The sequence below is a fragment of the Melospiza georgiana genome, unplaced genomic scaffold, assembly GCF_028018845.1.
Source record: "Melospiza georgiana isolate bMelGeo1 unplaced genomic scaffold, bMelGeo1.pri scaffold_42, whole genome shotgun sequence".
Lineage (NCBI taxonomy): Eukaryota > Metazoa > Chordata > Aves > Passeriformes > Passerellidae > Melospiza > Melospiza georgiana.
Genome location: NW_026652216.1, coordinates 3,274,571 through 3,416,917, shown reverse-complemented (window position 1 = coordinate 3,416,917; position 142,347 = coordinate 3,274,571).

Genomic DNA, 142,347 nt, shown 5'->3' with positions numbered 1-142,347 from the left:
ACCCAAGAAGAGCACAAAAGTACCACAACATGCCTGCCTCCACAGCTATTTCCTTGGGGACATCCCTAATTCCTGGCTGATTTGCCTTTCTCGTCGTCGGGTTGGGGTTAGGTAGGCCTTGTGCTAGGATTCTTAAAATCAGGAAGCCCAGACCTCCAGGCACACTGGAGCTGTGAAAGGCATCCAAAAGGGAGTGCAAAAGTGCCACAACATGGCTGCTTTCACAGCTTTTTCCTTAGGAAGAACCCTAATACCCGGCTGATTTACCTTCCTAGGGTTACTATTAGGCTTCGGCCTAGGACTTTTAAAACCAGGAAACCCTGTGCTCCAGGCACACTGCAGCTGTTCAAGGCATTCCAATGGGAGTGCAAAAGTGACGCAACTTGGCTGCCTCCACTGCTATTTCCATGAGACCATCCCGAACCATAGGCTGATTTTCCTTCCTAGCGTTGAGGTTTGAGTTAGGCCTAGGGTTAGAGTTTTTTAACCAGAAAGCCCTGAGTTCCAAGAACACAGCAGCTGCGAAGGACTACCCAAGAAGAGCACAAAAGTACCACAACATGCCTGCCTCCACAGCTATTTCCTTGGGGACATCCCTAATTCCTGGCTGATTTGCCTTTCTCGTCGTCGGGTTGGGGTTAGGTAGGCCTTGTGCTAGGATATTTAAAAGCAGGAAACCCAGACCTCCAAGCACACTGGAACTGTGAAAGGCATCCAAAAGGGAGTGCAAAAGTGCCACAACATGGCTGCTTTCACAGCTTTTTTCTTGGCACCATCACTATACCTTCTCTGATATATCGCCCTAGGGTTAGGGTTAGGGTTCAGCCTAGGGCTAGGATTTTTTGAACCAGGAAGCCCTGTGTTCCAGGCTTACTGTAGCTGCCAAAGGCATCCCAAAGGGAGCGCAGAAGTGCCACAACATGGCTGCTTTCACAGCTTTTTCCTTAGGAAGAACCCTAATACCCGGCTGATTTACCTTCCTAGGGTTACTGTTAGGCTTGGGCCAAGGACTTTTAAAACCAGGAAGCCCTGTGCTCCAGGCACACTGCAGCTGTTCAAGGCATCCCAAGGGGAGCGCAAAAGTGACACAACTTGGCTGCCTCCACTGCTATTTCCATGAGACCATCCTGAACCATAGGCTGATTTTCCTTCCTAGCGTTGAGGTTTGAGTTAGGCCTAGGGTTAGAGATTTTTAACCAGAAAGCCCTGAATACCAAGAACACAGCAGCTGCGAAGGACTACCCAAGAAGAGCACAAAAGTACCACCACATGCCTGCCTCCACAGCTATTTCCTTGGGGACATCCCTAATTCCTGGCTGATTTGCCTTTCTCGTCGTCGGGTTGGGGTTAGGTAGGCCTTGTGCTAGGATTTTGAAAATCAGGAAGCCCAGACCTCCAGGCACACTGGAGCTGTGAAAGGCATCCAAAAGGGAGTGCAAAAGTGCCACAACATGGCTGCTTTCACAGCTTTTTCCTTAGGAAGAAGCCTAATACCCGGCTGATTTACCTTCCTAGGGTTACTGTTAGGCTTGGGCCAAGGACTTTTAAAACCAGGAAGCCCTGTGCTCCAGGCACACTGCAGCTGTTCAAGGCATCCCAAGGGGAGCGCAAAAGTGACACAACTTGGCTGCCTCCACTGCTATTTCCATGAGACCATCCTGAACCATAGGCTGATTTTCCTTCCTAGCGTTGAGGTTTGAGTTAGGCCTAGGGTTAGGGTTCTTTCAACCAGAAAGCCCTGAGTTCCAAGAATACAGCAGCTGCGAAGGACTACCCAAGAAGAGCACAAAAGTACCACAACATGCCTGCCTCCACAGCTATTTCCTTGGGGACATCCCTAATTCCTGGCTGATTTGCCTTTCTCGTCGTCGGGTTGGGGTTAGGTAGGCCTTGTGCTAGGATATTTAAAAGCAGGAAACCCAGACCTCCAAGCACACTGGAGCTGTGAAAGGCATCCAAAAGGGAGTGCAAAAGTGCCACAACATGGCTGCTTTCACAGCTTTTTTCTTGGCACCATCACTATACCTTCTCTGATATATCTCCCTAGGGTTAGGGTTAGGGTTAAGCCTAGGGCTAGGATTTTTTGAACCAGGAAGCCCTGTGCTCCAGGCACACTGCAGCTGTTCAAGGCATCCCAAGGGGAGCGCAAAAGTGACACAACTTGGCTGCCTCCACTGCTATTTCCATGAGACCATCCCCAACCATAGGCTGGATTTCCTTCCTAGCGTTGAGGTTTGAGTTAGGCCTATGGTTAGTGTTCTTTTAACCTGAAAGCCCTGAGTTCCAAGAACACAGCAGCTGCGAAGGACTACCCAAGAAGAGCACAAAAGTACCACCACATGCCTGCCTCCACAGCTATTTCCTTGGGGACATCCCTAATTCCTGGCTGATTTGCCTTTCTCGTTGTCGGGTTGGGGTTAGGTAGGACTTGTGCTAGGATTTTTAAAATCAGGAAGCCCAGACCTCCAGGCACACTGGAGCTGTGAAAGGCATCCAAAAGGGAGTGCAAAAGTGCCACAACATGGCTGCTTTCACAGCTTTTTCCTTAGGAAGAACCCTAATACCCGGCTGATTTACCTTCCTAGGGTTACTGTTAGGCTTGGGCCAAGGACTTTTAAAACCAGGAAGCCCTGTGCTCCAGGCACACTGCAGCTGTTCAAGGCATCCCAAGGGGAGTGCAAAAGTGACACAACTTGGCTGCCTCCACTGCTATTTCCATGAGACCATCCCCAACCTTAGGCTGGATTTCCTTCCTAGCGTTGAGGTTTGAGTTAGGCCTAGGGTTAGGGTTCTTTTAACCAGAAAGCCCTGAGTTCCAAGAACACAGCAGCTGCGAAGGACTACCCAAGAAGAGCACAAAAGTACCACAACATGCCTGCCTCCACAGCTATTTCCTTGGGGACATCCCTAATTCCTGGCTGATTTGCCTTTCTCGTCGTCGGGTTGGGGTTAGGTAGGCCTTGTGCTAGGATTTTTAAAATCAGGAAGCCCAGACCTCCAGGCACACTGGAGCTGTGAAAGGCATCCAAAAGGGAGTGCAAAAGTGCCACAACATGGCTGCTTTCACAGCTTTTTCCTTAGGAAGAACCCTAATACCCGGCTGATTTACCTTCCTAGGGTTACTGTTAGGCTTGGGCCAAGGACTTTTAAAACCAGGAAGCCCTGTGCTCCAGGCACACTGCAGCTGTTCAAGGCATCCCAACGGGAGTGCAAAAGTGACACAACTTGGCTGCCTCCACTGCTATTTCCATGAGACCATCCCCAACCTTAGGCTGATTTTCCTTCCTAGCGTTGAGGTTTGACTTAGGCGTAGGGTTAGTGTTCTTTAACCAGAAAGCCCTGAGTTCCAAGAACACAGCAGCTGCGAAGGACTACCCAAGAAGAGCACAAAAGTACCACAACATGCCTGCCTCCACAGCTATTTCCTTGGGGACATCCCTATTTCCTGGCTGATTTGCCTTTCTCGTCGTCGGGTTGGGGTTAGGTAGGCCTTGTGCTAGGATTTTTAAAATCAGGAAGCCCAGACCTCCAGGCACACTGGAGCTGTGAAAGGCATCCAAAAGGGAGTGCAAAAGTGCCACAACATGGCTGCTTTCACAGCTTTTTCCTTAGGAAGAACCCTAATCCCCGGCTGATTTACCTTCCTAGGGTTACTGTTAGGCTTGGGCAAAGGACTTTTAAAACCAGGAAGCCCTGTGCTCCAGGCACACTGCAGCTGTTCAAGGCATCCCAAGGGGAGCGCAAAAGTGACACAACTTGGCTGCCTCCACTGCTATTTCCATGAGACCATCCCCAACCATAGGCTGGTTTTCCTTCCTAGCGTTGAGGTTTGAGTTAGGCCTAGGGTTAGTGTTCTTTTAACCTGAAAGCCCTGAGTTCCAAGAACACAGCAGCTGCGAAGGACTACCCAAGAAGAGCACAAAAGTACCACCACATGCCTGCCTCCACAGCTATTTCCTTGGGGACATCCCTAATTCCTGGCTGATTTGCCTTTCTCGTTGTCGGGTTGGGGTTAGGTAGGCCTTGTGCTAGGATTTTTAAAATCAGGAAGCCCAGACCTCCAGGCACACTGGAGCTGTGAAAGGCATCCAAAAGGGAGTGCAAAAGTGCCACAACATGGCTGCTTTCACAGCTTTTTCCTTAGGAAGAACCCTAATACCCGGCTGATTTACCTTCCTAGGGTTACTTTTAGGCTTGGGCCAAGGACTTTTAAAACCAGGAAGCCCTGTGCTCCAGGCACACTGCAGCTGTTCAAGGCATCCCAAGGGGAGCGCAAAAGTGACACAACTTGGCTGCCTCCACTGCTATTTCCATGAGACCATCCCCAACCATAGCTGATTTTCCTTCCTAGCGTTGAGGTTTGAGTTAGGCGTAGGGTTAGAGATTTTTAACCAGAAAGCCCTGAATACCAAGAACACAGCAGCTGCGAAGGACTACCCAAGAAGAGCACAAAAGTACCACAACATGCCTGCCTCCACAGCTATTTCCTTGGGGACATCCCTAATTCCTGGCTGATTTGCCTTTCTCGTCGTCGGGTTGGGGTTAGGTAGGCCTTGTGCTAGGATTCTTAAAATCAGGAAGCCCAGACCTCCAGGCACACTGGAGCTGTGAAAGGCATCCAAAAGGGAGTGCAAAAGTGCCACAACATGGCTGCTTTCACAGCTTTTTCCTTAGGAAGAACCCTAATACCCGGCTGATTTACCTTCCTAGGGTTACTATTAGGCTTCGGCCTAGGACTTTTAAAACCAGGAAACCCTGTGCTCCAGGCACACTGCAGCTGTTCAAGGCATTCCAATGGGAGTGCAAAAGTGACGCAACTTGGCTGCCTCCACTGCTATTTCCATGAGACCATCCCGAACCATAGGCTGATTTTCCTTCCTAGCGTTGAGGTTTGAGTTAGGCCTAGGGTTAGAGTTTTTTAACCAGAAAGCCCTGAGTTCCAAGAACACAGCAGCTGCGAAGGACTACCCAAGAAGAGCACAAAAGTACCACAACATGCCTGCCTCCACAGCTATTTCCTTGGGGACATCCCTAATTCCTGGCTGATTTGCCTTTCTCGTCGTCGGGTTGGGGTTAGGTAGGCCTTGTGCTAGGATATTTAAAAGCAGGAAACCCAGACCTCCAAGCACACTGGAACTGTGAAAGGCATCCAAAAGGGAGTGCAAAAGTGCCACAACATGGCTGCTTTCACAGCTTTTTTCTTGGCACCATCACTATACCTTCTCTGATATATCGCCCTAGGGTTAGGGTTAGGGTTCAGCCTAGGGCTAGGATTTTTTGAACCAGGAAGCCCTGTGTTCCAGGCTTACTGTAGCTGCCAAAGGCATCCCAAAGGGAGCGCAGAAGTGCCACAACATGGCTGCTTTCACAGCTTTTTCCTTAGGAAGAACCCTAATACCCGGCTGATTTACCTTCCTAGGATTACTGTTAGGCTTGGGCCAAGGACTTTTAAAACCAGGAAGCCCTGTGCTCCAGGCACACTGCAGCTGTTCAAGGCATCCCAAGGGGAGCGCAAAAGTGACACAACTTGGCTGCCTCCACTGCTATTTCCATGAGACCATCCTGAACCATAGGCTGATTTTCCTTCCTAGCGTTGAGGTTTGAGTTAGGCCTAGGGTTAGAGATTTTTAACCAGAAAGCCCTGAATACCAAGAACACAGCAGCTGCGAAGGACTACCCAAGAAGAGCACAAAAGTACCACCACATGCCTGCCTCCACAGCTATTTCCTTGGGGACATCCCTAATTCCTGGCTGATTTGCCTTTCTCGTCGTCGGGTTGGGGTTAGGTAGGCCTTGTGCTACGAATTTGAAAATCAGGAAGCCCAGACCTCCAGGCACACTGGAGCTGTGAAAGGCATCCAAAAGGGAGTGCAAAAGTGCCACAACATGGCTGCTTTCACAGCTTTTTTCTTGGCACCATCACTATACCTTCTCTGATATATCTCCCTATGGTTAGGGTTAGGGTTCAGCCTAGGGCTAGGATCTTCTGAACCAGGAAGCCCTGTGTTCCAGGCTTACTGTAGCTGCCAAAGGCATCCCAAAGGGAGCGCAGAAGTGCCACAACATGGCTGCTTTCACAGCTTTTTCCTAAGGAAGAACCCTAATACCCGGCTGATTTACCTTCCTAGGGTTACTGTTAGGCTTGGGCCAAGGACTTTTAAAACCAGGAAGCCCTGTGCTCCAGGCACACTGCAGCTGTTCAAGGCATCCCAAGGGGAGCGCAAAAGTGACACAACTTGGCTGCCTCCACTGCTATTTCCATGAGACCATCCTGAACCATAGGCTGATTTTCCTTCCTAGCGTTGAGGTTTGAGTTAGGCGTAGGGTTAGTGTTCTTTAACCAGAAAGCCCTGAGTTCCAAGAACACAGCAGCTGCGAAGGACTACCCAAGAAGAGCACAAAAGTACCACAACATGCCTGCCTCCACAGCTATTTCCTTGGGGACATCCCTAATTCCTGGCTGATTTGCCTTTCTCGTCGTCGGGTTGGGGTTAGGTAGGCCTTGTGCTAGGATTTTTAAAATCAGGAAGCCCAGACCTCCAGGCACACTGGAGCTGTGAAAGGCATCCAAAAGGGAGTGCAAAAGTGCCACAACATGGCTGCTTTCACAGCTTTTTCCTTAGGAAGAACCCTAATCCCCGGCTGATTTACCTTCCTAGGGTTACTGTTAGGCTTGGGCCAAGGACTTTTAAAACCAGGAAGCCCTGTGCTCCAGGCACACTGCAGCTGTTCAAGGCATCCCAAGGGGAGCGCAAAAGTGACACAACTTGGCTGCCTCCACTGCTATTTCCATGAGACCATCCCCAACCATAGGCTGGTTTTCCTTCCTAGCGTTGAGGTTTGAGTTAGGCCTATGGTTAGTGTTCTTTTAACCTGAAAGCCCTGAGTTCCAAGAACACAGCAGCTGCGAAGGACTACCCAAGAAGAGCACAAAAGTACCACCACATGCCTGCCTCCACAGCTATTTCCTTGGGGACATCCCTAATTCCTGGCTGATTTGCCTTTCTCGTTGTCGGGTTGGGGTTAGGTAGGCCTTGTGCTAGGATTTTTAAAATCAGGAAGCCCAGACCTCCAGGCACACTGGAGCTGTGAAAGGCATCCAAAAGGGAGTGCAAAAGTGCCACAACATGGCTGCTTTCACAGCTTTTTCCTTAGGAAGAACCCTAATACCCGGCTGATTTACCTTCCTAGGGTTACTGTTAGGCTTGGGCCAAGGACTTTGAAAACCAGGAAGCCCTGTGCTCCAGGCACACTGCAGCTGTTCAAGGCATCCCAACGGGAGTGCAAAAGTGACACAACTTGGCTGCCTCCACTGCTATTTCCATGAGACCATCCCCAACCTTAGGCTGATTTTCCTTCCTAGCGTTGAGGTTTGAGTTAGGCGTAGGGTTAGTGTTCTTTAACCAGAAAGCCCTGAGTTCCAAGAACACAGCAGCTGCGAAGGACTACCCAAGAAGAGCACAAAAGTACCACAACATGCCTGCCTCCACAGCTATTTCCTTGGGGACATCCCTATTTCCTGGCTGATTTGCCTTTCTCGTCGTCGGGTTGGGGTTAGGTAGGCCTTGTGCTAGGATTTTTAAAATCAGGAAGCCCAGACCTCCAGGCACACTGGAGCTGTGAAAGGCATCCAAAAGGGAGTGCAAAAGTGCCACAACATGGCTGCTTTCACAGCTTTTTCCTTAGGAAGAACCCTAATCCCCGGCTGATTTACCTTCCTAGGGTTACTGTTAGGCTTGGGCAAAGGACTTTTAAAACCAGGAAGCCCTGTGCTCCAGGCACACTGCAGCTGTTCAAGGCATCCCAAGGGGAGCGCAAAAGTGACACAACTTGGCTGCCTCCACTGCTATTTCCATGAGACCATCCCCAACCATAGGCTGGTTTTCCTTCCTAGCGTTGAGGTTTGAGTTAGGCCTAGGGTTAGTGTTCTTTTAACCTGAAAGCCCTGAGTTCCAAGAACACAGCAGCTGCGAAGGACTACCCAAGAAGAGCACAAAAGTACCACCACATGCCTGCCTCCACAGCTATTTCCTTGGGGACATCCCTAATTCCTGGCTGATTTGCCTTTCTCGTTGTCGGGTTGGGGTTAGGTAGGCCTTGTGCTAGGATTTTTAAAATCAGGAAGCCCAGACCTCCAGGCACACTGGAGCTGTGAAAGGCATCCAAAAGGGAGTGCAAAAGTGCCACAACATGGCTGCTTTCACAGCTTTTTCCTTAGGAAGAACCCTAATACCCGGCTGATTTACCTTCCTAGGGTTACTTTTAGGCTTGGGCCAAGGACTTTTAAAACCAGGAAGCCCTGTGCTCCAGGCACACTGCAGCTGTTCAAGGCATCCCAAGGGGAGCGCAAAAGTGACACAACTTGGCTGCCTCCACTGCTATTTCCATGAGACCATCCCCAACCATAGCTGATTTTCCTTCCTAGCGTTGAGGTTTGAGTTAGGCGTAGGGTTAGAGATTTTTAACCAGAAAGCCCTGAATACCAAGAACACAGCAGCTGCGAAGGACTACCCAAGAAGAGCACAAAAGTACCACAACATGCCTGCCTCCACAGCTATTTCCTTGGGGACATCCCTAATTCCTGGCTGATTTGCCTTTCTCGTCGTCGGGTTGGGGTTAGGTAGGCCTTGTGCTAGGATTCTTAAAATCAGGAAGCCCAGACCTCCAGGCACACTGGAGCTGTGAAAGGCATCCAAAAGGGAGTGCAAAAGTGCCACAACATGGCTGCTTTCACAGCTTTTTCCTTAGGAAGAACCCTAATACCCGGCTGATTTACCTTCCTAGGGTTACTATTAGGCTTCGGCCTAGGACTTTTAAAACCAGGAAACCCTGTGCTCCAGGCACACTGCAGCTGTTCAAGGCATTCCAATGGGAGTGCAAAAGTGACGCAACTTGGCTGCCTCCACTGCTATTTCCATGAGACCATCCCGAACCATAGGCTGATTTTCCTTCCTAGCGTTGAGGTTTGAGTTAGGCCTAGGGTTAGAGTTTTTTAACCAGAAAGCCCTGAGTTCCAAGAACACAGCAGCTGCGAAGGACTACCCAAGAAGAGCACAAAAGTACCACAACATGCCTGCCTCCACAGCTATTTCCTTGGGGACATCCCTAATTCCTGGCTGATTTGCCTTTCTCGTCGTCGGGTTGGGGTTAGGTAGGCCTTGTGCTAGGATATTTAAAAGCAGGAAACCCAGACCTCCAAGCACACTGGAACTGTGAAAGGCATCCAAAAGGGAGTGCAAAAGTGCCACAACATGGCTGCTTTCACAGCTTTTTTCTTGGCACCATCACTATACCTTCTCTGATATATCGCCCTAGGGTTAGGGTTAGGGTTCAGCCTAGGGCTAGGATTTTTTGAACCAGGAAGCCCTGTGTTCCAGGCTTACTGTAGCTGCCAAAGGCATCCCAAAGGGAGCGCAGAAGTGCCACAACATGGCTGCTTTCACAGCTTTTTCCTTAGGAAGAACCCTAATACCCGGCTGATTTACCTTCCTAGGGTTACTGTTAGGCTTGGGCCAAGGACTTTTAAAACCAGGAAGCCCTGTGCTCCAGGCACACTGCAGCTGTTCAAGGCATCCCAAGGGGAGCGCAAAAGTGACACAACTTGGCTGCCTCCACTGCTATTTCCATGAGACCATCCTGAACCATAGGCTGATTTTCCTTCCTAGCGTTGAGGTTTGAGTTAGGCCTAGGGTTAGAGATTTTTAACCAGAAAGCCCTGAATACCAAGAACACAGCAGCTGCGAAGGACTACCCAAGAAGAGCACAAAAGTACCACCACATGCCTGCCTCCACAGCTATTTCCTTGGGGACATCCCTAATTCCTGGCTGATTTGCCTTTCTCGTCGTCGGGTTGGGGTTAGGTAGGCCTTGTGCTACGAATTTGAAAATCAGGAAGCCCAGACCTCCAGGCACACTGGAGCTGTGAAAGGCATCCAAAAGGGAGTGCAAAAGTGCCACAACATGGCTGCTTTCACAGCTTTTTTCTTGGCACCATCACTATACCTTCTCTGATATATCTCCCTAGGGTTAGGGTTAGGGTTCAGCCTAGGGCTAGGATCTTCTGAACCAGGAAGCCCTGTGTTCCAGGCTTACTGTAGCTGCCAAAGGCATCCCAAAGGGAGCGCAGAAGTGCCACAACATGGCTGCTTTCACAGCTTTTTCCTAAGGAAGAACCCTAATACCCGGCTGATTTACCTTCCTAGGGTTACTGTTAGGCTTGGGCCAAGGACTTTTAAAACCAGGAAGCCCTGTGCTCCAGGCACACTGCAGCTGTTCAAGGCATCCCAAGGGGAGCGCAAAAGTGACACAACTTGGCTGCCTCCACTGCTATTTCCATGAGACCATCCTGAACCATAGGCTGATTTTCCTTCCTAGCGTTGAGGTTTGAGTTAGGCGTAGGGTTAGTGTTCTTTAACCAGAAAGCCCTGAGTTCCAAGAACACAGCAGCTGCGAAGGACTACCCAAGAAGAGCACAAAAGTACCACAACATGCCTGCCTCCACAGCTATTTCCTTGGGGACATCCCTAATTCCTGGCTGATTTGCCTTTCTCGTCGTCGGGTTGGGGTTAGGTAGGCCTTGTGCTAGGATTTTTAAAATCAGGAAGCCCAGACCTCCAGGCACACTGGAGCTGTGAAAGGCATCCAAAAGGGAGTGCAAAAGTGCCACAACATGGCTGCTTTCACAGCTTTTTCCTTAGGAAGAACCCTAATCCCCGGCTGATTTACCTTCCTAGGGTTACTGTTAGGCTTGGGCCAAGGACTTTGAAAACCAGGAAGCCCTGTGCTCCAGGCACACTGCAGCTGTTCAAGGCATCCCAAGGGGAGCGCAAAAGTGACACAACTTGGCTGCCTCCACTGCTATTTCCATGAGACCATCCCCAACCATAGGCTGGTTTTCCTTCCTAGCGTTGAGGTTTGAGTTAGGCCTATGGTTAGTGTTCTTTTAACCTGAAAGCCCTGAGTTCCAAGAACACAGCAGCTGCGAAGGACTAACCAAGAAGAGCACAAAAGTACCACCACATGCCTGCCTCCACAGCTATTTCCTTGGGGACATCCCTAATTCCTGGCTGATTTGCCTTTCTCGTTGTCGGGTTGGGGTTAGGTAGGCCTTGTGCTAGGATTTTTAAAATCAGGAAGCCCAGACCTCCAGGCACACTGGAGCTGTGAAAGGCATCCAAAAGGGAGTGCAAAAGTGCCACAACATGGCTGCTTTCACAGCTTTTTCCTTAGGAAGAACCCTAATACCCGGCTGATTTACCTTCCTAGGGTTACTGTTAGGCTTGGGCCAAGGACTTTGAAAACCAGGAAGCCCTGTGCTCCAGGCACACTGCAGCTGTTCAAGGCATCCCAACGGGAGTGCAAAAGTGACACAACTTGGCTGCCTCCACTGCTATTTCCATGAGACCATCCCCAACCTTAGGCTGATTTTCCTTCCTAGCGTTGAGGTTTGAGTTAGGCGTAGGGTTAGTGTTCTTTAACCAGAAAGCCCTGAGTTCCAAGAACACAGCAGCTGCGAAGGACTACCCAAGAAGAGCACAAAAGTACCACAACATGCCTGCCTCCACAGCAATTTCCTTGGGGACATCCCTATTTCCTGGCTGATTTGCCTTTCTCGTCGTCGGGTTGGGGTTAGGTAGGCCTTGTGCTAGGATTTTTAAAATCAGGAAGCCCAGACCTCCAGGCACACTGGAGCTGTGAAAGGCATCCAAAAGGGAGTGCAAAAGTGCCACAACATGGCTGCTTTCACAGCTTTTTCCTTAGGAAGAACCCTAATCCCCGGCTGATTTACCTTCCTAGGGTTACTGTTAGGCTTGGGCAAAGGACTTTTAAAACCAGGAAGCCCTGTGCTCCAGGCACACTGCAGCTGTTCAAGGCATCCCAAGGGGAGCGCAAAAGTGACACAACTTGGCTGCCTCCACTGCTATTTCCATGAGACCATCCCCAACCATAGGCTGGTTTTCCTTCCTAGCGTTGAGGTTTGAGTTAGGCCTAGGGTTAGTGTTCTTTTAACCTGAAAGCCCTGAGTTCCAAGAACACAGCAGCTGCGAAGGACTACCCAAGAAGAGCACAAAAGTACCACCACATGCCTGCCTCCACAGCTATTTCCTTGGGGACATCCCTAATTCCTGGCTGATTTGCCTTTCTCGTTGTCGGGTTGGGGTTAGGTAGGCCTTGTGCTAGGATTTTTAAAATCAGGAAGCCCAGACCTCCAGGCACACTGGAGCTGTGAAAGGCATCCAAAAGGGAGTGCAAAAGTGCCACAACATGGCTGCTTTCACAGCTTTTTCCTTAGGAAGAACCCTAATACCCGGCTGATTTACCTTCCTAGGGTTACTGTTAGGCTTGGGCCAAGGACTTTTAAAACCAGGAAGCCCTGTGCTCCAGGCACACTGCAGCTGTTCAAGGCATCCCAAGGGGAGCGCAAAAGTGACACAACTTGGCTGCCTCCACTGCTATTTCCATGAGACCATCCCCAACCATAGCTGATTTTCCTTCCTAGCGTTGAGGTTTGAGTTAGGCGTAGGGTTAGAGATTTTTAACCAGAAAGCCCTGAATACCAAGAACACAGCAGCTGCGAAGGACTACCCAAGAAGAGCACAAAAGTACCACAACATGCCTGCCTCCACAGCTATTTCCTTGGGGACATCCCTAATTCCTGGCTGATTTGCCTTTCTCGTCGTCGGGTTGGGGTTAGGTAGGCCTTGTGCTAGGATTCTTAAAATCAGGAAGCCCAGACCTCCAGGCACACTGGAGCTGTGAAAGGCATCCAAAAGGGAGTGCAAAAGTGCCACAACATGGCTGCTTTCACAGCTTTTTCCTTAGGAAGAACCCTAATCCCCGGCTGATTTACCTTCCTAGGGTTACTGTTAGGCTTGGGCCAAGGACTTTTAAAACCAGGAAGCCCTGTGCTCCAGGCACACTGCAGCTGTTCAAGGCATCCCAAGGGGAGCGCAAAAGTGACACAACTTGGCTGCCTCCACTGCTATTTCCATGAGACCATCCCCAACCATAGGCTGGTTTTCCTTCCTAGCGTTGAGGTTTGAGTTAGGCCTATGGTTAGTGTTCTTTTAACCTGAAAGCCCTGAGTTCCAAGAACACAGCAGCTGCGAAGGACTACCCAAGAAGAGCACAAAAGTACCACCACATGCCTGCCTCCACAGCTATTTCCTTGGGGACATCCCTAATTCCTGGCTGATTTGCCTTTCTCGTTGTCGGGTTGGGGTTAGGTAGGCCTTGTGCTAGGATTTTTAAAATCAGGAAGCCCAGACCTCCAGGCACACTGGAGCTGTGAAAGGCATCCAAAAGGGAGTGCAAAAGTGCCACAACATGGCTGCTTTCACAGCTTTTTCCTTAGGAAGAACCCTAATACCCGGCTGATTTACCTTCCTAGGGTTACTGTTAGGCTTGGGCCAAGGACTTTGAAAACCAGGAAGCCCTGTGCTCCAGGCACACTGCAGCTGTTCAAGGCATCCCAAGGGGAGTGCAAAAGTGACACAACTTGGCTGCCTCCACTGCTATTTCCATGAGACCATCCCCAACCTTAGGCTGATTTTCCTTCCTAGCGTTGAGGTTTGAGTTAGGCGTAGGGTTAGTGTTCTTTAACCAGAAAGCCCTGAGTTCCAAGAACACAGCAGCTGCGAAGGACTACCCAAGAAGAGCACAAAAGTACCACAACATGCCTGCCTCCACAGCTATTTCCTTGGGGACATCCCTATTTCCTGGCTGATTTGCCTTTCTCGTCGTCGGGTTGGGGTTAGGTAGGCCTTGTGCTAGGATTTTTAAAATCAGGAAGCCCAGACCTCCAGGCACACTGGAGCTGTGAAAGGCATCCAAAAGGGAGTGCAAAAGTGCCACAACATGGCTGCTTTCACAGCTTTTTCCTTAGGAAGAACCCTAATCCCCGGCTGATTTACCTTCCTAGGGTTACTGTTAGGCTTGGGCAAAGGACTTTTAAAACCAGGAAGCCCTGTGCTCCAGGCACACTGCAGCTGTTCAAGGCATCCCAAGGGGAGCGCAAAAGTGACACAACTTGGCTGCCTCCACTGCTATTTCCATGAGACCATCCCCAACCATAGGCTGGTTTTCCTTCCTAGCGTTGAGGTTTGAGTTAGGCCTAGGGTTAGTGTTCTTTTAACCTGAAAGCCCTGAGTTCCAAGAACACAGCAGCTGCGAAGGACTACCCAAGAAGAGCACAAAAGTACCACCACATGCCTGCCTCCACAGCTATTTCCTTGGGGACATCCCTAATTCCTGGCTGATTTGCCTTTCTCGTTGTCGGGTTGGGGTTAGGTAGGCCTTGTGCTAGGATTTTTAAAATCAGGAAGCCCAGACCTCCAGGCACACTGGAGCTGTGAAAGGCATCCAAAAGGGAGTGCAAAAGTGCCACAACATGGCTGCTTTCACAGCTTTTTCCTTAGGAAGAACCCTAATACCCGGCTGATTTACCTTCCTAGGGTTACTTTTAGGCTTGGGCCAAGGACTTTTAAAACCAGGAAGCCCTGTGCTCCAGGCACACTGCAGCTGTTCAAGGCATCCCAAGGGGAGCGCAAAAGTGACACAACTTGGCTGCCTCCACTGCTATTTCCATGAGACCATCCCCAACCATAGCTGATTTTCCTTCCTAGCGTTGAGGTTTGAGTTAGGCGTAGGGTTAGAGATTTTTAACCAGAAAGCCCTGAATACCAAGAACACAGCAGCTGCGAAGGACTACCCAAGAAGAGCACAAAAGTACCACAACATGCCTGCCTCCACAGCTATTTCCTTGGGGACATCCCTAATTCCTGGCTGATTTGCCTTTCTCGTCGTCGGGTTGGGGTTAGGTAGGCCTTGTGCTAGGATTCTTAAAATCAGGAAGCCCAGACCTCCAGGCACACTGGAGCTGTGAAAGGCATCCAAAAGGGAGTGCAAAAGTGCCACAACATGGCTGCTTTCACAGCTTTTTCCTTAGGAAGAACCCTAATACCCGGCTGATTTACCTTCCTAGGGTTACTATTAGGCTTCGGCCTAGGACTTTTAAAACCAGGAAACCCTGTGCTCCAGGCACACTGCAGCTGTTCAAGGCATTCCAATGGGAGTGCAAAAGTGACGCAACTTGGCTGCCTCCACTGCTATTTCCATGAGACCATCCCGAACCATAGGCTGATTTTCCTTCCTAGCGTTGAGGTTTGAGTTAGGCCTAGGGTTAGAGTTTTTTAACCAGAAAGCCCTGAGTTCCAAGAACACAGCAGCTGCGAAGGACTACCCAAGAAGAGCACAAAAGTACCACAACATGCCTGCCTCCACAGCTATTTCCTTGGGGACATCCCTAATTCCTGGCTGATTTGCCTTTCTCGTCGTCGGGTTGGGGTTAGGTAGGCCTTGTGCTAGGATATTTAAAAGCAGGAAACCCAGACCTCCAAGCACACTGGAACTGTGAAAGGCATCCAAAAGGGAGTGCAAAAGTGCCACAACATGGCTGCTTTCACAGCTTTTTTCTTGGCACCATCACTATACCTTCTCTGATATATCGCCCTAGGGTTAGGGTTAGGGTTCAGCCTAGGGCTAGGATTTTTTGAACCAGGAAGCCCTGTGTTCCAGGCTTACTGTAGCTGCCAAATGCATCCCAAAGGGAGCGCAGAAGTGCCACAACATGGCTGCTTTCACAGCTTTTTCCTTAGGAAGAACCCTAATACCCGGCTGATTTACCTTCCTAGGGTTACTGTTAGGCTTGGGCCAAGGACTTTTAAAACCAGGAAGCCCTGTGCTCCAGGCACACTGCAGCTGTTCAAGGCATCCCAAGGGGAGCGCAAAAGTGACACAACTTGGCTGCCTCCACTGCTATTTCCATGAGACCATCCTGAACCATAGGCTGATTTTCCTTCCTAGCGTTGAGGTTTGAGTTAGGCGTAGGGTTAGTGTTCTTTAACCAGAAAGCCCTGAGTTCCAAGAACACAGCAGCTGCGAAGGACTACCCAAGAAGAGCACAAAAGTACCACAACATGCCTGCCTCCACAGCTATTTCCTTGGGGACATCCCTAATTCCTGGCTGATTTGCCTTTCTCGTCGTCGGGTTGGGGTTAGGTAGGCCTTGTGCTACGAATTTGAAAATCAGGAAGCCCAGACCTCCAGGCACACTGGAGCTGTGAAAGGCATCCAAAAGGGAGTGCAAAAGTGCCACAACATGGCTGCTTTCACAGCTTTTTTCTTGGCACCATCACTATACCTTCTCTGATATATCTCCCTAGGGTTAGGGTTAGGGTTCAGCCTAGGGCTAGGATCTTCTGAACCAGGAAGCCCTGTGTTCCAGGCTTACTGTAGCTGCCAAAGGCATCCCAAAGGGAGCGCAGAAGTGCCACAACATGGCTGCTTTCACAGCTTTTTCCTAAGGAAGAACCCTAAAACCCGGCTGATTTACCTTCCTAGGGTTACTGTTAGGCTTGGGCCAAGGACTTTTAAAACCAGGAAGCCCTGTGCTCCAGGCACACTGCAGCTGTTCAAGGCATCCCAAGGGGAGCGCAAAAGTGACACAACTTGGCTGCCTCCACTGCTATTTCCATGAGACCATCCTGAACCATAGGCTGATTTTCCTTCCTAGCGTTGAGGTTTGAGTTAGGCGTAGGGTTAGTGTTCTTTATCCAGAAAGCCCTGAGTTCCAAGAACACAGCAGCTGCGAAGGACTACCCAAGAAGAGCACAAAAGTACCACAACATGCCTGCCTCCACAGCTATTTCCTTGGGGACATCCCTAATTCCTGGCTGATTTGCCTTTCTCGTCGTCGGGTTGGGGTTAGGTAGGCCTTGTGCTAGGATTTTTAAAATCAGGAAGCCCAGACCTCCAGGCACACTGGAGCTGTGAAAGGCATCCAAAAGGGAGTGCAAAAGTGCCACAACATGGCTGCTTTCACAGCTTTTTCCTTAGGAAGAACCCTAATCCCCGGCTGATTTACCTTCCTAGGGTTACTGTTAGGCTTGGGCCAAGGACTTTTAAAACCAGGAAGCCCTGTGCTCCAGGCACACTGCAGCTGTTCAAGGCATCCCAAGGGGAGCGCAAAAGTGACACAACTTGGCTGCCTCCACTGCTATTTCCATGAGACCATCCCCAACCATAGGCTGGTTTTCCTTCCTAGCGTTGAGGTTTGAGTTAGGCCTATGGTTAGTGTTCTTTTAACCTGAAAGCCCTGAGTTCCAAGAACACAGCAGCTGCGAAGGACTACCCAAGAAGAGCACAAAAGTACCACCACATGCCTGCCTCCACAGCTATTTCCTTGGGGACATCCCTAATTCCTGGCTGATTTGCCTTTCTCGTTGTCGGGTTGGGGTTAGGTAGGCCTTGTGCTAGGATTTTTAAAATCAGGAAGCCCAGACCTCCAGGCACACTGGAGCTGTGAAAGGCATCCAAAAGGGAGTGCAAAAGTGCCACAACATGGCTGCTTTCACAGCTTTTTCCTTAGGAAGAACCCTAATACCCGGCTGATTTACCTTCCTAGGGTTACTGTTAGGCTTGGGCCAAGGACTTTGAAAACCAGGAAGCCCTGTGCTCCAGGCACACTGCAGCTGTTCAAGGCATCCCAACGGGAGTGCAAAAGTGACACAACTTGGCTGCCTCCACTGCTATTTCCATGAGACCATCCCCAACCTTAGGCTGATTTTCCTTCCTAGCGTTGAGGTTTGAGTTAGGCGTAGGGTTAGTGTTCTTTAACCAGAAAGCCCTGAGTTCCAAGAACACAGCAGCTGCGAAGGACTACCCAAGAAGAGCACAAAAGTACCACAACATGCCTGCCTCCACAGCTATTTCCTTGGGGACATCCCTATTTCCTGGCTGATTTGCCTTTCTCGTCGTCGGGTTGGGGTTAGGTAGGCCTTGTGCTAGGATTTTTAAAATCAGGAAGCCCAGACCTCCAGGCACACTGGAGCTGTGAAAGGCATCCAAAAGGGAGTGCAAAAGTGCCACAACATGGCTGCTTTCACAGCTTTTTCCTTAGGAAGAACCCTAATCCCCGGCTGATTTACCTTCCTAGGGTTACTGTTAGGCTTGGGCAAAGGACTTTTAAAACCAGGAAGCCCTGTGCTCCAGGCACACTGCAGCTGTTCAAGGCATCCCAAGGGGAGCGCAAAAGTGACACAACTTGGCTGCCTCCACTGCTATTTCCATGAGACCATCCCCAACCATAGGCTGGTTTTCCTTCCTAGCGTTGAGGTTTGAGTTAGGCCTAGGGTTAGTGTTCTTTTAACCTGAAAGCCCTGAGTTCCAAGAACACAGCAGCTGCGAAGGACTACCCAAGAAGAGCACAAAAGTACCACCACATGCCTGCCTCCACAGCTATTTCCTTGGGGACATCCCTAATTCCTGGCTGATTTGCCTTTCTCGTTGTCGGGTTGGGGTTAGGTAGGCCTTGTGCTAGGATTTTTAAAATCAGGAAGCCCAGACCTCCAGGCACACTGGAGCTGTGAAAGGCATCCAAAAGGGAGTGCAAAAGTGCCACAACATGGCTGCTTTCACAGCTTTTTCCTTAGGAAGAACCCTAATACCCGGCTGATTTACCTTCCTAGGGTTACTTTTAGGCTTGGGCCAAGGACTTTTAAAACCAGGAAGCCCTGTGCTCCAGGCACACTGCAGCTGTTCAAGGCATCCCAAGGGGAGCGCAAAAGTGACACAACTTGGCTGCCTCCACTGCTATTTCCATGAGACCATCCCCAACCATAGCTGATTTTCCTTCCTAGCGTTGAGGTTTGAGTTAGGCGTAGGGTTAGAGATTTTTAACCAGAAAGCCCTGAATACCAAGAACACAGCAGCTGCGAAGGACTACCCAAGAAGAGCACAAAAGTACCACAACATGCCTGCCTCCACAGCTATTTCCTTGGGGACATCCCTAATTCCTGGCTGATTTGCCTTTCTCGTCGTCGGGTTGGGGTTAGGTAGGCCTTGTGCTAGGATTCTTAAAATCAGGAAGCCCAGACCTCCAGGCACACTGGAGCTGTGAAAGGCATCCAAAAGGGAGTGCAAAAGTGCCACAACATGGCTGCTTTCACAGCTTTTTCCTTAGGAAGAACCCTAATACCCGGCTGATTTACCTTCCTAGGGTTACTATTAGGCTTCGGCCTAGGACTTTTAAAACCAGGAAACCCTGTGCTCCAGGCACACTGCAGCTGTTCAAGGCATTCCAATGGGAGTGCAAAAGTGACGCAACTTGGCTGCCTCCACTGCTATTTCCATGAGACCATCCCGAACCATAGGCTGATTTTCCTTCCTAGCGTTGAGGTTTGAGTTAGGCCTAGGGTTAGAGTTTTTTAACCAGAAAGCCCTGAGTTCCAAGAACACAGCAGCTGCGAAGGACTACCCAAGAAGAGCACAAAAGTACCACAACATGCCTGCCTCCACAGCTATTTCCTTGGGGACATCCCTAATTCCTGGCTGATTTGCCTTTCTCGTCGTCGGGTTGGGGTTAGGTAGGCCTTGTGCTAGGATATTTAAAAGCAGGAAACCCAGACCTCCAAGCACACTGGAACTGTGAAAGGCATCCAAAAGGGAGTGCAAAAGTGCCACAACATGGCTGCTTTCACAGCTTTTTTCTTGGCACCATCACTATACCTTCTCTGATATATCGCCCTAGGGTTAGGGTTAGGGTTCAGCCTAGGGCTAGGATTTTTTGAACCAGGAAGCCCTGTGTTCCAGGCTTACTGTAGCTGCCAAAGGCATCCCAAAGGGAGCGCAGAAGTGCCACAACATGGCTGCTTTCACAGCTTTTTCCTTAGGAAGAACCCTAATACCCGGCTGATTTACCTTCCTAGGGTTACTGTTAGGCTTGGGCCAAGGACTTTTAAAACCAGGAAGCCCTGTGCTCCAGGCACACTGCAGCTGTTCAAGGCATCCCAAGGGGAGCGCAAAAGTGACACAACTTGGCTGCCTCCACTGCTATTTCCATGAGACCATCCTGAACCATAGGCTGATTTTCCTTCCTAGCGTTGAGGTTTGAGTTAGGCCTAGGGTTAGAGATTTTTAACCAGAAAGCCCTGAATACCAAGAACACAGCAGCTGCGAAGGACTACCCAAGAAGAGCACAAAAGTACCACCACATGCCTGCCTCCACAGCTATTTCCTTGGGGACATCCCTAATTCCTGGCTGATTTGCCTTTCTCGTCGTCGGGTTGGGGTTAGGTAGGCCTTGTGCTACGAATTTGAAAATCAGGAAGCCCAGACCTCCAGGCACACTGGAGCTGTGAAAGGCATCCAAAAGGGAGTGCAAAAGTGCCACAACATGGCTGCTTTCACAGCTTTTTTCTTGGCACCATCACTATACCTTCTCTGATATATCTCCCTAGGGTTAGGGTTAGGGTTCAGCCTAGGGCTAGGATCTTCTGAACCAGGAAGCCCTGTGTTCCAGGCTTACTGTAGCTGCCAAAGGCATCCCAAAGGGAGCGCAGAAGTGCCACAACATGGCTGCTTTCACAGCTTTTTCCTAAGGAAGAACCCTAATACCCGGCTGATTTACCTTCCTAGGGTTACTGTTAGGCTTGGGCCAAGGACTTTTAAAACCAGGAAGCCCTGTGCTCCAGGCACACTGCAGCTGTTCAAGGCATCCCAAGGGGAGCGCAAAAGTGACACAACTTGGCTGCCTCCACTGCTATTTCCATGAGACCATCCTGAACCATAGGCTGATTTTCCTTCCTAGCGTTGAGGTTTGAGTTAGGCGTAGGGTTAGTGTTCTTTAACCAGAAAGCCCTGAGTTCCAAGAACACAGCAGCTGCGAAGGACTACCCAAGAAGAGCACAAAAGTACCACAACATGCCTGCCTCCACAGCTATTTCCTTGGGGACATCCCTAATTCCTGGCTGATTTGCCTTTCTCGTCGTCGGGTTGGGGTTAGGTAGGCCTTGTGCTAGGATTTTTAAAATCAGGAAGCCCAGACCTCCAGGCACACTGGAGCTGTGAAAGGCATCCAAAAGGGAGTGCAAAAGTGCCACAACATGGCTGCTTTCACAGCTTTTTCCTTAGGAAGAACCCTAATCCCCGGCTGATTTACCTTCCTAGGGTTACTGTTAGGCTTGGGCCAAGGACTTTTAAAACCAGGAAGCCCTGTGCTCCAGGCACACTGCAGCTGTTCAAGGCATCCCAAGGGGAGCGCAAAAGTGACACAACTTGGCTGCCTCCACTGCTATTTCCATGAGACCATCCCCAACCATAGGCTGGTTTTCCTTCCTAGCGTTGAGGTTTGAGTTAGGCCTATGGTTAGTGTTCTTTTAACCTGAAAGCCCTGAGTTCCAAGAACACAGCAGCTGCGAAGGACTACCCAAGAAGAGCACAAAAGTACCACCACATGCCTGCCTCCACAGCTATTTCCTTGGGGACATCCCTAATTCCTGGCTGATTTGCCTTTCTCGTTGTCGGGTTGGGGTTAGGTAGGCCTTGTGCTAGGATTTTTAAAATCAGGAAGCCCAGACCTCCAGGCACACTGGAGCTGTGAAAGGCATCCAAAAGGGAGTGCAAAAGTGCCACAACATGGCTGCTTTCACAGCTTTTTCCTTAGGAAGAACCCTAATACCCGGCTGATTTACCTTCCTAGGGTTACTGTTAGGCTTGGGCCAAGGACTTTGAAAACCAGGAAGCCCTGTGCTCCAGGCACACTGCAGCTGTTCAAGGCATCCCAACGGGAGTGCAAAAGTGACACAACTTGGCTGCCTCCACTGCTATTTCCATGAGACCATCCCCAACCTTAGGCTGATTTTCCTTCCTAGCGTTGAGGTTTGAGTTAGGCGTAGGGTTAGTGTTCTTTAACCAGAAAGCCCTGAGTTCCAAGAACACAGCAGCTGCGAAGGACTACCCAAGAAGAGCACAAAAGTACCACAACATGCCTGCCTCCACAGCTATTTCCTTGGGGACATCCCTATTTCCTGGCTGATTTGCCTTTCTCGTCGTCGGGTTGGGGTTAGGTAGGCCTTGTGCTAGGATTTTTAAAATCAGGAAGCCCAGACCTCCAGGCACACTGGAGCTGTGAAAGGCATCCAAAAGGGAGTGCAAAAGTGCCACAACATGGCTGCTTTCACAGCTTTTTCCTTAGGAAGAACCCTAATCCCCGGCTGATTTACCTTCCTAGGGTTACTGTTAGGCTTGGGCAAAGGACTTTTAAAACCAGGAAGCCCTGTGCTCCAGGCACACTGCAGCTGTTCAAGGCATCCCAAGGGGAGCGCAAAAGTGACACAACTTGGCTGCCTCCACTGCTATTTCCATGAGACCATCCCCAACCATAGGCTGGTTTTCCTTCCTAGCGTTGAGGTTTGAGTTAGGCCTAGGGTTAGTGTTCTTTTAACCTGAAAGCCCTGAGTTCCAAGAACACAGCAGCTGCGAAGGACTACCCAAGAAGAGCACAAAAGTACCACCACATGCCTGCCTCCACAGCTATTTCCTTGGGGACATCCCTAATTCCTGGCTGATTTGCCTTTCTCGTTGTCGGGTTGGGGTTAGGTAGGCCTTGTGCTAGGATTTTTAAAATCAGGAAGCCCAGACCTCCAGGCACACTGGAGCTGTGAAAGGCATCCAAAAGGGAGTGCAAAAGTGCCACAACATGGCTGCTTTCACAGCTTTTTCCTTAGGAAGAACCCTAATACCCGGCTGATTTACCTTCCTAGGGTTACTTTTAGGCTTGGGCCAAGGACTTTTAAAACCAGGAAGCCCTGTGCTCCAGGCACACTGCAGCTGTTCAAGGCATCCCAAGGGGAGCGCAAAAGTGACACAACTTGGCTGCCTCCACTGCTATTTCCATGAGACCATCCCCAACCATAGCTGATTTTCCTTCCTAGCGTTGAGGTTTGAGTTAGGCGTAGGGTTAGAGATTTTTAACCAGAAAGCCCTGAATACCAAGAACACAGCAGCTGCGAAGGACTACCCAAGAAGAGCACAAAAGTACCACAACATGCCTGCCTCCACAGCTATTTCCTTGGGGACATCCCTAATTCCTGGCTGATTTGCCTTTCTCGTCGTCGGGTTGGGGTTAGGTAGGCCTTGTGCTAGGATTCTTAAAATCAGGAAGCCCAGACCTCCAGGCACACTGGAGCTGTGAAAGGCATCCAAAAGGGAGTGCAAAAGTGCCACAACATGGCTGCTTTCACAGCTTTTTCCTTAGGAAGAACCCTAATACCCGGCTGATTTACCTTCCTAGGGTTACTATTAGGCTTCGGCCTAGGACTTTTAAAACCAGGAAACCCTGTGCTCCAGGCACACTGCAGCTGTTCAAGGCATTCCAATGGGAGTGCAAAAGTGACGCAACTTGGCTGCCTCCACTGCTATTTCCATGAGACCATCCCGAACCATAGGCTGATTTTCCTTCCTAGCGTTGAGGTTTGAGTTAGGCCTAGGGTTAGAGTTTTTTAACCAGAAAGCCCTGAGTTCCAAGAACACAGCAGCTGCGAAGGACTACCCAAGAAGAGCACAAAAGTACCACAACATGCCTGCCTCCACAGCTATTTCCTTGGGGACATCCCTAATTCCTGGCTGATTTGCCTTTCTCGTCGTCGGGTTGGGGTTAGGTAGGCCTTGTGCTAGGATATTTAAAAGCAGGAAACCCAGACCTCCAAGCACACTGGAACTGTGAAAGGCATCCAAAAGGGAGTGCAAAAGTGCCACAACATGGCTGCTTTCACAGCTTTTTTCTTGGCACCATCACTATACCTTCTCTGATATATCGCCCTAGGGTTAGGGTTAGGGTTCAGCCTAGGGCTAGGATTTTTTGAACCAGGAAGCCCTGTGTTCCAGGCTTACTGTAGCTGCCAAAGGCATCCCAAAGGGAGCGCAGAAGTGCCACAACATGGCTGCTTTCACAGCTTTTTCCTTAGGAAGAACCCTAATACCCGGCTGATTTACCTTCCTAGGGTTACTGTTAGGCTTGGGCCAAGGACTTTTAAAACCAGGAAGCCCTGTGCTCCAGGCACACTGCAGCTGTTCAAGGCATCCCAAGGGGAGCGCAAAAGTGACACAACTTGGCTGCCTCCACTGCTATTTCCATGAGACCATCCTGAACCATAGGCTGATTTTCCTTCCTAGCGTTGAGGTTTGAGTTAGGCCTAGGGTTAGAGATTTTTAACCAGAAAGCCCTGAATACCAAGAACACAGCAGCTGCGAAGGACTACCCAAGAAGAGCACAAAAGTACCACCACATGCCTGCCTCCACAGCTATTTCCTTGGGGACATCCCTAATTCCTGGCTGATTTGCCTTTCTCGTCGTCGGGTTGGGGTTAGGTAGGCCTTGTGCTACGAATTTGAAAATCAGGAAGCCCAGACCTCCAGGCACACTGGAGCTGTGAAAGGCATCCAAAAGGGAGTGCAAAAGTGCCACAACATGGCTGCTTTCACAGCTTTTTTCTTGGCACCATCACTATACCTTCTCTGATATATCTCCCTAGGGTTAGGGTTAGGGTTCAGCCTAGGGCTAGGATCTTCTGAACCAGGAAGCCCTGTGTTCCAGGCTTACTGTAGCTGCCAAAGGCATCCCAAAGGGAGCGCAGAAGTGCCACAACATGGCTGCTTTCACAGCTTTTTCCTAAGGAAGAACCCTAATACCCGGCTGATTTACCTTCCTAGGGTTACTGTTAGGCTTGGGCCAAGGACTTTTAAAACCAGGAAGCCCTGTGCTCCAGGCACACTGCAGCTGTTCAAGGCATCCCAAGGGGAGCGCAAAAGTGACACAACTTGGCTGCCTCCACTGCTATTTCCATGAGACCATCCTGAACCATAGGCTGATTTTCCTTCCTAGCGTTGAGGTTTGAGTTAGGCGTAGGGTTAGTGTTCTTTAACCAGAAAGCCCTGAGTTCCAAGAACACAGCAGCTGCGAAGGACTACCCAAGAAGAGCACAAAAGTACCACAACATGCCTGCCTCCACAGCTATTTCCTTGGGGACATCCCTAATTCCTGGCTGATTTGCCTTTCTCGTCGTCGGGTTGGGGTTAGGTAGGCCTTGTGCTAGGATTTTTAAAATCAGGAAGCCCAGACCTCCAGGCACACTGGAGCTGTGAAAGGCATCCAAAAGGGAGTGCAAAAGTGCCACAACATGGCTGCTTTCACAGCTTTTTCCTTAGGAAGAACCCTAATCCCCGGCTGATTTACCTTCCTAGGGTTACTGTTAGGCTTGGGCCAAGGACTTTTAAAACCAGGAAGCCCTGTGCTCCAGGCACACTGCAGCTGTTCAAGGCATCCCAAGGGGAGCGCAAAAGTGACACAACTTGGCTGCCTCCACTGCTATTTCCATGAGACCATCCCCAACCATAGGCTGGTTTTCCTTCCTAGCGTTGAGGTTTGAGTTAGGCCTATGGTTAGTGTTCTTTTAACCTGAAAGCCCTGAGTTCCAAGAACACAGCAGCTGCGAAGGACTACCCAAGAAGAGCACAAAAGTACCACCACATGCCTGCCTCCACAGCTATTTCCTTGGGGACATCCCTAATTCCTGGCTGATTTGCCTTTCTCGTTGTCGGGTTGGGGTTAGGTAGGCCTTGTGCTAGGATTTTTAAAATCAGGAAGCCCAGACCTCCAGGCACACTGGAGCTGTGAAAGGCATCCAAAAGGGAGTGCAAAAGTGCCACAACATGGCTGCTTTCACAGCTTTTTCCTTAGGAAGAACCCTAATACCCGGCTGATTTACCTTCCTAGGGTTACTGTTAGGCTTGGGCCAAGGACTTTGAAAACCAGGAAGCCCTGTGCTCCAGGCACACTGCAGCTGTTCAAGGCATCCCAACGGGAGTGCAAAAGTGACACAACTTGGCTGCCTCCACTGCTATTTCCATGAGACCATCCCCAACCTTAGGCTGATTTTCCTTCCTAGCGTTGAGGTTTGAGTTAGGCGTAGGGTTAGTGTTCTTTAACCAGAAAGCCCTGAGTTCCAAGAACACAGCAGCTGCGAAGGACTACCCAAGAAGAGCACAAAAGTACCACAACATGCCTGCCTCCACAGCTATTTCCTTGGGGACATCCCTATTTCCTGGCTGATTTGCCTTTCTCGTCGTCGGGTTGGGGTTAGGTAGGCCTTGTGCTAGGATTTTTAAAATCAGGAAGCCCAGACCTCCAGGCACACTGGAGCTGTGAAAGGCATCCAAAAGGGAGTGCAAAAGTGCCACAACATGGCTGCTTTCACAGCTTTTTCCTTAGGAAGAACCCTAATCCCCGGCTGATTTACCTTCCTAGGGTTACTGTTAGGCTTGGGCAAAGGACTTTTAAAACCAGGAAGCCCTGTGCTCCAGGCACACTGCAGCTGTTCAAGGCATCCCAAGGGGAGCGCAAAAGTGACACAACTTGGCTGCCTCCACTGCTATTTCCATGAGACCATCCCCAACCATAGGCTGGTTTTCCTTCCTAGCGTTGAGGTTTGAGTTAGGCCTAGGGTTAGTGTTCTTTTAACCTGAAAGCCCTGAGTTCCAAGAACACAGCAGCTGCGAAGGACTACCCAAGAAGAGCACAAAAGTACCACCACATGCCTGCCTCCACAGCTATTTCCTTGGGGACATCCCTAATTCCTGGCTGATTTGCCTTTCTCGTTGTCGGGTTGGGGTTAGGTAGGCCTTGTGCTAGGATTTTTAAAATCAGGAAGCCCAGACCTCCAGGCACACTGGAGCTGTGAAAGGCATCCAAAAGGGAGTGCAAAAGTGCCACAACATGGCTGCTTTCACAGCTTTTTCCTTAGGAAGAACCCTAATACCCGGCTGATTTACCTTCCTAGGGTTACTGTTAGGCTTGGGCCAAGGACTTTTAAAACCAGGAAGCCCTGTGCTCCAGGCACACTGCAGCTGTTCAAGGCATCCCAAGGGGAGCGCAAAAGTGACACAACTTGGCTGCCTCCACTGCTATTTCCATGAGACCATCCCCAACCTTAGGCTGGATTTCCTTCCTAGCGTTGAGGTTTGAGTTAGGCCTAGGGTTAGGGTTCTTTTAACCAGAAAGCCCTGAGTTCCAAGAACACAGCAGCTGCGAAGGACTACCCAAGAAGAGCACAAAAGTACCACAACATGCCTGCCTCCACAGCTATTTCCTTGGGGACATCCCTAATTCCTGGCTGATTTGCCTTTCTCGTCGTCGGGTTGGGGTTAGGTAGGCCTTGTGCTAGGATTTTTAAAATCAGGAAGCCCAGACCTCCAGGCACACTGGAGCTGTGAAAGGCATCCAAAAGGGAGTGCAAAAGTGCCACAACATGGCTGCTTTCACAGCTTTTTCCTTAGGAAGAAGCCTAATACCCGGCTGATTTACCTTCCTAGGGTTACTGTTAGGCTTGGGCCAAGGACTTTTAAAACCAGGAAGCCCTGTGCTCCAGGCACACTGCAGCTGTTCAAGGCATCCCAAGGGGAGCGCAAAAGTGACACAACTTGGCTGCCTCCACTGCTATTTCCATGAGACCATCCCCAACCTTAGGCTGGTTTTCCTTCCTAGCGTTGAGGTTTGAGTTAGGCCTAGGGTTAGGGTTCTTTCAACCAGAAAGCCCTGAGTTCCAAGAATACAGCAGCTGCGAAGGACTACCCAAGAAGAGCACAAAAGTACCACAACATGCCTGCCTCCACAGCTATTTCCTTGGGGACATCCCTAATTCCTGGCTGATTTGCCTTTCTCGTCGTCGGGTTGGGGTTAGGTAGGCCTTGTGCTAGGATATTTAAAAGCAGGAAACCCAGACCTCCAAGCACACTGGAGCTGTGAAAGGCATCCAAAAGGGAGTGCAAAAGTGCCACAACATGGCTGCTTTCACAGCTTTTTTCTTGGCACCATCACTATACCTTCTCTGATATATCTCCCTAGGGTTAGGGTTAGGGTTCAGCCTAGGGCTAGGATTTTTTGAACCAGGAAGCCCTGTGTTCCAGGCTTACTGTAGCTGCCAAAGGCATCCCAAAGGGAGCGCAGAAGTGCCACAACATGGCTGCTTTCACAGCTTTTTCCTTAGGAAGAACCCTAATACCCGGCTGATTTACCTTCCTAGGGTTACTGTTAGGCTTGGGCCAAGGACTTTTAAAACCAGGAAGCCCTGTGCTCCAGGCACACTGCAGCTGTTCAAGGCATCCCAAGGGGAGCGCAAAAGTGACACAACTTGGCTGCCTCCACTGCTATTTCCATGAGACCATCCTGAACCAAAAGCTGATTTTCCTTCCTAGCGTTGAGGTTTGAGTTAGGCCTAGGGTTAGAGATTTTTAACCAGAAAGCCCTGAATACCAAGAACACAGCAGCTGCGAAGGACTACCCAAGAAGAGCACAAAAGTACCACAACATGCCTGCCTCCACAGCTATTTCCTTGGGGACATCCCTAATTCCTGGCTGATTTGCCTTTCTCGTCGTCGGGTTGGGGTTAGGTAGGCCTTGTGCTAGGATATTTAAAAGCAGGAAACCCAGACCTCCAAGCACACTGGAGCTGTGAAAGGCATCCAAAAGGGAGTGCAAAAGTGCCACAACATGGCTGCTTTCACAGCTTTTTTCTTGGCACCATCACTATACCTTCTCTGATATATCTCCCTAGGGTTAGGGTTAGGGTTCAGCCTAGGGCTAGGATTTTTTGAACCAGGAAGCCCTGTGTTCCAGGCACACTGCAGCTGCCAAAGGCATCCCAAAGGGAGCGCAGAAGTGCCACAACATGGCTGCTTTCACAGCTTTTTCCTTAGGAAGAACCCTAATACCCGGCTGATTTACCTTCCTAGGGTTACTGTTAGGCTTGGGCCAAGGACTTTTAAAACCAGGAAGCCCTGTGCTCCAGGCACACTGCAGCTGTTCAAGGCATCCCAAGGGGAGCGCAAAAGTGACACAACTTGGCTGCCTCCACTGCTATTTCCATGAGACCATCCCCAACCATAGCTGATTTTCCTTCCTAGCGTTGAGGTTTGAGTTAGGCCTAGGGTTAGAGATTTTTAACCAGAAAGCCCTGAATACCAAGAACACAGCAGCTGCGAAGGACTACCCAAGAAGAGCACAAAAGTACCACAACATGCCTGCCTCCACAGCTATTTCCTTGGGGACATCCCTAATTCCTGGCTGATTTGCCTTTCTCGTCGTCGGGTTGGGGTTAGGTAGGCCTTGTGCTAGGATTCTTAAAATCAGGAAGCCCAGACCTCCAGGCACACTGGAGCTGTGAAAGGCATCCAAAAGGGAGTGCAAAAGTGCCACAACATGGCTGCTTTCACAGCTTTTTCCTTAGGAAGAACCCTAATACCCGGCTGATTTACCTTCCTAGGGTTACTATTAGGCTTCGGCCTAGGACTTTTAAAACCAGGAAACCCTGTGCTCCAGGCACACTGCAGCTGTTCAAGGCATTCCAATGGGAGTGCAAAAGTGACGCAACTTGGCTGCCTCCACTGCTATTTCCATGAGACCATCCCGAACCATAGGCTGATTTTCCTTCCTAGCGTTGAGGTTTGAGTTAGGCCTAGGGTTAGAGTTTTTTAACCAGAAAGCCCTGAGTTCCAAGAACACAGCAGCTGCGAAGGACTACCCAAGAAGAGCACAAAAGTACCACAACATGCCTGCCTCCACAGCTATTTCCTTGGGGACATCCCTAATTCCTGGCTGATTTGCCTTTCTCGTCGTCGGGTTGGGGTTAGGTAGGCCTTGTGCTAGGATATTTAAAAGCAGGAAACCCAGACCTCCAAGCACACTGGAACTGTGAAAGGCATCCAAAAGGGAGTGCAAAAGTGCCACAACATGGCTGCTTTCATAGCTTTTTTCTTGGCACCATCACTATACCTTCTCTGATATATCGCCCTAGGGTTAGGGTTAGGGTTCAGCCTAGGGCTAGGATTTTTTGAACCAGGAAGCCCTGTGTTCCAGGCTTACTGTAGCTGCCAAAGGCATCCCAAAGGGAGCGCAGAAGTGCCACAACATGGCTGCTTTCACAGCTTTTTCCTTAGGAAGAACCCTAATACCCGGCTGATTTACCTTCCTAGGGTTACTGTTAGGCTTGGGCCAAGGACTTTTAAAACCAGGAAGCCCTGTGCTCCAGGCACACTGCAGCTGTTCAAGGCATCCCAAGGGGAGCGCAAAAGTGACACAACTTGGCTGCCTCCACTGCTATTTCCATGAGACCATCCTGAACCATAGGCTGATTTTCCTTCCTAGCGTTGAGGTTTGAGTTAGGCCTAGGGTTAGAGATTTTTAACCAGAAAGCCCTGAATACCAAGAACACAGCAGCTGCGAAGGACTACCCAAGAAGAGCACAAAAGTACCACCACATGCCTGCCTCCACAGCTATTTCCTTGGGGACATCCCTAATTCCTGGCTGATTTGCCTTTCTCGTCGTCGGGTTGGGGTTAGGTAGGCCTTGTGCTACGAATGTGAAAATCAGGAAGCCCAGACCTCCAGGCACACTGGAGCTGTGAAAGGCATCCAAAAGGGAGTGCAAAAGTGCCACAACATGGCTGCTTTCACAGCTTTTTTCTTGGCACCATCACTATACCTTCTCTGATATATCTCCCTAGGGTTAGGGTTAGGGTTCAGCCTAGGGCTAGGATCTTCTGAACCAGGAAGCCCTGTGTTCCAGGCTTACTGTAGCTGCCAAAGGCATCCCAAAGGGAGCGCAGAAGTGCCACAACATGGCTGCTTTCACAGCTTTTTCCTAAGGAAGAACCCTAATACCCGGCTGATTTACCTTCCTAGGGTTACTGTTAGGCTTGGGCCAAGGACTTTTAAAACCAGGAAGCCCTGTGCTCCAGGCACACTGCAGCTGTTCAAGGCATCCCAAGGGGAGCGCAAAAGTGACACAACTTGGCTGCCTCCACTGCTATTTCCATGAGACCATCCTGAACCATAGGCTGATTTTCCTTCCTAGCGTTGAGGTTTGAGTTAGGCCTAGGGTTAGTGTTCTTTAACCAGAAAGCCCTGAGTTCCAAGAACACAGCAGCTGCGAAGGACTACCCAAGAAGAGCACAAAAGTACCACAACATGCCTGCCTCCACAGCTATTTCCTTGGGGACATCCCTAATTCCTGGCTGATTTGCCTTTCTCGTCGTCGGGTTGGGGTTAGGTAGGCCTTGTGCTAGGATATTTAAAATCAGGAAGCCCAGACCTCCAGGCACACTGGAGCTGTGAAAGGCATCCAAAAGGGAGTGCAAAAGTGCCACAACATGGCTGCTTTCACAGCTTTTTCCTTAGGAAGAACCCTAATCCCCGGCTGATTTACCTTCCTAGGGTTACTGTAAGGCTTGGGCCAAGGACTTTTAAAACCAGGAAGCCCTGTGCTCCAGGCACACTGCAGCTGTTCAAGGCATCCCAAGGGGAGCGCAAAAGTGACACAACTTGGCTGCCTCCACTGCTATTTCCATGAGACCATCCCCAACCATAGGCTGGTTTTCCTTCCTAGCGTTGAGGTTTGAGTTAGGCCTATGGTTAGTGTTCTTTTAACCTGAAAGCCCTGAGTTCCAAGAACACAGCAGCTGCGAAGGACTACCCAAGAAGAGCACAAAAGTACCACCACATGCCTGCCTCCACAGCTATTTCCTTGGGGACATCCCTAATTCCTGGCTGATTTGCCTTTCTCGTTGTCGGGTTGGGGTTAGGTAGGCCTTGTGCTAGGATTTTTAAAATCAGGAAGCCCAGACCTCCAGGCACACTGGAGCTGTGAAAGGCATCCAAAAGGGAGTGCAAAAGTGCCACAACATGGCTGCTTTCACAGCTTTTTCCTTAGGAAGAACCCTAATACCCGGCTGATTTACCTTCCTAGGGTTACTGTTAGGCTTGGGCCAAGGACTTTGAAAACCAGGAAGCCCTGTGCTCCAGGCACACTGCAGCTGTTCAAGGCATCCCAACGGGAGTGCAAAAGTGACACAACTTGGCTGCCTCCACTGCTATTTCCATGAGACCATCCCCAACCTTAGGCTGATTTTCCTTCCTAGCGTTGAGGTTTGAGTTAGGCGTAGGGTTAGTGTTCTTTAACCAGAAAGCCCTGAGTTCCAAGAACACAGCAGCTGCGAAGGACTACCCAAGAAGAGCACAAAAGTACCACAACATGCCTGCCTCCACAGCTATTTCCTTGGGGACATCCCTATTTCCTGGCTGATTTGCCTTTCTCGTCGTCGGGTTGGGGTTAGGTAGGCCTTGTGCTAGGATTTTTAAAATCAGGAAGCCCAGACCTCCAGGCACACTGGAGCTGTGAAAGGCATCCAAAAGGGAGTGCAAAAGTGCCACAACATGGCTGCTTTCACAGCTTTTTCCTTAGGAAGAACCCTAATCCCCGGCTGATTTACCTTCCTAGGGTTACTGTTAGGCTTGGGCAAAGGACTTTTAAAACCAGGAAGCCCTGTGCTCCAGGCACACTGCAGCTGTTCAAGGCATCCCAAGGGGAGCGCAAAAGTGACACAACTTGGCTGCCTCCACTGCTATTTCCATGAGACCATCCCCAACCATAGGCTGGTTTTCCTTCCTAGCGTTGAGGTTTGAGTTAGGCCTAGGGTTAGTGTTCTTTTAACCTGAAAGCCCTGAGTTCCAAGAACACAGCAGCTGCGAAGGACTACCCAAGAAGAGCACAAAAGTACCACCACATGCCTGCCTCCACAGCTATTTCCTTGGGGACATCCCTAATTCCTGGCTGATTTGCCTTTCTCGTTGTCGGGTTGGGGTTAGGTAGGCCTTGTGCTAGGATTTTTAAAATCAGGAAGCCCAGACCTCCAGGCACACTGGAGCTGTGAAAGGCATCCAAAAGGGAGTGCAAAAGGGCCACAACATGGCTGCTTTCACAGCTTTTTCCTTAGGAAGAACCCTAATACCCGGCTGATTTACCTTCCTAGGGTTACTGTTAGGCTTGGGCCAAGGACTTTTAAAACCAGGAAGCCCTGTGCTCCAGGCACACTGCAGCTGTTCAAGGCATCCCAAGGGGAGCGCAAAAGTGACACAACTTGGCTGCCTCCACTGCTATTTCCATGAGACCATCCCCAACCTTAGGCTGGATTTCCTTCCTAGCGTTGAGGTTTGAGTTAGGCCTAGGGTTAGGGTTCTTTTAACCAGAAAGCCCTGAGTTCCAAGAACACAGCAGCTGCGAAGGACTACCCAAGAAGAGCACAAAAGTACCACAACATGCCTGCCTCCACAGCTATTTCCTTGGGGACATCCCTAATTCCTGGCTGATTTGCCTTTCTCGTCGTCGGGTTGGGGTTAGGTAGGCCTTGTGCTAGGATTTTTAAAATCAGGAAGCCCAGACCTCCAGGCACACTGGAGCTGTGAAAGGCATCCAAAAGGGAGTGCAAAAGTGCCACAACATGGCTGCTTTCACAGCTTTTTCCTTAGGAAGAAGCCTAATACCCGGCTGATTTACCTTCCTAGGGTTACTGTTAGGCTTGGGCCAAGGACTTTTAAAACCAGGAAGCCCTGTGCTCCAGGCACACTGCAGCTGTTCAAGGCATCCCAAGGGGAGCGCAAAAGTGACACAACTTGGCTGCCTCCACTGCTATTTCCATGAGACCATCCTGAACCATAGGCTGATTTTCCTTCCTAGCGTTGAGGTTTGAGTTAGGCCTAGGGTTAGGGTTCTTTCAACCAGAAAGCCCTGAGTTCCAAGAATACAGCAGCTGCGAAGGACTACCCAAGAAGAGCACAAAAGTACCACAACATGCCTGCCTCCACAGCTATTTCCTTGGGGACATCCCTAATTCCTGGCTGATTTGCCTTTCTCGTCGTCGGGTTGGGGTTAGGTAGGCCTTGTGCTAGGATATTTAAAAGCAGGAAACCCAGACCTCCAAGCACACTGGAGCTGTGAAAGGCATCCAAAAGGGAGTGCAAAAGTGCCACAACATGGCTGCTTTCACAGCTTTTTTCTTGGCACCATCACTATACCTTCTCTGATATATCTCCCTAGGGTTAGGGTTAGGGTTCAGCCTAGGGCTAGGATTTTTTGAACCAGGAAGCCCTGTGTTCCAGGCTTACTGTAGCTGCCAAAGGCATCCCAAAGGGAGCGCAGAAGTGCCACAACATGGCTGCTTTCACAGCTTTTTCCTTAGGAAGAACCCTAATACCCGGCTGATTTACCTTCCTAGGGTTACTGTTAGGCTTGGGCCAAGGACTTTTAAAACCAGGAAGCCCTGTGCTCCAGGCACACTGCAGCTGTTCAAGGCATCCCAAGGGGAGCGCAAAAGTGACACAACTTGGCTGCCTCCACTGCTATTTCCATGAGACCATCCTGAACCAAAAGCTGATTTTCCTTCCTAGCGTTGAGGTTTGAGTTAGGCCTAGGGTTAGAGATTTTTAACCAGAAAGCCCTGAATACCAAGAACACAGCAGCTGCGAAGGACTACCCAAGAAGAGCACAAAAGTACCACAACATGCCTGCCTCCACAGCAATTTCCTTGGGGACATCCCTAATTCCTGGCTGATTTGCCTTTCTCGTCGTCGGGTTGGGGTTAGGTAGGCCTTGTGCTAGGATTTTGAAAATCAGGAAGCCCAGACCTCCAGGCACACTGGAGCTGTGAAAGGCATCCAAAAGGGAGTGCAAAAGTGCCACAACATGGCTGCTTTCACAGCTTTTTCCTTAGGAAGAACCCTAATACCCGGCTGATTTACCTTCCTAGGGTTACTATTAGGCTTCGGCCTAGGACTTTTAAAACCAGGAAACCCTGTGCTCCAGGCACACTGCAGCTGTTCAAGGCATTCCAATGGGAGTGCAAAAGTGACGCAACTTGGCTGCCTCCACTGCTATTTCCATGAGACCATCCCGAACCAAAGGCTGATTTTCCTTCCTAGCGTTGAGGTTTGAGTTAGGCCTAGGGTTAGAGTTTTTTAACCAGAAAGCCCTGAGTTCCAAGAACACAGCAGCTGCGAAGGACTACCCAAGAAGAGCACAAAAGTACCACAACATGCCTGCCTCCACAGCTATTTCCTTGGGGACATCCCTAATTCCTGGCTGATTTGCCTTTCTCGTCGTCGGGTTGGGGTTAGGTAGGCCTTGTGCTAGGATATTTAAAAGCAGGAAACCCAGACCTCCAAGCACACTGGAGCTGTGAAAGGCATCCAAAAGGGAGTGCAAAAGTGCCACAACATGGCTGCTTTCACAGCTTTTTTCTTGGCACCATCACTATACCTTCTCTGATATATCTCCCTAGGGTTTGGGTTAGGGTTCAGCCTAGGGCTAGGATTTTTTGAACCAGGAAGCCCTGTGTTCCAGGCACACTGCAGCTGCCAAAGGCATCCCAAAGGGAGCGCAGAAGTGCCACAACATGGCTGCTTTCACAGCTTTTTCCTTAGGAAGAACCCTAATACCCGGCTGATTTACCTTCCTAGGGTTACTGTTAGGCTTGGGCCAAGGACTTTTAAAACCAGGAAGCCCTGTGCTCCAGGCACACTGCAGCTGTTCAAGGCATCCCAAGGGGAGCGCAAAAGTGACACAACTTGGCTGCCTCCACTGCTATTTCCATGAGACCATCCTGAACCAAAAGCTGATTTTCCTTCCTAGCGTTGAGGTTTGAGTTAGGCCTAGGGTTAGAGATTTTTAACCAGAAAGCCCTGAATACCAAGAACACAGCAGCTGCGAAGGACTACCCAAGAAGAGCACAAAAGTACCACAACATGCCTGCCTCCACAGCTATTTCCTTGGGGACATCCCTAATTCCTGGCTGATTTGCCTTTCTCGTCGTCGGGTTGGGGTTAGGTAGGCCTTGTGCTAGGATATTTAAAAGCAGGAAACCCAGACCTCCAAGCACACTGGAGCTGTGAAAGGCATCCAAAAGGGAGTGCAAAAGTGCCACAACATGGCTGCTTTCACAGCTTTTTTCTTGGCACCATCACTATACCTTCTCTGATATATCGCCCTAGGGTTACGGTTAGGGTTCAGCCTAGGGCTAGGATTTTTTGAACCAGGAAGCCCTGTGCTCCAGGCACACTGCAGCTGTTCAAGGCATCCCAAGGGGAGCGCAAAAGTGACACAACTTGGCTGCCTCCACTGCTATTTCCATGAGACCATCCCCAACCATAGGCTGGTTTTCCTTCCTAGCGTTGAGGTTTGACTTAGGCCTATGGTTAGTGTTCTTTTAACCTGAAAGCCCTGAGTTCCAAGAACACAGCAGCTGCGAAGGACTACCCAAGAAGAGCACAAAAGTACCACCACATGCCTGCCTCCACAGCTATTTCCTTGGGGACATCCCTAATTCCTGGCTGATTTGCCTTTCTCGTTGTCGGGTTGGGGTTAGATAGGCCTTGTGCTAGGATTTTGAAAATCAGGAAGCCCAGACCTCCAGGCACACTGGAGCTGTGAAAGGCATCCAAAAGGGAGTGCAAAAGTGCCACAAAATGGCTGCTTTCACAGCTTTTTCCTTAGGAAGAACCCTAATCCCCGGCTGATTTACCTTCCTAGGGTTACTGTTAGGCTTGGGCCAAGGACTTTTAAAACCAGGAAGCCCTGTGCTCCAGGCACACTGCAGCTGTTCAAGGCATCCCAAGGGGAGCGCAAAAGTGACACAACTTGGCTGCCTCCACTGCTATTTCCATGAGACCATCCCCAACCTTAGGCTGGATTTCCTTCCTAGCGTTGAGGTTTGAGTTAGGCCTAGGGTTAGGGTTCTTTTAACCAGAAAGCCCTGAGTTCCAAGAATACAGCAGCTGCGAAGGACTACCCAAGAAGAGCACAAAAGTACCACAACATGCCTGCCTCCACAGCTATTTCCTTGGGGACATCCCTAATTCCTGGCTGATTTGCCTTTCTCGTCGTCGGGTTGGGGTTAGGTAGGCCTTGTGCTAGGATTTTGAAAATCAGGAAGCCCAGACCTCCAGGCACACTGGAGCTGTGAAAGGCATCCAAAAGGGAGTGCAAAAGTGCCACAACATGGCTGCTTTCACAGCTTTTTCCTTAGGAAGAACCCTAATACCCGGCTGATTTACCTTCCTAGGGTTACTGTTAGGCTTGGGCCAAGGACTTTAAAACCAGGAAGCCCTGTGCTCCAGGCACACTGCAGCTGTTCAAGGCATCCCAACGGGAGTGCAAAAGGGACACAACTTGGCTGCCTCCACTGCTATTTCCATGAGACCATCCCCAACCATAGGCTGATTTTCCTTCCTAGCGTTGAGGTTTGAGTTAGGCGTAGGGTTAGAGATTTTTAACCAGAAAGCCCTGAATACCAAGAACACAGCAGCTGCGAAGGACTACCCAAGAAGAGCACAAAAGTACCACAACATGCCTGCCTCCACAGCTATTTCCTTGGGGACATCCCTAATTCCTGGCTGATTTGCCTTTCTCGTCGTCGGGTTGGGGTTAGGTAGGCCTTGTGCTAGGATTCTTAAAATCAGGAAGCCCAGACCTCCAGGCACACTGGAGCTGTGAAAGGCATCCAAAAGGGAGTGCAAAAGTGCCACAACATGGCTGCTTTCACAGCTTTTTCCTTAGGAAGAACCCTAATACCCGGCTGATTTACCTTCCTAGGGTTACTATTAGGCTTCGGCCTAGGACTTTTAAAACCAGGAAACCCTGTGCTCCAGGCACACTGCAGCTGTTCAAGGCATTCCAATGGGAGTGCAAAAGTGACGCAACTTGGCTGCCTCCACTGCTATTTCCATGAGACCATCCCGAACCATAGGCTGATTTTCCTTCCTAGCGTTGAGGTTTGAGTTAGGCCTAGGGTTAGAGTTTTTTAACCAGAAAGCCCTGAGTTCCAAGAACACAGCAGCTGCGAAGGACTACCCAAGAAGAGCACAAAAGTACCACAACATGCCTGCCTCCACAGCTATTTCCTTGGGGACATCCCTAATTCCTGGCTGATTTGCCTTTCTCGTCGTCGGGTTGGGGTTAGGTAGGCCTTGTGCTAGGATATTTAAAAGCAGGAAACCCAGACCTCCAAGCACACTGGAACTGTGAAAGGCATCCAAAAGGGAGTGCAAAAGTGCCACAACATGGCTGCTTTCACAGCTTTTTTCTTGGCACCATCACTATACCTTCTCTGATATATCGCCCTAGGGTTAGGGTTAGGGTTCAGCCTAGGGCTAGGATTTTTTGAACCAGGAAGCCCTGTGTTCCAGGCTTACTGTAGCTGCCAAAGGCATCCCAAAGGGAGCGCAGAAGTGCCACAACATGGCTGCTTTCACAGCTTTTTCCTTAGGAAGAACCCTAATACCCGGCTGATTTACCTTCCTAGGGTTACTGTTAGGCTTGGGCCAAGGACTTTTAAAACCAGGAAGCCCTGTGCTCCAGGCACACTGCAGCTGTTCAAGGCATCCCAAGGGGAGCGCAAAAGTGACACAACTTGGCTGCCTCCACTGCTATTTCCATGAGACCATCCTGAACCATAGGCTGATTTTCCTTCCTAGCGTTGAGGTTTGAGTTAGGCCTAGGGTTAGAGATTTTTAACCAGAAAGCCCTGAATACCAAGAACACAGCAGCTGCGAAGGACTACCCAAGAAGAGCACAAAAGTACCACCACATGCCTGCCTCCACAGCTATTTCCTTGGGGACATCCCTAATTCCTGGCTGATTTGCCTTTCTCGTCGTCGGGTTGGGGTTAGGTAGGCCTTGTGCTACGAATTTGAAAATCAGGAAGCCCAGACCTCCAGGCACACTGGAGCTGTGAAAGGCATCCAAAAGGGAGTGCAAAAGTGCCACAACATGGCTGCTTTCACAGCTTTTTTCTTGGCACCATCACTATACCTTCTCTGATATATCTCCCTAGGGTTAGGGTTAGGGTTCAGCCTAGGGCTAGGATCTTCTGAACCAGGAAGCCCTGTGTTCCAGGCTTACTGTAGCTGCCAAAGGCATCCCAAAGGGAGCGCAGAAGTGCCACAACATGGCTGCTTTCACAGCTTTTTCCTAAGGAAGAACCCTAATACCCGGCTGATTTACCTTCCTAGGGTTACTGTTAGGCTTGGGCCAAGGACTTTTAAAACCAGGAAGCCCTGTGCTCCAGGCACACTGCAGCTGTTCAAGGCATCCCAAGGGGAGCGCAAAAGTGACACAACTTGGCTGCCTCCACTGCTATTTCCATGAGACCATCCTGAACCATAGGCTGATTTTCCTTCCTAGCGTTGAGGTTTGAGTTAGGCGTAGGGTTAGTGTTCTTTAACCAGAAAGCCCTGAGTTCCAAGAACACAGCAGCTGCGAAGGACTACCCAAGAAGAGCACAAAAGTACCACAACATGCCTGCCTCCACAGCTATTTCCTTGGGGACATCCCTAATTCCTGGCTGATTTGCCTTTCTCGTCGTCGGGTTGGGGTTAGGTAGGCCTTGTGCTAGGATTTTTAAAATCAGGAAGCCCAGACCTCCAGGCACACTGGAGCTGTGAAAGGCATCCAAAAGGGAGTGCAAAAGTGCCACAACATGGCTGCTTTCACAGCTTTTTCCTTAGGAAGAACCCTAATCCCCGGCTGATTTACCTTCCTAGGGTTACTGTTAGGCTTGGGCCAAGGACTTTTAAAACCAGGAAGCCCTGTGCTCCAGGCACACTGCAGCTGTTCAAGGCATCCCAAGGGGAGCGCAAAAGTGACACAACTTGGCTGCCTCCACTGCTATTTCCATGAGACCATCCCCAACCATAGGCTGGTTTTCCTTCCTAGCGTTGAGGTTTGAGTTAGGCCTATGGTTAGTGTTCTTTTAACCTGAAAGCCCTGAGTTCCAAGAACACAGCAGCTGCGAAGGACTACCCAAGAAGAGCACAAAAGTACCACCACATGCCTGCCTCCACAGCTATTTCCTTGGGGACATCCCTAATTCCTGGCTGATTTGCCTTTCTCGTTGTCGGGTTGGGGTTAGGTAGGCCTTGTGCTAGGATTTTTAAAATCAGGAAGCCCAGACCTCCAGGCACACTGGAGCTGTGAAAGGCATCCAAAAGGGAGTGCAAAAGTGCCACAACATGGCTGCTTTCACAGCTTTTTCCTTAGGAAGAACCCTAATACCCGGCTGATTTACCTTCCTAGGGTTACTGTTAGGCTTGGGCCAAGGACTTTGAAAACCAGGAAGCCCTGTGCTCCAGGCACACTGCAGCTGTTCAAGGCATCCCAACGGGAGTGCAAAAGTGACACAACTTGGCTGCCTCCACTGCTATTTCCATGAGACCATCCCCAACCTTAGGCTGATTTTCCTTCCTAGCGTTGAGGTTTGAGTTAGGCGTAGGGTTAGTGTTCTTTAACCAGAAAGCCCTGAGTTCCAAGAACACAGCAGCTGCGAAGGACTACCCAAGAAGAGCACAAAAGTACCACAACATGCCTGCCTCCACAGCTATTTCCTTGGGGACATCCCTATTTCCTGGCTGATTTGCCTTTCTCGTCGTCGGGTTGGGGTTAGGTAGGCCTTGTGCTAGGATTTTTAAAATCAGGAAGCCCAGACCTCCAGGCACACTGGAGCTGTGAAAGGCATCCAAAAGGGAGTGCAAAAGTGCCACAACATGGCTGCTTTCACAGCTTTTTCCTTAGGAAGAACCCTAATCCCCGGCTGATTTACCTTCCTAGGGTTACTGTTAGGCTTGGGCAAAGGACTTTTAAAACCAGGAAGCCCTGTGCTCCAGGCACACTGCAGCTGTTCAAGGCATCCCAAGGGGAGCGCAAAAGTGACACAACTTGGCTGCCTCCACTGCTATTTCCATGAGACCATCCCCAACCATAGGCTGGTTTTCCTTCCTAGCGTTGAGGTTTGAGTTAGGCCTAGGGTTAGTGTTCTTTTAACCTGAAAGCCCTGAGTTCCAAGAACACAGCAGCTGCGAAGGACTACCCAAGAAGAGCACAAAAGTACCACCACATGCCTGCCTCCACAGCTATTTCCTTGGGGACATCCCTAATTCCTGGCTGATTTGCCTTTCTCGTTGTCGGGTTGGGGTTAGGTAGGCCTTGTGCTAGGATTTTTAAAATCAGGAAGCCCAGACCTCCAGGCACACTGGAGCTGTGAAAGGCATCCAAAAGGGAGTGCAAAAGTGCCACAACATGGCTGCTTTCACAGCTTTTTCCTTAGGAAGAACCCTAATACCCGGCTGATTTACCTTCCTAGGGTTACTGTTAGGCTTGGGCCAAGGACTTTTAAAACCAGGAAGCCCTGTGCTCCAGGCACACTGCAGCTGTTCAAGGCATCCCAAGGGGAGCGCAAAAGTGACACAACTTGGCTGCCTCCACTGCTATTTCCATGAGACCATCCCCAACCTTAGGCTGGATTTCCTTCCTAGCGTTGAGGTTTGAGTTAGGCCTAGGGTTAGGGTTCTTTTAACCAGAAAGCCCTGAGTTCCAAGAACACAGCAGCTGCGAAGGACTACCCAAGAAGAGCACAAAAGTACCACAACATGCCTGCCTCCACAGCTATTTCCTTGGGGACATCCCTAATTCCTGGCTGATTTGCCTTTCTCGTCGTCGGGTTGGGGTTAGGTAGGCCTTGTGCTAGGATTTTTAAAATCAGGAAGCCCAGACCTCCAGGCACACTGGAGCTGTGAAAGGCATCCAAAAGGGAGTGCAAAAGTGCCACAACATGGCTGCTTTCACAGCTTTTTCCTTAGGAAGAAGCCTAATACCCGGCTGATTTACCTTCCTAGGGTTACTGTTAGGCTTGGGCCAAGGACTTTTAAAACCAGGAAGCCCTGTGCTCCAGGCACACTGCAGCTGTTCAAGGCATCCCAAGGGGAGCGCAAAAGTGACACAACTTGGCTGCCTCCACTGCTATTTCCATGAGACCATCCTGAACCATAGGCTGATTTTCCTTCCTAGCGTTGAGGTTTGAGTTAGGCCTAGGGTTAGGGTTCTTTCAACCAGAAAGCCCTGAGTTCCAAGAATACAGCAGCTGCGAAGGACTACCCAAGAAGAGCACAAAAGTACCACAACATGCCTGCCTCCACAGCTATTTCCTTGGGGACATCCCTAATTCCTGGCTGATTTGCCTTTCTCGTCGTCGGGTTGGGGTTAGGTAGGCCTTGTGCTAGGATATTTAAAAGCAGGAAACCCAGACCTCCAAGCACACTGGAGCTGTGAAAGGCATCCAAAAGGGAGTGCAAAAGTGCCACAACATGGCTGCTTTCACAGCTTTTTTCTTGGCACCATCACTATACCTTCTCTGATATATCTCCCTAGGGTTAGGGTTAGGGTTCAGCCTAGGGCTAGGATTTTTTGAACCAGGAAGCCCTGTGTTCCAGGCTTACTGTAGCTGCCAAAGGCATCCCAAAGGGAGCGCAGAAGTGCCACAACATGGCTGCTTTCACAGCTTTTTCCTTAGGAAGAACCCTAATACCCGGCTGATTTACCTTCCTAGGGTTACTGTTAGGCTTGGGCCAAGGACTTTTAAAACCAGGAAGCCCTGTGCTCCAGGCACACTGCAGCTGTTCAAGGCATCCCAAGGGGAGCGCAAAAGTGACACAACTTGGCTGCCTCCACTGCTATTTCCATGAGACCATCCTGAACCAAAAGCTGATTTTCCTTCCTAGCGTTGAGGTTTGAGTTAGGCCTAGGGTTAGAGATTTTTAACCAGAAAGCCCTGAATACCAAGAACACAGCAGCTGCGAAGGACTACCCAAGAAGAGCACAAAAGTACCACAACATGCCTGCCTCCACAGCTATTTCCTTGGGGACATCCCTAATTCCTGGCTGATTTGCCTTTCTCGTCGTCGGGTTGGGGTTAGGTAGGCCTTGTGCTAGGATATTTAAAAGCAGGAAACCCAGACCTCCAAGCACACTGGAGCTGTGAAAGGCATCCAAAAGGGAGTGCAAAAGTGCCACAACATGGCTGCTTTCACAGCTTTTTTCTTGGCACCATCACTATACCTTCTCTGATATATCTCCCTAGGGTTAGGGTTAGGGTTCAGCCTAGGGCTAGGATTTTTTGAACCAGGAAGCCCTGTGTTCCAGGCACACTGCAGCTGCCAAAGGCATCCCAAAGGGAGCGCAGAAGTGCCACAACATGGCTGCTTTCACAGCTTTTTCCTTAGGAAGAACCCTAATACCCGGCTGATTTACCTTCCTAGGGTTACTGTTAGGCTTGGGCCAAGGACTTTTAAAACCAGGAAGCCCTGTGCTCCAGGCACACTGCAGCTGTTCAAGGCATCCCAAGGGGAGCGCAAAAGTGACACAACTTGGCTGCCTCCACTGCTATTTCCATGAGACCATCCCCAACCATAGCTGATTTTCCTTCCTAGCGTTGAGGTTTGAGTTAGGCCTAGGGTTAGAGATTTTTAACCAGAAAGCCCTGAATACCAAGAACACAGCAGCTGCGAAGGACTACCCAAGAAGAGCACAAAAGTACCACAACATGCCTGCCTCCACAGCTATTTCCTTGGGGACATCCCTAATTCCTGGCTGATTTGCCTTTCTCGTCGTCGGGTTGGGGTTAGGTAGGCCTTGTGCTAGGATTCTTAAAATCAGGAAGCCCAGACCTCCAGGCACACTGGAGCTGTGAAAGGCATCCAAAAGGGAGTGCAAAAGTGCCACAACATGGCTGCTTTCACAGCTTTTTCCTTAGGAAGAACCCTAATACCCGGCTGATTTACCTTCCTAGGGTTACTATTAGGCTTCGGCCTAGGACTTTTAAAACCAGGAAACCCTGTGCTCCAGGCACACTGCAGCTGTTCAAGGCATTCCAATGGGAGTGCAAAAGTGACGCAACTTGGCTGCCTCCACTGCTATTTCCATGAGACCATCCCGAACCATAGGCTGATTTTCCTTCCTAGCGTTGAGGTTTGAGTTAGGCCTAGGGTTAGAGTTTTTTAACCAGAAAGCCCTGAGTTCCAAGAACACAGCAGCTGCGAAGGACTACCCAAGAAGAGCACAAAAGTACCACAACATGCCTGCCTCCACAGCTATTTCCTTGGGGACATCCCTAATTCCTGGCTGATTTGCCTTTCTCGTCGTCGGGTTGGGGTTAGGTAGGCCTTGTGCTAGGATATTTAAAAGCAGGAAACCCAGACCTCCAAGCACACTGGAACTGTGAAAGGCATCCAAAAGGGAGTGCAAAAGTGCCACAACATGGCTGCTTTCATAGCTTTTTTCTTGGCACCATCACTATACCTTCTCTGATATATCGCCCTAGGGTTAGGGTTAGGGTTCAGCCTAGGGCTAGGATTTTTTGAACCAGGAAGCCCTGTGTTCCAGGCTTACTGTAGCTGCCAAAGGCATCCCAAAGGGAGCGCAGAAGTGCCACAACATGGCTGCTTTCACAGCTTTTTCCTTAGGAAGAACCCTAATACCCGGCTGATTTACCTTCCTAGGGTTACTGTTAGGCTTGGGCCAAGGACTTTTAAAACCAGGAAGCCCTGTGCTCCAGGCACACTGCAGCTGTTCAAGGCATCCCAAGGGGAGCGCAAAAGTGACACAACTTGGCTGCCTCCACTGCTATTTCCATGAGACCATCCTGAACCATAGGCTGATTTTCCTTCCTAGCGTTGAGGTTTGAGTTAGGCCTAGGGTTAGAGATTTTTAACCAGAAAGCCCTGAATACCAAGAACACAGCAGCTGCGAAGGACTACCCAAGAAGAGCACAAAAGTACCACCACATGCCTGCCTCCACAGCTATTTCCTTGGGGACATCCCTAATTCCTGGCTGATTTGCCTTTCTCGTCGTCGGGTTGGGGTTAGGTAGGCCTTGTGCTACGAATTTGAAAATCAGGAAGCCCAGACCTCCAGGCACACTGGAGCTGTGAAAGGCATCCAAAAGGGAGTGCAAAAGTGCCACAACATGGCTGCTTTCACAGCTTTTTTCTTGGCACCATCACTATACCTTCTCTGATATATCTCCCTAGGGTTAGGGTTAGGGTTCAGACTAGGGCTAGGATCTTCTGAACCAGGAAGCCCTGTGTTCCAGGCTTACTGTAGCTGCCAAAGGCATCCCAAAGGGAGCGCAGAAGTGCCACAACATGGCTGCTTTCACAGCTTTTTCCTAAGGAAGAACCCTAATACCCGGCTGATTTACCTTCCTAGGGTTACTGTTAGGCTTGGGCCAAGGACTTTTAAAACCAGGAAGCCCTGTGCTCCAGGCACACTGCAGCTGTTCAAGGCATCCCAAGGGGAGCGCAAAAGTGACACAACTTGGCTGCCTCCACTGCTATTTCCATGAGACCATCCTGAACCATAGGCTGATTTTCCTTCCTAGCGTTGAGGTTTGTGTTAGGCCTAGGGTTAGTGTTCTTTAACCAGAAAGCCCTGAGTTCCAAGAACACAGCAGCTGCGAAGGACTACCCAAGAAGAGCACAAAAGTACCACAACATGCCTGCCTCCACAGCTATTTCCTTGGGGACATCCCTAATTCCTGGCTGATTTGCCTTTCTCGTCGTCGGGTTGGGGTTAGGTAGGCCTTGTGCTAGGATTTTTAAAATCAGGAAGCCCAGACCTCCAGGCACACTGGAGCTGTGAAAGGCATCCAAAAGGGAGTGCAAAAGTGCCACAACATGGCTGCTTTCACAGCTTTTTCCTTAGGAAGAACCCTAATCCCCGGCTGATTTACCTTCCTAGGGTTACTGTAAGGCTTGGGCCAAGGACTTTTAAAACCAGGAAGCCCTGTGCTCCAGGCACACTGCAGCTGTTCAAGGCATCCCAAGGGGAGCGCAAAAGTGACACAACTTGGCTGCCTCCACTGCTATTTCCATGAGACCATCCCCAACCATAGGCTGGTTTTCCTTCCTAGCGTTGAGGTTTGAGTTAGGCCTATGGTTAGTGTTCTTTTAACCTGAAAGCCCTGAGTTCCAAGAACACAGCAGCTGCGAAGGACTACCCAAGAAGAGCACAAAAGTACCACCACATGCCTGCCTCCACAGCTATTTCCTTGGGGACATCCCTAATTCCTGGCTGATTTGCCTTTCTCGTTGTCGGGTTGGGGTTAGGTAGGCCTTGTGCTAGGATTTTTAAAATCAGGAAGCCCAGACCTCCAGGCACACTGGAGCTGTGAAAGGCATCCAAAAGGGAGTGCAAAAGTGCCACAACATGGCTGCTTTCACAGCTTTTTCCTTAGGAAGAACCCTAATACCCGGCTGATTTACCTTCCTAGGGTTACTGTTAGGCTTGGGCCAAGGACTTTGAAAACCAGGAAGCCCTGTGCTCCAGGCACACTGCAGCTGTTCAAGGCATCCCAACGGGAGTGCAAAAGTGACACAACTTGGCTGCCTCCACTGCTATTTCCATGAGACCATCCCCAACCTTAGGCTGATTTTCCTTCCTAGCGTTGAGGTTTGAGTTAGGCGTAGGGTTAGTGTTCTTTAACCAGAAAGCCCTGAGTTCCAAGAACACAGCAGCTGCGAAGGACTACCCAAGAAGAGCACAAAAGTACCACAACATGCCTGCCTCCACAGCTATTTCCTTGGGGACATCCCTATTTCCTGGTTGATTTGCCTTTCTCGTCGTCGGGTTGGGGTTAGGTAGGCCTTGTGCTAGGATTTTTAAAATCAGGAAGCCCAGACCTCCAGGCACACTGGAGCTGTGAAAGGCATCCAAAAGGGAGTGCAAAAGTGCCACAACATGGCTGCTTTCACAGCTTTTTCCTTAGGAAGAACCCTAATCCCCGGCTGATTTACCTTCCTAGGGTTACTGTTAGGCTTGGGCAAAGGACTTTTAAAACCAGGAAGCCCTGTGCTCCAGGCACACTGCAGCTGTTCAAGGCATCCCAAGGGGAGCGCAAAAGTGACACAACTTGGCTGCCTCCACTGCTATTTCCATGAGACCATCCCCAACCATAGGCTGGTTTTCCTTCCTAGCGTTGAGGTTTGAGTTAGGCCTAGGGTTAGTGTTCTTTTAACCTGAAAGCCCTGAGTTCCAAGAACACAGCAGCTGCGAAGGACTACCCAAGAAGAGCACAAAAGTACCACCACATGCCTGCCTCCACAGCTATTTCCTTGGGGACATCCCTAATTCCTGGCTGATTTGCCTTTCTCGTTGTCGGGTTGGGGTTAGGTAGGCCTTGTGCTAGGATTTTGAAAATCAGGAAGCCCAGACCTCCAGGCACACTGGAGCTGTGAAAGGCATCCAAAAGGGAGTGCAAAAGTGCCACAACATGGCTGCTTTCACAGCTTTTTCCTTAGGAAGAACCCTAATACCCGGCTGATTTACCTTCCTAGGGTTACTGTTAGGCTTGGGCCAAGGACTTTTAAAACCAGGAAGCCCTGTGCTCCAGGCACACTGCAGCTGTTCAAGGCATCCCAAGGGGAGCGCAAAAGTGACACAACTTGGCTGCCTCCACTGCTATTTCCATGAGACCATCCCCAACCTTAGGCTGGATTTCCTTCCTAGCGTTGAGGTTTGAGTTAGGCCTAGGGTTAGGGTTCTTTTAACCAGAAAGCCCTGAGTTCCAAGAACACAGCAGCTGCGAAGGACTACCCAAGAAGAGCACAAAAGTACCACAACATGCCTGCCTCCACAGCTATTTCCTTGGGGACATCCCTAATTCCTGGCTGATTTGCCTTTCTCGTCGTCGGGTTGGGGTTAGGTAGGCCTTGTGCTAGGATTTTTAAAATCAGGAAGCCCAGACCTCCAGGCACACTGGAGCTGTGAAAGGCATCCAAAAGGGAGTGCAAAAGTGCCACAACATGGCTGCTTTCACAGCTTTTTCCTTAGGAAGAACCCTAATACCCGGCTGATTTACCTTCCTAGGGTTACTGTTAGGCTTGGGCCAAGGACTTTTAAAACCAGGAAGCCCTGTGCTCCAGGCACACTGCAGCTGTTCAAGGCATCCCAAGGGGAGCGCAAAAGTGACACAACTTGGCTGCCTCCACTGCTATTTCCATGAGACCATCCTGAACCATAGGCTGATTTTCCTTCCTAGCGTTGAGGTTTGAGTTAGGCCTAGGGTTAGGGTTCTTTCAACCAGAAAGCCCTGAGTTCCAAGAATACAGCAGCTGCGAAGGACTACCCAAGAAGAGCACAAAAGTACCACAACATGCCTGCCTCCACAGCTATTTCCTTGGGGACATCCCTAATTCCTGGCTGATTTGCCTTTCTCGTCGTCGGGTTGGGGTTAGGTAGGCCTTGTGCTAGGATATTTAAAAGCAGGAAACCCAGACCTCCAAGCACACTGGAGCTGTGAAAGGCATCCAAAAGGGAGTGCAAAAGTGCCACAACATGGCTGCTTTCACAGCTTTTTTCTTGGCACCATCACTATACCTTCTCTGATATATCTCCCTAGGGTTAGGGTTAGGGTTCAGCCTAGGGCTAGGATTTTTTGAACCAGGAAGCCCTGTGTTCCAGGCTTACTGTAGCTGCCAAAGGCATCCCAAAGGGAGCGCAGAAGTGCCACAACATGGCTGCTTTCACAGCTTTTTCCTTAGGAAGAACCCTAATACCCGGCTGATTTACCTTCCTAGGGTTACTGTTAGGCTTGGGCCAAGGACTTTTAAAACCAGGAAGCCCTGTGCTCCAGGCACACTGCAGCTGTTCAAGGCATCCCAAGGGGAGCGCAAAAGTGACACAACTTGGCTGCCTCCACTGCTATTTCCATGAGACCATCCTGAACCAAAAGCTGATTTTCCTTCCTAGCGTTGAGGTTTGAGTTAGGCCTAGGGTTAGAGATTTTTAACCAGAAAGCCCTGAATACCAAGAACACAGCAGCTGCGAAGGACTACCCAAGAAGAGCACAAAAGTACCACAACATGCCTGCCTCCACAGCAATTTCCTTGGGGACATCCCTAATTCCTGGCTGATTTGCCTTTCTCGTCGTCGGGTTGGGGTTAGGTAGGCCTTGTGCTAGGATTTTGAAAATCAGGAAGCCCAGACCTCCAGGCACACTGGAGCTGTGAAAGGCATCCAAAAGGGAGTGCAAAAGTGCCACAACATGGCTGCTTTCACAGCTTTTTCCTTAGGAAGAACCCTAATACCCGGCTGATTTACCTTCCTAGGGTTACTATTAGGCTTCGGCCTAGGACTTTTAAAACCAGGAAACCCTGTGCTCCAGGCACACTGCAGCTGTTCAAGGCATTCCAATGGGAGTGCAAAAGTGACGCAACTTGGCTGCCTCCACTGCTATTTCCATGAGACCATCCCGAACCAAAGGCTGATTTTCCTTCCTAGCGTTGAGGTTTGAGTTAGGCCTAGGGTTAGAGTTTTTTAACCAGAAAGCCCTGAGTTCCAAGAACACAGCAGCTGCGAAGGACTACCCAAGAAGAGCACAAAAGTACCACAACATGCCTGCCTCCACAGCTATTTCCTTGGGGACATCCCTAATTCCTGGCTGATTTGCCTTTCTCGTCGTCGGGTTGGGGTTAGGTAGGCCTTGTGCTAGGATATTTAAAAGCAGGAAACCCAGACCTCCAAGCACACTGGAGCTGTGAAAGGCATCCAAAAGGGAGTGCAAAAGTGCCACAACATGGCTGCTTTCACAGCTTTTTTCTTGGCACCATCACTATACCTTCTCTGATATATCTCCCTAGGGTTTGGGTTAGGGTTCAGCCTAGGGCTAGGATTTTTTGAACCAGGAAGCCCTGTGTTCCAGGCACACTGCAGCTGCCAAAGGCATCCCAAAGGGAGCGCAGAAGTGCCACAACATGGCTGCTTTCACAGCTTTTTCCTTAGGAAGAACCCTAATACCCGGCTGATTTACCTTCCTAGGGTTACTGTTAGGCTTGGGCCAAGGACTTTTAAAACCAGGAAGCCCTGTGCTCCAGGCACACTGCAGCTGTTCAAGGCATCCCAAGGGGAGCGCAAAAGTGACACAACTTGGCTGCCTCCACTGCTATTTCCATGAGACCATCCTGAACCAAAAGCTGATTTTCCTTCCTAGCGTTGAGGTTTGAGTTAGGCCTAGGGTTAGAGATTTTTAACCAGAAAGCCCTGAATACCAAGAACACAGCAGCTGCGAAGGACTACCCAAGAAGAGCACAAAAGTACCACAACATGCCTGCCTCCACAGCTATTTCCTTGGGGACATCCCTAATTCCTGGCTGATTTGCCTTTCTCGTCGTCGGGTTGGGGTTAGGTAGGCCTTGTGCTAGGATATTTAAAAGCAGGAAACCCAGACCTCCAAGCACACTGGAGCTGTGAAAGGCATCCAAAAGGGAGTGCAAAAGTGCCACAACATGGCTGCTTTCACAGCTTTTTTCTTGGCACCATCACTATACCTTCTCTGATATATCGCCCTAGGGTTACGGTTAGGGTTCAGCCTAGGGCTAGGATTTTTTGAACCAGGAAGCCCTGTGCTCCAGGCACACTGCAGCTGTTCAAGGCATCCCAAGGGGAGCGCAAAAGTGACACAACTTGGCTGCCTCCACTGCTATTTCCATGAGACCATCCCCAACCATAGGCTGGTTTTCCTTCCTAGCGTTGAGGTTTGACTTAGGCCTATGGTTAGTGTTCTTTTAACCTGAAAGCCCTGAGTTCCAAGAACACAGCAGCTGCGAAGGACTACCCAAGAAGAGCACAAAAGTACCACCACATGCCTGCCTCCACAGCTATTTCCTTGGGGACATCCCTAATTCCTGGCTGATTTGCCTTTCTCGTTGTCGGGTTGGGGTTAGATAGGCCTTGTGCTAGGATTTTGAAAATCAGGAAGCCCAGACCTCCAGGCACACTGGAGCTGTGAAAGGCATCCAAAAGGGAGTGCAAAAGTGCCACAACATGGCTGCTTTCACAGCTTTTTCCTTAGGAAGAACCCTAATCCCCGGCTGATTTACCTTCCTAGGGTTACTGTTAGGCTTGGGCCAAGGACTTTTAAAACCAGGAAGCCCTGTGCTCCAGGCACACTGCAGCTGTTCAAGGCATCCCAAGGGGAGCGCAAAAGTGACACAACTTGGCTGCCTCCACTGCTATTTCCATGAGACCATCCCCAAACTTAGGCTGGATTTCCTTCCTAGCGTTGAGGTTTGAGTTAGGCCTAGGGTTAGGGTTCTTTTAACCAGAAAGCCCTGAGTTCCAAGAATACAGCAGCTGCGAAGGACTACCCAAGAAGAGCACAAAAGTACCACAACATGCCTGCCTCCACAGCTATTTCCTTGGGGACATCCCTAATTCCTGGCTGATTTGCCTTTCTCGTCGTCGGGTTGGGGTTAGGTAGGCCTTGTGCTAGGATTTTGAAAATCAGGAAGCCCAGACCTCCAGGCACACTGGAGCTGTGAAAGGCATCCAAAAGGGAGTGCAAAAGTGCCACAACATGGCTGCTTTCACAGCTTTTTCCTTAGGAAGAACCCTAATACCCGGCTGATTTACCTTCCTAGGGTTACTGTTAGGCTTGGGCCAAGGACTTTAAAACCAGGAAGCCCTGTGCTCCAGGCACACTGCAGCTGTTCAAGGCATCCCAACGGGAGTGCAAAAGGGACACAACTTGGCTGCCTCCACTGCTATTTCCATGAGACCATCCCCAACCATAGGCTGATTTTCCTTCCTAGCGTTGAGGTTTGAGTTAGGCCTAGGGTTAGTGTCCTTTTAACCAGAAAGCCCTGAGTTCCAAGAACACAGCAGCTGCGAAGGACTACCCAAGAAGAGCACAAAAGTACCACCACATGCCTGCCTCCACAGCTATTTCCTTGGGGACATCCCTAATTCCTGGCTGATTTGCCTTTCTCGTTGTCGGGTTGGGGTTAGGTAGGCCTTGTGCTAGGATATTTAAAATCAGGAAGCCCAGACCTCCAGGCACACTGGAGCTGTGAAAGGCATCCAAAAGGGAGTGCAAAAGTGCCACAACATGGCTGCTTTCACAGCTTTTTCCTTAGGAAGAACCCTAATACCCGGCTGATTTACCTTCCTAGGGTTACTGTTAGGCTTGGGCCAAGGACTTTGAAAACCAGGAAGCCCTGTGCTCCAGGCACACTGCAGCTGTTCAAGGCATCCCAAGGGGAGCGCAAAAGTGAAACAACTTGGCTGCCTCCACTGCTATTTCCATGAGACCATCCCCAACCTTAGGCTGGTTTTCCTTCCTAGCATTGAGTTTTGAGTTAGGCCTATGGTTACTGTTCTTTTAACCTGAAAGCCCTGAGTTCCAAGAACACAGCAGCTGCGAAGGACTACCCAAGAAGAGCACAAAAGTACCACCACATGCCTGCCTCCACAGCTATTTCCTTGGGGACATCCCTAATTCCTGGCTGATTTGCCTTTCTCGTCGTCGGGTTGGGGTTAGGTAGGCCTTGTGCTAGGATTTTTAAAATCAGGAAGCCCAGACCTCCAGGCACACTGGAGCTGTGAAAGGCATCCAAAAGGGAGTGCAAAAGTGCCACAACATGGCTGCTTTCACAGCTTTTTCCTTAGGAAGAACCCTAATACCCGGCTGATTTACCTTCCTAGGGTTACTGTTAGGCTTGGGCCAAGGACTTTTAAAACCAGGAAGCCCTGTGCTCCAGGCACACTGCAGCTGTTCAAGGCATCCCAACGGGAGTGCAAAAGTGACACAACTTGGCTGCCTCCACTGCTATTTCCATGAGACCATCCCCAACCTTAGGCTGGTTTTCCTTCCTAGCGTTGAGGTTTGAGTTAGGCCTATGGTTAGTGTTCTTTTAACCTGAAAGCCCTGAGTTCCAAGAACACAGCAGCTGCGAAGGACTACCCAAGAAGAGCACAAAAGTACCACAACATGCCTGCCTCCACAGCTATTTCCTTGGGGACATCCCTAATTCCTGGCTGATTTGCCTTTCTCGTCGTCGGGTTGGGGTTAGGTAGGCCTTGTGCTAGGATTTTTAAAATCAGGAAGCCCAGACCTCCAGGCACACTGGAGCTGCCAAAGGCATCCAAAAGGGAGTGCAAAAGTGCCACAACATGGCTGCTTTCACAGCTTTTTCCTTAGGAAGAACCCTAATACCCGGCTGATTTACCTTCCTAGGGTTACTGTTAGGCTTGGGCCAAGGACTTTTAAAACCAGGAAGCCCTGTGCTCCAGGCACACTGCAGCTGTTCAAGGCATCCCAAGGGGAGCGCAAAAGTGACACAACTTGGCTGCCTCCACTGCTATTTCCATGAGACCATCCCCAACCTTAGGCTGGATTTCCTTCCTAGCGTTGAGGTTTGAGTTAGGCCTAGGGTTAGGGTTCTTTTAACCAGAAAGCCCTGAGTTCCAAGAACACAGCAGCTGCGAAGGACTACCCAAGAAGAGCACAAAAGTACCACAACATGCCTGCCTCCACAGCTATTTCCTTGGGGACATCCCTAATTCCTGGCTGATTTGCCTTTCTCGTTGTCGGGTTGGGGTCAGGTAGGCCTTGTGCTAGGATTTTTAAAATCAGGAAGCCCAGACCTCCAGGCACACTGGAGCTGTGAAAGGCATCCAAAAGGGAGTGCAAAAGTGCCACAACATGGCTGCTTTCACAGCTTTTTCCTTAGGAAGAACCCTAATACCCGGCTGATTTACCTTCCTAGGGTTACTGTTAGGCTTCGGCCTAGGACTTTTAAAACCAGGAAGCCCTGTGCTCCAGGCACACTGCAGCTGTTCAAGGCATCCCAAGGGGAGCGCAAAAGTGACACAACTTGGCTGCCTCCACTGCTATTTCCATGAGACCATCCCCAACCATAGGCTGGTTTTCCTTCCTAGCGTTGAGGTTTGAGTTAGGCCTAGGGTTAGTGTTCTTTTAACCAGAAAGCCCTGAGTTCCAAGAACACAGCAGCTGCGAAGGACTACCCAAGAAGAGCACAAAAGTACCACCACATGCCTGCCTCCACAGCTATTTCCTTGGGGACATCCCTAATTCCTGGCTGATTTGCCTTTCTCGTCGTCGGGTTGGGGTTAGGTAGGCCTTGTGCTAGGATTTTGAAAATCAGGAAGCCCAGACCTCCAGGCACACTGGAGCTGTGAAAGGCATCCAAAAGGGAGTGCAAAAGTGCCACAACATGGCTGCTTTCACAGCTTTTTCCTTAGGAAGAACCCTAATCCCCGGCTGATTTACCTTCCTAGGGTTACTGTTAGGCTTGGGCCAAGGACTTTTAAAACCAGGAAGCCCTGTGCTCCAGGCACACTGCAGCTGTTCAAGGCATCCCAAGGGGAGCGCAAAAGTGACACAACTTGGCTGCCTCCACTGCTATTTCCATGAGACCATCCCCAACCTTAGGCTGGATTTCCTTCCTAGCGTTGAGGTTTGAGTTAGGCCTAGGGTTAGGGTTCTTTTAACCAGAAAGCCCTGAGTTCCAAGAATACAGCAGCTGCGAAGGACTACCCAAGAAGAGCACAAAAGTACCACAACATGCCTGCCTCCACAGCTATTTCCTTGGGGACATCCCTAATTCCTGGCTGATTTGCCTTTCTCGTCGTCGGGTTGGGGTTAGGTAGGCCTTGTGCTAGGATTTTGAAAATCAGGAAGCCCAGACCTCCAGGCACACTGGAGCTGTGAAAGGCATCCAAAAGGGAGTGCAAAAGTGCCACAACATGGCTGCTTTCACAGCTTTTTCCTTAGGAAGAACCCTAATACCCGGCTGATTTACCTTCCTAGGGTTACTGTTAGGCTTGGGCCAAGGACTTTAAAACCAGGAAGCCCTGTGCTCCAGGCACACTGCAGCTGTTCAAGGCATCCCAACGGGAGTGCAAAAGTGACACAACTTGGCTGCCTCCACTGCTATTTCCATGAGACCATCCCCAACCATAGGCTGATTTTCCTTCCTAGCGTTGAGGTTTGAGTTAGGCCTAGGGTTAGTGTCCTTTTAACCAGAAAGCCCTGAGTTCCAAGAACACAGCAGCTGCGAAGGACTACCCAAGAAGAGCACAAAAGTACCACCACATGCCTGCCTCCACAGCTATTTCCTTGGGGACATCCCTAATTCCTGGCTGATTTGCCTTTCTCGTTGTCGGGTTGGGGTTAGGTAGGCCTTGTGCTAGGATATTTAAAATCAGGAAGCCCAGACCTCCAGGCACACTGGAGCTGTGAAAGGCATCCAAAAGGGAGTGCAAAAGTGCCACAACATGGCTGCTTTCACAGCTTTTTCCTTAGGAAGAACCCTAATACCCGGCTGATTTACCTTCCTAGGGTTACTGTTAGGCTTGGGCCAAGGACTTTTAAAACCAGGAAGCCCTGTGCTCCAGGCACACTGCAGCTGTTCAAGGCATCCCAAGGGGAGCGCAAAAGTGAAACAACTTGGCTGCCTCCACTGCTATTTCCATGAGACCATCCCCAACCTTAGGCTGGTTTTCCTTCCTAGCATTGAGTTTTGAGTTAGGCCTATGGTTAGTGTTCTTTTAACCTGAAAGCCCTGAGTTCCAAGAACACAGCAGCTGCGAAGGACTACCCAAGAAGAGCACAAAAGTACCACAACATGCCTGCCTCCACAGCTATTTCCTTGGGGACATCCCTAATTCCTGGCTGATTTGCCTTTCTCGTCGTCGGGTTGGGGTTAGGTAGGCCTTGTGCTAGGATTTTTAAAATCAGGAAGCCCAGACCTCCAGGCACACTGGAGCTGTGAAAGGCAGCCAAAAGGGAGTGCAAAAGTGCCACAACATGGCTGCTTTCACAGCTTTTTCCTTAGGAAGAACCCTAATACCCGGCTGATTTACCTTCCTAGGGTTACTGTTAGGCTTGGGCCAAGGACTTTGAAAACCAGGAAGCCCTGTGCTCCAGGCACACTGCAGCTGTTCAAGGCATCCCAACGGGAGTGCAAAAGTGACACAACTTGGCTGCCTCCACTGCTATTTCCATGAGACCATCCCCAACCATAGGCTGATTTTCCTTCCTAGCGTTGAGGTTTGAGTTAGGCCTAGGGTTAGTGTTCTTTTAACCTGAAAGCCCTGAGTTCCAAGAAGACAGCAGCTGCGAAGGACTACCCAAGAAGAGCACAAAAGTACCACAACATGCCTGCCTCCACAGCTATTTCCTTGGGGACATCCCTAATTCCTGGCTGATTTGCCTTTCTCGTCGTCGGGTTGGGGTTAGGTAGGCCTTGTGCTAGGATTTTTAAAATCAGGAAGCCCAGACCTCCAGGCACACTGGAGCTGCCAAAGGCATCCAAAAGGGAGTGCAAAAGTGCCACAACATGGCTGCTTTCACAGCTTTTTCCTTAGGAAGAACCCTAATACCCGGCTGATTTACCTTCCTAGGGTTACTGTTAGGCTTGGGCCAAGGACTTTTAAAACCAGGAAGCCCTGTGCTCCAGGCACACTGCAGCTGTTCAAGGCATCCCAAGGGGAGCGCAAAAGTGACACAACTTGGCTGCCACCACTGCTATTTCCATGAGACCATCCCCAAACATAGGCTGATTTTCCTTCCTAGCGTTGAGGTTTCAGTAAGGCCTAGGGTTAGAGTTTTTTAACCTGAAAGCCCTGAGTTCCAAGAACACAGCAGATGCGAAGGACCACCCAAGAAGAGCACAAAAGTACCACCACATGCCTGCCTCCACAGCTATTTCCTTGGGGACATCACTAATTCCTGGCTGATTTGCCTTTCTCGTCGTCGGGTTGGGGTTAGGTAGGCCTTGTGCTAGGATATTTAAAAGCAGGAAACCCAGACCTCCAAGCACACTGGAGCTGTGAAAGGCATCCAAAAGGGAGTGCAAAAGTGCCACAACATGGCTGCTTTCACAGCTCTTTTCTGTGCACCAACACTATACCTTCTCTGATATATCTCCCTAGGGTTAGGGTTAGGGTTCAGCCTTGGGCTAGGATTTTTTGAACCAGGAAGCCCTGTGTTCCAGACTTACTGTAGCTGCCAAAGGCATCCCAAAGGGAGCGCAGAAGTGCCACAACATGGCTGCTTTCACAGCTTTTTCCTTAGGAAGAACCCTAATACCCGGCTGATTTACCTTCCTAGGGTTACTGTTAGGCTTGGGCCAAGGACTTTTAAAACCAGGAAGCCCTGTGCTCCAGGCACACTGCAGCTGTTCAAGGCATCCCAAGGGGAGCGCAAAAGTGACACAACTTGGCTGCCTCCACTGCTATTTCCATGAGACCATCCCCAACCATAGGCTGATTTTCCTTCCTAGCGTTGAGGTTTGAGTTAGGCCTAGGGTTAGTGTTCTTTTAACCTGAAAGCCCTGAGTTCCAAGAAGACAGCAGCTGCGAAGGACTACCCAAGAAGAGCACAAAAGTACCACAACATGCCTGCCTCCACAGCTATTTCCTTGGGGACATCCCTAATTCCTGGCTGATTTGCCTTTCTCGTCGTCGGGTTGGGGTTAGGTAGGCCTTGTGCTAGGATTTTTAAAATCAGGAAGCCCAGACCTCCAGGCACACTGGAGCTGTGAAAGGCATCCAAAAGGGAGTGCAAAAGTGCCACAACATGGCTGCTTTCACAGCTTTTTCCTTAGGAAGAACCCTAATACCCGGCTGATTTACCTTCCTAGGGTTACTGTTAGGCTTGGGCCAAGGACTTTTAAAAGCAGGAAGCCCTGTGCTCCAGGCACACTGCAGCTGTTCAAGGCATCCCAACGGGAGTGCAAAAGTGACACAACTTGGCTGCCTCCACTGCTATTTCCATGAGACCATCCCCAACCATATGCTGATTTTCATTGCTAGCGTTGAGGTTTGAGTTAGGCCTATGGTTACTGTTCTTTTAACCTGAAAGCCCTGAGTTCCAAGAAGACAGCAGCTGCGAAGGACTACCCAAGAAGAGCACAAAAGTACCACCACATGCCTGCCTCCCCAGCTATTTCATTGGGCACATCCCTAATTCCTGGCTGATTTGCCTTTCTCGTCGTCGGGTTGGGGTTAGGTAGGCCTTGTGCTAGGATATTTAAAAGCAGGAAACCCAGACCTCCAAGCACACTGGAGCTGTGAAAGGCATCCAAAAGGGAGTGCAAAAGGGCCACAACATGGCTGCTTTCACAGCTTTTTTCTGTGCACCAACACTATACCTTCTCTGATATATCTCCCTAGGGTTAGGGTTAGGGTTCAGCCTAGGGCTAGGATTTTTTGAACCAGGAAGCCCTGTGTTCCAGGCTTACTGTAGCTGCCAAAGGCATCCCAAAGGGAGCGCAGAAGTGCCACAACATGGCTGCTTTCACAGCTTTTTCCTTAGGAAGAACCCTAATACCCGGCTGATTTACCTTCCTAGGGTTACTGTTAGGCTTGGGCCAAGGACTTTTAAAACCAGGAAGCCCTGTGCTCCAGGCACACTGCAGCTGTTCAAGGCATCCCAACAGGAGTGCAAAAGTGACACAACTTGGCTGCCTCCACTGCTATTTCCATGAGACCATCCCCAACCTTAGGCTGATGTTCCTTCCTAGCGTTGAGGTTTGAGTTAGGCGTAGGGTTAGTGTTCTTTAACCAGAAAGCCCTGAGGTCCAAGAACACAGCAGCTGCGAAGGACTACCCAAGAAGAGCACAAAAGTACCACAACATGCCTGCCTCCACAGCAATTTCCTTGGGGACATCCCTAATTCCTGGCTGATTTGCCTTTCTCGTCGTCGGGTTGGGGTTAGGTAGGCCTTGTGCTAGGATTTTTAAAATCAGGAAGCCCAGACCTCCAGGCACACTGGAGCTGTGAAAGGCATCCAAAAGGGAGTGCAAAAGTGCCACAACATGGCTGCTTTCACAGCTTTTTCCTTAGGAAGAACCCTAATACCCGGCTGATTTACCTTCCTAGGGTTACTGTTAGGCTTGGGCCAAGGACTTTTAAAACCAGGAAGCCCTGTGCTCCAGGCACACTGCAGCTGTTCAAGGCATCCCAACGGGAGTGCAAAAGTGACACAACTTGGCTGCCTCCACTGCTATTTCCATGAGATCATCCCTAACCTTAGGCTGGATTTCCTTCCTAGCGTTGAGGTTTGAGTTCGGCCTATGGTTACTGTTCTTTTAACCTGAAAGCCCTGAGTTCCAAGAAGACAGCAGCTGCGAAGGACTACCCAAGAAGAGCACAAAAGTACCACAACATGCCTGCCTCCCCAGCTATTTCATTGGGCACATCCCTAATTCCTGGCTGACTTGCCTTTCTCGTCGTCGGGTTGGGGTTAGGTAGGCCTTGTGCTAGGATTCTTAAAATCAGGAAGCCCAGACCTCCAGGCACACTGGAGCTGTGAAAGGCATCCAAAAGGGAGTGCAAAAGTGCCACAACATGGCTGCTTTCACAGCTTCTTCCTTGGCACCATCAGTATACCTAGGCTGATTTATCTGCCTAGGTTTATGGTTAGGGTTCAGCCTAGGGCTAGGATTTTTTGAACCAGGAAGCCCTGAGTTCGAGGCTTACTGTAGCTGCCAAAGGCATCCCAAAGGGAGCGCAGAAGTGCCAGAACATGGCTGCTTTCACAGCTTTTTCCTAAGGACGAACCCTAATACCCGGCTGATTTACCTTCCTAGGGTTACTGTTAGGCTTGGGCAAAGGACTTTTAAAAGCAGGAAGCCCTGTGCTCCAGGCACCCTGCAGCTGTTCAAGGCATCCCAAGGAGAGTGCAAAAGTGACACAACTTGGCTGCCTCCACTGCTATTTCCATGAGACCATCCAGAATCACAGGCTGATTTGCCTTCCTAGCGTTGAGGTTTGAGTTAGGCCTAGGGTTAGAGGTTTTTAACCAGAAAGCCCTGAGTTCCAAGAACACAGCAGCTGCGAAGGACTACCCAAGAAGAGCACAAAAGTACCACAACATGCCTGCCTCCACAGCTATTTTCTTGGGGACATCCCTAATTCCTGGCTGATTTGCCTTTCTCGTTGTCGGGTTGGGGTTAGGTAGGCCTTGTGCTAGGATTTTTAAAATCAGGAAGCCCAGACCTCCAGGCACACTGGAGCTGTGAAAGGCATCCAAAAGGGAGTGCAAAAGTGCCACAACATGGCTGCTTTCACAGCTTTTTCCTTAGGAAGAACCCTAATACCCGGCTGATTTACCTTCCTAGGGTTACTGTTAGGCTTGGGCCAAGGACTTTTAAAACCAGGAAGCCCTGTGCTCCAGGCACACTGCAGCTGTTCAAGGCATCCCAACGCGAGTGCAAAAGTGACACAACTTGGCTGCCTCCACTGCTATTTCCATGAGACCATCCTGAACCATAGGCTGATTTTCCTTCCTAGCGTTGAGGTTTGAGTTAGGCCTAGGGTTAGTGTTCTTTTAACCAGAAAGCCCTGAGTTCCAAGAACACAGCAGCTGCGAAGGACTACCCAAGAAGAGCACAAAAGTACCACAACATGCCTGCCTCCCCAGCTATTTCATTGGGCACATCCCTAATTCCTGGCTGATTTGCCTTTCTCGTCGTCGGGTTGGGGTTAGGTAGGCCTTGTGCTAGGAATTTTAAAATCAGGAAGCCCAGACCTCCAGGCACACTGGAGCTGTGAAAGGCAGCCAAAAGGGAGTGCAAAAGTGCCACAACATGGCTGCTTTCACAGCTTTTTCCTTAGGAAGAACCCTAATACCCAGCTGATTTACCTTCCTAGGGTTACTGTTAGGCTTGGGCCAAGGACTTTTAAAACCAGGAAGCCCTGTGCTCCAGGCACACTGCAGCTGTTCAAGGCATCCTAACGGGAGCGCAAAAGTGACACAACTTGGCTGCCTCCACTGCTATTTCCATGAGACCATCCCCAACCATAGTCTGATTTTCCTTCCTAGCGTTGAGTTTTGAGTTAGGCCTAGGGTTAGTGTTCTTTTAACCTGAAAGCCCTGAGTTCCAAGAACACAGCAGCTGCGAAGGACTACCCAAGAAGAGCACAAAAGTACCACAACATGCCTGCCTCCACAGCTATTTCCTTGGGGACATCCCTAATTCCTGGCTGATTTGCCTTTCTCGTCGTCGGGTTGGGGTTAGGTAGGCCTTGTGCTAGGATATTTAAAAGCAGGAAACCCAGACCTCCAAGCACACTGGAGCTGTGAAAGGCATCCAAAAGGGAGTGCAAAAGGGCCACAACATCGCTGCTTTCACAGCTTTTTTCTGTGCACCAACATTATAGCTTCTCTGATATATCTCCCTAGGGTTAGGGTTAGGGTTCAGCCTTGGGCTAGGATTTTTTGAACCAGGAAGCCCTGTGTTCCAGGCTTACTGTAGCTGCCAAAGGCATCCCAAAGGGAGCGCAGAAGTGCCACAACATGGCTGCTTTCACAGCTTTTTCCTTAGGAAGAACCCTAATACCCGGCTGATTTACCTTCCTAGGGTTACTGTTAGGCTTGGGCCAAGGACTTTGAAAACCAGGAAGCCCTGTGCTCCAGGCACACTGCAGCTGTTCAAGGCATCCCAACGGGAGTGCAAAAGTGACACAACTTGGCTGCCTCCACTGCTATTTCCATGAGACCATCCCCAACCATAGGCTGGTTTTCCTTCCTAGCGTTGAGGTTTGAGTTAGGCCTAGGGTTAGTGTTCCTTTAACCTGAAAGCCCAGAATTCCAAGAACACAGCAGCTGCGAAGGACTACCCAAGAAGAGCACAAAAGTACCACAACATGCCTGCCTCCCCAGCTATTTCATTGGGCACATCCCTAATTCCTGGCTGACTTGCCTTTCTCGTCGTCGGGTTGGGGTTAGGTAGGCCTTGTGCTAGGATTTTTAAAATCAGGAAGCCCAGACCTCCAGGCACACTGGAGCTGTGAAAGGCATCCAAAAGGGAGTGCAAAAGGGTCACAACATGGCTGCTTTCACAGATTCTTCCTTGGCACCATCAGTATACCTAGGCTGATTTATCTGCCTAGGTTTATGGTTAGGGTTCAGCCTAGGGCTAGGATTTTTTGAACCAGGAAGCCCTGTGTTCCAGGCTTACTGTAGCTGCCAAAGGCATCCCAAAGGGAGCGCAGAAGTGCCAGAACATGGCTGCTTTCACAGCTTTTTCCTAAGGAAGAACCCTAATACCCGGCTGATTTACCTTCCTAGGGTTACTGTTAGGCTTGGGCAAAGGACTTTTAAAACCAGGAAGCCCTGTGCTCCAGGCACCCTGCAGCTGTTCAAGGCATCCCAAGGGGAGTGCAAAAGTGACACAACTTGGCTGCCTCCACTGCTATTTCCATGAGATCATCCCGAAGCACAGGCTGATTTGCCTTCCTAGCGTTGAGGTTTGAGTTAAGCCTAGGGTTAGAGGTTTTTAACCAGAAAGCCCTGAGTTCCAAGAAGACAGCAGCTGCGAAGGACTACCCAAGAAGGGCACAAAAGTACCACAACATGCCTGCCTCCACAGCTATTTTCTTGGGGACATCCCTAATTCCTGGCTCATTTGCCTTTCTCGTCGTCGGGTTGGGGTTAGGTAGGCCTTGTGCTAGGATTTTTAAAATCAGGAAGCCCAGACCTCCAGGCACACTGGAGCTGTGAAAGGCATCCAAAAGGGAGTGCAAAAGTGCCACAACATGGCTGCTTTCACAGCTTTTTCCTTAGGAAGAACCCTAATACCCGGCTGATTTACCTTCCTAGGGTTACTGTTAGGCTTGGGCCTAGGACTTTTAAAACCAGGAAGCCCTGTGCTCCAGGCACACTGCAGCTGTTCAAGGCATCCCAACGGGAGTGCAAAAGTGACACAACTTGGCTGCCTCCTCTGCTATTTCCATGAGACCATCCCCAACCATAGGCTGATTTTCCTTCCTAGCGTTGAGGTTTGAGTTAGGCCTAGGGTTAGTGTTCTTTTAACCTGAAAGCCCTGAGTTCCAAGAAGACAGCAGCTGCGAAGGACTACCCAAGAAGAGCACAAAAGTACCACAACATGCCTGCCTCCACAGCTATTTCCTTGGGGACATCCCTAATTCCTGGCTGATTTGCCTTTCTCGTCGTCGGGTTGGGGTTAGGTAGGCCTTGTGCTAGGATTTTTAAAATCAGGAAGCCCAGACCTCCAGGCACACTGGAGCTGTGAAAGGCATCCAAAAGGGAGTGCAAAAGTGCCACAACATGGCTGCTTTCACAGCTTTTTCCTTAGGAAGAACCCTAATACCCGGCTGATTTACCTTCCTAGGGTTACTGTTAGGCTTGGGCCAAGGACTTTTAAAACCAGGAAGCCCTGTGCTCCAGGCACACTGCAGCTGTTCAAGGCATCCCAACGGGAGTGCAAAAGTGACACAACTTGGCTGCCTCCACTGCTATTTCCATGAGACCATCCCCAACCATAGGCTGACATTCATTCCTAGCGTTGAGGTTTGAGTTAGGCCTATGGTTACTGTTCTTTTAACCTGAAAGCCCTGAGTTCCAAGAAGACAGCAGCTGCGAAGGACTACCCAAGAAGAGCACAAAAGTACCACAACATGCCTGCCTCCCCAGCTATTTCATTGGGCACATCCCTAATTCCTGGCTGATTTGCCTTTCTCGTCGTCGGGTTGGGGTTAGGTAGGCCTTGTGCTAGGATTTTTAAAATCAGGAAGCCCAGACCTCCAGGCACACTGGAGCTGTGAAAGGCATCCAAAAGGGAGTGCAAAAGTGTCACAACATGGCTGCTTTCACAGCTTCTTCCTTGGCACCATCAGTATACCTAGGCTGATTTATCTGCCTAGGTTTATGGTTAGGGTTCAGCCTAGGGCTAGGATTTTTTGAACCAGGAAGCCCTGAGTTCCAGGCTTACTGTAGCTGCCAAAGGCATCCCAAAGGGAGCGCAGAAGTGCCAGAACATGGCTGCTTTCACAGCTTTTTCCTAAGGAAGAACCCTAATACCCGGCTGATTTACCTTCCTAGGGTTACTGTTAGGCTTGGGCAAAGGACTTTTAAAACCAGGAAGCCCTGTGCTCCAGGCACCCTGCAGCTGTTCAAGGCATCCCAAGGGGAGTGCAAAAGTGACACAACTTGGCTGCCTCCACTGCTATTTCCATGACACCATCCCGAATCACAGGCTGATTTGCCTTCCTAGCGTTGAGGTTTGAGTTAGGCCTAGGGTTAGAGGTTTTTAACCAGAAAGCCCTGAGTTCCAAGAAGACAGCAGCTGCGAAGGACTACCCAAGAAGAGCACAAAAGTACCACAACATGCCTGCCTCCACAGCTATTTCCTTGGGGACATCCCTAATTCCTGGCTGATTTGCCTTTCTCGTCGTCGGGTTGGGGTTAGGTAGGCCTTGTGCTAGGATTTTTAAAATCAGGAAGCCCAGACCTCCAGGCACACTGGAGCTGTGAAAGGCATCCAAAAGGGAGTGCAAAAGTGCCACAACATGGCTGCTTTCACAGCGTTTTCCTTAGGAAGAACCCAAATACCCAGCTGATTTACCTTCCTAGGGTTACTGTTAGGCTTGGGCCAAGGACTTTGAAAACCAGGAAGCCCTGTGCTCCAGGCACACTGCAGCTGTTCAAGGCATCCCAACGGGAGTGCAAAAGTGACACAACTTGGCTGCCTCCACTGCTATTTCCATGAGACCATCACCAACCATAGGCTGATTTTCCTTCCTAGCGTTGAGGTTTGAGTTAGGCCTAGGGTTAGGGATTTTTAACCAGAAAGCTCTGAGTTCCAAGAACACAGCAGCTGCGAAGGACTACCCAAGAAGAGCACAAAAGTACCACCACATGCCTGCCTCCACAGCTATTTCCTTGGGGACATCCCTAATTCCTGGCTGATTTGCCTTTCTCGTCGTCGGGTTGGGGTTAGGTAGGCCTTGTGCTAGGATTTTTAAAATCAGGAAGCCCAGACCTCCAGGCACACTGGAGCTGTGAAAGGCATCCAAAAGGGAGTGCAAAAGTGCCACAACATGGCTGCTTTCACAGCTTTTTCCTTAGGAAGAACCCTAATACCCGGCTGAGTTACCTTCCTAGGGTTACTGTTAGGCTTGGGCCAAGGACTTTGAAAACCAGGAAGCCCTGTGCTCCAGGCACACTGCAGCTGTTCAAGGCATCCCAACGGGAGTGCAAAAGTGACACAACTTGGCTGCCTCCACTGCTATTTCCATGAGACCATCCCCAACCATAGGCTGGTTTTCCTTCCTAGCGTTGAGGTTTGAGTTAGGCCTAGGGTTAGTGTTCTTTTAACCTGAAAGCCCTGAGTTCCAAGAACACAGCAGCTGCGAAGGACTACCCAAGAAGAGCACAAAAGTACCACAACATGCCTGCCTCCCCAGGTATTTCATTGGGCACATCCCTAATTCCTGGCTGATTTGCCTTTCTCGTCGTCGGGTTGGGGTTAGGTAGGCCTTGTGCTAGGATTTTTAAAATCAGGAAGCCCAGAACTCCAGGCACACTGGAGCTGTGAAAGGCATCCAAAAGGGAGTGCAAAAGTGTCACAACATGGCTGCTTTCACAGCTTCTTCCTTGGCACCATCAGTATACCTAGGCTGATTTATCTGCCTAGGTTTATGGTTAGGGTTCAGCCTAGGGCTAGGATTTTTTGAACCAGGAAGCCCTGTGTTCCAGGCTTACTGTAGCTGCCAAAGGCATCCCAAAGGGAGCGCAGAAGTGCCAGAACATCGCTGCTTTCACAGCTTTTTCCTAAGGAAGAACCCTAATACCCGGCTGATTTACCTTCCTAGGGTTACTGTTAGGCTTGGGCAAAGGACTTTTAAAACCAGGAAGCCCTGTGCTCCAGGCACACTGCAGCTGTTCAAGGCATCCCAAGGGGATTGCAAAAGTGACACAACTTGGCTGCCTCCACTGCTATTTCCATGAGATCATCCCGAAGCACAGGCTGATTTGCCTTCCTAGCGTTGAGGTTTGAGTTATGCCTAGGGTTAGAGGTTTTTAACCAGAAAGCCCTGAGTTCCAAGAAGACAGCAGCTGCGAAGGACTACCCAAGAAGGGCACAAAAGTACCACAACATGCCTGCCTCCACAGCTATTTTCTTGGGGACATCCCTAATTCCTGGCTCATTTGCCTTTCTCGTCGTCGGGTTGGGGTTAGGTAGGCCTTGTGCTAGGATTTTTAAAATCAGGAAGCCCAGACCTCCAGGCACACTGGAGCTGTGAAAGGCATCCAAAAGGGAGTGCAAAAGTGCCACAACATGGCTGCTTTCACAGCGTTTTCCTTAGGAAGAACCCAAATACCCAGCTGATTTACCTTCCTAGGTTTACTGTTAGGCTTGGGCCAAGGACTTTTAAAACCAGGAAGCCCTGTGCTCCAGGCACACTGCAGCTGTTCAAGGCATCCCAACGGGAGTGCAAAAGTGACACAACTTGGCTGCCTCCACTGCTATTTCCATGAGACCATCCCCAACCTTAGGCTGGTTTTCCTTCCTAGCGTTGAGTTTTGAGTTAGGCCTATGGTTACTGTTCTTTTAACCTGAAAGCCCTGAGTTCCAAGAACACAGCAGCTGCGAAGGACTACCCAAGAAGAGCACAAAAGTACCACAACATGCCTGCCTCCACAGCTATTTCCTTGGGGACATCCCTAATTCCTGGCTGATTTGCCTTTCTCGTCGTCGGGTTGGGGTTAGGTAGGCCTTGTGCTAGGATTTTTAAAATCAGGAAGCCCAGACCTCCAGGCACACTGGAGCTGTGAAAGGCATCCAAAAGGGAGTGCAAAAGTGTCACAACATGGCTGCTTTCACAGCTTCTTCCTTGGCACCATCAGTATACCTAGGCTGATTTATCTGCCTAGGTTTATGGTTAGGGTTCAGCCTAGGGCTAGGATTTTTTGAACCAGGAAGCCCTGAGTTCCAGGCTTACTGTAGCTGCCAAAGGCATCCCAAAGGGAGCGCAGAAGTGCCAGAACATGGCTGCTTTCACAGCTTTTTCCTAAGGAAGAACCCTAATACCCGGCTGATTTACCTTCCTAGGGTTACTGTTAGGCTTGGGCCAAGGACTTTTAAAACCAGGAAGCCCTGTGCTCCAGGCACCCTGCAGCTGTTCAAGGCATCCCAAGGGGAGTGCAAAAGTGACACAACTTGGCTGCCTCCACTGCTATTTCCATGAGACCATCCCGAATCACAGGCTGATTTGCCTTCCTAGCGTTGAGGTTTGAGTTAGGCCTAGGGTTAGAGGTTTTTAACCAGAAAGCCCTGAGTTCCAAGAAGACAGCAGCTGCGAAGGACTACCCAAGAAGAGCACAAAAGTACCACAACATGCCTGCCTCCACAGCTATTTTCTTGGGGACATCCCTAATTCCTGGCTCATTTGCCTTTTCTCGTCGTCGGGTTGGGGTTAGGTAGGCCTTGTGCTAGGATTTTTAAAATCAGGAAGCCCAGACCTCCAGGCACACTGGAGCTGTGAAAGGCATCCAAAAGGGAGTGCAAAAGTGCCACAACATGGCTGCTTTCACAGCGTTTTCCTTAGGAAGAACCCAAATATCCAGCTGATTTACCTTCCTAGGGTTACTGTTAGGCTTGGGCCAAGGACTTTTAAAACCGGAAGCCCTGTGCTCCAGGCACACTGCAGCTGTTCAAGGCATCCCAACGGGAGTGCAAAAGTGACACAACTTGGCTGCCTCCACTGCTATTTCCATGAGACCATCCCCAACCTTAGGCTGGTTTTCCTTCCTAGCGTTGAGTTTTGAGTTAGGCCTAGGGTTAGTGTTCTTTTAACCTGAAAGCCCTGAGTTCCAAGAACACAGCAGCTGCGAAGGACTACCCAAGAAGAGCACAAAAGTACCACAACATGCCTGCCTCCACAGCTATTTCCTTGGGGACATCCCTAATTCCTGGCTGATTTGCCTTTCTCGTCGTCGGGTTGGGGTTAGGTAGGCCTTGTGCTAGTAATTTGAAAATCAGGAAGCCCAGACTTCCAGGCACACTGGAGCTGTGAAAGGCATCCAAAAGGGAGTGCAAAAGTGCCACAACATGGCTGCTTTCACAGCTTTTTCCTTAGGAAGAACCCTAATACCCGGCTGATTTACCTTCCTATGGTTACTGTTAGGCTTGGGCCAAGGACTTTTAAAAGCAGGAAGCCCTGTGCTCCAGGCACACTGCAGCTGTTCAAGGCATCCCAAGGGGAGTGCAAAAGTGACACAACTTGGCTGCCTCCACTGCTATTTCCATGAGACCATCCCCAACCATAGGCTGATTTTCCTTCCTAGCGTTGAGGTTTGAGTTAGGCCTAGGGTTAGAGATTTTTAACCTGAAAGCTCTGAGTTCCAAGAATACAGCAGCTGCGAAGGACTACCCAAGAAGAGCACAAAAGTACCACAACATGCCTGCCTCCCCAGCTATTTCATTGGGCACATCCCTAATTCCTGGCTGATTTGCCTTTCTCGTCGTCGGGTTGGGGTTAGGTAGGCCTTGTGCTAGGATTTTTAAAATCAGGAAGCCCAGACCTCCAGGCACACTGGAGCTGTGAAAGGCAGCCAAAAGGGAGTGCAAAAGTGCCACAACATGGCTGCTTTCACAGCTTTTTCCTTAGGAAGAAGCCTAATACCCGGCTGATTTACCTTCCTAGGGTTACTGTTAGGCTTGGGCCAAGGACTTTTAAAACCAGGAAGCCCTGTGCTCCAGGCACACTGCAGCTGTTCAAGGCATCCTAACGGGAGCGCAAAAGTGACACAACTTGGCTGCCTCCACTGCTATTTCCATGAGACCATCCCCAACCATAGGCTGATTTTCCTTCCTAGCGTTGAGTTTTGAGTTAGTCCTAGGGTTAGTGTTCTTTTAACCTGAAAGCCAGGAGTTCCAAGAAGACAGCAGCTGCGAAGGACTACCCAAGAAGAGCACAAAAGTACCACCACATGCCTGCCTCCACAGCTATTTCCTTGGGGACATCCCTAATTCCTGGCTGATTTGCCTTTCTCGTCGTCGGGTTGGGGTTAGGTAGGCCTTGTGCTAGGATATTTAAAAGCAGGAAACCCAGACCTCCAAGCACACTGGAGCTGTGAAAGGCATCCAAAAGGGAGTGCAAAAGTGCCACAACATGGCTGCTTTCACAGCTTTTTTCTGTGCACCAACACTATACCCTCTGATATATCTCCCTAGGGTTAGGGTTAGGGTTCAGCCTTGGGCTAGGATTTTTTGAACCAGGAAGCCCTGTGTTCCAGGCTTATTGTAGCTGCCAAAGGCATCCCAAAGTGAGCGCAGAAGTGCCACAACATGGCTGCTTTCACAGCTTTTTCCTTAGGAAGAACCCTAATACCCGGCTGATTTACCTTCCTAGGGTTACTGTTAGGCTTGGGCCAAGGACTTTTAAAACCAGGAAGCCCTGTGCTCCAGGCACACTGCAGCTGTTCAAGGCATCCCAACGGGAGTGCAAAAGTGACACAACTTGGCTGCCTCCACTGCTATTTCCATGAGACCATCCTGAACCATAGGCTGATTTTCCTTCCTAGCGTTGAGGTTTGAGTTAGGCCTAGGGTTAGGGTTCTTTCAACCAGAAAGCCCTGAGTTCCAAGAATACAGCAGCTGCGAAGGACTACCCAAGAAGAGCACAAAAGTACCACAACATGCCTGCCTCCCCAGCTATTTCATTGGGCACATCTCTAATTCCTGGCTGATTTGCCTTTCTCGTCGTCGGGTTGGGGTTAGGTAGGCCTTGTGCTAGGATTTTTAAAATCAGGAAGCCCAGACCTCCAGGCACACTGGAGCTGTGAAAGGCAGCCAAAAGGGAGTGCAAAAGTGCCACAACATGGCTGCTTTCACAGCTTTTTCCTTAGGAAGAACCCTAATACCCGGCTGATTTACCTTCCTAGGGTTACTGTTAGGCTTGGGCAAAGGACTTTTAAAACCAGGAAGCCCTGTGCTCCAGGCACACTGCAGCTGTTCAAGGCATCCCAACGGGAGTGCAAAAGTGACACAACTTGGCTGCCTCCACTGCTATTTCCATGAGACCATCCCCAACCTTAGGCTGATGTTCCATCCTAGCGTTGAGGTTTGAGTTAGGCGTAGGGTTAGTGTTCTTTAACCAGAAAGCCCTGAGGTCCAAGAACACAGCAGCTGCGAAGGACTACCCAAGAAGAGCACAAAAGTACCACAACATGCCTGCCTCCACAGCTATTTCCTTGGGGACATCCCTAATTCCTGGCTGATTTGCCTTTCTCGTCGTCGGGTTGGGGTTAGGTAGGCCTTGTGCTAGGATTTTTAAAATCAGGAAGCCCAGACCTCCAGGCACACTGGAGCTGTGAAAGGCATCCAAAAGGGAGTGCAAAAGTGCCACAACATGGCTGCTTTCACAGCTTTTTCCTTAGGAAGAACCCTAATACCCGGCTGATTTACCTTCCTAGGGTTACTGTTAGGCTTGGGCCAAGGACTTTTAAAACCAGGAAGCCCTGTGCTCCAGGCACACTGCAGCTGTTCAAGGCATCCCAACGGGAGTGCAAAAGTGACACAACTTGGCTGCCTCCACTGCTATTTCCATGAGACCATCCCCAACCTTAGGCTGGATTTCCTTCCTAGCGTTGAGGTTTGAGTTCGGCCTATGGTTACTGTTCTTTTAAGCTGAAAGCCCTGAGTTCGAAGAAGACAGCAGCTGCGAAGGACTACCCAAGAAGAGCACAAAAGTACCACAACATGCCTGCCTCCCCAGCTATTTCATTGGGCACATCCCTAATTCCTGGCTGATTTGCCTTTCTCGTCGTCGGGTTGGGGTTAGGTAGGCCTTGTGCTAGGATTTTTAAAATCAGGAAGCCCAGACCTCCAGGCACACTGGAGCTGTGAAAGGCATCCAAAAGGGAGTGCAAAAGTGTCACAACATGGCTGCTTTCACAGCTTCTTCCTTGGCACCATCAGTATACCTAGGCTGATTTATCTGCCTAGGTTTATGGTTAGGGTTCAGCCTAGGGCTAGGATTTTTTGAACCAGGAAGCCCTGAGTTCCAGGCTTACTGTAGCTGCCAAAGGCATCCAAAAGGGAGCGCAGAAGTGCCAGAACATGGCTGCTTTCACAGCTTTTTCCTAAGGAAGAACCCTAATACCCGGCTGATTTACCTTCCTAGGGTTACTGTTAGGCTTGGGCCAAGGACTTTTAAAACCAGGAAGCCCTGTGCTCCAGGCACACTGCAGCTGTTCAAGGCATCCCAAGGGGAGTGCAAAAGTGACACAACTTGGCTGCCTCCACTGCTATTTCCATGAGACCATCCCCAAACTTAGGCTGATTTTCATTCCTAGCGTTGAGGTTTGAGTTAGGCCTATGGTTACTGTTCTTTTAACCTGAAAGCCCTGAGTTCCAAGAAGACAGCAGCTGCGAAGGACTACCCAAGAAGAGCACAAAAGTACCACAACATGCCTGCCTCCCCAGCTATTTCATTGGGCACATCCCTAATTCCTGGCTCATTTGCCTTTCTCGTCGTCGGGTTGGGGTTAGGTAGGCCTTGTGCTAGGATTTTTAAAATCAGGAAGCCCAGAGCTCCAGGCACACTGGAGCTGTGAAAGGCATCCAAAAGGGAGTGCAAAAGTGCCACAACATGGCTGCATTCACAGCGTTTTCCTTAGGAAGAACCCAAATACCCAGCTGATTTACCTTCCTAGGGTTACTGCTAGGCTTGGGCCAAGGACTTTTAAAACCAGGAAGCCCTGTGCTCCAGGCACACTGCAGCTGTTCAAGGCATCCCAAGGGGAGTGCAAAAGTGACACAACTTGGCTGCCTCCACTGCTATTTCCATGAGACCATCCCCAACCTTAGGCTGGTTTTCCTTCCTAGCGTTGAGTTTTGAGTTAGGCCTATGGTTAGTGTTCTTTTAACCTGAAAGCCCTGAGTTCCAAGAAGACAGCAGCTGCGAAGGACTACCCAAGAAGAGCACAAAAGTACCACAACATGCCTGCCTCCACAGCTATTTCCTTGGGGACATCCCTAATTCCTGGCTGATTTGCCTTTCTCGTCGTCGGGTTGGGGTTAGGTAGGCCTTGTGCTAGGAATTTGAAAATCAGGAAGCCCAGACCTCCAGGCACACTGGAGCTGTGAAAGGCATCCAAAAGGGAGTGCAAAAGTGCCACAACATGGCTGCTTTCACAGCTTTTTCCTTAGGAAGAACCCTCATACCCGGCTGATTTACCTTCCTATGGTTACTGTTAGGCTTGGGCCAAGGACTTTTAAAACCAGGAAGCCCTGTGCTCCAGGCACACTGCAGCTGTTCAAGGCATCCCAACGGGAGTGCAAAAGTGACACAACTTGGCTGCCTCCACTGCTATTTCCATGAGACCATCCACCACTTAGGCTGGTTTTCCTTCCTAGCGTTGAGGTTTGAGTTAGGCCTAGGGTTAGTGTTCTTTTAACCTGAAAGCCCTGAGTTCCAAGAACACAGCAGCTGCGAAGGACTACCCAAGAAGAGCACAAAAGTACCACAACATGCCTGCCTCCACAGCTATTTCCTTGGGGACATCCCTAATTCCTGGCTGATTTGCCTTTCTCGTCGTCGGGTTGGGGTTAGGTAGGCCTTGTGCTAGGATTTTGAAAATCAGGAAGCCCAGACCTCCAGGCACACTGGAGCTGTGAAAGGCATCCAAAAGGGAGTGCAAAAGTGCCACAACATGGCTGCTTTCACAGCTTTTTCCTTAGGAAGAACCCTAATACCCGGCTGATTTACCTTCCTAGGGTTAGTGTTAGGCTTGGGCCAAGGACTTTTAAAACCAGGAAGCCCTGTGCTCCAGGCACACTGCAGCTGTTCAAGGCATCCCAACGGGAGTGCAAAAGTGACACAACTTGGCTGCCTCCTCTGCTATTTCCATGAGACCATCCCCAACCTTAGGCTGGTTTTCCTTCCTAGCGTTGAGTTTTGAGTTAGGCCTATGGTTACTGTTCTTTTAACCTGAAAGCCCTGAGTTCCAAGAAGACAGCAGCTGCGAAGGACTACCCAAGAAGAGCACAAAAGTACCACCACATGCCTGCCTCCACAGCTATTTCCTTGGGGACTTCCCTAATTCCTGGCTCATTTGCCTTTCTCGTCGTCGGGTTGGGGTTAGGTAGGCCTTGTGCTAGGATTTTTAAAATCAGGAAGCCCAGACCTCCAGGCACATTGGAACTGTGAAAGTCATCCAAAAGGGAGTGCAAAAGTGCCACAACATGGCTGCTTTCACAGCTTTTTCCTTAGGAAGAACCCTAATACCCGGCTGAGTTACCTTCCTAGGGTTACTGTTAGGCTTGGGCCAAGGACTTTTAAAACCAGGAAGCCCTGTGCTCCAGGTGCACTGCAGCTGTTCAAGGCATCCCAATGGGAGTGCAAAAGTGACACAACTTGGCTGCCTCCTCTGCTATTTCCAGGAGACCATCCCGAACCATAGGCTGATTTTCCTTCCTAGCGTTGAGGTTTGAGTTAGGCCTAGGGTTAGTGTTCTTTTAACCTGAAAGCCCTGAGTTGCAAGAACACAGCAGCTGCGAAGGACTACCCAAGAAGAGCACAAAAGTACCACAACATGCCTGCCTCCACAGCTATTTCCTTGGGGACATCCCTAATTCCTGGCTGATTTGCCTTTCTCGTCGTCGGGTTGGGGTTAGGTAGGCCTTGTGCTAGGATTTTTAAAATCAGGAAGCCCAGACCTCCAGGCACACTGGAGCTGTGAAAGGCATCCAAAAGGGAGTGCAAAAGTGCCACAACATGGCTGCTTTCACAGCTTTTTCCTTAGGAAGAACCCTAATACCCGGCTGATTTACCTTCCTAGGGTTACTGTTAGGCTTGGGCCAAGGACTTTTAAAACCAGGAAGCCCTGTGCTCCAGGCACACTGCAGCTGTTCAAGGCATCCCAACGGGAGTGCAAAAGTGACACAACTTGGCTGCCTCCACTGCTATTTCCATGAGACCATCCCCAACCATAGGCTGATTTTCATTCCTAGCGTTGAGGTTTGAGTTAGGCCTAGGGTTAGGGTTCTTTCAACCAGAAAGCCCTGAGTTCCAAGAACACAGCAGCTGCGAAGGACTACCCAAGAAGAGCACAAAAGTACCACAACATGCCTGCCTCCACAGCTATTTCCTTAGGGACATCCCTAATTCCTGGCTGATTTGCCTTTCTCGTCGTCGAATTGGGGTTAGGTAGGCCTTGTGCTAGGATTTTTAAAATCAGGAAGCCCAGACCTCCAGGCACACTGGAGCTGTGAAAGGCATCCAAAAGGGAGTGCAAAAGTGTCACAACATGGCTGCTTTCAAAGCTTCTTCCTTGGCACCATCACTATACCTAGGCTGACTTATCTGCCTAGGTTTATGGTTAGGGTTCAGCCTAGGGCTAGGATTTTTAAAATCAGGAAGCCCAGACCTCCAGGCACACTGGAGCTGTGAAAGGCATCCCAAAGGGAGTGCAAAAGTGCCACAACATGGCTGCTTTCACAGCTTTTTCCTTAGGAAGAAGCCTAATACCCGGCTGATTTACCTTCCTAGGGTTACTATTAGGCTTGGGCCAAGGACTTTGAAAACCAGGAAGCCCTGTGCTCCAGGCACACTGCAGCTGTTCAAGGCATCCCAACGGGAGTGCAAAAGTGACACAACTTGGCTGCCTCCACTGCTATTTCCATGAGACCATCCCCAAATTTAGGCTGATTTTCCTTCCTAGCGTTGAGGTTTGAGTTAGGCCTAGGGTTAGGGTTCTTTCAACCAGAAAGCCCTGAGTTCCAAGAACACAGCAGCTGCGAAGGACTACCCAAGAAGAGCACAAAAGTACCACAACATGCCTGCCTCCACAGCTATTTCCTTGGGGACATCCCTAATTCCTGGCTGATTTGCCTTTCTCGTCGTCGGGTTGGGGTTAGGTAGGCGTTGTGCTAGGATTTTTAAAATCAGGAAGCCCAGACCTCCAGGCACACTGGAGCTGTGAAAGGCATCCAAAAGGGAGTGCAAAAGTGCCACAACATGGCTGCTTTCACAGCTTCTTCCTTGGCACCATCAGTATACCTAGGCTGATTTATCTGCCTAGGTTTATGGTTAGGGTTCAGCCTAGAGCTAGGATTTTTTGAACCAGGAAGCCCTGAGTTCCAGGCTTACTGTAGCTGCCAAAGGCATCCCAAAGGGAGCGCAGAAGTGCCAGAACATGGCTGCTTTCACAGCTTTTTCCTAAGGAAGAACCCTAATACCCGGCTGATTTACCTTCCTAGGGTTACTGTTAGGCTTGGGCCAAGGACTTTTAAAACCAGGAAGCCCTGTGCTCCAGGCACACTGCAGCTGTTCAAGGCATCCCAAGGGGAGCGCAAAAGTGAGACAACTTGGCTGCCTCCACTGCTATTTCCATGAGACCATCCCCAACCATAGGCTGATTTTCCTTCCTAGCGTTGAGGTTTGAGTTAGGCCTAGGGTTAGAGTTTTTTAACCAGAAAGCCCTGAGTTCCAAGAACACAGCAGCTGCGAAGGACTACCCAAGAAGAGCACAAAAGTACCACAACATGCCTGCCTCCACAGCTATTTCCTTGGGGACATCCCTAATTCCTGGCTGATTTGCCTTTCTCGTCGTCAGGTTGGGGTTAGGTAGGCCTTGTGCTAGGATTTTTAAAATCAGGAAGCCCAGACCTCCAGGCACACTGGAGCTGTGAAAGGCATCCAAAAGGGAGTGCAAAAGTGCTACAACATGGCTGCTTTCACAGCTTTTTCCTTAGGAAGAACCCTAATACCCGGCTGATTTACCTTCCTAGGGTTACTGTTAGGCTTGGGCCAAGGACTTTTAAAAGCAGGAAGCCCTGTGCTCCAGGCACACTGCAGCTGTTCAAGGCATCCCAACGGGATTGCAAAAGTGACACAACTTGGATGCCTCCACTGCTATTTCCATGAGACCATCCCCAACCTTAGGCTGGTTTTCCTTCCTAGCGTTGAGTTTAGAGTTAGGCCTATGGTTACTGTTCTTTTAACCTGAAAGCCCTGAGTTCCAAGAAGACAGCAGCTGCGAAGGACTACCCAAGAAGAGCACAAAAGTACCACCACATGCCTGCCTCCACAGCTATTTCCTTGGGGACATCCCTAATTCCTGGCTGATTTGCCTTTCTCTTCGTCGGGTTGGGGTTAGGTAGGCCTTGTGCTAGGATTTTTAAAATCAGGAAGCCCAGACCTCCAGGCACACTGGAGCTGTGAAAGGCATCCCAAAGGGAGTGCAAAAGTGCCACAACATGGCTGCTTTCACAGCTTTTTCCTTAGGAAGAACCCTAATACCCGGCTGATTTACCTTCCTAGGGTTACTGTTAGGCTTGGGCCAAGGACTTTTAAAACCAGGAAGCCCTGTGCTCCAGGCACACTGCAGCTGTTCAAGGCATCCCAACGCGAGTGCACAAGTGACACAACTTGGCTGCCTCCACTGCTATTTCCATGAGACCGTCCCCAACCTTAGGCTGGTTTTCCTTCCTAGCGTTGAGTTTTGAGTTAGGCCTAGGGTTACTGTTCTTTTAACCTGAAAGCCCTGAGTTCCAAGAACACAGCAACTGCGAAGGACTACCCAAGAAGAGCACAAAAGTACCACCACATGCCTGCCTCCACAGCTATTTCCTTGGGGACATCCCTAATTCCTGGCTGATTTGCCTTTCTCGTCGTCGGGTTGGGGTTAGGTAGGCCTTGTGCTAGGATTTTTAAAATCAGGAAGCCCAGACCTCCAGGCACACTGGAGCTGTGAAAGGCATCCAAAAGGGAGTGCAAAAGTGCCACAACATGGCTGCTTTCACAGCTTTTTCCTTAGGAAGAACCCTAATACCCGGCTGATTTACCTTCCTAGGGTTACTGTTAGGCTTGGGCCAAGGACTTTTAAAACCAGGAAGCCCTGTGCTCCAGGCACACTGCAGCTGTTCAAGGCATCCCAACGGGAGTGCAAAAGTGAGACAACTTGGCTGCCTCCACTGCTATTTCCATGAGACCATCCCCAACCATAGGCTGATTTTCCTTCCTAGCGTTGAGGTTTGAGTTAGGCCTAGGGTTAGAGATTTTTAACCAGAAAGCTCTGAGTTCCAAGAACACAGCAGCTGCGAAGGACTACCCAAGAAGAGCACAAAAGTACCACAACATGCCTGCCTCCACAGCTATTTCCTTGGGGACATCCCTAATTCCTGGCTGATTTGCCTTTCTCGTCGTCGGGTTGGGGTTAGGTAGGCCTTGTGCTAGGATTTTTAAAATCAGGAAGCCCAGACCTCCAGGCACACTGGAGCTGTGAAAGGCATCCAAAAGGGAGTGCAAAAGTGCCACAACATGGCTGCTTTCACAGCTTTTTCCTTAGGAAGAACCCTAATACCCGGCTGATTTACCTTCCTAGGGTTACTGTTAGGCTTGGGCCAAGGACTTTTAAAACCAGGAAGCCCTGTGCTCCAGGCACACTGCAGCTGTTCAAGGCATCCCAACGGGAGTGCAAAAGTGACACAACTTGGCTGCCTCCACTGCTATTTCCATGAGACCGTCCCCAACCTTAGGCTGGTTTTCCTTCCTAGCGTTGAGTTTTGAGTTAGGCCTATGGTTACTGTTCTTTTAACCTGAAAGCCCTGAGTTCCAAGAACACAGCAGCTGCGAAGGACTACCCAAGAAGAGCACAAAAGTACCACAACATGCCTGCCTCCACAGCTATTTCCTTCGGGACATCCCTAATTCCTGGCTGATTTGCCTTTCTCGTCGTCGGGTTGGGGTTAGGTAGGCCTTGTGCTAGGATTTTTAAAATCAGGAAGCCCAGACCTCCAGGCACACTGGAGCTGTGAAAGGCATCCAAAAGGGAGTGCAAAAGTGCCACAACATGGCTGCTTTCACAGCTTTTTCCTTAGGAAGAACCCTAATACCCGGCTGAGTTACCTTCCTAGGGTTACTGTTAGGCTTGGGCCAAGGACATTTCAAACCAGGAAGCCCTGTGCTCCAGGCACACTGCAGCTGTTCAAGGCATCCCAACGGGAGTGCAAAAGTGACACAACTTGGCTGCCTCCACTGCTATTTCCATGAGACCATCCCCAACCATAGGCTGATTTTCCTTCCTAGCGTTGAGGTTTGAGTTAGGCCTAGGGTTAGAGTTTTTTAACCAGAAAGCCCTGAGTTCCAAGAACACAGCAGCTGCGAAGGACTACCCAAGAAGAGCACAAAAGTACCACAACATGCCTGCCTCCACAGCTATTTCCTTGGGGACATCCCTAATTCCTGGCTGATTTGCCTTTCTCGTCGTCGGGTTGGGGTTAGGTAGGCCTTGTGCTAGGATTTTTAAAATCAGGAAGCCCAGACCTCCAGGCACACTGGAGCTGTGAAAGGCATCCAAAAGGGAGTGCAAAAGTGCCACAACATGGCTGCTTTCACAGCTTTTTCCTTAGGAAGAACCCTAATACCCGGCTGATTTACCTTCCTAGGGTTACTGTTAGGCTTGGGCCAAGGACTTTTAAAACCAGGAAGCCCTGTGCTCCAGGCACACTGCAGCTGTTCAAGGCATCCCAACGGGAGTGCAAAAGTGACACAACTTGGCTGCCTCCTCTGCTATTTCCATGAGACCATCCCCAACCATAGGCTGATTTTCATTCCTAGCGTTGAGGTTTGAGTTAGGCCTAGGGTTAGAGATTTTTAACCAGAAAGCTCTGAGTTCCAAGAACACAGCAGCTGCGAAGGACTACCCAAGAAGAGCACAAAAGTACCACAACATGCCTGCCTCCACAGCTATTTCCTTGGGGACATCCCTAATTCCTGGCTGATTTGCCTTTCTCGTCGTCGGGTTGGGGTTAGGTAGGCCTTGTGCTAGGATTTTTAAAATCAGGAAGCCCAGACCTCCAGGCACACTGGAGCTGTGAAAGGCATCCAAAAGGGAGTGCAAAAGTGCCACAACATGGCTGCTTTCACAGCGTTTTCCTTAGGAAGAACCCTAATACCCGGCTGATTTACCTTCCTAGGGTTACTGTTAGGCTTGGGCCAAGGACTTTTAAAACCAGGAAGCCCTGTGCTCCAGGCACACTGCAGCTGTTCAAGGCATCCCAACGGGAGTGCAAAAGTGACACAACTTGGCTGCCTCCTCTGCTATTTCCATGAGACCATCCCCAACCATAGGCTGATTTTCATTCCTAGCGTTGAGGTTTGAGTTAGGCCTAGGGTTAGGGTTCTTTCAACCAGAAAGCCCTGAGTTCCAAGAACACAGCAGCTGCGAAGGACTACCCAAGAAGAGCACAAAAGTACCACAACATGCCTGCCTCCACAGCTATTTCCTTGGGGACATCCCTAATTCCTGGCTGATTTGCCTTTCTCGTCATCGGTTTGGGGTTAGGTAGGCCTTGTGCTAGGATTTTTAAAATCAGGAAGCCCAGAACTCCAGGCACACTGGAGCTGTGAAAGGCATCCAAAAGGGAGTGCAAAAGTGTCACAACATGGCTGCTTTCACAGCTTCTTCCTTGGCACCATCAGTATACCTAGGCTGATTTATCTGCCTAGGTTTATGGTTAGGTTTCAGCCTAGGGCTAGGATTTTTTGAACCAGGAAGCCCTGAGTTCCAGGCTTACTGTAGCTGCCAAAGGCATCCCAAAGGGAGCGCAGAAGTGCCAGAACATGGCTGCTTTCACAGCTTTTTCCTAAGGAAGGACCCTAATACCTGGCTGATTTACCTTCCTAGGGTTACTGTTAGGCTTGGGCCAAGGACTTTTAAAACCAGGAAGCCCTGTGCTCCAGGCACACTGCAGCTGTTCAAGGCATCCCAAGGGGAGTGCAAAAGTGACACAACTTGGCTGCCTCCACTGCTATTTCCATGAGACCATCCCCAAACTTAGGCTGATTTTCATTCCTAGCGTTGAGGTTTGAGTTAGGCCTATGGTTACTGTTCTTTTAACCTGAAAGCCCTGAGTTCCAAGAAGACAGCAGCTGCGAAGGACTACCCAAGAAGAGCACAAAAGTACCACAACATGCCTGCCTCCCCAGCTATTTCATTGGGCACATCCCTAATTCCTGGCTCATTTGCCTTTCTCGTCGTCGGGTTGGGGTTAGGTAGGCCTTGTGCTAGGATTTTTAAAATCAGGAAGCCCAGAGCTCCAGGCACACTGGAGCTGTGAAAGGCATCCAAAAGGGAGTGCAAAAGTGCCACAACATGGCTGCATTCACAGCGTTTTCCTTAGGAAGAACCCAAATACCCAGCTGATTTACCTTCCTAGGGTTACTGCTAGGCTTGGGCCAAGGACTTTTAAAACCAGGAAGCCCTGTGCTCCAGGCACACTGCAGCTGTTCAAGGCATCCCAAGGGGAGTGCAAAAGTGACACAACTTGGCTGCCTCCACTGCTATTTCCATGAGACCATCCCCAACCTTAGGCTGGTTTTCCTTCCTAGCGTTGAGTTTTGAGTTAGGCCTATGGTTAGTGTTCTTTTAACCTGAAAGCCCTGAGTTCCAAGAAGACAGCAGCTGCGAAGGACTACCCAAGAAGAGCACAAAAGTACCACAACATGCCTGCCTCCACAGCTATTTCCTTGGGGACATCCCTAATTCCTGGCTGATTTGCCTTTCTCGTCGTCGGGTTGGGGTTAGGTAGGCCTTGTGCTAGGAATTTGAAAATCAGGAAGCCCAGACCTCCAGGCACACTGGAGCTGTGAAAGGCATCCAAAAGGGAGTGCAAAAGTGCCACAACATGGCTGCTTTCACAGCTTTTTCCTTAGGAAGAACCCTCATACCCGGCTGATTTACCTTCCTATGGTTACTGTTAGGCTTGGGCCAAGGACTTTTAAAACCAGGAAGCCCTGTGCTCCAGGCACACTGCAGCTGTTCAAGGCATCCCAACGGGAGTGCAAAAGTGACACAACTTGGCTGCCTCCACTGCTATTTCCATGAGACCATCCACCACTTAGGCTGGTTTTCCTTCCTAGCGTTGAGGTTTGAGTTAGGCCTAGGGTTAGTGTTCTTTTAACCTGAAAGCCCTGAGTTCCAAGAACACAGCAGCTGCGAAGGACTACCCAAGAAGAGCACAAAAGTACCACAACATGCCTGCCTCCACAGCTATTTCCTTGGGGACATCCCTAATTCCTGGCTGATTTGCCTTTCTCGTCGTCGGGTTGGGGTTAGGTAGGCCTTGTGCTAGGATTTTGAAAATCAGGAAGCCCAGACCTCCAGGCACACTGGAGCTGTGAAAGGCATCCAAAAGGGAGTGCAAAAGTGCCACAACATGGCTGCTTTCACAGCTTTTTCCTTAGGAAGAACCCTAATACCCGGCTGATTTACCTTCCTAGGGTTAGTGTTAGGCTTGGGCCAAGGACTTTTAAAACCAGGAAGCCCTGTGCTCCAGGCACACTGCAGCTGTTCAAGGCATCCCAACGGGAGTGCAAAAGTGACACAACTTGGCTGCCTCCTCTGCTATTTCCATGAGACCATCCCCAACCTTAGGCTGGTTTTCCTTCCTAGCGTTGAGTTTTGAGTTAGGCCTATGGTTACTGTTCTTTTAACCTGAAAGCCCTGAGTTCCAAGAAGACAGCAGCTGCGAAGGACTACCCAAGAAGAGCACAAAAGTACCACCACATGCCTGCCTCCACAGCTATTTCCTTGGGGACTTCCCTAATTCCTGGCTCATTTGCCTTTCTCGTCGTCGGGTTGGGGTTAGGTAGGCCTTGTGCTAGGATTTTTAAAATCAGGAAGCCCAGACCTCCAGGCACATTGGAACTGTGAAAGTCATCCAAAAGGGAGTGCAAAAGTGCCACAACATGGCTGCTTTCACAGCTTTTTCCTTAGGAAGAACCCTAATACCCGGCTGAGTTACCTTCCTAGGGTTACTGTTAGGCTTGGGCCAAGGACTTTTAAAACCAGGAAGCCCTGTGCTCCAGGCGCACTGCAGCTGTTCAAGGCATCCCAATGGGAGTGCAAAAGTGACACAACTTGGCTGCCTCCTCTGCTATTTCCAGGAGACCATCCCGAACCATAGGCTGATTTTCCTTCCTAGCGTTGAGGTTTGAGTTAGGCCTAGGGTTAGTGTTCTTTTAACCTGAAAGCCCTGAGTTGCAAGAACACAGCAGCTGCGAAGGACTACCCAAGAAGAGCACAAAAGTACCACAACATGCCTGCCTCCACAGCTATTTCCTTGGGGACATCCCTAATTCCTGGCTGATTTGCCTTTCTCGTCGTCGGGTTGGGGTTAGGTAGGCCTTGTGCTAGGATTTTTAAAATCAGGAAGCCCAGACCTCCAGGCACACTGGAGCTGTGAAAGGCATCCAAAAGGGAGTGCAAAAGTGCCACAACATGGCTGCTTTCACAGCTTTTTCCTTAGGAAGAACCCTAATACCCGGCTGATTTACCTTCCTAGGGTTACTGTTAGGCTTGGGCCAAGGACTTTTAAAACCAGGAAGCCCTGTGCTCCAGGCACACTGCAGCTGTTCAAGGCATCCCAACGGGAGTGCAAAAGTGACACAACTTGGCTGCCTCCACTGCTATTTCCATGAGACCATCCCCAACCATAGGCTGATTTTCATTCCTAGCGTTGAGGTTTGAGTTAGGCCTAGGGTTAGGGTTCTTTCAACCAGAAAGCCCTGAGTTCCAAGAACACAGCAGCTGCGAAGGACTACCCAAGAAGAGCACAAAAGTACCACAACATGCCTGCCTCCACAGCTATTTCCTTAGGGACATCCCTAATTCCTGGCTGATTTGCCTTTCTCGTCGTCGAATTGGGGTTAGGTAGGCCTTGTGCTAGGATTTTTAAAATCAGGAAGCCCAGACCTCCAGGCACACTGGAGCTGTGAAAGGCATCCAAAAGGGAGTGCAAAAGTGTCACAACATGGCTGCTTTCAAAGCTTCTTCCTTGGCACCATCACTATACCTAGGCTGACTTATCTGCCTAGGTTTATGGTTAGGGTTCAGCCTAGGGCTAGGATTTTTAAAATCAGGAAGCCCAGACCTCCAGGCACACTGGAGCTGTGAAAGGCATCCCAAAGGGAGTGCAAAAGTGCCACAACATGGCTGCTTTCACAGCTTTTTCCTTAGGAAGAAGCCTAATACCCGGCTGATTTACCTTCCTAGGGTTACTATTAGGCTTGGGCCAAGGACTTTGAAAACCAGGAAGCCCTGTGCTCCAGGCACACTGCAGCTGTTCAAGGCATCCCAACGGGAGTGCAAAAGTGACACAACTTGGCTGCCTCCACTGCTATTTCCATGAGACCATCCCCAAATTTAGGCTGATTTTCCTTCCTAGCGTTGAGGTTTGAGTTAGGCCTAGGGTTAGGGTTCTTTCAACCAGAAAGCCCTGAGTTCCAAGAACACAGCAGCTGCGAAGGACTACCCAAGAAGAGCACAAAAGTACCACAACATGCCTGCCTCCACAGCTATTTCCTTGGGGACATCCCTAATTCCTGGCTGATTTGCCTTTCTCGTCGTCGGGTTGGGGTTAGGTAGGCGTTGTGCTAGGATTTTTAAAATCAGGAAGCCCAGACCTCCAGGCACACTGGAGCTGTGAAAGGCATCCAAAAGGGAGTGCAAAAGTGCCACAACATGGCTGCTTTCACAGCTTCTTCCTTGGCACCATCAGTATACCTAGGCTGATTTATCTGCCTAGGTTTATGGTTAGGGTTCAGCCTAGAGCTAGGATTTTTTGAACCAGGAAGCCCTGAGTTCCAGGCTTACTGTAGCTGCCAAAGGCATCCCAAAGGGAGCGCAGAAGTGCCAGAACATGGCTGCTTTCACAGCTTTTTCCTAAGGAAGAACCCTAATACCCGGCTGATTTACCTTCCTAGGGTTACTGTTAGGCTTGGGCCAAGGACTTTTAAAACCAGGAAGCCCTGTGCTCCAGGCACACTGCAGCTGTTCAAGGCATCCCAAGGGGAGCGCAAAAGTGAGACAACTTGGCTGCCTCCACTGCTATTTCCATGAGACCATCCCCAACCATAGGCTGATTTTCCTTCCTAGCGTTGAGGTTTGAGTTAGGCCTAGGGTTAGAGTTTTTTAACCAGAAAGCCCTGAGTTCCAAGAACACAGCAGCTGCGAAGGACTACCCAAGAAGAGCACAAAAGTACCACAACATGCCTGCCTCCACAGCTATTTCCTTGGGGACATCCCTAATTCCTGGCTGATTTGCCTTTCTCGTCGTCAGGTTGGGGTTAGGTAGGCCTTGTGCTAGGATTTTTAAAATCAGGAAGCCCAGACCTCCAGGCACACTGGAGCTGTGAAAGGCATCCAAAAGGGAGTGCAAAAGTGCTACAACATGGCTGCTTTCACAGCTTTTTCCTTAGGAAGAACCCTAATACCCGGCTGATTTACCTTCCTAGGGTTACTGTTAGGCTTGGGCCAAGGACTTTTAAAAGCAGGAAGCCCTGTGCTCCAGGCACACTGCAGCTGTTCAAGGCATCCCAACGGGATTGCAAAAGTGACACAACTTGGATGCCTCCACTGCTATTTCCATGAGACCATCCCCAACCTTAGGCTGGTTTTCCTTCCTAGCGTTGAGTTTAGAGTTAGGCCTATGGTTACTGTTCTTTTAACCTGAAAGCCCTGAGTTCCAAGAAGACAGCAGCTGCGAAGGACTACCCAAGAAGAGCACAAAAGTACCACCACATGCCTGCCTCCACAGCTATTTCCTTGGGGACATCCCTAATTCCTGGCTGATTTGCCTTTCTCTTCGTCGGGTTGGGGTTAGGTAGGCCTTGTGCTAGGATTTTTAAAATCAGGAAGCCCAGACCTCCAGGCACACTGGAGCTGTGAAAGGCATCCCAAAGGGAGTGCAAAAGTGCCACAACATGGCTGCTTTCACAGCTTTTTCCTTAGGAAGAACCCTAATACCCGGCTGATTTACCTTCCTAGGGTTACTGTTAGGCTTGGGCCAAGGACTTTTAAAACCAGGAAGCCCTGTGCTCCAGGCACACTGCAGCTGTTCAAGGCATCCCAACGCGAGTGCACAAGTGACACAACTTGGCTGCCTCCACTGCTATTTCCATGAGACCGTCCCCAACCTTAGGCTGGTTTTCCTTCCTAGCGTTGAGTTTTGAGTTAGGCCTAGGGTTACTGTTCTTTTAACCTGAAAGCCCTGAGTTCCAAGAACACAGCAACTGCGAAGGACTACCCAAGAAGAGCACAAAAGTACCACCACATGCCTGCCTCCACAGCTATTTCCTTGGGGACATCCCTAATTCCTGGCTGATTTGCCTTTCTCGTCGTCGGGTTGGGGTTAGGTAGGCCTTGTGCTAGGATTTTTAAAATCAGGAAGCCCAGACCTCCAGGCACACTGGAGCTGTGAAAGGCATCCAAAAGGGAGTGCAAAAGTGCCACAACATGGCTGCTTTCACAGCTTTTTCCTTAGGAAGAACCCTAATACCCGGCTGATTTACCTTCCTAGGGTTACTGTTAGGCTTGGGCCAAGGACTTTTAAAACCAGGAAGCCCTGTGCTCCAGGCACACTGCAGCTGTTCAAGGCATCCCAACGGGAGTGCAAAAGTGAGACAACTTGGCTGCCTCCACTGCTATTTCCATGAGACCATCCCCAACCATAGGCTGATTTTCCTTCCTAGCGTTGAGGTTTGAGTTAGGCCTAGGGTTAGAGATTTTTAACCAGAAAGCTCTGAGTTCCAAGAACACAGCAGCTGCGAAGGACTACCCAAGAAGAGCACAAAAGTACCACAACATGCCTGCCTCCACAGCTATTTCCTTGGGGACATCCCTAATTCCTGGCTGATTTGCCTTTCTCGTCGTCGGGTTGGGGTTAGGTAGGCCTTGTGCTAGGATTTTTAAAATCAGGAAGCCCAGACCTCCAGGCACACTGGAGCTGTGAAAGGCATCCAAAAGGGAGTGCAAAAGTGCCACAACATGGCTGCTTTCACAGCTTTTTCCTTAGGAAGAACCCTAATACCCGGCTGATTTACCTTCCTAGGGTTACTGTTAGGCTTGGGCCAAGGACTTTTAAAACCAGGAAGCCCTGTGCTCCAGGCACACTGCAGCTGTTCAAGGCATCCCAACGGGAGTGCAAAAGTGACACAACTTGGCTGCCTCCACTGCTATTTCCATGAGACCGTCCCCAACCTTAGGCTGGTTTTCCTTCCTAGCGTTGAGTTTTGAGTTAGGCCTATGGTTACTGTTCTTTTAACCTGAAAGCCCTGAGTTCCAAGAACACAGCAGCTGCGAAGGACTACCCAAGAAGAGCACAAAAGTACCACAACATGCCTGCCTCCACAGCTATTTCCTTCGGGACATCCCTAATTCCTGGCTGATTTGCCTTTCTCGTCGTCGGGTTGGGGTTAGGTAGGCCTTGTGCTAGGATTTTTAAAATCAGGAAGCCCAGACCTCCAGGCACACTGGAGCTGTGAAAGGCATCCAAAAGGGAGTGCAAAAGTGCCACAACATGGCTGCTTTCACAGCTTTTTCCTTAGGAAGAACCCTAATACCCGGCTGAGTTACCTTCCTAGGGTTACTGTTAGGCTTGGGCCAAGGACATTTCAAACCAGGAAGCCCTGTGCTCCAGGCACACTGCAGCTGTTCAAGGCATCCCAACGGGAGTGCAAAAGTGACACAACTTGGCTGCCTCCACTGCTATTTCCATGAGACCATCCCCAACCATAGGCTGATTTTCCTTCCTAGCGTTGAGGTTTGAGTTAGGCCTAGGGTTAGAGTTTTTTAACCAGAAAGCCCTGAGTTCCAAGAACACAGCAGCTGCGAAGGACTACCCAAGAAGAGCACAAAAGTACCACAACATGCCTGCCTCCACAGCTATTTCCTTGGGGACATCCCTAATTCCTGGCTGATTTGCCTTTCTCGTCGTCGGGTTGGGGTTAGGTAGGCCTTGTGCTAGGATTTTTAAAATCAGGAAGCCCAGACCTCCAGGCACACTGGAGCTGTGAAAGGCATCCAAAAGGGAGTGCAAAAGTGCCACAACATGGCTGCTTTCACAGCTTTTTCCTTAGGAAGAACCCTAATACCCGGCTGATTTACCTTCCTAGGGTTACTGTTAGGCTTGGGCCAAGGACTTTTAAAACCAGGAAGCCCTGTGCTCCAGGCACACTGCAGCTGTTCAAGGCATCCCAACGGGAGTGCAAAAGTGACACAACTTGGCTGCCTCCTCTGCTATTTCCATGAGACCATCCCCAACCATAGGCTGATTTTCATTCCTAGCGTTGAGGTTTGAGTTAGGCCTAGGGTTAGAGATTTTTAACCAGAAAGCTCTGAGTTCCAAGAACACAGCAGCTGCGAAGGACTACCCAAGAAGAGCACAAAAGTACCACAACATGCCTGCCTCCACAGCTATTTCCTTGGGGACATCCCTAATTCCTGGCTGATTTGCCTTTCTCGTCGTCGGGTTGGGGTTAGGTAGGCCTTGTGCTAGGATTTTTAAAATCAGGAAGCCCAGACCTCCAGGCACACTGGAGCTGTGAAAGGCATCCAAAAGGGAGTGCAAAAGTGCCACAACATGGCTGCTTTCACAGCGTTTTCCTTAGGAAGAACCCTAATACCCGGCTGATTTACCTTCCTAGGGTTACTGTTAGGCTTGGGCCAAGGACTTTTAAAACCAGGAAGCCCTGTGCTCCAGGCACACTGCAGCTGTTCAAGGCATCCCAACGGGAGTGCAAAAGTGACACAACTTGGCTGCCTCCTCTGCTATTTCCATGAGACCATCCCCAACCATAGGCTGATTTTCATTCCTAGCGTTGAGGTTTGAGTTAGGCCTAGGGTTAGGGTTCTTTCAACCAGAAAGCCCTGAGTTCCAAGAACACAGCAGCTGCGAAGGACTACCCAAGAAGAGCACAAAAGTACCACAACATGCCTGCCTCCACAGCTATTTCCTTGGGGACATCCCTAATTCCTGGCTGATTTGCCTTTCTCGTCATCGGTTTGGGGTTAGGTAGGCCTTGTGCTAGGATTTTTAAAATCAGGAAGCCCAGAACTCCAGGCACACTGGAGCTGTGAAAGGCATCCAAAAGGGAGTGCAAAAGTGTCACAACATGGCTGCTTTCACAGCTTCTTCCTTGGCACCATCAGTATACCTAGGCTGATTTATCTGCCTAGGTTTATGGTTAGGTTTCAGCCTAGGGCTAGGATTTTTTGAACCAGGAAGCCCTGAGTTCCAGGCTTACTGTAGCTGCCAAAGGCATCCCAAAGGGAGCGCAGAAGTGCCAGAACATGGCTGCTTTCACAGCTTTTTCCTAAGGAAGGACCCTAATACCTGGCTGATTTACCTTCCTAGGGTTACTGTTAGGCTTGGGCCAAGGACTTTTAAAACCAGGAAGCCCTGTGCTCCAGGCACACTGCAGCTGTTCAAGGCATCCCAACGGGAGTGCAAAAGTGACACAACTTGGCTGCCTCCTCTGCTATTTCCATGAGACCATCCCGAACCATAGGCTGATTTTCCTTCCTAGCGTTGAGGTTTGAGTTAGGCCTAGGGTTAGGGTTCTTTCAACCAGAAAGCCCTGAATTCCAAGAACACAGCAGCTGCGAAGGACTACCCAAGAAGAGCACAAAAGTACCACAACATGCCTGCCTCCACAGCTATTTCCTTGGGGACATCCCTAATTCCTGGCTGATTTGCCTTTCTCGTCGTCGAGTTGGGGTTAGGTAGGCCTTGTGCTAGGATTTTTAAAATCAGGAAGCCCAGACCTCCAGGCACACTGGAGCTGTGAAAGGCATCCAAAAGGGAGTGCAAAAGTGCCACAACATGGCTGCTTTCACAGCTTTTTCCTTAGGAAGAACCCTAATACCCGGCTGATTTACCTTCCTAGGGTTACTGTTAGGCTTGGGCCAAGGACTTTGAAAACCAGGAAGCCCTGTGCTCCAGGCACACTGCAGCTGTTCAAGGCATCCCAACGGGAGTGCAAAAGTGACACAACTTGGCTGCCTCCACTGCTATTTCCATGAGACCATCCCCAACCATAGGCTGATTTTCATTCCTAGCGTTGAGGTTTGAGTTAGGCCTAGGGTTAGGGTTCTTTCAACCAGAAAGCCCTGAGTTCCAAGAACACAGCAGCTGCGAAGGACTACCCAAGAAGAGCACAAAAGTACCACAACATGCCTGCCTCCACAGCTATTTCCTTGGGGACATCCCTAATTCCTGGCTGATTTGCCTTTCTCGTCGTCGGGTTGGGGTTAGGTAGGCCTTGTGCTAGGATTTGTAAAATCAGGAAGCCCAGAACTCCAGGCACACTGGAGCTGTGAAAGGCATCCAAAAGGGAGTGCAAAAGTGTCACAACATGGCTGCTTTCACAGCTTCTTCCTTGGCACCATCACTATACCTAGGCTGATTTATCTGCCTAGGTTTATGGTTAGGGTTCAGCCTAGGGCTAGGATTTTTTGAACAAGGAAGCCCTGTGTTCCAGGCTTACTGTAGCTGCAAAAGGCATCCCAAAGGGAGCGCAGAAGTGCCACAACATGGCTGCTTTCACAGCTTTTTCCTTAGGAAGAACCCTAATACCCGGCTGATTTACCTTCCTAGGGTTACTGTTAGGCTTGGGCCAAGGACTTTTAAAACCAGGAAGCCCTGTGCTCCAGGCACACTGCAGCTGTTCAAGGCATCCCAAGGGGAGCGCAAAAGTGACACAACTTGGCTGCCTCCACTGCTATTTCCATGAGACCATCCCCAACCTTAGGCTGGTTTTCCTTCCTAGCGTTGAGGTTTGAGTTAGGCCTAGGGTTAGAGTTTTTTAACCAGAAAGCTCTGAGTTCCAAGAACACAGCAGCTGCGAAGGACTACCCAAGAAGAGCACAAAAGTACCACAACATGCCTGCCTCCACAGCTATTTCCTTGGGGACATCCCTAATTCCTGGCTGATTTGCCTTTCTTGTCGTCGGGTTGGGGTTAGGTAGGCCTTGTGCTAGGATTTTTAAAATCAGGAAGCCCAGACCTCCAGGCACACTGGAGCTGTGAAAGGCAGCCAAAAGGGAGTGCAAAAGTGCCACAACATGGCTGCTTTCACAGCTTTTTCCTTAGGAAGAACCCTAATACCCGGCTGATTTACCTTCCTAGGGTTACTGTTAGGCTTGGGCCAAGGACTTTGAAAACCAGGAAGCCCTGTGCTCCAGGCACACTGCAGCTGTTCAAGGCATCCCAACGGGAGTGCAAAAGTGACACAACTTGGCTGCCTCCACTGCTATTTCCATGAGACCATCCCCAACCTTAGGCTGATTTTCATTCCTAGCGTTGAGGTTTGAGTTAGGCCTAGGGTTAGGGTTCTTTCAACCAGAAAGCCCTGAGTTCCAAGAACACAGCAGCTGCGAAGGACTACCCAAGAAGAGCACAAAAGTACCACAACATGCCTGCCTCCACAGCTATTTCCTTGGGGACATCCCTAATTCCTGGCTGATTTGCCTTTCTCGTCGTCGGGTTGGGGTTAGGTAGGCCTTGTGCTAGGATTTTTAAAATCAGGAAGCCCAGACCTCCAGGCACACTGGAGCTGTGAAAGGCATCCAAAAGGGAGTGCAAAAGTGTCACAACATGGCTGCTTTCACCGCTTCTTCCTTGGCACCATCAGTATACCTAGGCTGATTTATCTGCCTAGGTTTATGGTTAGGGTTCAGCCTAGGGCTAGGATTTTTTGAACCAGGAAGCCCTGAGTTCCAGGCTTACTGTAGCTGCCAAAGGCATCGCAAAGGGAGCGCAGAAGTGCCACAACATGGCTGCTTTCACAGCTTTTTCCTTAGGAAGAACCCTAATACCCGGCTGATTTACCTTCCTAGGGTTACTGTTAGGCTTGGGCCAAGGACTTTTAAAACCAGGAAGCCCTGTGCTCCAGGCACACTGCAGCTGTTCAAGGCATCCCAACGGGAGCGCAAAAGTGAGACAACTTGGCTGCCTCCACTGCTATTTCCATGAGACCATCCCCAACTTTAGGCTGGTTTTCCTTCCTAGCGTTGAGGTTTGAGTTAGGCCTAGGGTTAGAGTTTTTTAACCAGAAAGCCCTGAGTTCCAAGAACACAGCAGCTGCGAAGGACTACCCAAGAAGAGCACAAAAGTACCACAACATGCCTGCCTCCACAGCTATTTCCTTGGGGACATCCCTAATTCCTGGCTGATTTGCCTTTCTCGTCGTCGGGTTGGGGTTAGGTAGGCCTTGTGCTAGGATTTTTAAAATCAGGAAGCCCAGACCTCCAAGCACACTGGAGCTGTGAAAGGCATCCAAAAGGGAGTGCAAAAGGGCCACAACATGGCTGCTTTCACAGCTTTTTTCTGTGCACCAACACTATACCTTCTCTGATATATCTCCCTAGGGTTAGGGTTAGGGTTCAGCCTAGGGCTAGGATTTTTTGAACCAGGAAGCCCTGTGTTCCAGGCTTACTGTAGCTGCCAAAGGCATCCCAAAGGGAGCGCAGAAGTGCCACAACATGGCTGCTTTCACAGCTTTTTCCTAAGGAAGAACCCTAATACCCGGCTGATTTACCTTCCTAGGGTTACTGTTAGGCTTGGGCAAAGGACTTTTAAAACCAGGAAGCCCTGTGCTCCAGGCACACTGCAGCTGTTCAAGGCATCCCAAGGAGAGTGCAAAAGTGACACAACTTGGCTGCCTCCACTGCTATTTCCATGAGACCATCCCGAATCACAGGCTGATTTGCCTTCCTAGCGTTGAGGTTTGAGTTAGGCTAGGGTTAGAGGTTTTTAACCAGAAAGCCCTGAGTTCCAAGAAGACAGCAGCTGCGAAGGACTACCCAAGAAGAGCACAAAAGTACCACAACATGCCTGCCTCCACAGCTATTTTCTTGGGGACATCCCTAATTCCTGGCTCATTTGCCTTTCTCGTCGTCGGGTTGGGGTTAGGTAGGCCTTGTGATAGGATTTTTAAAATCAGGAAGCCCAGACCTCCAGGCACACTGGAGCTGTGAAAGGCATCCAAAAGGGAGTGCAAAAGTGCCACAACATGGCTGCTTTCACAGCTTTTTCCTTAGGAAGAACCCAAATACCCAGCTGATTTACCTTCCTGGGGTTACTGTTAGGCTTGGGCCAAGGACTTTTAAAATCAGGAAGCCCTGTGCTCCAGGCACACTGCAGCTGTTCAAGGCATCCCAACGGGAGTGCAAAAGTGACACAACTTGGCTGCCTCCACTGCTATTTCCATGAGACCATCCCCAACCTTAGGCTGGTTTTCCTTCCTAGCGTTGAGTTTTGAGTTAGGCCTAGGGTTAGTGTTCTTTTAACCTGAAAGCCCTGAGTTCCAAGAACACAGCAGCTGCGAAGGACTACCCAAGAAGAGCACAAAAGTACCACAACATGCCTGCCTCCACAGCTATTTCCTTGGGGACATCCCTAATTCCTGGCTGATTTGCCTTTCTCGTCGTCGGGTTGGGGTTAGGTAGGCCTTGTGCTAGGATTTTTAAAATCAGGAAGCCCAGACCTCCAGGCACACTGGAGCTGTGAAAGGCATCCAAAAGGGAGTGCAAAAGTGCCACAACATGGCTGCTTTCACAGCTTTTTCCTTAGGAAGAACCCTAATACCCGGCTGATTTACCTTCCTAGGGTTACTGTTAGGCTTGGGCCAAGGACTTTTAAAACCAGGAAGCCCTGTGCTCCAGGCACACTGCAGCTGTTCAAGGCATCCCAACGGGAGTGCAAAAGTGACACAACTTGGCTGCCTCCACTGCTATTTCCATGAGACCATCCCCAACCTTAGGCTGGTTTTCCTTCCTAGCGTTGAGTTTTGAGTTAGGCCTAGGGTTACTGTTCTTTTAACCTGAAAGCCCTGAGTTCCAAGAACACAGCAGCTGCGAAGGACTACCCAAGAAGAGCACAAAAGTACCACCACATGCCTGCCTCCACAGCTATTTCCTTGGGGACATCCCTAATTCCTGGCTGATTTGCCTTTCTCGTCGTCGGGTTGGGGTTAGGTAGGCCTTGTGCTAGGATTTTTAAAATCAGGAAGCCCAGACCTCCAGGCACACTGGAGCTGTGAAAGGCATCCAAAAGGGAGTGCAAAAGTGCCACAACATGGCTGCTTTCACAGCTTTTTCCTTAGGAAGAACCCTAATACCCGGCTGAGTTACCTTCCTGGGGTTACTGTTAGGCTTGGGCCTAGGACTTTTAAAACCAGGAAGCCCTGTGCTCCAGGCACACTGCAGCTGTTCAAGGCATCCCAACGGGAGTGCGAAAGTGACACAACTTGGCTGCCTCCTCTGCTATTTCCATGAGACCATCCCCAACCATAGGCTGATTTTCCTTCCTAGCGTTGAGGTTTGAGTTAGGCCTAGGGTTAGAGTTTTTTAACCAGAAAGCCCTGAGTTCCAAGAACACAGCAGCTGCGAAGGACTACCCAAGAATAGCACAAAAGTACCACAACATGCCTGCCTCCACAGCTATTTCCTTGGGGACATCCCTAATTCCTGGCTGATTTGCCTTTCTCGTCGTCGGGTTGGGGTTAGGTAGGCCTTGTGCTAGGATTTTTAAAATCAGGAAGCCCAGACCTCCAGGCACACTGGAGCTGTGAAAGGCATCCAAAAGGGAGTGCAAAAGTGCCACAACATGGCTGCTTTCACAGCTTTTTCCTTAGGAAGAAGCCTAATACCCGGCTGATTTACCTTCCTAGGGTTACTGTTAGGCTTGGGCCAAGGACTTTTAAAAGCAGGAAGCCCTGTGCTCCAGGCACACTGCAGCTGTTCAAGGCATCCCAACGGGAGTGCAAAAGTGACACAACTTGGCTGCCTCCACTGCTATTTCCATGAGACCATCCCCAACCATAGGCTGATTTTCATTCCTAGCGTTGAGGTTTGAGTTAGGCCTAGGGTTAGGGTTCTTTCAACCAGAAAGCCCTGAGTTCCAAGAACACAGCAGCTGCGAAGGACTACCCAAGAAGAGCACAAAAGTACCACAACATGCCTGCCTCCACAGCTATTTCCTTGGGGACATCCCTAATTCCTGGCTGATTTGCCTTTCTCGTCGTCGGGTTGGGGTTAGGTAGGCCTTGTGCTAGGATTTTTAAAATCAGGAAGCCCAGAACTCCAGGCACACTGGAGCTGTGAAAGGCATCCAAAAGGGAGTGCAAAAGTGTCACAACATGGCTGCTTTCACAGCTTCTTCCTTGGCACCATCACTATACCTAGGCTGATTTATCTGCCTAGGTTTATGGTTAGGGTTCAGCCTAGGGCTAGGATTTTTTGAACCAGGAAGCCTTGAGTTCCAGGCTTACTGTAGCTGCCAAAGGCATCCCAAAGGGAGCGCAGAAGTGCCAGAACATGGCTGCTTTCACAGCTTTTTCCTAAGAAAGAACCCTAATACCCGGCTGATTTACCTTCCTAGGGTTACTGTTAGGCTTGGGCCAAGGACTTTTAAAACCAGGAAGCCCTGTGCTCCAGGCACACTGCAGCTGTTCAAGGCATCCCAACGGGAGTGCAAAAGTGACACAACTAGGCTGCCTCCTCTGCTATTTCCATGAGACCATCCCGAACCATAGGCTGATTTTCCTTCCTAGCGTTGAGGTTTGAGTTAGGCCTAGGGTTAGAGTTTTTTAATCAGAAAGCCCTGAGTTCCAAGAACACAGCAGCTGCGAAGGACTACCCAAGAAGAGCACAAAAGTACCACAACATGCCTGCCTCCACAGCTATTTCCTTGGGGACATCCCTAATTCCTGGCTGATTTGCCTTTCTCGTCGTCAGGTTGGGGTTAGGTAGGCCTTGTGCTAGGATTTTTAAAATCAGGAAGCCCAGACCTCCAGGCACACTGGAGCTGTGAAAGGCATCCAAAAGGGAGTGCAAAAGTGCCACAACATGGCTGCTTTCACAGCTTTTTCCTTAGGAAGAACCCTAATACCCGGCTGATTTACCTTCCTAGGGTTACTGTTAGGCTTGGGCCAAGGACTTTTAAAACCAGGAAGCCCTGTGCTCCAGGCACACTGCAGCTGTTCAAGGCATCCCAACGGGAGTGCAAAAGTGACACAACTTGGCTGCCTCCTCTGCTATTTCCATGAGACCATCCCGAACCATAGGCTGATTTTCCTTCCTAGCGTTGAGGTTTGAGTTAGGCCTAGGGTTAGTGTTCTTTTAACCAGAATGCCCTGAGTTCCAAGAACACAGCAACTGCGAAGGACTACCCAAGAAGAGCACAAAAGTACCACAACATGCCTGCCTCCACAGCTATTTCCTTGGGGACATCCCTAATTCCTGGCTGATTTGCCTTTCTCGTCGTCGGGTTGGGGTTAGGTAGGCCTTGTGCTAGGATTTTTAAAATCAGGAAGCCCAGACCTCCAGGCACACTGGAGCTGTGAAAGGCATCCAAAAGGGAGTGCAAAAGTGCCACAACATGGCTGCTTTCACAGCTTTTTCCTTAGGAAGAACCCTAATACCCGGCTGATTTACCTTCCTAGGGTTACTGTTCGGCTTGGGCCAAGGACTTTTAAAACCAGGAAGCCCTGTGCTCCAGGCACACTGCAGCTGTTCAAGGCATCCCAACGGGAGTGCAAAAGTGACACAACTTGGCTGCCTCCACTGCTATTTCCATGAGACCATCCCCAACCATAGGCTGATTTTCCTTCCTAGCGTTGAGTTTTGAGTTAGGCCTAGGGTTAGAGATTTTTAACCAGAAAGCTCTGAGTTCCAAGAACACAGCAGCTGCGAAGGACTACCCAAGAAGAGCACAAAAGTACCACAACATGCCTGCCTCCACAGCTATTTCCTTGGGGACATCCCTAATTCCTGGCTGATTTGCCTTTCTCGTCGTCGGGTTGGGGTTAGGTAGGCCTTGTGCTAGGATTTTTAAAATCAGGAAGCCCAGACCTCCAGGCACACTGGAGCTGTGAAAGGCATCCCAAAGGGAGTGCAAAAGTGCCACAACATGGCTGCTTTCACAGCTTTTTCCTTAGGAAGAACCCTAATACCCGGCTGATTTACCTTCCTAGGGTTACTGTTAGGCTTGGGCCAAGGACTTTTAAAAGCAGGAAGCCCTGTGCTCCAGGCACACTGCAGCTGTTCAAGGCATCCCAACGGGAGTGCAAAAGTGACACAACTTGGCTGCCTCCACTGCTATTTCCATGAGACCATCCCCAACCATAGGCTGATTTTCATTCCTAGCGTTGAGGTTTGAGTTAGGCCTAGGGTTAGGGTTCTTTCAACCAGAAAGCCCTGAGTTCCAAGAACACAGCAGCTGCGAAGGACTACCCAAGAAGAGCACAAAAGTACCACAACATGCCTGCCTCCACAGCTATTTCCTTGGGGACATCCCTAATTCCTGGCTGATTTGCCTTTCTCGTTGTCGGGTTGGGGTTAGGTAGGCCTTGTGCTAGGATTTTTAAAATCAGGAAGCCCAGAACTCCAGGCACACTGGAGCTGTGAAAGGCATCCAAAAGGGAGTGCAAAAGTGTCACAACATGGCTGCTTTCACAGCTTCTTCCTTGGCACCATCAGTATACCTAGGCTGATTTATCTGCCTAGGTTTATGGTTAGGGTTCAGCCTAGGGCTAGGATTTTTTGAACCAGGAAGCCCTGAGTTCCAGGCTTACTGTAGCTGCCAAAGGCATCCCAAAGGGAGCGCAGAAGTGCCAGAACATGGCTGCTTTCACAGCTTTTTCCTAAGGAAGAACCCTAATACCCGGCTGATTTACCTTCCTAGGGTTACTGTTAGGCTTGGGCAAAGGACTTTTAAAACCAGGAAGCCCTGTGCTCCAGGCACACTGCAGCTGTTCAAGGCATCCCAAGGAGAGTGCAAAAGTGACACAACTTGGCTGCCTCCACTGCTATTTCCATGAGACCATCCCCAACCTTAGGCTGGTTTTCCTTCCTAGCGTTGAGTTTTGAGTTAGGCCTACGGTTACTGTTCTTTTAACCTGAAAGCCCTGAGTTCCAAGAACACAGCAGCTGCGAAGGACTACCCAAGAAGAGCACAAAAGTACCACAACATGCCTGCCTCCACAGCTATTTCCTTGGGGACATCCCTAATTCCTGGCTGATTTGCCTTTCTCGTCGTCGGGTTGGGGTTAGGTAGGCCTTGTGCTAGGATTTTTAAAATCAGGAAGCCCAGAACTCCAGGCACACTGGAGCTGTGAAAGGCATCCAAAAGGGAGTGCAAAAGTGCCACAACATGGCTGCTTTCACAGCTTTTTCCTTAGGAAGAACCCTAATACCCGGCTGATTTACCTTCCTAGGGTTACTGTTAGGCTTGGGCCAAGGACTTTTAAAAGCAGGAAGCCCTGTGCTCCAGGCACACTGCAGCTGTTCAAGGCATCCCAACGGGAGTGCAAAAGTGACACAACTAGGCTGCCTCCTCTGCTATTTCCATGAGACCATCCCGAACCATAGGCTGATTTTCCTTCCTAGCGTTGAGGTTTGAGTTAGGCCTAGGGTTAGAGTTTTTTAATCAGAAAGCCCTGAGTTCCAAGAACACAGCAGCTGCGAAGGACTACCCAAGAAGAGCACAAAAGTACCACAACATGCCTGCCTCCACAGCTATTTCCTTGGGGACATCCCTAATTCCTGGCTGATTTGCCTTTCTCGTCGTCAGGTTGGGGTTAGGTAGGCCTTGTGCTAGGATTTTTAAAATCAGGAAGCCCAGACCTCCAGGCACACTGGAGCTGTGAAAGGCATCCAAAAGGGAGTGCAAAAGTGCCACAACATGGCTGCTTTCACAGCTTTTTCCTTAGGAAGAACCCTAATACCCGGCTGATTTACCTTCCTAGGGTTACTGTTAGGCTTGGGCCAAGGACTTTTAAAACCAGGAAGCCCTGTGCTCCAGGCACACTGCAGCTGTTCAAGGCATCCCAACGGGAGTGCAAAAGTGACACAACTTGGCTGCCTCCTCTGCTATTTCCATGAGACCATCCCGAACCATAGGCTGATTTTCCTTCCTAGCGTTGAGGTTTGAGTTAGGCCTAGGGTTAGTGTTCTTTTAACCAGAATGCCCTGAGTTCCAAGAACACAGCAACTGCGAAGGACTACCCAAGAAGAGCACAAAAGTACCACAACATGCCTGCCTCCACAGCTATTTCCTTGGGGACATCCCTAATTCCTGGCTGATTTGCCTTTCTCGTCGTCGGGTTGGGGTTAGGTAGGCCTTGTGCTAGGATTTTTAAAATCAGGAAGCCCAGACCTCCAGGCACACTGGAGCTGTGAAAGGCATCCAAAAGGGAGTGCAAAAGTGCCACAACATGGCTGCTTTCACAGCTTTTTCCTTAGGAAGAACCCTAATACCCGGCTGATTTACCTTCCTAGGGTTACTGTTCGGCTTGGGCCAAGGACTTTTAAAACCAGGAAGCCCTGTGCTCCAGGCACACTGCAGCTGTTCAAGGCATCCCAACGGGAGTGCAAAAGTGACACAACTTGGCTGCCTCCACTGCTATTTCCATGAGACCATCCCCAACCATAGGCTGATTTTCCTTCCTAGCGTTGAGTTTTGAGTTAGGCCTAGGGTTAGAGATTTTTAACCAGAAAGCTCTGAGTTCCAAGAACACAGCAGCTGCGAAGGACTACCCAAGAAGAGCACAAAAGTACCACAACATGCCTGCCTCCACAGCTATTTCCTTGGGGACATCCCTAATTCCTGGCTGATTTGCCTTTCTCGTCGTCGGGTTGGGGTTAGGTAGGCCTTGTGCTAGGATTTTTAAAATCAGGAAGCCCAGACCTCCAGGCACACTGGAGCTGTGAAAGGCATCCCAAAGGGAGTGCAAAAGTGCCACAACATGGCTGCTTTCACAGCTTTTTCCTTAGGAAGAACCCTAATACCCGGCTGATTTACCTTCCTAGGGTTACTGTTAGGCTTGGGCCAAGGACTTTTAAAAGCAGGAAGCCCTGTGCTCCAGGCACACTGCAGCTGTTCAAGGCATCCCAACGCGAGTGCAAAAGTGACACAACTTGGCTGCCTCCACTGCTATTTCCATGAGACCATCCCCAACCATAGGCTGATTTTCATTCCTAGCGTTGAGGTTTGAGTTAGGCCTAGGGTTAGGGTTCTTTCAACCAGAAAGCCCTGAGTTCCAAGAACACAGCAGCTGCGAAGGACTACCCAAGAAGAGCACAAAAGTACCACAACATGCCTGCCTCCACAGCTATTTCCTTGGGGACATCCCTAATTCCTGGCTGATTTGCCTTTCTCGTTGTCGGGTTGGGGTTAGGTAGGCCTTGTGCTAGGATTTTTAAAATCAGGAAGCCCAGAACTCCAGGCACACTGGAGCTGTGAAAGGCATCCAAAAGGGAGTGCAAAAGTGTCACAACATGGCTGCTTTCACAGCTTCTTCCTTGGCACCATCAGTATACCTAGGCTGATTTATCTGCCTAGGTTTATGGTTAGGGTTCAGCCTAGGGCTAGGATTTTTTGAACCAGGAAGCCCTGAGTTCCAGGCTTACTGTAGCTGCCAAAGGCATCCCAAAGGGAGCGCAGAAGTGCCAGAACATGGCTGCTTTCACAGCTTTTTCCTAAGGAAGAACCCTAATACCCGGCTGATTTACCTTCCTAGGGTTACTGTTAGGCTTGGGCAAAGGACTTTTAAAACCAGGAAGCCCTGTGCTCCAGGCACACTGCAGCTGTTCAAGGCATCCCAAGGAGAGTGCAAAAGTGACACAACTTGGCTGCCTCCACTGCTATTTCCATGAGACCATCCCCAACCTTAGGCTGGTTTTCCTTCCTAGCGTTGAGTTTTGAGTTAGGCCTACGGTTACTGTTCTTTTAACCTGAAAGCCCTGAGTTCCAAGAACACAGCAGCTGCGAAGGACTACCCAAGAAGAGCACAAAAGTACCACAACATGCCTGCCTCCACAGCTATTTCCTTGGGGACATCCCTAATTCCTGGCTGATTTGCCTTTCTCGTCGTCGGGTTGGGGTTAGGTAGGCCTTGTGCTAGGATTTTTAAAATCAGGAAGCCCAGAACTCCAGGCACACTGGAGCTGTGAAAGGCATCCAAAAGGGAGTGCAAAAGTGCCACAACATGGCTGCTTTCACAGCTTTTTCCTTAGGAAGAACCCTAATACCCGGCTGATTTACCTTCCTAGGGTTACTGTTAGGCTTGGGCCAAGGACTTTTAAAAGCAGGAAGCCCTGTGCTCCAGGCACACTGCAGCTGTTCAAGGCATCCCAACGGGAGTGCAAAAGTGACACAACTTGGCTGCCTCCACTGCTATTTCCATGAGACCATCCCCAACCATAGGCTGATTTTCCTTCCTAGCGTTGAGGTTTGAGTTAGGCCTAGGGTTAGACATTTTTAACCAGAAAGCTCTGAGTTCCAAGAACACAGCAGCTGCGAAGGACTACCCAAGAAGAGCACAAAAGTACCACAACATGCCTGCCTCCACAGCTATTTCCTTGGGGACATCCCTAATTCCTGGCTGATTTGCCTTTCTCGTCGTCGGGTTGGGGTTAGGTAGGCCTTGTGCTAGGATTTTTAAAATCAGGAAGCCCAGACCTCCAGGCACACTGGAGCTGTGAAAGGCATCCCAAAGGGAGTGCAAAAGTGCCACAACATGGCTGCTTTCACAGCTTTTTCCTTAGGAAGAACCCTAATACCCGGCTGATTTACCTTCCTAGGGTTACTGTTAGGCTTGGGCCAAGGACTTTTAAAACCAGGAAGCCCTGTGCTCCAGGCACACTGCAGCTGTTCAAGGCATCCCAACGGGAGTGCAAAAGTGACACAACTTGGCTGCCTCCTCTCCTATTTCCATGAGACCATCCCCAACCATAGGCTGATTTTCCTTCCTAGCGTTGAGGTTTGAGTTAGGCCTAGGGTTAGTGTTCTTTTAACCTGAAAGCCCTGAGTTCCAAGAACACAGCAGCTGCGAAGGACTACCCAAGAAGAGCACAAAAGTACCACAACATGCCTGCCTCCACAGCTATTTCCTTGGGGACATCCCTAATTCCTGGCTGATTTGCCTTTCTCGTCGTCGGGTTGGGGTTAGGTAGGCCTGGTGCTAGGATTTTTAAAATCAGGAAGCCCAGACCTCCAGGCACACTGGAGCTGTGAAAGGCATCCAAAAGGGAGTGCAAAAGTGCCACAACATGGCTGCTTTCACAGCTTTTTCCTTAGGAAGAACCCTAATACCCGGCTGATTTACCTTCCTAGGGTTACTGTTAGGCTTGGGCCAAGGACTTTTAAAACCAGGAAGCCCTGTGCTCCAGGCACACTGTAGCTGTTCAAGGCATCCCAATGGGAGGGCAAAAGTGACACAACTTGGCTGCCTCCACTGCTATTTCCATGAGACCATCCCCAACCATAGGCTGATTTTCATTCCTAGCGTTGAGGTTTGAGTTAGGCCTAGGGTTAGGGTTCTTTCAACCAGAAAGCCCTGAGTTCCAAGAACACAGCAGCTGCGAAGGACTACCCAAGAAGAGCACAAAAGTACCACAACATGCCTGCCTCCACAGCTATTTCCTTGGGGACATCCCTAATTCCTGGCTGATTTGCCTTTCTCGTCGTCGGGTTGGGGTTAGGTAGGCCTTGTGCTAGGATTTTTAAAATCAGGAAGCCCAGACCTCCAGGCACACTGGAGCTGTGAAAGGCATCCCAAAGGGAGTGCAAAAGTGCCACAACATGGCTGCTTTCACAGCTTTTTCCTTAGGAAGAACCCTAATACCCGGCTGATTTACCTTCCTAGGGTTACTGTTAGGCTTGGGCCAAGGACTTTTAAAACCAGGAAGCCCTGTGCTCCAGGCACACTGCAGCTGTTCAAGGCATCCCAACGGGAGTGCAAAAGTGACACAACTTGGCTGCCTCCTCTCCTATTTCCATGAGACCATCCCCAACCATAGGCTGATTTTCATTCCTAGCGTTGAGGTTTGAGTTAGGCCTAGGGTTAGTGTCCTTTTAACCTGAAAGCCCTGAGTTCCAAGAACACAGCAGCTGCGAAGGACTACCCAAGAAGAGCACAAAAGTACCACAACATGCCTGCCTCCACAGCTATTTCCTTGGGGACATCCCTAATTCCTGGCTGATTTGCCTTTCTCGTCGTCGGGTTGGGGTTAGGTAGGCCTTGTGCTAGGATTTTTAAAATCAGGAAGCCCAGACCTCCAGGCACACTGGAGCTGTGAAAGGCATCCAAAAGGGAGTGCAAAAGTGCCACAACATGGCTGCTTTCACAGCTTTTTCCTTAGGAAGAACCCTAATACCCGGCTGATTTACCTTCCTAGGGTTACTGTTAGGCTTGGGCCAAGGACTTTTAAAACCAGGAAGCCCTGTGCTCCAGGCACACTGCAGCTGTTCAAGGCATCCCAACGGGAGTGCAAAAGTGACACAACTTGGCTGCCTCCACTGCTATTTCCATGAGACCATCCCCAACCATAGGCTGATTTTCCTTCCTAGCGTTGAGGTTTGAGTTAGGCCTAGGGTTAGAGATTTTTAACCAGAAAGCTCTGAGTTCCAAGAACACAGCAGCTGCGAAGGACTACCCAAGAAGAGCACAAAAGTACCACAACATGCCTGCCTCCACAGCTATTTCCTTGGGGACATCCCTAATTCCTGGCTGATTTGCCTTTCTCGTCGTCGGGTTGGGGTTAGGTAGGCCTTGTGCTAGGATTTTTAAAATCAGGAAGCCCAGACCTCCAGGCACACTGGAGCTGTGAAAGGCATCCAAAAGGGAGTGCAAAAGTGCCACAACATGGCTGCTTTCACAGCTTTTTCCTTAGGAAGAACCCTAATACCCGGCTGATTTACCTTCCTAGGGTTACTGTTAGGCTTGGGCCAAGGACTTTGAAAACCAGGAAGCCCTGTGCTCCAGGCACACTGCAGCTGTTCAAGGCATCCCAACGGGAGTGCAAAAGTGACACAACTTGGCTGCCTCCACTGCTATTTCCATGAGACCATCCCCAACCATAGGCTGATTTTCCTTCCTAGCGTTGAGGTTTGAGTTAGGCCTAGGGTTAGGGTTCTTTCAACCAGAAAGCCCTGAGTTCCAAGAACACAGCAGCTGCGAAGGACTACCCAAGAAGAGCACAAAAGTACCACGACATGCCTGCCTCCACAGCTATTTCCTTGGGGACATCCCTAATTCCTGGCTGATTTGCCTTTCTCGTCGTCGGGTTGGGGTGAGGTAGGCCTTGTGCTAGGATTTTTAAAATCAGGAAGCCCAGACCTCCAGGCACACTGGAGCTGTGAAAGGCATCCAAAAGGGAGTGCAAAAGTGCCACAACATGGCTGCTTTCACAGCTTTTTCCTTAGGAAGAACCCTAATACCCGGCTGATTTACCTTCCTAGGGTTACTGTTAGGCTTGGGCCAAGGACTTTTAAAAGCAGGAAGCCCTGTGCTCCAGGCACACTGCAGCTGTTCAAGGCATCCCAACGGGAGTGCAAAAGTGACACAACTTGGCTGCCTCCACTGCTATTTCCATGAGACCATCCCCAACCATAGGCTGATTTTCCTTCCTAGCGTTGAGGTTTGAGTTAGGCCTAGGGTTAGGGTTCTTTCAACCAGAAAGCCCTGAGTTCCAAGAACACAGCAGCTGCGAAGGACTACCCAAGAAGAGCACAAAAGTACCACAACATGCCTGCCTCCACAGCTATTTCCTTGGGGACATCCCTAATTCCTGGCTGATTTGCCTTTCTCGTCGTCGGGTTGGGGTTAGGTAGGCCTTGTGCTAGGATTTTTAAAATCAGGAAGCCCAGAACTCCAGGCACACTGGAGCTGTGAAAGGCATCCAAAAGGGAGTGCAAAAGTGTCACAACATGGCTGCTTTCACAGCTTCTTCCTTGGCACCATCACTATACCTAGGCTGATTTATCTGCCTAGGTTTATGGTTAGGGTTCAGCCTAGGGCTAGGATTTTTTGAACCAGGAAGCCCTGAGTTCCAGGCTTACTGTAGCTGCCAAAGGCATCCCAAAGGGAGCGCAGAAGTGCCAGAACATGGCTGCTTTCACAGCTTTTTCCTAAGGAAGGACCCTAATACCTGGCTGATTTACCTTCCTAGGGTTACTGTTAGGCTTGGGCAAAGGACTTTTAAAACCAGGAAGCCCTGTGCTCCAGGCACACTGCAGCTGTTCAAGGCATCCCAAGGGGAGCGCAAAAGTGACACAACTTGGCCGCCTCCACTGCTATTTCCATGAGACCATCCCCAACCTTAGGCTGGTTTTCCTTCCTAGCGTTGAGTTTTGAGTTAGGCCTATGGTTACTGTTCTTTTAACCTGAAAGCCCTGAGTTCCAAGAATACAGCAGCTGCGAAGGACTACCCAAGAAGAGCACAAAAGTACCACAACATGCCTGCCTCCACAGCTATTTCCTTGGGGACATCCCTAATTCCTGGCTGATTTGCCTTTCTCGTCGTCGGGTTGGGGTTAGGTAGGCCTTGTGCTAGGATTTTTAAAATCAGGAAGCCCAGACCTCCAGGCACACTGGAGCTGTGAAAGGCATCCAAAAGGGAGTGCAAAAGTGCCACAACATGGCTGCTTTCACAGCTTTTTCCTTAGGAAGAACCCTAATACCCAGCTGATTTACCTTCCTAGGGTTACTGTTAGGCTTGGGCCAAGGACTTTTAAAACCAGGAAGCCCTGTGCTCCAGGCACACTGCAGCTGTTCAAGGCATCCCAACGGGAGTGCAAAAGTGACACAACTTGGCTGCCTCCTCTCCTATTTCCATGAGACCATCCCCAACCATAGGCTGATTTTCCTTCCTAGCGTTGAGGTTTGAGTTAGGCCTAGGGTTAGTGTTCTTTTAACCTGAAAGCCCTGAGTTCCAAGAACACAGCAGCTGCGAAGGACTACCCAAGAAGAGCACAAAAGTACCACAACATGCCTGCCTCCACAGCTATTTCCTTGGGGACATCCCTAATTCCTGGCTGATTTGCCTTTCTCGTCGTCGGGTTGGGGTTAGGTAGGCCTGGTGCTAGGATTTTGAAAATCAGGAAGCCCAGACCTCCAGGCACACTGGAGCTGTGAAAGGCATCCAAAAGGGAGTGCAAAAGTGCCACAACATGGCTGCTTTCACAGCTTTTTCCTTAGGAAGAACCCTAATACCCGGCTGATTTACCTTCCTAGGGTTACTGTTAGGCTTGGGCCAAGGACTTTTAAAACCAGGAAGCCCTGTGCTCCAGGCACACTGCAGCTGTTCAAGGCATCCCAATGGGAGTGCAAAAGTGAGACAACTTGGCTGCCTCCACTGCTATTTCCATGAGACCATCCCCAACCATAGGCTGATTTTCATTCCTAGCGTTGAGGTTTGAGTTAGGCCTAGGGTTAGGGTTCTTTCAACCAGAAAGCCCTGAGTTCCAAGAACACAGCAGCTGCGAAGGACTACCCAAGAAGAGCACAAAAGTACCACAACATGCCTGCCTCCACAGCTATTTCCTTGGGGACATCCCTAATTCCTGGCTGATTTGCCTTTCTCGTCGTCGGGTTGGGGTTAGGTAGGCCTTGTGCTAGGATTTTTAAAATCAGGAAGCCCAGACCTCCAGGCACACTGGAGCTGTGAAAGGCATCCCAAAGGGAGTGCAAAAGTGCCACAACATGGCTGCTTTCACAGCTTTTTCCTTAGGAAGAACCCTAATACCCGGCTGATTTACCTTCCTAGGGTTACTGTTAGGCTTGGGCCAAGGACTTTTAAAACCAGGAAGCCCTGTGCTCCAGGCACACTGCAGCTGTTCAAGGCATCCCAACGGGAGTGCAAAAGTGACACAACTTGGCTGCCTCCACTGCTATTTCCATGAGACCATCCCGAACCATAGGCTGATTTTCCTTCCTAGCGTTGAGGTTTGAGTTAGGCCTAGGGTTAGTGTTCTTTTAACCTGAAAGCCCTGAGTTCCAAGAACACAGCAGCTGCGAAGGACTACCCAAGAAGAGCACAAAAGTACCACAACATGCCTGCCTCCCCAGCTATTTCCTTGGGGACATCCCTAATTCCTGGCTGATTTGCCTTTCTCGTCGTCGGGTTGGGGTTAGGTAGGCCTTGTGCTAGGATTTTGAAAATCAGGAAGCCCAGACCTCCAGGCACACTGGAGCTGTGAAAGGCATCCAAAAGGGAGTGCAAAAGTGCCACAACATGGCTGCTTTCACAGCTTTTTCCTTAGGAAGAACCCTAATACCCGGCTGATTTACCTTCCTAGGGTTACTGTTAGGCTTGGGCCAAGGACTTTTAAAACCAGGAAGCCCTGTGCTCCAGGCACACTGCAGCTGTTCAAGGCATCCCAACGGGAGTGCAAAAGTGACACAACTTGGCTGCCTCCACTGCTATTTCCATGAGACCATCCCCAACCATAGGCTGATTTTCCTTCCTAGCGTTGAGGTTTGAGTTAGGCCTAGGGTTAGAGATTTTTAACCAGAAAGCTCTGAGTTCCAAGAACACAGCAGCTGCGAAGGACTACCCAAGAAGAGCACAAAAGTACCACAACATGCCTGCCTCCACAGCTATTTCCTTGGGGACATCCCTAATTCCTGGCTGATTTGCCTTTCTCGTCGTCGGGTTGGGGTTAGGTAGGCCTTGTGCTAGGATTTTTAAAATCAGGAAGCCCAGACCTCCAGGCACACTGGAGCTGTGAAAGGCAGCCAAAAGGGAGTGCAAAAGTGCCACAACATGGCTGCTTTCACAGCTTTTTCCTTAGGAAGAACCCTAATACCCGGCTGATTTACCTTCCTAGGGTTACTGTTAGGCTTGGGCCAAGGACTTTTAAAACCAGGAAGCCCTGTGCTCCAGGCACACTGCAGCTGTTCAAGGCATCCCAACGGGAGTGCAAAAGTGACACAACTTGGCTGCCTCCACTGCTATTTCCATGAGACCATCCCCAACCATAGGCTGATTTTCCTTCCTAGCGTTGAGGTTTGAGTTAGGCCTAGGGTTAGGGTTCTTTCAACCAGAAAGCCCTGAGTTCCAAGAACACAGCAGCTGCGAAGGACTACCCAAGAAGAGCACAAAAGTACCACAACATGCCTGCCTCCACAGCTATTTCCTTGGGGACATCCCTAATTCCTGGCTGACTTGCCTTTCTCGTCGTCGGGTTGGGGTTAGGTAGGCCTTGTGCTAGGATTTTTAAAATCAGGAAGCCCAGAACTCCAGGCACACTGGAGCTGTGAAAGGCATCCAAAAGGGAGTGCAAAAGTGTCACAACATGGCTGCTTTCACAGCTTCTTCCTTGGCACCATCACTATACCTAGGCTGATTTATCTGCCTAGGTTTATGGTTAGGGTTCAGCCTAGGGCTAGGATTTTTTGAACCAGGAAGCCCTGAGTTCCAGGCTTACTGTAGCTGCCAAAGGCATCCCAAAGGGAGCGCAGAAGTGCCAGAACATGGCTGCTTTCACAGCTTTTTCCTAAGGAAGGACCCTAATACCTGGCTGATTTACCTTCCTAGGGTTACTGTTAGGCTTGGGCAAAGGACTTTTAAAACCAGGAAGCCCTGTGCTCCAGGCACACTGCAGCTGTTCAAGGCATCCCAAGGGGAGCGCAAAAGTGACACAACTTGGCTGCCTCCACTGCTATTTCCATGAGACCATCCCCAACCTTAGGCTGGTTTTCCTTCCTAGCGTTGAGTTTTGAGTTAGGCCTATGGTTACTGTTCTTTTAACCTGAAAGCCCTGAGTTCCAAGAATACAGCAGCTGCGAAGGACTACCCAAGAAGAGCACAAAAGTACCACAACATGCCTGCCTCCACAGCTATTTCCTTGGGGACATCCCTAATTCCTGGCTGATTTGCCTTTCTCGTCGTCGGGTTGGGGTTAGGTAGGCCTTGTGCTAGGATTTTTAAAATCAGGAAGCCCAGACCTCCAGGCACACTGGAGCTGTGAAAGGCATCCCAAAGGGAGTGCAAAAGTGCCACAACATGGCTGCTTTCACAGCTTTTTCCTTAGGAAGAACCCTAATACCCAGCTGATTTACCTTCCTAGGGTTACTGTTAGGCTTGGGCCAAGGACTTTTAAAACCAGGAAGCCCTGTGCTCCAGGCACACTGCAGCTGTTCAAGGCATCCCAACGGGAGTGCAAAAGTGACACAACTTGGCTGCCTCCTCTCCTATTTCCATGAGACCATCCCCAACCATAGGCTGATTTTCCTTCCTAGCGTTGAGGTTTGAGTTAGGCCTAGGGTTAGTGTTCTTTTAACCTGAAAGCCCTGAGTTCCAAGAACACAGCAGCTGCGAAGGACTACCCAAGAAGAGCACAAAAGTACCACAACATGCCTGCCTCCACAGCTATTTCCTTGGGGACATCCCTAATTCCTGGCTGATTTGCCTTTCTCGTCGTCGGGTTGGGGTTAGGTAGGCCTTGTGCTAGGATTTTTAAAATCAGGAAGCCCAGACCTCCAGGCACACTGGAGCTGTGAAAGGCATCCAAAAGGGAGTGCAAAAGTGCCACAACATGGCTGCTTTCACAGCTTTTTCCTTAGGAAGAACCCTAATACCCGGCTGATTTACCTTCCTAGGGTTACTGTTAGGCTTGGGCCAAGGACTTTTAAAACCAGGAAGCCCTGTGCTCCAGGCACACTGCAGCTGTTCAAGGCATCCCAACGGGAGTGCAAAAGTGACACAACTTGGCTGCCTCCACTGCTATTTCCATGAGACCATCCCCAACCATAGGCTGATTTTCCTTCCTAGCGTTGAGGTTTGAGTTAGGCCTAGGGTTAGAGATTTTTAACCAGAAAGCTCTGAGTTCCAAGAACACAGCAGCTGCGAAGGACTACCCAAGAAGAGCACAAAAGTACCACAACATGCCTGCCTCCACAGCTATTTCCTTGGGGACATCCCTAATTCCTGGCTGATTTGCCTTTCTCGTCGTCGGGTTGGGGTTAGGTAGGCCTTGTGCTAGGATTTTTAAAATCAGGAAGCCCAGACCTCCAGGCACACTGGAGCTGTGAAAGGCATCCAAAAGGGAGTGCAAAAGTGCCACAACATGGCTGCTTTCACAGCTTTTTCCTTAGGAAGAACCCTAATACCCGGCTGATTTACCTTCCTAGGGTTACTGTTAGGCTTGGGCCAAGGACTTTGAAAACCAGGAAGCCCTGTGCTCCAGGCACACTGCAGCTGTTCAAGGCATCCCAACGGGAGTGCAAAAGTGACACAACTTGGCTGCCTCCACTGCTATTTCCATGAGACCATCCCCAACCATAGGCTGATTTTCCTTCCTAGCGTTGAGGTTTGAGTTAGGCCTAGGGTTAGGGTTCTTTCAACCAGAAAGCCCTGAGTTCCAAGAACACAGCAGCTGCGAAGGACTACCCAAGAAGAGCACAAAAGTACCACGACATGCCTGCCTCCACAGCTATTTCCTTGGGGACATCCCTAATTCCTGGCTGATTTGCCTTTCTCGTCGTCGGGTTGGGGTGAGGTAGGCCTTGTGCTAGGATTTTTAAAATCAGGAAGCCCAGACCTCCAGGCACACTGGAGCTGTGAAAGGCATCCAAAAGGGAGTGCAAAAGTGCCACAACATGGCTGCTTTCACAGCTTTTTCCTTAGGAAGAACCCTAATACCCGGCTGATTTACCTTCCTAGGGTTACTGTTAGGCTTGGGCCAAGGACTTTTAAAAGCAGGAAGCCCTGTGCTCCAGGCACACTGCAGCTGTTCAAGGCATCCCAACGGGAGTGCAAAAGTGACACAACTTGGCTGCCTCCACTGCTATTTCCATGAGACCATCCCCAACCATAGGCTGATTTTCCTTCCTAGCGTTGAGGTTTGAGTTAGGCCTAGGGTTAGGGTTCTTTCAACCAGAAAGCCCTGAGTTCCAAGAACACAGCAGCTGCGAAGGACTACCCAAGAAGAGCACAAAAGTACCACAACATGCCTGCCTCCACAGCTATTTCCTTGGGGACATCCCTAATTCCTGGCTGATTTGCCTTTCTCGTCGTCGGGTTGGGGTTAGGTAGGCCTTGTGCTAGGATTTTTAAAATCAGGAAGCCCAGAACTCCAGGCACACTGGAGCTGTGAAAGGCATCCAAAAGGGAGTGCAAAAGTGTCACAACATGGCTGCTTTCACAGCTTCTTCCTTGGCACCATCACTATACCTAGGCTGATTTATCTGCCTAGGTTTATGGTTAGGGTTCAGCCTAGGGCTAGGATTTTTTGAACCAGGAAGCCCTGTGTTCCAGGCTTACTGTAGCTGCCAAAGGCATCCCAAAGGGAGCGCAGAAGTGCCAGAACATGGCTGCTTTCACAGCTTTTTCCTAAGGAAGGACCCTAATACCTGGCTGATTTACCTTCCTAGGGTTACTGTTAGGCTTGGGCAAAGGACTTTTAAAACCAGGAAGCCCTGTGCTCCAGGCACACTGCAGCTGTTCAAGGCATCCCAAGGGGAGCGCAAAAGTGACACAACTTGGCCGCCTCCACTGCTATTTCCATGAGACCATCCCCAACCTTAGGCTGGTTTTCCTTCCTAGCGTTGAGTTTTGAGTTAGGCCTATGGTTACTGTTCTTTTAACCTGAAAGCCCTGAGTTCCAAGAATACAGCAGCTGCGAAGGACTACCCAAGAAGAGCACAAAAGTACCACAACATGCCTGCCTCCACAGCTATTTCCTTGGGGACATCCCTAATTCCTGGCTGATTTGCCTTTCTCGTCGTCGGGTTGGGGTTAGGTAGGCCTTGTGCTAGGATTTTTAAAATCAGGAAGCCCAGACCTCCAGGCACACTGGAGCTGTGAAAGGCATCCAAAAGGGAGTGCAAAAGTGCCACAACATGGCTGCTTTCACAGCTTTTTCCTTAGGAAGAACCCTAATACCCAGCTGATTTACCTTCCTAGGGTTACTGTTAGGCTTGGGCCAAGGACTTTTAAAACCAGGAAGCCCTGTGCTCCAGGCACACTGCAGCTGTTCAAGGCATCCCAACGGGAGTGCAAAAGTGACACAACTTGGCTGCCTCCTCTCCTATTTCCATGAGACCATCCCCAACCATAGGCTGATTTTCCTTCCTAGCGTTGAGGTTTGAGTTAGGCCTAGGGTTAGTGTTCTTTTAACCTGAAAGCCCTGAGTTCCAAGAACACAGCAGCTGCGAAGGACTACCCAAGAAGAGCACAAAAGTACCACAACATGCCTGCCTCCACAGCTATTTCCTTGGGGACATCCCTAATTCCTGGCTGATTTGCCTTTCTCGTCGTCGGGTTGGGGTTAGGTAGGCCTGGTGCTAGGATTTTGAAAATCAGGAAGCCCAGACCTCCAGGCACACTGGAGCTGTGAAAGGCATCCAAAAGGGAGTGCAAAAGTGCCACAACATGGCTGCTTTCACAGCTTTTTCCTTAGGAAGAACCCTAATACCCGGCTGATTTACCTTCCTAGGGTTACTGTTAGGCTTGGGCCAAGGACTTTTAAAACCAGGAAGCCCTGTGCTCCAGGCACACTGCAGCTGTTCAAGGCATCCCAATGGGAGTGCAAAAGTGAGACAACTTGGCTGCCTCCACTGCTATTTCCATGAGACCATCCCCAACCATAGGCTGATTTTCATTCCTAGCGTTGAGGTTTGAGTTAGGCCTAGGGTTAGGGTTCTTTCAACCAGAAAGCCCTGAGTTCCAAGAACACAGCAGCTGCGAAGGACTACCCAAGAAGAGCACAAAAGTACCACAACATGCCTGCCTCCCCAGCTATTTCCTTGGGGACATCCCTAATTCCTGGCTGATTTGCCTTTCTCGTCGTCGGGTTGGGGTTAGGTAGGCCTTGTGCTAGGATTTTGAAAATCAGGAAGCCCAGACCTCCAGGCACACTGGAGCTGTGAAAGGCATCCAAAAGGGAGTGCAAAAGTGCCACAACATGGCTGCTTTCACAGCTTTTTCCTTAGGAAGAACCCTAATACCCGGCTGATTTACCTTCCTAGGGTTACTGTTAGGCTTGGGCCAAGGACTTTTAAAACCAGGAAGCCCTGTGCTCCAGGCACACTGCAGCTGTTCAAGGCATCCCAACGGGAGTGCAAAAGTGACACAACTTGGCTGCCTCCACTGCTATTTCCATGAGACCATCCCCAACCATAGGCTGATTTTCCTTCCTAGCGTTGAGGTTTGAGTTAGGCCTAGGGTTAGAGATTTTTAACCAGAAAGCTCTGAGTTCCAAGAACACAGTAGCTGCGAAGGACTACCCAAGAAGAGCACAAAAGTACCACAACATGCCTGCCTCCACAGCTATTTCCTTGGGGACATCCCTAATTCCTGGCTGATTTGCCTTTCTCGTCGTCGGGTTGGGGTTAGGTAGGCCTTGTGCTAGGATTTTTAAAATCAGGAAGCCCAGACCTCCAGGCACACTGGAGCTGTGAAAGGCAGCCAAAAGGGAGTGCAAAAGTGCCACAACATGGCTGCTTTCACAGCTTTTTCCTTAGGAAGAACCCTAATACCCGGCTGATTTACCTTCCTAGGGTTACTGTTAGGCTTGGGCCAAGGACTTTTAAAACCAGGAAGCCCTGTGCTCCAGGCACACTGCAGCTGTTCAAGGCATCCCAACGGGAGTGCAAAAGTGACACAACTTGGCTGCCTCCACTGCTATTTCCATGAGACCATCCCCAACCATAGGCTGATTTTCCTTCCTAGCGTTGAGGTTTGAGTTAGGCCTAGGGTTAGGGTTCTTTCAACCAGAAAGCCCTGAGTTCCAAGAACACAGCAGCTGCGAAGGACTACCCAAGAAGAGCACAAAAGTACCACAACATGCCTGCCTCCACAGCTATTTCCTTGGGGACATCCCTAATTCCTGGCTGACTTGCCTTTCTCGTCGTCGGGTTGGGGTTAGGTAGGCCTTGTGCTAGGATTTTTAAAATCAGGAAGCCCAGAACTCCAGGCACACTGGAGCTGTGAAAGGCATCCAAAAGGGAGTGCAAAAGTGTCACAACATGGCTGCTTTCACAGCTTCTTCCTTGGCACCATCACTATACCTAGGCTGATTTATCTGCCTAGGTTTATGGTTAGGGTTCAGCCTAGGGCTAGGATTTTTTGAACCAGGAAGCCCTGAGTTCCAGGCACACTGTAGCTGCCAAAGGCATCCCAAAGGGAGCGCAGAAGTGCCAGAACATGGCTGCTTTCACAGCTTTTTCCTAAGGAAGGACCCTAATACCTGGCTGATTTACCTTCCTAGGGTTACTGTTAGGCTTGGGCAAAGGACTTTTAAAACCAGGAAGCCCTGTGCTCCAGGCACACTGCAGCTGTTCAAGGCATCCCAAGGGGAGCGCAAAAGTGACACAACTTGGCCGCCTCCACTGCTATTTCCATGAGACCATCCCCAACCTTAGGCTGGTTTTCCTTCCTAGCGTTGAGTTTTGAGTTAGGCCTATGGTTACTGTTCTTTTAACCTGAAAGCCCTGAGTTCCAAGAATACAGCAGCTGCGAAGGACTACCCAAGAAGAGCACAAAAGTACCACAACATGCCTGCCTCCACAGCTATTTCCTTGGGGACATCCCTAATTCCTGGCTGATTTGCCTTTCTCGTCGTCGGGTTGGGGTTAGGTAGGCCTTGTGCTAGGATTTTTAAAATCAGGAAGCCCAGACCTCCAGGCACACTGGAGCTGTGAAAGGCATCCCAAAGGGAGTGCAAAAGTGCCACAACATGGCTGCTTTCACAGCTTTTTCCTTAGGAAGAACCCTAATACCCAGCTGATTTACCTTCCTAGGGTTACTGTTAGGCTTGGGCCAAGGACTTTTAAAACCAGGAAGCCCTGTGCTCCAGGCACACTGCAGCTGTTCAAGGCATCCCAACGGGAGTGCAAAAGTGACACAACTTGGCTGCCTCCTCTCCTATTTCCATGAGACCATCCCCAACCATAGGCTGATTTTCCTTCCTAGCGTTGAGGTTTGAGTTAGGCCTAGGGTTAGTGTTCTTTTAACCTGAAAGCCCTGAGTTCCAAGAACACAGCAGCTGCGAAGGACTACCCAAGAAGAGCACAAAAGTACCACAACATGCCTGCCTCCACAGCTATTTCCTTGGGGACATCCCTAATTCCTGGCTGATTTGCCTTTCTCGTCGTCGGGTTGGGGTTAGGTAGGCCTGGTGCTAGGATTTTGAAAATCAGGAAGCCCAGACCTCCAGGCACACTGGAGCTGTGAAAGGCATCCAAAAGGGAGTGCAAAAGTGCCACAACATGGCTGCTTTCACAGCTTTTTCCTTAGGAAGAACCCTAATACCCGGCTGATTTACCTTCCTAGGGTTACTGTTAGGCTTGGGCCAAGGACTTTTAAAACCAGGAAGCCCTGTGCTCCAGGCACACTGCAGCTGTTCAAGGCATCCCAATGGGAGTGCAAAAGTGAGACAACTTGGCTGCCTCCACTGCTATTTCCATGAGACCATCCCCAACCATAGGCTGATTTTCATTCCTAGCGTTGAGGTTTGAGTTAGGCCTAGGGTTAGGGTTCTTTCAACCAGAAAGCCCTGAGTTCCAAGAACACAGCAGCTGCGAAGGACTACCCAAGAAGAGCACAAAAGTACCACAACATGCCTGCCTCCACAGCTATTTCCTTGGGGACATCCCTAATTCCTGGCTGATTTGCCTTTCTCGTCGTCGGGTTGGGGTTAGGTAGGCCTTGTGCTAGGATTTTTAAAATCAGGAAGCCCAGACCTCCAGGCACACTGGAGCTGTGAAAGGCATCCCAAAGGGAGTGCAAAAGTGCCACAACATGGCTGCTTTCACAGCTTTTTCCTTAGGAAGAACCCTAATATCCGGCTGATTTACCTTCCTAGGGTTACTGTTAGGCTTGGGCCAAGGACTTTTAAAACCAGGAAGCCCTGTGCTCCAGGCACACTGCAGCTGTTCAAGGCATCCCAACGGGAGTGCAAAAGTGACACAACTTGGCTGCCTCCACTGCTATTTCCATGAGACCATCCCGAACCATAGGCTGATTTTCCTTCCTAGCGTTGAGGTTTGAGTTAGGCCTAGGGTTAGTGTTCTTTTAACCTGAAAGCCCTGAGTTCCAAGAACACAGCAGCTGCGAAGGACTACCCAAGAAGAGCACAAAAGTACCACAACATGCCTGCCTCCCCAGCTATTTCCTTGGGGACATCCCTAATTCCTGGCTGATTTGCCTTTCTCGTCGTCGGGTTGGGGTTAGGTAGGCCTTGTGCTAGGATTTTTAAAATCAGGAAGCCCAGACCTCCAGGCACACTGGAGCTGTGAAAGGCATCCAAAAGGGAGTGCAAAAGTGCCACAACATGGCTGCTTTCACAGCTTTTTCCTTAGGAAGAACCCTAATACCCGGCTGATTTACCTTCCTAGGGTTACTGTTAGGCTTGGGCCAAGGACTTTTAAAACCAGGAAGCCCTGTGCTCCAGGCACACTGCAGCTGTTCAAGGCATCCCAACGGGAGTGCAAAAGTGACACAACTTGGCTGCCTCCACTGCTATTTCCATGAGACCATCCCCAACCATAGGCTGATTTTCCTTCCTAGCGTTGAGGTTTGAGTTAGGCCTAGGGTTAGAGATTTTTAACCAGAAAGCTCTGAGTTCCAAGAACACAGCAGCTGCGAAGGACTACCCAAGAAGAGCACAAAAGTACCACAACATGCCTGCCTCCACAGCTATTTCCTTGGGGACATCCCTAATTCCTGGCTGATTTGCCTTTCTCGTCGTCGGGTTGGGGTTAGGTAGGCCTTGTGCTAGGATTTTTAAAATCAGGAAGCCCAGACCTCCAGGCACACTGGAGCTGTGAAAGGCAGCCAAAAGGGAGTGCAAAAGTGCCACAACATGGCTGCTTTCACAGCTTTTTCCTTAGGAAGAACCCTAATACCCGGCTGATTTACCTTCCTAGGGTTACTGTTAGGCTTGGGCCAAGGACTTTTAAAACCAGGAAGCCCTGTGCTCCAGGCACACTGCAGCTGTTCAAGGCATCCCAACGGGAGTGCAAAAGTGACACAACTTGGCTGCCTCCACTGCTATTTCCATGAGACCATCCCCAACCATAGGCTGATTTTCCTTCCTAGCGTTGAGGTTTGAGTTAGGCCTAGGGTTAGGGTTCTTTCAACCAGAAAGCCCTGAGTTCCAAGAACACAGCAGCTGCGAAGGACTACCCAAGAAGAGCACAAAAGTACCACAACATGCCTGCCTCCACAGCTATTTCCTTGGGGACATCCCTAATTCCTGGCTGACTTGCCTTTCTCGTCGTCGGGTTGGGGTTAGGTAGGCCTTGTGCTAGGATTTTTAAAATCAGGAAGCCCAGAACTCCAGGCACACTGGAGCTGTGAAAGGCATCCAAAAGGGAGTGCAAAAGTGTCACAACATGGCTGCTTTCACAGCTTCTTCCTTGGCACCATCACTATACCTAGGCTGATTTATCTGCCTAGGTTTATGGTTAGGGTTCAGCCTAGGGCTAGGATTTTTTGAACCAGGAAGCCCTGAGTTCCAGGCTTACTGTAGCTGCCAAAGGCATCCCAAAGGGAGCGCAGAAGTGCCAGAACATGGCTGCTTTCACAGCTTTTTCCTAAGGAAGGACCCTAATACCTGGCTGATTTACCTTCCTAGGGTTACTGTTAGGCTTGGGCAAAGGACTTTTAAAACCAGGAAGCCCTGTGCTCCAGGCACACTGCAGCTGTTCAAGGCATCCCAAGGGGAGCGCAAAAGTGACACAACTTGGCCGCCTCCACTGCTATTTCCATGAGACCATCCCCAACCTTAGGCTGGTTTTCCTTCCTAGCGTTGAGTTTTGAGTTAGGCCTATGGTTACTGTTCTTTTAACCTGAAAGCCCTGAGTTCCAAGAATACAGCAGCTGCGAAGGACTACCCAAGAAGAGCACAAAAGTACCACAACATGCCTGCCTCCACAGCTATTTCCTTGGGGACATCCCTAATTCCTGGCTGATTTGCCTTTCTCGTCGTCGGGTTGGGGTTAGGTAGGCCTTGTGCTAGGATTTTTAAAATCAGGAAGCCCAGACCTCCAGGCACACTGGAGCTGTGAAAGGCATCCAAAAGGGAGTGCAAAAGTGCCACAACATGGCTGCTTTCACAGCTTTTTCCTTAGGAAGAACCCTAATACCCGGCTGATTTACCTTCCTAGGGTTACTGTTAGGCTTGGGCCAAGGACTTTTAAAACCAGGAAGCCCTGTGCTCCAGGCACACTGCAGCTGTTCAAGGCATCCCAACGGGAGTGCAAAAGTGACACAACTTGGCTGCCTCCTCTCCTATTTCCATGAGACCATCCCCAACCATAGGCTGATTTTCCTTCCTAGCGTTGAGGTTTGAGTTAGGCCTAGGGTTAGTGTTCTTTTAACCTGAAAGCCCTGAGTTCCAAGAACACAGCAGCTGCGAAGGACTACCCAAGAAGAGCACAAAAGTACCACAACATGCCTGCCTCCACAGCTATTTCCTTGGGGACATCCCTAATTCCTGGCTGATTTGCCTTTCTCGTCGTCGGGTTGGGGTTAGGTAGGCCTTGTGCTAGGATTTTTAAAATCAGGAAGCCCAGACCTCCAGGCACACTGGAGCTGTGAAAGGCATCCAAAAGGGAGTGCAAAAGTGCCACAACATGGCTGCTTTCACAGCTTTTTCCTTAGGAAGAACCCTAATACCCGGCTGATTTACCTTCCTAGGGTTACTGTTAGGCTTGGGCCAAGGACTTTTAAAACCAGGAAGCCCTGTGCTCCAGGCACACTGCAGCTGTTCAAGGCATCCCAATGGGAGGGCAAAAGTGACACAACTTGGCTGCCTCCACTGCTATTTCCATGAGACCATCCCCAACCATAGGCTGATTTTCCTTCCTAGCGTTGAGGTTTGAGTTAGGCCTAGGGTTAGGGTTCTTTCAACCAGAAACCCCTGAGTTCCAAGAACACAGCAGCTGCGAAGGACTACCCAAGAAGAGCACAAAAGTACCACAACATGCCTGCCTCCACAGCTATTTCCTTGGGGACATCCCTAATTCCTGGCTGATTTGCCTTTCTCGTCGTCGGGTTGGGGTTAGGTAGGCCTTGTGCTAGGATTTTTAAAATCAGGAAGCCCAGACCTCCAGGCACACTGGAGCTGTGAAAGGCATCCAAAAGGGAGTGCAAAAGGGCCACAACATGGCTGCTTTCACAGCTTTTTCCTTAGGAAGAACCCTAATACCCGGCTGATTTACCTTCCTAGGGTTACTGTTAGGCTTGGGCCAAGGACTTTTAAAACCAGGAAGCCCTGTGCTCCAGGCACACTGCAGCTGTTCAAGGCATCCCAACGGGAGTGCAAAAGTGACACAACTTGGCTGCCTCCACTGCTATTTCCATGAGACCATCCCCAACCATAGGCTGATTTTCATTCCTAGCGTTGAGGTTTGAGTTAGGCCTAGGGTTAGGGTTCTTTCAACCAGAAAGCCCTGAGTTCCAAGAACACAGCAGCTGCGAAGGACTACCCAAGAAGAGCACAAAAGTACCACAACATGCCTGCCTCCACAGCTATTTCCTTGGGGACATCCCTAATTCCTGGCTGATTTGCCTTTCTCGTCGTCGGGTTGGGGTTAGGTAGGCCTTGTGCTAGGATTTTTAAAATCAGGAAGCCCAGACCTCCAGGCACACTGGAGCTGTGAAAGGCATCCCAAAGGGAGTGCAAAAGTGCCACAACATGGCTGCTTTCACAGCTTTTTCCTTAGGAAGAACCCTAATATCCGGCTGATTTACCTTCCTAGGGTTACTGTTAGGCTTGGGCAAAGGACTTTTAAAACCAGGAAGCCCTGTGCTCCAGGCACACTGCAGCTGTTCAAGGCATCCCAACGGGAGTGCAAAAGTGACACAACTTGGCTGCCTCTTCTGCTATTTCCATGAGACCATCCCCAACCATAGGCTGATTTTCATTCCTAGCGTTGAGGTTTGAGTTAGGCCTAGGGTTAGTGTCCTTTTAACCTGAAAGCCCTGAGTTCCAAGAACACAGCAGCTGCGAAGGACTACCCAAGAAGAGCACAAAAGTACCACAACATGCCTGCCTCCCCAGCTATTTCCTTGGGGACATCCCTAATTCCTGGCTGATTTGCCTTTCTCGTCGTCGGGTTGGGGTTAGGTAGGCCTTGTGCTAGGATTTTTAAAATCAGGAAGCCCAGACCTCCAGGCACACTGGAGCTGTGAAAGGCATCCAAAAGGGAGTGCAAAAGTGCCACAACATGGCTGCTTTCACAGCTTTTTCCTTAGGAAGAACCCTAATACCCGGCTGATTTACCTTCCTAGGGTTACTGTTAGGCTTGGGCCAAGGACTTTTAAAACCAGGAAGCCCTGTGCTCCAGGCACACTGCAGCTGTTCAAGGCATCCCAACGGGAGTGCAAAAGTGACACAACTTGGCTGCCTCCACTGCTATTTCCATGAGACCATCCCCAACCATAGGCTGATTTTCCTTCCTAGCGTTGAGGTTTGAGTTAGGCCTAGGGTTAGAGATTTTTAACCAGAAAGCTCTGAGTTCCAAGAACACAGCAGCTGCGAAGGACTACCCAAGAAGAGCACAAAAGTACCACAACATGCCTGCCTCCACAGCTATTTCCTTGGGGACATCCCTAATTCCTGGCTGATTTGCCTTTCTCGTCGTCGGGTTGGGGTTAGGTAGGCCTTGTGCTAGGATTTTTAAAATCAGGAAGCCCAGACCTCCAGGCACACTGGAGCTGTGAAAGGCATCCAAAAGGGAGTGCAAAAGTGCCACAACATGGCTGCTTTCACAGCTTTTTCCTTAGGAAGAACCCTAATACCCGGCTGATTTACCTTCCTAGGGTTACTGTTAGGCTTGGGCCAAGGACTTTGAAAACCAGGAAGCCCTGTGCTCCAGGCACACTGCAGCTGTTCAAGGCATCCCAACGGGAGTGCAAAAGTGACACAACTTGGCTGCCTCCACTGCTATTTCCATGAGACCATCCCCAACCATAGGCTGATTTTCCTTCCTAGCGTTGAGGTTTGAGTTAGGCCTAGGGTTAGTGTTCTTTCAACCAGAAAGCCCTGAGTTCCAAGAACACAGCAGCTGCGAAGGACTACCCAAGAAGAGCACAAAAGTACCACAACATGCCTGCCTCCACAGCTATTTCCTTGGGGACATCCCTAATTCCTGGCTGATTTGCCTTTCTCGTCGTCGGGTTGGGGTGAGGTAGGCCTTGTGCTAGGATTTTTAAAATCAGGAAGCCCAGACCTCCAGGCACACTGGAGCTGTGAAAGGCATCCAAAAGGGAGTGCAAAAGTGCCACAACATGGCTGCTTTCACAGCTTTTTCCTTAGGAAGAACCCTAATACCCGGCTGATTTACCTTCCTAGGGTTACTGTTAGGCTTGGGCCAAGGACTTTTAAAAGCAGGAAGCCCTGTGCTCCAGGCACACTGCAGCTGTTCAAGGCATCCCAACGGGAGTGCAAAAGTGACACAACTTGGCTGCCTCCACTGCTATTTCCATGAGACCATCCCCAACCATAGGCTGATTTTCCTTCCTAGCGTTGAGGTTTGAGTTAGGCCTAGGGTTAGGGTTCTTTCAACCAGAAAGCCCTGAGTTCCAAGAACACAGCAGCTGCGAAGGACTACCCAAGAAGAGCACAAAAGTACCACAACATGCCTGCCTCCACAGCTATTTCCTTGGGGACATCCCTAATTCCTGGCTGATTTGCCTTTCTCGTCGTCGGGTTGGGGTTAGGTAGGCCTTGTGCTAGGATTTTTAAAATCAGGAAGCCCAGAACTCCAGGCACACTGGAGCTGTGAAAGGCATCCAAAAGGGAGTGCAAAAGTGTCACAACATGGCTGCTTTCACAGCTTCTTCCTTGGCACCATCACTATACCTAGGCTGATTTATCTGCCTAGGTTTATGGTTAGGGTTCAGCCTAGGGCTAGGATTTTTTGAACCAGGAAGCCCTGAGTTCCAGGCTTACTGTAGCTGCCAAAGGCATCCCAAAGGGAGCGCAGAAGTGCCACAACATGGCTGCTTTCACAGCTTTTTCCTAAGGAAGGACCCTAATACCTGGCTGATTTACCTTCCTAGGGTTACTGTTAGGCTTGGGCAAAGGACTTTTAAAACCAGGAAGCCCTGTGCTCCAGGCACACTGCAGCTGTTCAAGGCATCCCAAGGGGAGCGCAAAAGTGACACAACTTGGCCGCCTCCACTGCTATTTCCATGAGACCATCCCCAACCTTAGGCTGGTTTTCCTTCCTAGCGTTGAGTTTAGAGTTAGGCCTATGGTTACTGTTCTTTTAACCTGAAAGCCCTGAGTTCCAAGAATACAGCAGCTGCGAAGGACTACCCAAGAAGAGCACAAAAGTACCACAACATGCCTGCCTCCACAGCTATTTCCTTGGGGACATCCCTAATTCCTGGCTGATTTGCCTTTCTCGTCGTCGGGTTGGGGTTAGGTAGGCCTTGTGCTAGGATTTTTAAAATCAGGAAGCCCAGACCTCCAGGCACACTGGAGCTGTGAAAGGCATCCCAAAGGGAGTGCAAAAGTGCCACAACATGGCTGCTTTCACAGCTTTTTCCTTAGGAAGAACCCTAATACCCAGCTGATTTACCTTCCTAGGGTTACTGTTAGGCTTGGGCCAAGGACTTTGAAAACCAGGAAGCCCTGTGCTCCAGGCACACTGCAGCTGTTCAAGGCATCCCAACGGGAGTGCAAAAGTGACACAACTTGGCTGCCTCCTCTCCTATTTCCATGAGACCATCCCCAACCATAGGCTGATTTTCCTTCCTAGCGTTGAGGTTTGAGTTAGGCCTAGGGTTAGTGTTCTTTTAACCTGAAAGCCCTGAGTTCCAAGAACACAGCAGCTGCGAAGGACTACCCAAGAAGAGCACAAAAGTACCACAACATGCCTGCCTCCACAGCTATTTCCTTGGGGACATCCCTAATTCCTGGCTGATTTGCCTTTCTCGTCGTCGGGTTGGGGTTAGGTAGGCCTGGTGCTAGGATTTTTAAAATCAGGAAGCCCAGACCTCCAGGCACACTGGAGCTGTGAAAGGCATCCAAAAGGGAGTGCAAAAGTGCCACAACATGGCTGCTTTCACAGCTTTTTCCTTAGGAAGAACCCTAATACCCGGCTGATTTACCTTCCTAGGGTTACTGTTAGGCTTGGGCCAAGGACTTTTAAAACCAGGAAGCCCTGTGCTCCAGGCACACTGCAGCTGTTCAAGGCATCCCAACGGGAGTGCAAAAGTGACACAACTTGGCTGCCTCCACTGCTATTTCCATGAGACCATCCCCAACCATAGGCTGATTTTCCTTCCTAGCGTTGAGGTTTGAGTTAGGCCTAGGGTTAGAGATTTTTAACCAGAAAGCTCTGAGTTCCAAGAACACAGCAGCTGCGAAGGACTACCCAAGAAGAGCACAAAAGTACCACAACATGCCTGCCTCCACAGCTATTTCCTTGGGGACATCCCTAATTCCTGGCTGATTTGCCTTTCTCGTCGTCGGGTTGGGGTTAGGTAGGCCTTGTGCTAGGATTTTTAAAATCAGGAAGCCCAGACCTCCAGGCACACTGGAGCTGTGAAAGGCATCCAAAAGGGAGTGCAAAAGTGCCACAACATGGCTGCTTTCACAGCTTTTTCCTTAGGAAGAACCCTAATACCCGGCTGATTTACCTTCCTAGGGTTACTGTTAGGCTTGGGCCAAGGACTTTTAAAACCAGGAAGCCCTGTGCTCCAGGCACACTGCAGCTGTTCAAGGCATCCCAACGGGAGTGCAAAAGTGACACAACTTGGCTGCCTCCACTGCTATTTCCATGAGACCATCCCCAACCATAGGCTGATTTTCCTTCCTAGCGTTGAGGTTTGAGTTAGGCCTAGGGTTAGGGTTCTTTCAACCAGAAAGCCCTGAGTTCCAAGAACACAGCAGCTGCGAAGGACTACCCAAGAAGAGCACAAAAGTACCACAACATGCCTGCCTCCACAGCTATTTCCTTGGGGACATCCCTAATTCCTGGCTGATTTGCCTTTCTCGTCGTCGGGTTGGGGTTAGGTAGGCCTTGTGCTAGGATTTTTAAAATCAGGAAGCCCAGAACTCCAGGCACACTGGAGCTGTGAAAGGCATCCAAAAGGGAGTGCAAAAGTGTCACAACATGGCTGCTTTCACAGCTTCTTCCTTGGCACCATCACTATACCTAGGCTGATTTATCTGCCTAGGTTTATGGTTAGGGTTCAGCCTAGGGCTAGGATTTTTTGAACCAGGAAGCCCTGAGTTCCAGGCTTACTGTAGCTGCCAAAGGCATCCCAAAGGGAGCGCAGAAGTGCCACAACATGGCTGCTTTCACAGCTTTTTCCTAAGGAAGGACCCTAATACCTGGCTGATTTACCTTCCTAGGGTTACTGTTAGGCTTGGGCAAAGGACTTTTAAAACCAGGAAGCCCTGTGCTCCAGGCACACTGCAGCTGTTCAAGGCATCCCAAGGGGAGCGCAAAAGTGACACAACTTGGCCGCCTCCACTGCTATTTCCATGAGACCATCCCCAACCATAGGCTGATTTTCCTTCCTAGCGTTGAGGTTTGAGTTAGGCCTAGGGTTAGTGTTCTTTTAACCTGAAAGCCCTGAGTTCCAAGAACACAGCAGCTGCGAAGGACTACCCAAGAAGAGCACAAAAGTACCACAACATGCCTGCCTCCACAGCTATTTCCTTGGGGACATCCCTAATTCCTGGCTGATTTGCCTTTCTCGTCGTCGGGTTGGGGTTAGGTAGGCCTTGTGCTAGGATTTTTAAAATCAGGAAGCCCAGACCTCCAGGCACACTGGAGCTGTGAAAGGCATCCAAAAGGGAGTGCAAAAGTGCCACAACATGGCTGCTTTCACAGCTTTTTCCTTAGGAAGAACCCTAATACCCGGCTGATTTACCTTCCTAGGGTTACTGTTAGGCTTGGGCCAAGGACTTTTAAAACCAGGAAGCCCTGTGCTCCAGGCACACTGCAGCTGTTCAAGGCATCCCAATGGGAGTGCAAAAGTGACACAACTTGGCTGCCTCCACTGCTATTTCCATGAGACCATCCCCAACCATAGGCTGATTTTCATTCCTAGCGTTGAGGTTTGAGTTAGGCCTAGGGTTAGGGTTCTTTCAACCAGAAAGCCCTGAGTTCCAAGAACACAGCAGCTGCGAAGGACTACCCAAGAAGAGCACAAAAGTACCACAACATGCCTGCCTCCACAGCTATTTCCTTGGGGACATCCCTAATTCCTGGCTGATTTGCCTTTCTCGTCGTCGGGTTGGGGTTAGGTAGGCCTTGTGCTAGGATTTTTAAAATCAGGAAGCCCAGACCTCCAGGCACACTGGAGCTGTGAAAGGCATCCAAAAGGGAGTGCAAAAGTGCCACAACATGGCTGCTTTCACAGCTTTTTCCTTAGGAAGAACCCTAATATCCGGCTGATTTACCTTCCTAGGGTTACTGTTAGGCTTGGGCCAAGGACTTTTAAAACCAGGAAGCCCTGTGCTCCAGGCACACTGCAGCTGTTCAAGGCATCCCAACGGGAGTGCAAAAGTGACACAACTTGGCTGCCTCTTCTGCTATTTCCATGAGACCATCCCGAACCATAGGCTGATTTTCCTTCCTAGCGTTGAGGTTTGAGTTAGGCCTAGGGTTAGTGTTCTTTTAACCTGAAAGCCCTGAGTTCCAAGAACACAGCAGCTGCGAAGGACTACCCAAGAAGAGCACAAAAGTACCACAACATGCCTGCCTCCCCAGCTATTTCCTTGGGGACATCCCTAATTCCTGGCTGATTTGCCTTTCTCGTCGTCGGGTTGGGGTTAGGTAGGCCTTGTGCTAGGATTTTTAAAATCAGGAAGCCCAGACCTCCAGGCACACTGGAGCTGTGAAAGGCATCCAAAAGGGAGTGCAAAAGTGCCACAACATGGCTGCTTTCACAGCTTTTTCCTTAGGAAGAACCCTAATACCCGGCTGATTTACCTTCCTAGGGTTACTGTTAGGCTTGGGCCAAGGACTTTGAAAACCAGGAAGCCCTGTGCTCCAGGCACACTGCAGCTGTTCAAGGCATCCCAACGGGAGTGCAAAAGTGACACAACTTGGCTGCCTCCACTGCTATTTCCATGAGACCATCCCCAACCATAGGCTGATTTTCCTTCCTAGCGTTGAGGTTTGAGTTAGGCCTAGGGTTAGAGATTTTTAACCAGAAAGCTCTGAGTTCCAAGAACACAGCAGCTGCGAAGGACTACCCAAGAAGAGCACAAAAGTACCACAACATGCCTGCCTCCACAGCTATTTCCTTGGGGACATCCCTAATTCCTGGCTGATTTGCCTTTCTCGTCGTCGGGTTGGGGTTAGGTAGGCCTTGTGCTAGGATTTTTAAAATCAGGAAGCCCAGACCTCCAGGCACACTGGAGCTGTGAAAGGCATCCAAAAGGGAGTGCAAAAGTGCCACAACATGGCTGCTTTCACAGCTTTTTCCTTAGGAAGAACCCTAATACCCGGCTGATTTACCTTCCTAGGGTTACTGTTAGGCTTGGGCCAAGGACTTTTAAAACCAGGAAGCCCTGTGCTCCAGGCACACTGCAGCTGTTCAAGGCATCCCAACGGGAGTGCAAAAGTGACACAACTTGGCTGCCTCCACTGCTATTTCCATGAGACCATCCCCAACCATAGGCTGATTTTCCTTCCTAGCGTTGAGGTTTGAGTTAGGCCTAGGGTTAGGGTTCTTTCAACCAGAAAGCCCTGAGTTCCAAGAACACAGCAGCTGCGAAGGACTACCCAAGAAGAGCACAAAAGTACCACAACATGCCTGCCTCCACAGCTATTTCCTTGGGGACATCCCTAATTCCTGGCTGATTTGCCTTTCTCGTCGTCGGGTTGGGGTTAGGTAGGCCTTGTGCTAGGATTTGTAAAATCAGGAAGCCCAGAACTCCAGGCACACTGGAGCTGTGAAAGGCATCCAAAAGGGAGTGCAAAAGTGTCACAACATGGCTGCTTTCACAGCTTCTTCCTTGGCACCATCACTATACCTAGGCTGATTTATCTGCCTAGGTTTATGGTTAGGGTTCAGCCTAGGGCTAGGATTTTTTGAACCAGGAAGCCCTGAGTTCCAGGCTTACTGTAGCTGCCAAAGGCATCCCAAAGGGAGCGCAGAAGTGCCAGAACATGGCTGCTTTCACAGCTTTTTCCTAAGGAAGGACCCTAATACCTGGCTGATTTACCTTCCTAGGGTTACTGTTAGGCTTGGGCAAAGGACTTTTAAAACCAGGAAGCCCTGTGCTCCAGGCACACTGCAGCTGTTCAAGGCATCCCAAGGGGAGCGCAAAAGTGACACAACTTGGCTGCCTCCACTGCTATTTCCATGAGACCATCCCCAACCTTAGGCTGGTTTTCCTTCCTAGCGTTGAGTTTTGAGTTAGGCCTATGGTTACTGTTCTTTTAACCTGAAAGCCCTGAGTTCCAAGAATACAGCAGCTGCGAAGGACTACCCAAGAAGAGCACAAAAGTACCACAACATGCCTGCCTCCACAGCTATTTCCTTGGGGACATCCCTAATTCCTGGCTGATTTGCCTTTCTCGTCGTCGGGTTGGGGTTAGGTAGGCCTTGTGCTAGGATTTTTAAAATCAGGAAGCCCAGACCTCCAGGCACACTGGAGCTGTGAAAGGCATCCAAAAGGGAGTGCAAAAGTGCCACAACATGGCTGCTTTCACAGCTTTTTCCTTAGGAAGAACCCTAATACCCGGCTGATTTACCTTCCTAGGGTTACTGTTAGGCTTGGGCCAAGGACTTTTAAAACCAGGAAGCCCTGTGCTCCAGGCACACTGCAGCTGTTCAAGGCATCCCAACGGGAGTGCAAAAGTGACACAACTTGGCTGCCTCCTCTCCTATTTCCATGAGACCATCCCCAACCATAGGCTGATTTTCATTCCTAGCGTTGAGGTTTGAGTTAGGCCTAGGGTTAGGGTTCTTTCAACCTGAAAGCCCTGAGTTCCAAGAACACAGCAGCTGCGAAGGACTACCCAAGAAGAGCACAAAAGTACCACAACATGCCTGCCTCCACAGCTATTTCCTTGGGGACATCCCTAATTCCTGGCTGATTTGCCTTTCTCGTCGTCGGGTTGGGGTTAGGTAGGCCTTGTGCTAGGATTTTTAAAATCAGGAAGCCCAGACCTCCAGGCACACTGGAGCTGTGAAAGGCATCCCAAAGGGAGTGCAAAAGTGCCACAACATGGCTGCTTTCACAGCTTTTTCCTTAGGAAGAACCCTAATACCCGGCTGATTTACCTTCCTAGGGTTACTGTTAGGCTTGGGCCAAGGACTTTTAAAACCAGGAAGCCCTGTGCTCCAGGCACACTGCAGCTGTTCAAGGCATCCCAACGGGAGTGCAAAAGTGACACAACTTGGCTGCCTCCTCTGCTATTTCCATGAGACCATCCCGAACCATAGGCTGATTTTCCTTCCTAGCGTTGAGGTTTGAGTTAGGCCTAGGGTTAGTGTTCTTTTAACCTGAAAGCCCTGAGTTCCAAGAACACAGCAGCTGCGAAGGACTACCCAAGAAGAGCACAAAAGTACCACAACATGCCTGCCTCCACAGCTATTTCCTTGGGGACATCCCTAATTCCTGGCTGATTTGCCTTTCTCGTCGTCGGGTTGGGGTTAGGTAGGCCTTGTGCTAGGATTTTTAAAATCAGGAAGCCCAGACCTCCAGGCACACTGGAGCTGTGAAAGGCATCCAAAAGGGAGTGCAAAAGTGCCACAACATGGCTGCTTTCACAGCTTTTTCCTTAGGAAGAACCCTAATACCCGGCTGATTTACCTTCCTAGGGTTACTGTTAGGCTTGGGCCAAGGACTTTTAAAACCAGGAAGCCCTGTGCTCCAGGCACACTGCAGCTGTTCAAGGCATCCCAACGGGAGTGCAAAAGTGACACAACTTGGCTGCCTCCACTGCTATTTCCATGAGACCATCCCCAACCATAGGCTGATTTTCCTTCCTAGCGTTGAGGTTTGAGTTAGGCCTAGGGTTAGGGTTCTTTCAACCAGAAAGCCCTGAGTTCCAAGAACACAGCAGCTGCGAAGGACTACCCAAGAAGAGCACAAAAGTACCACAACATGCCTGCCTCCACAGCTATTTCCTTGGGGACATCCCTAATTCCTGGCTGATTTGCCTTTCTCGTCGTCGGGTTGGGGTTAGGTAGGCCTTGTGCTAGGATTTTTAAAATCAGGAAGCCCAGAACTCCAGGCACACTGGAGCTGTGAAAGGCATCCAAAAGGGAGTGCAAAAGTGTCACAACATGGCTGCTTTCACAGCTTCTTCCTTGGCACCATCACTATACCTAGGCTGATTTATCTGCCTAGGTTTATGGTTAGGGTTCAGCCTAGGGCTAGGATTTTTTGAACCAGGAAGCCCTGAGTTCCAGGCTTACTGTAGCTGCCAAAGGCATCCCAAAGGGAGCGCAGAAGTGCCACAACATGGCTGCTTTCACAGCTTTTTCCTAAGGAAGGACCCTAATACCTGGCTGATTTACCTTCCTAGGGTTACTGTTAGGCTTGGGCAAAGGACTTTTAAAACCAGGAAGCCCTGTGCTCCAGGCACACTGCAGCTGTTCAAGGCATCCCAAGGGGAGCGCAAAAGTGACACAACTTGGCTGCCTCCACTGCTATTTCCATGAGACCATCCCCAACCTTAGGCTGGTTTTCCTTCCTAGCGTTGAGTTTTGAGTTAGGCCTATGGTTACTGTTCTTTTAACCTGAAAGCCCTGAGTTCCAAGAATACAGCAGCTGCGAAGGACTACCCAAGAAGAGCACAAAAGTACCACAACATGCCTGCCTCCACAGCTATTTCCTTGGGGACATCCCTAATTCCTGGCTGATTTGCCTTTCTCGTCGTCGGGTTGGGGTTAGGTAGGCCTTGTGCTAGGATTTTTAAAATCAGGAAGCCCAGACCTCCAGGCACACTGGAGCTGTGAAAGGCATCCCAAAGGGAGTGCAAAAGTGCCACAACATGGCTGCTTTCACAGCTTTTTCCTTAGGAAGAACCCTAATACCCAGCTGATTTACCTTCCTAGGGTTACTGTTAGGCTTGGGCCAAGGACTTTTAAAACCAGGAAGCCCTGTGCTCCAGGCACACTGCAGCTGTTCAAGGCATCCCAACGGGAGTGCAAAAGTGACACAACTTGGCTGCCTCCTCTCCTATTTCCATGAGACCATCCCCAACCATAGGCTGATTTTCCTTCCTAGCGTTGAGGTTTGAGTTAGGCCTAGGGTTAGTGTTCTTTTAACCTGAAAGCCCTGAGTTCCAAGAACACAGCAGCTGCGAAGGACTACCCAAGAAGAGCACAAAAGTACCACAACATGCCTGCCTCCACAGCTATTTCCTTGGGGACATCCCTAATTCCTGGCTGATTTGCCTTTCTCGTCGTCGGGTTGGGGTTAGGTAGGCCTGGTGCTAGGATTTTTAAAATCAGGAAGCCCAGACCTCCAGGCACACTGGAGCTGTGAAAGGCATCCAAAAGGGAGTGCAAAAGTGCCACAACATGGCTGCTTTCACAGCTTTTTCCTTAGGAAGAACCCTAATACCCGGCTGATTTACCTTCCTAGGGTTACTGTTAGGCTTGGGCCAAGGACTTTGAAAACCAGGAAGCCCTGTGCTCCAGGCACACTGCAGCTGTTCAAGGCATCCCAATGGGAGTGCAAAAGTGACACAACTTGGCTGCCTCCACTGCTATTTCCATGAGACCATCCCCAACCATAGGCTGATTTTCATTCCTAGCGTTGAGGTTTGAGTTAGGCCTAGGGTTAGGGTTCTTTCAACCTGAAAGCCCTGAGTTCCAAGAACACAGCAGCTGCGAAGGACTACCCAAGAAGAGCACAAAAGTACCACAACATGCCTGCCTCCACAGCTATTTCCTTGGGGACATCCCTAATTCCTGGCTGATTTGCCTTTCTCGTCGTCGGGTTGGGGTTAGGTAGGCCTTGTGCTAGGATTTTTAAAATCAGGAAGCCCAGACCTCCAGGCACACTGGAGCTGTGAAAGGCATCCCAAAGGGAGTGCAAAAGTGCCACAACATGGCTGCTTTCACAGCTTTTTCCTTAGGAAGAACCCTAATACCCGGCTGATTTACCTTCCTAGGGTTACTGTTAGGCTTGGGCCAAGGACTTTTAAAACCAGGAAGCCCTGTGCTCCAGGCACACTGCAGCTGTTCAAGGCATCCCAACGGGAGTGCAAAAGTGACACAACTTGGCTGCCTCCTCTGCTATTTCCATGAGACCATCCCCAACCATAGGCTGATTTTCCTTCCTAGCGTTGAGGTTTGAGTTAGGCCTAGGGTTAGTGTTCTTTTAACCTGAAAGCCCTGAGTTCCAAGAACACAGCAGCTGCGAAGGACTACCCAAGAAGAGCACAAAAGTACCACAACATGCCTGCCTCCACAGCTATTTCCTTGGGGACATCCCTAATTCCTGGCTGATTTGCCTTTCTCGTCGTCGGGTTGGGGTTAGGTAGGCCTTGTGCTAGGATTTTTAAAATCAGGAAGCCCAGACCTCCAGGCACACTGGAGCTGTGAAAGGCATCCAAAAGGGAGTGCAAAAGTGCCACAACATGGCTGCTTTCACAGCTTTTTCCTTAGGAAGAACCCTAATACCCGGCTGATTTACCTTCCTAGGGTTACTGTTAGGCTTGGGCCAAGGACTTTTAAAACCAGGAAGCCCTGTGCTCCAGGCACACTGCAGCTGTTCAAGGCATCCCAACGGGAGTGCAAAAGTGACACAACTTGGCTGCCTCCACTGCTATTTCCATGAGACCATCCCCAACCATAGGCTGATTTTCCTTCCTAGCGTTGAGGTTTGAGTTAGGCCTAGGGTTAGGGTTCTTTCAACCAGAAAGCCCTGAGTTCCAAGAACACAGCAGCTGCGAAGGACTACCCAAGAAGAGCACAAAAGTACCACAACATGCCTGCCTCCACAGCTATTTCCTTGGGGACATCCCTAATTCCTGGCTGATTTGCCTTTCTCGTCGTCGGGTTGGGGTTAGGTAGGCCTTGTGCTAGGATTTTTAAAATCAGGAAGCCCAGAACTCCAGGCACACTGGAGCTGTGAAAGGCATCCAAAAGGGAGTGCAAAAGTGTCACAACATGGCTGCTTTCACAGCTTCTTCCTTGGCACCATCACTATACCTAGGCTGATTTATCTGCCTAGGTTTATGGTTAGGGTTCAGCCTAGGGCTAGGATTTTTTGAACCAGGAAGCCCTGAGTTCCAGGCTTACTGTAGCTGCCAAAGGCATCCCAAAGGGAGCGCAGAAGTGCCACAACATGGCTGCTTTCACAGCTTTTTCCTAAGGAAGGACCCTAATACCTGGCTGATTTACCTTCCTAGGGTTACTGTTAGGCTTGGGCAAAGGACTTTTAAAACCAGGAAGCCCTGTGCTCCAGGCACACTGCAGCTGTTCAAGGCATCCCAAGGGGAGCGCAAAAGTGACACAACTTGGCTGCCTCCACTGCTATTTCCATGAGACCATCCCCAACCTTAGGCTGGTTTTCCTTCCTAGCGTTGAGTTTTGAGTTAGGCCTATGGTTACTGTTCTTTTAACCTGAAAGCCCTGAGTTCCAAGAATACAGCAGCTGCGAAGGACTACCCAAGAAGAGCACAAAAGTACCACAACATGCCTGCCTCCACAGCTATTTCCTTGGGGACATCCCTAATTCCTGGCTGATTTGCCTTTCTCGTCGTCGGGTTGGGGTTAGGTAGGCCTTGTGCTAGGATTTTTAAAATCAGGAAGCCCAGACCTCCAGGCACACTGGAGCTGTGAAAGGCATCCCAAAGGGAGTGCAAAAGTGCCACAACATGGCTGCTTTCACAGCTTTTTCCTTAGGAAGAACCCTAATACCCAGCTGATTTACCTTCCTAGGGTTACTGTTAGGCTTGGGCCAAGGACTTTTAAAACCAGGAAGCCCTGTGCTCCAGGCACACTGCAGCTGTTCAAGGCATCCCAACGGGAGTGCAAAAGTGACACAACTTGGCTGCCTCCACTGCTATTTCCATGAGACCATCCCCAACCATAGGCTGATTTTCATTCCTAGCGTTGAGGTTTGAGTTAGGCCTAGGGTTAGGGTTCTTTCAACCAGAAAGCCCTGAGTTCCAAGAACACAGCAGCTGCGAAGGACTACCCAAGAAGAGCACAAAAGTACCACAACATGCCTGCCTCCACAGCTATTTCCTTGGGGACATCCCTAATTCCTGGCTGATTTGCCTTTCTCGTCGTCGGGTTGGGGTTAGGTAGGCCTTGTGCTAGGATTTTTAAAATCAGGAAGCCCAGACCTCCAGGCACACTGGAGCTGTGAAAGGCATCCAAAAGGGAGTGCAAAAGTGCCACAACATGGCTGCTTTCACAGCTTTTTCCTTAGGAAGAAGCCTAATACCCGGCTGATTTACCTTCCTAGGGTTACTGTTAGGCTTGGGCCAAGGACTTTGAAAACCAGGAAGCCCTGTGCTCCAGGCACACTGCAGCTGTTCAAGGCATCCCAACGGGAGTGCAAAAGTGACACAACTTGGCTGCCTCCACTGCTATTTCCATGAGACCATCCCCAACCATAGGCTGATTTTCCTTCCTAGCGTTGAGGTTTGAGTTAGGCCTAGGGTTAGGGTACTTTCAACCAGAAAGCCCTGAGTTCCAAGAACACAGCAGCTGCGAAGGACTACCCAAGAAGAGCACAAAAGTACCACAACATGCCTGCCTCCACAGCTATTTCCTTGGGGACATCCCTAATTCCTGGCTGATTTGCCTTTCTCGTCGTCGGGTTGGGGTTAGGTAGGCCTTGTGCTAGGATTTGTAAAATCAGGAAGCCCAGAACTCCAGGCACACTGGAGCTGTGAAAGGCATCCAAAAGGGAGTGCAAAAGTGTCACAACATGGCTGCTTTCACAGCTTCTTCCTTGGCACCATCACTATACCTAGGCTGATTTATCTGCCTAGGTTTATGGTTAGGGTTCAGCCTAGGGCTAGGATTTTTTGAACCAGGAAGCCCTGAGTTCCAGGCTTACTGTAGCTGCCAAAGGCATCCCAAAGGGAGCGCAGAAGTGCCAGAACATGGCTGCTTTCACAGCTTTTTCCTAAGGAAGGACCCTAATACCTGGCTGATTTACCTTCCTAGGGTTACTGTTAGGCTTGGGCAAAGGACTTTTAAAACCAGGAAGCCCTGTGCTCCAGGCACACTGCAGCTGTTCAAGGCATCCCAAGGGGAGCGCAAAAGTGACACAACTTGGCTGCCTCCACTGCTATTTCCATGAGACCATCCCCAACCTTAGGCTGGTTTTCCTTCCTAGCGTTGAGTTTTGAGTTAGGCCTATGGTTACTGTTCTTTTAACCTGAAAGCCCTGAGTTCCAAGAATACAGCAGCTGCGAAGGACTACCCAAGAAGAGCACAAAAGTACCACAACATGCCTGCCTCCACAGCTATTTCCTTGGGGACATCCCTAATTCCTGGCTGATTTGCCTTTCTCGTCGTCGGGTTGGGGTTAGGTAGGCCTTGTGCTAGGAGTTTTAAAATCAGGAAGCCCAGACCTCCAGGCACACTGGAGCTGTGAAAGGCATCCAAAAGGGAGTGCAAAAGTGCCACAACATGGCTGCTTTCACAGCTTTTTCCTTAGGAAGAACCCTAATACCCGGCTGATTTACCTTCCTAGGGTTACTGTTAGGCTTGGGCCAAGGACTTTTAAAACCAGGAAGCCCTGTGCTCCAGGCACACTGCAGCTGTTCAAGGCATCCCAACGGGAGTGCAAAGGTGACACAACTTGGCTGCCTCCACTGCTATTTCCATGAGACCATCCCCAACCATAGGCTGATTTTCCTTCCTAGCGTTGAGGTTTGAGTTAGGCCTAGGGTTAGAGATTTTTAACCAGAAAGCTCTGAGTTCCAAGAACACAGCAGCTGCGAAGGACTACCCAAGAAGAGCACAAAAGTACCACAACATGCCTGCCTCCACAGCTATTTCCTTGGGGACATCCCTAATTCCTGGCTGATTTGCCTTTCTCGTCGTCGGGTTGGGGTTAGGTAGGCCTTGTGCTAGGATTTTTAAAATCAGGAAGCCCAGACCTCCAGGCACACTGGAGCTGTGAAAGGCATCCAAAAGGGAGTGCAAAAGTGCCACAACATGGCTGCTTTCACAGCTTTTTCCTTAGGAAGAACCCTAATACCCGGCTGATTTACCTTCCTAGGGTTACTGTTAGGCTTGGGCCAAGGACTTTTAAAACCAGGAAGCCCTGTGCTCCAGGCACACTGCAGCTGTTCAAGGCATCCCAACGGGAGTGCAAAAGTGACACAACTTGGCTGCCTCCACTGCTATTTCCATGAGACCATCCCCAACCATAGGCTGATTTTCCTTCCTAGCGTTGAGGTTTGAGTTAGGCCTAGGGTTAGGGTTCTTTCAACCAGAAAGCCCTGAGTTCCAAGAACACAGCAGCTGCGAAGGACTACCCAAGAAGAGCACAAAAGTACCACAACATGCCTGCCTCCACAGCTATTTCCTTGGGGACATCCCTAATTCCTGGCTGATTTGCCTTTCTCGTCGTCGGGTTGGGGTTAGGTAGGCCTTGTGCTAGGATTTTTAAAATCAGGAAGCCCAGAACTCCAGGCACACTGGAGCTGTGAAAGGCATCCAAAAGGGAGTGCAAAAGTGTCACAACATGGCTGCTTTCACAGCTTCTTCCTTGGCACCATCACTATACCTAGGCTGATTTATCTGCCTAGGTTTATGGTTAGGGTTCAGCCTAGGGCTAGGATTTTTTGAACCAGGAAGCCCTGAGTTCCAGGCTTACTGTAGCTGCCAAAGGCATCCCAAAGGGAGCGCAGAAGTGCCAGAACATGGCTGCTTTCACAGCTTTTTCCTAAGGAAGGACCCTAATACCTGGCTGATTTACCTTCCTAGGGTTACTGTTAGGCTTGGGCAAAGGACTTTTAAAACCAGGAAGCCCTGTGCTCCAGGCACACTGCAGCTGTTCAAGGCATCCCAAGGGGAGCGCAAAAGTGACACAACTTGGCTGCCTCCACTGCTATTTCCATGAGACCATCCCCAACCTTAGGCTGGTTTTCCTTCCTAGCGTTGAGTTTTGAGTTAGGCCTATGGTTACTGTTCTTTTAACCTGAAAGCCCTGAGTTCCAAGAATACAGCAGCTGCGAAGGACTACCCAAGAAGAGCACAAAAGTACCACAACATGCCTGCCTCCACAGCTATTTCCTTGGGGACATCCCTAATTCCTGGCTGATTTGCCTTTCTCGTCGTCGGGTTGGGGTTAGGTAGGCCTTGTGCTAGGATTTTTAAAATCAGGAAGCCCAGAACTCCAGGCACACTGGAGCTGTGAAAGGCATCCCAAAGGGAGTGCAAAAGTGCCACAACATGGCTGCTTTCACAGCTTTTTCCTTAGGAAGAACCCTAATACCCGGCTGATTTACCTTCCTAGGGTTACTGTTAGGCTTGGGCCAAGGACTTTTAAAACCAGGAAGCCCTGTGCTCCAGGCACACTGCAGCTGTTCAAGGCATCCCAACGGGAGTGCAAAAGTGACACAACTTGGCTGCCTCCTCTGCTATTTCCATGAGACCATCCCGAACCATAGGCTGATTTTCCTTCCTAGCGTTGAGGTTTGAGTTAGGCCTAGGGTTAGTGTTCTTTTAACCTGAAAGCCCTGAGTTCCAAGAACACAGCAGCTGCGAAGGACTACCCAAGAAGAGCACAAAAGTACCACAACATGCCTGCCTCCACAGCTATTTCCTTGGGGACATCCCTAATTCCTGGCTGATTTGCCTTTCTCGTCGTCGGGTTGGGGTTAGGTAGGCCTTGTGCTAGGATTTTTAAAATCAGGAAGCCCAGACCTCCAGGCACACTGGAGCTGTGAAAGGCATCCAAAAGGGAGTGCAAAAGTGCCACAACATGGCTGCTTTCACAGCTTTTTCCTTAGGAAGAACCCTAATACCCGGCTGATTTACCTTCCTAGGGTTACTGTTCGGCTTGGGCCAAGGACTTTTAAAACCAGGAAGCCCTGTGCTCCAGGCACACTGCAGCTGTTCAAGGCATCCCAACGGGAGTGCAAAAGTGACACAACTTGGCTGCCTCCACTGCTATTTCCATGAGACCATCCCCAACCATAGGCTGATTTTCATTCCTAGCGTTGAGGTTTGAGTTAGGCCTAGGGTTAGGGTTCTTTCAACCAGAAACCCCTGAGTTCCAAGAACACAGCAGCTGCGAAGGACTACCCAAGAAGAGCACAAAAGTACCACAACATGCCTGCCTCCACAGCTATTTCCTTGGGGACATCCCTAATTCCTGGCTGATTTGCCTTTCTCGTCGTCGGGTTGGGGTTAGGTAGGCCTTGTGCTAGGATTTTTAAAATCAGGAAGCCCAGAACTCCAGGCACACTGGAGCTGTGAAAGGCATCCAAAAGGGAGTGCAAAAGTGTCACAACATGGCTGCTTTCACAGCTTCTTCCTTGGCACCATCACTATACCTAGGCTGATTTATCTGCCTAGGTTTATGGTTAGGGTTCAGCCTAGGGCTAGGATTTTTTGAACCAGGAAGCCCTGAGTTCCAGGCTTACTGTAGCTGCCAAAGGCATCCAAAAGGGAGCGCAGAAGTGCCAGAACATGGCTGCTTTCACAGCTTTTTCCTAAGGAAGGACCCTAATACCTGGCTGATTTACCTTCCTAGGGTTACTGTTAGGCTTGGGCAAAGGACTTTTAAAACCAGGAAGCCCTGTGCTCCAGGCACACTGCAGCTGTTCAAGGCATCCCAAGGGGAGCGCAAAAGTGACACAACTTGGCTGCCTCCACTGCTATTTCCATGAGACCATCCCCAACCTTAGGCTGGTTTTCCTTCCTAGCGTTGAGTTTTGAGTTAGGCCTATGGTTACTGTTCTTTTAACCTGAAAGCCCTGAGTTCCAAGAATACAGCAGCTGCGAAGGACTACCCAAGAAGAGCACAAAAGTACCACAACATGCCTGCCTCCACAGCTATTTCCTTGGGGACATCCCTAATTCCTGGCTGATTTGCCTTTCTCGTCGTCGGGTTGGGGTTAGGTAGGCCTTGTGCTAGGATTTTTAAAATCAGGAAGCCCAGACCTCCAGGCACACTGGAGCTGTGAAAGGCATCCCAAAGGGAGTGCAAAAGTGCCACAACATGGCTGCTTTCACAGCTTTTTCCTTAGGAAGAACCCTAATACCCAGCTGATTTACCTTCCTAGGGTTACTGTTAGGCTTGGGCCAAGGACTTTTAAAACCAGGAAGCCCTGTGCTCCAGGCACACTGCAGCTGTTCAAGGCATCCCAACGGGAGTGCAAAAGTGACACAACTTGGCTGCCTCCTCTCCTATTTCCATGAGACCATCCCCAACCATAGGCTGATTTTCCTTCCTAGCGTTGAGGTTTGAGTTAGGCCTAGGGTTAGTGTTCTTTTAACCTGAAAGCCCTGAGTTCCAAGAACACAGCAGCTGCGAAGGACTACCCAAGAAGAGCACAAAAGTACCACAACATGCCTGCCTCCACAGCTATTTCCTTGGGGACATCCCTAATTCCTGGCTGATTTGCCTTTCTCGTCGTCGGGTTGGGGTTAGGTAGGCCTTGTGCTAGGATTTTTAAAATCAGGAAGCCCAGACCTCCAGGCACACTGGAGCTGTGAAAGGCATCCAAAAGGGAGTGCAAAAGTGCCACAACATGGCTGCTTTCACAGCTTTTTCCTTAGGAAGAACCCTAATACCCGGCTGATTTACCTTCCTAGGGTTACTGTTAGGCTTGGGCCAAGGACTTTTAAAACCAGGAAGCCCTGTGCTCCAGGCACACTGCAGCTGTTCAAGGCATCCCAACGGGAGTGCAAAAGTGACACAACTTGGCTGCCTCCACTGCTATTTCCATGAGACCATCCCCAACCATAGGCTGATTTTCCTTCCTAGCGTTGAGGTTTGAGTTAGGCCTAGGGTTAGGGTTCTTTCAACCAGAAAGCCCTGAGTTCCAAGAACACAGCAGCTGCGAAGGACTACCCAAGAAGAGCACAAAAGTACCACAACATGCCTGCCTCCACAGCTATTTCCTTGGGGACATCCCTAATTCCTGGCTGATTTGCCTTTCTCGTCGTCGGGTTGGGGTTAGGTAGGCCTTGTGCTAGGATTTTTAAAATCAGGAAGCCCAGAACTCCAGGCACACTGGAGCTGTGAAAGGCATCCCAAAGGGAGTGCAAAAGTGCCACAACATGGCTGCTTTCACAGCTTTTTCCTTAGGAAGAACCCTAATATCCGGCTGATTTACCTTCCTAGGGTTACTGTTAGGCTTGGGCCAAGGACTTTTAAAACCAGGAAGCCCTGTGCTCCAGGCACACTGCAGCTGTTCAAGGCATCCCAACGGGAGTGCAAAAGTGACACAACTTGGCTGCCTCCACTGCTATTTCCATGAGACCATCCCCAACCATAGGCTGATTTTCCTTCCTAGCGTTGAGGTTTGAGTTAGGCCTAGGGTTAGTGTTCTTTTAACCTGAAAGCCCTGAGTTCCAAGAACACAGCAGCTGCGAAGGACTACCCAAGAAGAGCACAAAAGTACCACAACATGCCTGCCTCCCCAGCTATTTCCTTGGGGACATCCCTAATTCCTGGCTGATTTGCCTTTCTCGTCGTCGGGTTGGGGTTAGGTAGGCCTTGTGCTAGGATTTTTAAAATCAGGAAGCCCAGACCTCCAGGCACACTGGAGCTGTGAAAGGCATCCAAAAGGGAGTGCAAAAGTGCCACAACATGGCTGCTTTCACAGCTTTTTCCTTAGGAAGAACCCTAATACCCGGCTGATTTACCTTCCTAGGGTTACTGTTAGGCTTGGGCCAAGGACTTTTAAAACCAGGAAGCCCTGTGCTCCAGGCACACTGCAGCTGTTCAAGGCATCCCAATGGGAGTGCAAAAGTGACACAACTTGGCTGCCTCCACTGCTATTTCCATGAGACCATCCCCAACCATAGGCTGATTTTCATTCCTAGCGTTGAGGTTTGAGTTAGGCCTAGGGTTAGGGTTCTTTCAACCAGAAAGCCCTGAGTTCCAAGAACACAGCAGCTGCGAAGGACTACCCAAGAAGAGCACAAAAGTACCACAACATGCCTGCCTCCACAGCTATTTCCTTGGGGACATCCCTAATTCCTGGCTGATTTGCCTTTCTCGTCGTCGGGTTGGGGTTAGGTAGGCCTTGTGCTAGGATTTTTAAAATCAGGAAGCCCAGACCTCCAGGCACACTGGAGCTGTGAAAGGCATCCCAAAGGGAGTGCAAAAGTGCCACAACATGGCTGCTTTCACAGCTTTTTCCTTAGGAAGAAGCCTAATACCCGGCTGATTTACCTTCCTAGGGTTACTGTTAGGCTTGGGCCAAGGACTTTTAAAACCAGGAAGCCCTGTGCTCCAGGCACACTGCAGCTGTTCAAGGCATCCCAACGGGAGTGCAAAAGTGACACAACTTGGCTGCCTCCACTGCTATTTCCATGAGACCATCCCCAACCATAGGCTGATTTTCCTTCCTAGCGTTGAGGTTTGAGTTAGGCCTAGGGTTAGGGTTCTTTCAACCAGAAAGCCCTGAGTTCCAAGAACACAGCAGCTGCGAAGGACTACCCAAGAAGAGCACAAAAGTACCACAACATGCCTGCCTCCACAGCTATTTCCTTGGGGACATCCCTAATTCCTGGCTGATTTGCCTTTCTCGTCGTCGGGTTGGGGTTAGGTAGGCCTTGTTGTCGACGGAAGGGAACCAGGACATCATTTTGATCATCACAGGCTCGATTTTATTGATCAGTACGGCGGGTTAAATACAGTTGGTAATGAGCTTCATGCATATTGCAAAAGTTGAGCTCAGGATTGGTCAGCTTGCATATCAGCATCTACGCCTACTTTTACATTCCTATGGTTCTACTTTTGATACTTTCTACATATTCTTAGGATGTATTCAGGGCTAATCTCAACTCCCTATCCTCATGTTGCAGCAAGGTCGCTGCTGACTCTTCCTTTTAGCTTGCTGACTGCTGACTTTTCTCCTTCAGTTTAACCAGTGGCATTATATCAGTGTGGCCTTTCTCAGCTAACCAATTATTAATAATGCTCTCCACATTTCCCCCGTTTTCTTCTTGTGCAAGGAGATTAGTTTGCCATGTTTTTGCTATTGTACGGCTGACCATGTTTTGGATACAGTTAAAGATACAAGGCAAAATAAGCAAAAACAGTAAAATTACACCCAGCAGTCCTATAGCATAGATCACAAGATTCCTCAGCCACGGTCCGAGTCCCAGGCCTTTAAGCCATTCGTCAATTCCTAAACCGTCTTCTTCCTTAAGTTTGTGAAGTCCCTGTTGTAACTCTTTTATCTTAGTGTGAATGGACACTGAATGATCAGACAGATTCATGCAACACATTCCCTCGAACTCTTCACACCCATGCCCTTGTGCTAAGAGCAAAAAATCTACAGCAGCTCTATTTTGCAAAACAGCATGGTTAACACTTTGCACATCTGCAGTTAACATGTCTAGAATTTGTGATGTCTTGTTCAGCTCATTCTTTGCCCAGCATCCTAATTGTTTTGCTAAATTCATGGCTTTATTGGCAGATCCTCCTGGTAAGATAGTTGAAACCACCACCTGTTTGAATGTGCCCCAAAACCGTGGATCTCCTATCTTGCTGCAGTCTAAGTCATGTATGCTACGTTTTCTCCTGTTTGAATTTTGACTCAGCTGCATTAGCAAGGACACATTAGGATGAAACAGTGACAATTTTCCCAAAAAACAGGGTCCACCTTGTGGTTTAGCTGGTATACCATTCCATGCCCTGTCTCCACAAATCAAAAATATTCCTGTGGGTAATTTCATTGGTGCCGTGATATTGGTGCTGTTACATTGACTGTAATGCTGTGGAGAGAATTCACTCACATTCAGGGATGAATCTAGGGTGGCCCATGTTTCTTTAGGTTGGTTTAAATTCTGAGCACCCGAAAGTTTGAAGCTAAACCATCCACCAGCTGTAGTGTTAGATATGCTGGCATTTGTACTTCCAAAAAGATCCAACTCTTCAGGAGGAGAATGCAAAGAGGTGTTAAGTGATTGGATTAGTAAGCATTGACGATAGCCATCACTCTGACCTGCAGTATACCCCTGTTGCACTGGCAATGTGATGTTTGACATGTTAGACCTACATAAGGTTTGATTGTTTATCAAACTGCAAAATTCTCCAGGAGACCACACCGGAAGTCCCACCAGGCATGTTCGAAATGGGTTAGTGACTCCTCCAAGACTAAGACAAAGTGATGATTGGTTAGTCTGATTAGCAAGTGTTACCCATAAATTTTCCCTTGGTTGACTAAAGTGTGTTACTCCTACTGCTTCACTTGCTACAGCATTGAGCAGTATTACAAAAACAAACCTCATTTTTCTTTCTGCTTCCTTTGCTTCTCCTTTTCTTCCTTCTGCTTACGTTGTTTTTTCTTTCTTCGCTGTCTTTTCCCTGGTTTGCTAGATTGTCTATTGTAAGGCTGAGTCAATTCTTGAATATACTGATCTAATTCTAAATCAGCATCCTTGCTCACAAGTATAGCACGAGGTAAGTTTGAAGGCAAATCAGCTTTGCAGCGAGCTGCTATGATGCGTGAGGCTCTAGTAATTTCAAATATTCTAAGGTTTTCCTGTAACTTCCACCTAAGATATGCTATAACCACTTGTTCTGCACTCTCAAAGAGCTGTAATCCTGTCCGTCCTGGCAGGCCAGTACTTTGTTCAAGAGCTCTAACCCAGATATGATTTCGAATCCACTTTCCAAAACAAGGGGCACACCATAAATATCCCAATGACTTCTGTGAATACCAATAAACCTGATTACAATCTGCACAATGCAAAGCTACCCATGCATAGCATTTATCTTTATCCTTTTTGCAAACATAACAAGGAAGCGAATGCAAGTAAGGACCAGTATAAAATTGTGTATCTTCAACCCAAAGCAACCAATTCAATGGTGGTGATCGCAAAGCCTCTTCAGCCTTTTTACTATATGAGGCTAACAGCTCAAGGTCCTTCTTTAACACAAGGTGTATCTTATTTCGTAATCGTAGTTCTTGTTCGTTATCCTCCTCAACAACTATATCCTCCCGAGGGTCCCACAACAGTAAAATTGTTCTAATCATAGAAAATTAATTAGCAATCACTGATACCCCTATTCAAATGAGTTCCCTTTTTTGCCTTCTTTTTCTTATCTGTCTTCAATCTTGCTGCTCCTAATTTCACTGGTCCTGCCACTTTCAAACTTAATTTTTTCAACTTATCAATGCAGCAATCTAATGCTCTATCAGGATCCCCTTGGAAGGGTCCTACAACTGAATGCTGTGTTAAAGGCACTAATTTCCTACACCTTATAGAAACTATACGTGATTTACTTTGAACCTTAATTCTATTTACAATACATTGTATTTCCCATCGATAATAAGCAAGAACCTTCTGTTCAGGAGACTCATAAAGATTTAAAGCTATATGTGCGTTTTGCCCCGTTTGTCTCCTTAGTTCATCTTGCCAGCTTTTACCCCACGTGTGCTCGTGTTCACAAGTATGACACCACAAATCCCGTAATAATGATTGTTCTATCCAAAAAGTTCTTTTACAACCCCCACAACGTAGAGCTATCCAGGCAGCACAATGTGGATTGTGACAGTCAAGGCAATATAGTTTCGCTGGATCTGTTAAATGAAAAGTTGATAATGAGTCAATGAAACGAATCAACTCCTGGGCTGTCCGATAGTGACGTGTCAGTGCTCTGTCCACCGCTTCCGAGTACCCCTTCAATTGAAACAGTAGTGGTTGTAGGACTAGAAGCAGTTTCTTCCCCAGTCGCTCCTTGTCCTCCTCCGTAAGGCGATCCACCAGAGGCTGCATCAAAAACAGGTTTAGTCCACTTAGCAGGCACCCACAAAGGCCCTGTAGGTGAGGAAACACAAAGATACCCCCGACCCCAATATAATACTTTTGCAGGTTTTTCCCATAATCCTGTGCTTGGGTTCTTATACTTAACCCAGACCTCTGTTTCCTTAATATTTTCCTGACCTGACCTTGGATGATGTTTCATTGCAGGGGGGGTATCATCTTCCCCAAAAATGCATAAATGATTAATCACATACAAAACCTTAGCCAAACATGCTTGTGGATCTGTCAAATCTTGATGTTTTTCAATATACTGCTTAAGGGTACCATTTGCTCTTTCCACTATTGCCTGTCCAGTAGAGGAGTGTGGAATACCTGTCACGTGCTTAACAGACCACTGATTCAAAAATTTCCGGACCCTAGCACTTACATAACCTCGACCATTATCTGTTTTGATACTCTTTGGAACTCCCATAACAGCAAAACAACTTAACAGATGTCTGATAACCTGTATAGCTTTCTGTCCTGCCTGAGCCGTAGCCCATATGTAATGACTGTATGTATCTATGGTGACGTGCACATGCTTGACTTTACCGAATCTAGCTACGTGTGTAACATCCATTTGCCATATCTCATTTATTTTTAAACCTCGAGGATTAACCCCGATGCCTAGACCTATCCCTCCATTATGATAACTACATGTTGGACATGCTTTGACAATGGCCTTGGCTTCTGACAAACTCAGCTCAAAGTGCTTTGCCAAACCTCTTGCATTTTGATGATATCTACTATGTGCT